Source organism: Rhizophagus irregularis, chromosome 7 (assembly GCF_026210795.1).
Source record: "Rhizophagus irregularis chromosome 7, complete sequence".
Taxonomy (NCBI): domain Eukaryota; kingdom Fungi; phylum Glomeromycota; class Glomeromycetes; order Glomerales; family Glomeraceae; genus Rhizophagus; species Rhizophagus irregularis.
The window spans coordinates 5,079,160-5,220,386 of record NC_089435.1 but is presented as its reverse complement, the minus strand read 5'-3'; the positions used below and the strand labels follow the sequence as shown (position 1 = coordinate 5,220,386).

General features: G+C 25.9%; 38 protein-coding genes across 40 annotated transcripts; 14 read left to right on the top strand and 24 right to left on the bottom strand.

Moving 5' to 3' along the window:
- Positions 1–1,203: 1,203 nt before the first annotated feature.
- On the bottom strand, positions 1,204–2,392 carry OCT59_027895 (uncharacterized protein; the record flags this gene model as incomplete). Its single annotated transcript, XM_066137298.1, has 5 exons — positions 1,204–1,314; positions 1,389–1,537; positions 1,597–1,750; positions 1,824–1,994; positions 2,267–2,392. The coding sequence occupies 5 exons, from the start codon at positions 2,390–2,392 to the stop codon at positions 1,204–1,206; spliced, it is 711 nt and encodes a 236-aa protein (XP_065993700.1).
- Positions 2,393–4,451: 2,059 nt separating this feature from the next.
- Positions 4,452–5,556, bottom strand: OCT59_027894 (uncharacterized protein; the record flags this gene model as incomplete). The annotated part of the gene is made up of 4 exons (XM_066137297.1): positions 4,452–4,826; positions 4,898–5,071; positions 5,147–5,277; positions 5,349–5,556. The coding sequence occupies 4 exons, from the start codon at positions 5,554–5,556 to the stop codon at positions 4,452–4,454; spliced, it is 888 nt and encodes a 295-aa protein (XP_065993699.1).
- A 2,971-nt stretch (positions 5,557–8,527) lies between these two features.
- Positions 8,528–8,761, bottom strand: OCT59_027893 (uncharacterized protein; the record flags this gene model as incomplete). The annotated part of the gene is made up of 1 exon (XM_066137296.1): positions 8,528–8,761. One exon carries the CDS (start codon positions 8,759–8,761, stop codon positions 8,528–8,530), a length of 234 nt encoding a protein of 77 aa, XP_065993698.1.
- A 50-nt stretch (positions 8,762–8,811) lies between these two features.
- On the bottom strand, positions 8,812–10,082 carry OCT59_027892 (uncharacterized protein; the record flags this gene model as incomplete). Its single annotated transcript, XM_066137295.1, has 2 exons — positions 8,812–9,618; positions 9,696–10,082. 2 exons carry the CDS (start codon positions 10,080–10,082, stop codon positions 8,812–8,814), a joined length of 1,194 nt encoding a protein of 397 aa, XP_065993697.1.
- Positions 10,083–10,133: 51 nt separating this feature from the next.
- OCT59_027891 (uncharacterized protein) lies at positions 10,134–10,433 on the bottom strand (the record flags this gene model as incomplete). The annotated part of the gene is made up of 1 exon (XM_066137294.1): positions 10,134–10,433. One exon carries the CDS (start codon positions 10,431–10,433, stop codon positions 10,134–10,136), a length of 300 nt encoding a protein of 99 aa, XP_065993696.1.
- A 2,806-nt stretch (positions 10,434–13,239) lies between these two features.
- OCT59_027890 (uncharacterized protein) lies at positions 13,240–13,449 on the bottom strand (the record flags this gene model as incomplete). Its single annotated transcript, XM_066137292.1, has 1 exon — positions 13,240–13,449. The coding sequence occupies one exon, from the start codon at positions 13,447–13,449 to the stop codon at positions 13,240–13,242; it is 210 nt and encodes a 69-aa protein (XP_065993695.1).
- Positions 13,450–13,777: 328 nt separating this feature from the next.
- OCT59_027889 (uncharacterized protein) lies at positions 13,778–15,188 on the bottom strand (the record flags this gene model as incomplete). Its single annotated transcript, XM_066137291.1, has 6 exons — positions 13,778–13,789; positions 13,899–14,021; positions 14,096–14,458; positions 14,533–14,703; positions 14,779–14,864; positions 14,981–15,188. 6 exons carry the CDS (start codon positions 15,186–15,188, stop codon positions 13,778–13,780), a joined length of 963 nt encoding a protein of 320 aa, XP_065993694.1.
- Positions 15,189–16,685: 1,497 nt separating this feature from the next.
- On the bottom strand, positions 16,686–17,226 carry OCT59_027888 (uncharacterized protein; the record flags this gene model as incomplete). Its single annotated transcript, XM_066137290.1, has 2 exons — positions 16,686–16,919; positions 16,993–17,226. The coding sequence occupies 2 exons, from the start codon at positions 17,224–17,226 to the stop codon at positions 16,686–16,688; spliced, it is 468 nt and encodes a 155-aa protein (XP_065993693.1).
- Positions 17,227–22,090: 4,864 nt separating this feature from the next.
- Positions 22,091–23,379, top strand: OCT59_027887 (uncharacterized protein; the record flags this gene model as incomplete). Its single annotated transcript, XM_066137289.1, has 6 exons — positions 22,091–22,093; positions 22,257–22,340; positions 22,430–22,603; positions 22,671–22,842; positions 23,001–23,041; positions 23,104–23,379. The coding sequence occupies 6 exons, from the start codon at positions 22,091–22,093 to the stop codon at positions 23,377–23,379; spliced, it is 750 nt and encodes a 249-aa protein (XP_065993692.1).
- A 7,522-nt stretch (positions 23,380–30,901) lies between these two features.
- On the bottom strand, positions 30,902–32,095 carry OCT59_027886 (uncharacterized protein; the record flags this gene model as incomplete). The annotated part of the gene is made up of 1 exon (XM_066137288.1): positions 30,902–32,095. One exon carries the CDS (start codon positions 32,093–32,095, stop codon positions 30,902–30,904), a length of 1,194 nt encoding a protein of 397 aa, XP_065993691.1.
- Positions 32,096–32,117: 22 nt separating this feature from the next.
- OCT59_027885 (uncharacterized protein) lies at positions 32,118–33,174 on the bottom strand (the record flags this gene model as incomplete). The annotated part of the gene is made up of 5 exons (XM_066137287.1): positions 32,118–32,162; positions 32,255–32,504; positions 32,576–32,612; positions 33,029–33,051; positions 33,149–33,174. 5 exons carry the CDS (start codon positions 33,172–33,174, stop codon positions 32,118–32,120), a joined length of 381 nt encoding a protein of 126 aa, XP_065993690.1.
- Positions 33,175–33,373: 199 nt separating this feature from the next.
- On the top strand, positions 33,374–35,369 carry OCT59_027884 (uncharacterized protein; the record flags this gene model as incomplete). The annotated part of the gene is made up of 7 exons (XM_025312855.2): positions 33,374–33,574; positions 33,641–33,679; positions 33,785–34,091; positions 34,176–34,719; positions 34,840–34,912; positions 34,991–35,039; positions 35,119–35,369. 7 exons carry the CDS (start codon positions 33,374–33,376, stop codon positions 35,367–35,369), a joined length of 1,464 nt encoding a protein of 487 aa, XP_025188785.1.
- A 5,101-nt stretch (positions 35,370–40,470) lies between these two features.
- Positions 40,471–42,084, top strand: OCT59_027883 (uncharacterized protein; the record flags this gene model as incomplete). The annotated part of the gene is made up of 4 exons (XM_066137286.1): positions 40,471–40,753; positions 40,813–41,189; positions 41,258–41,527; positions 41,596–42,084. The coding sequence occupies 4 exons, from the start codon at positions 40,471–40,473 to the stop codon at positions 42,082–42,084; spliced, it is 1,419 nt and encodes a 472-aa protein (XP_065993689.1).
- Positions 42,085–42,590: 506 nt separating this feature from the next.
- On the bottom strand, positions 42,591–43,354 carry OCT59_027882 (uncharacterized protein; the record flags this gene model as incomplete). The annotated part of the gene is made up of 2 exons (XM_066137285.1): positions 42,591–43,067; positions 43,145–43,354. 2 exons carry the CDS (start codon positions 43,352–43,354, stop codon positions 42,591–42,593), a joined length of 687 nt encoding a protein of 228 aa, XP_065993688.1.
- A 9,598-nt stretch (positions 43,355–52,952) lies between these two features.
- OCT59_027881 (uncharacterized protein) lies at positions 52,953–53,938 on the top strand (the record flags this gene model as incomplete). The annotated part of the gene is made up of 3 exons (XM_066137283.1): positions 52,953–53,016; positions 53,183–53,356; positions 53,442–53,938. Exons 2-3 carry the CDS (start codon positions 53,224–53,226, stop codon positions 53,936–53,938), a joined length of 630 nt encoding a protein of 209 aa, XP_065993687.1. The 5' UTR covers positions 52,953–53,016; positions 53,183–53,223.
- Positions 53,939–53,983: 45 nt separating this feature from the next.
- On the top strand, positions 53,984–55,630 carry OCT59_027880 (uncharacterized protein; the record flags this gene model as incomplete). The annotated part of the gene is made up of 4 exons (XM_066137282.1): positions 53,984–54,387; positions 54,457–54,574; positions 54,640–55,102; positions 55,185–55,630. The coding sequence occupies 4 exons, from the start codon at positions 53,984–53,986 to the stop codon at positions 55,628–55,630; spliced, it is 1,431 nt and encodes a 476-aa protein (XP_065993686.1).
- A 6,561-nt stretch (positions 55,631–62,191) lies between these two features.
- OCT59_027879 (uncharacterized protein) lies at positions 62,192–63,486 on the bottom strand (the record flags this gene model as incomplete). Its single annotated transcript, XM_066137281.1, has 9 exons — positions 62,192–62,231; positions 62,310–62,345; positions 62,414–62,453; positions 62,533–62,566; positions 62,650–62,683; positions 62,876–62,911; positions 62,987–63,020; positions 63,228–63,261; positions 63,469–63,486. 9 exons carry the CDS (start codon positions 63,484–63,486, stop codon positions 62,192–62,194), a joined length of 306 nt encoding a protein of 101 aa, XP_065993685.1.
- Positions 63,487–68,647: 5,161 nt separating this feature from the next.
- On the top strand, positions 68,648–69,511 carry OCT59_027878 (uncharacterized protein; the record flags this gene model as incomplete). Its single annotated transcript, XM_025329921.2, has 1 exon — positions 68,648–69,511. The coding sequence occupies one exon, from the start codon at positions 68,648–68,650 to the stop codon at positions 69,509–69,511; it is 864 nt and encodes a 287-aa protein (XP_025188780.1).
- Positions 69,512–69,898: 387 nt separating this feature from the next.
- OCT59_027877 (uncharacterized protein) lies at positions 69,899–71,036 on the bottom strand. The gene is made up of 3 exons (XM_025312853.2): positions 70,895–71,036; positions 70,625–70,813; positions 69,899–70,544 (listed from the first exon to the last, which is right to left on the bottom strand). Exons 1-3 carry the CDS (start codon positions 70,983–70,985, stop codon positions 70,462–70,464), a joined length of 363 nt encoding a protein of 120 aa, XP_025188779.1. The 5' UTR covers positions 70,986–71,036; the 3' UTR covers positions 69,899–70,461.
- A 707-nt stretch (positions 71,037–71,743) lies between these two features.
- On the bottom strand, positions 71,744–73,440 carry OCT59_027876 (uncharacterized protein). The gene is made up of 2 exons (XM_066137280.1): positions 72,426–73,440; positions 71,744–72,343 (listed from the first exon to the last, which is right to left on the bottom strand). Exons 1-2 carry the CDS (start codon positions 73,086–73,088, stop codon positions 71,777–71,779), a joined length of 1,230 nt encoding a protein of 409 aa, XP_065993684.1. The 5' UTR covers positions 73,089–73,440; the 3' UTR covers positions 71,744–71,776.
- A 3,543-nt stretch (positions 73,441–76,983) lies between these two features.
- On the bottom strand, positions 76,984–77,589 carry OCT59_027875 (uncharacterized protein; the record flags this gene model as incomplete). Its single annotated transcript, XM_025309860.2, has 1 exon — positions 76,984–77,589. One exon carries the CDS (start codon positions 77,587–77,589, stop codon positions 76,984–76,986), a length of 606 nt encoding a protein of 201 aa, XP_025188778.2.
- Positions 77,590–78,777: 1,188 nt separating this feature from the next.
- OCT59_027874 (uncharacterized protein) lies at positions 78,778–79,188 on the bottom strand (the record flags this gene model as incomplete). Its single annotated transcript, XM_025309859.1, has 1 exon — positions 78,778–79,188. The coding sequence occupies one exon, from the start codon at positions 79,186–79,188 to the stop codon at positions 78,778–78,780; it is 411 nt and encodes a 136-aa protein (XP_025188777.1).
- Positions 79,189–83,075: 3,887 nt separating this feature from the next.
- Positions 83,076–83,500, top strand: OCT59_027873 (uncharacterized protein; the record flags this gene model as incomplete). Its single annotated transcript, XM_025308398.2, has 2 exons — positions 83,076–83,303; positions 83,369–83,500. 2 exons carry the CDS (start codon positions 83,076–83,078, stop codon positions 83,498–83,500), a joined length of 360 nt encoding a protein of 119 aa, XP_025188776.1.
- A 307-nt stretch (positions 83,501–83,807) lies between these two features.
- Positions 83,808–84,190, top strand: OCT59_027872 (uncharacterized protein; the record flags this gene model as incomplete). Its single annotated transcript, XM_025309858.1, has 2 exons — positions 83,808–83,918; positions 83,993–84,190. The coding sequence occupies 2 exons, from the start codon at positions 83,808–83,810 to the stop codon at positions 84,188–84,190; spliced, it is 309 nt and encodes a 102-aa protein (XP_025188775.1).
- A 4,574-nt stretch (positions 84,191–88,764) lies between these two features.
- OCT59_027871 (uncharacterized protein) lies at positions 88,765–90,968 on the top strand. The gene is made up of 4 exons (XM_066137279.1): positions 88,765–88,841; positions 88,944–88,980; positions 89,073–90,704; positions 90,805–90,968. Exons 3-4 carry the CDS (start codon positions 89,075–89,077, stop codon positions 90,813–90,815), a joined length of 1,641 nt encoding a protein of 546 aa, XP_065993683.1. The 5' UTR covers positions 88,765–88,841; positions 88,944–88,980; positions 89,073–89,074; the 3' UTR covers positions 90,816–90,968.
- On the bottom strand, positions 90,950–92,618 carry OCT59_027870 (uncharacterized protein). The gene has a single exon (XM_066137278.1). It carries the CDS (start codon positions 92,548–92,550, stop codon positions 91,078–91,080), a length of 1,473 nt encoding a protein of 490 aa, XP_065993682.1. The 5' UTR covers positions 92,551–92,618; the 3' UTR covers positions 90,950–91,077.
- Positions 92,619–105,321: 12,703 nt separating this feature from the next.
- OCT59_027869 (uncharacterized protein) lies at positions 105,322–106,938 on the bottom strand (the record flags this gene model as incomplete). Its single annotated transcript, XM_025331376.2, has 1 exon — positions 105,322–106,938. One exon carries the CDS (start codon positions 106,936–106,938, stop codon positions 105,322–105,324), a length of 1,617 nt encoding a protein of 538 aa, XP_025188770.1.
- An 883-nt stretch (positions 106,939–107,821) lies between these two features.
- Positions 107,822–111,916, bottom strand: OCT59_027868 (uncharacterized protein). Its single transcript, XM_066137277.1, has 18 exons — positions 111,721–111,916; positions 111,496–111,644; positions 111,263–111,413; positions 111,120–111,190; positions 110,917–111,044; positions 110,744–110,830; positions 110,382–110,454; positions 110,178–110,320; positions 109,992–110,112; positions 109,818–109,927; positions 109,508–109,729; positions 109,360–109,441; positions 109,172–109,254; positions 108,887–109,111; positions 108,740–108,809; positions 108,592–108,677; positions 108,356–108,512; positions 107,822–108,276 (listed from the first exon to the last, which is right to left on the bottom strand). The coding sequence occupies exons 1-18, from the start codon at positions 111,905–111,907 to the stop codon at positions 107,974–107,976; spliced, it is 2,448 nt and encodes an 815-aa protein (XP_065993681.1). The 5' UTR covers positions 111,908–111,916; the 3' UTR covers positions 107,822–107,973.
- A 418-nt stretch (positions 111,917–112,334) lies between these two features.
- On the top strand, positions 112,335–113,310 carry OCT59_027867 (uncharacterized protein). 2 transcript variants are annotated; one of them, XM_066137275.1, is made up of 5 exons: positions 112,335–112,459; positions 112,534–112,554; positions 112,623–112,664; positions 112,734–112,876; positions 112,950–113,310. In XM_066137275.1, the coding sequence occupies exons 1-5, from the start codon at positions 112,342–112,344 to the stop codon at positions 113,115–113,117; spliced, it is 492 nt and encodes a 163-aa protein (XP_065993679.1). In that variant the 5' UTR covers positions 112,335–112,341; the 3' UTR covers positions 113,118–113,310. The 2 variants fall into 2 exon arrangements, with proteins under 2 accessions (XP_065993679.1, XP_065993680.1); XM_066137276.1 differs by having other exon boundaries at positions 112,734–113,310.
- OCT59_027866 (uncharacterized protein) lies at positions 113,303–114,633 on the bottom strand (the record flags this gene model as incomplete). The annotated part of the gene is made up of 6 exons (XM_066137274.1): positions 113,303–113,733; positions 113,823–113,849; positions 113,928–114,116; positions 114,185–114,253; positions 114,312–114,514; positions 114,594–114,633. The coding sequence occupies 6 exons, from the start codon at positions 114,631–114,633 to the stop codon at positions 113,488–113,490; spliced, it is 774 nt and encodes a 257-aa protein (XP_065993678.1). The 3' UTR covers positions 113,303–113,487.
- Positions 114,634–116,027: 1,394 nt separating this feature from the next.
- Positions 116,028–119,155, bottom strand: OCT59_027865. Of its 2 annotated transcripts, XM_025312847.2 has the most exons (8): positions 118,945–119,144; positions 118,565–118,642; positions 118,186–118,455; positions 118,023–118,111; positions 117,835–117,936; positions 117,701–117,759; positions 117,536–117,631; positions 116,028–117,377 (listed from the first exon to the last, which is right to left on the bottom strand). In XM_025312847.2, exons 1-7 carry the CDS (start codon positions 119,108–119,110, stop codon positions 117,541–117,543), a joined length of 855 nt encoding a protein of 284 aa, XP_025188766.1. In that variant the 5' UTR covers positions 119,111–119,144; the 3' UTR covers positions 116,028–117,377; positions 117,536–117,540. The 2 variants fall into 2 exon arrangements, with proteins under 2 accessions (XP_025188766.1, XP_065993677.1); XM_066137273.1 differs by lacking the exon at positions 116,028–117,377 and having other exon boundaries at positions 117,394–117,631; positions 118,565–119,155.
- A 144-nt stretch (positions 119,156–119,299) lies between these two features.
- OCT59_027864 (uncharacterized protein) lies at positions 119,300–120,861 on the top strand. Its single transcript, XM_025323361.2, has 5 exons — positions 119,300–119,433; positions 119,509–119,587; positions 119,704–119,849; positions 119,924–119,981; positions 120,055–120,861. Exons 1-5 carry the CDS (start codon positions 119,308–119,310, stop codon positions 120,672–120,674), a joined length of 1,029 nt encoding a protein of 342 aa, XP_025188765.1. The 5' UTR covers positions 119,300–119,307; the 3' UTR covers positions 120,675–120,861.
- Positions 120,862–121,040: 179 nt separating this feature from the next.
- Positions 121,041–121,827, bottom strand: OCT59_027863 (uncharacterized protein). The gene is made up of 2 exons (XM_025312846.2): positions 121,589–121,827; positions 121,041–121,515 (listed from the first exon to the last, which is right to left on the bottom strand). The coding sequence occupies exons 1-2, from the start codon at positions 121,690–121,692 to the stop codon at positions 121,278–121,280; spliced, it is 342 nt and encodes a 113-aa protein (XP_025188764.1). The 5' UTR covers positions 121,693–121,827; the 3' UTR covers positions 121,041–121,277.
- A 218-nt stretch (positions 121,828–122,045) lies between these two features.
- On the bottom strand, positions 122,046–122,831 carry OCT59_027862 (uncharacterized protein). Its single transcript, XM_025312845.2, has one exon. The coding sequence runs from the start codon at positions 122,777–122,779 to the stop codon at positions 122,300–122,302; it is 480 nt and encodes a 159-aa protein (XP_025188763.1). The 5' UTR covers positions 122,780–122,831; the 3' UTR covers positions 122,046–122,299.
- A 1,230-nt stretch (positions 122,832–124,061) lies between these two features.
- On the top strand, positions 124,062–126,066 carry OCT59_027861 (uncharacterized protein). Its single transcript, XM_025312844.2, has 9 exons — positions 124,062–124,145; positions 124,272–124,339; positions 124,631–124,752; positions 124,845–124,947; positions 125,031–125,074; positions 125,154–125,260; positions 125,338–125,425; positions 125,498–125,631; positions 125,702–126,066. Exons 3-9 carry the CDS (start codon positions 124,669–124,671, stop codon positions 125,730–125,732), a joined length of 591 nt encoding a protein of 196 aa, XP_025188762.1. The 5' UTR covers positions 124,062–124,145; positions 124,272–124,339; positions 124,631–124,668; the 3' UTR covers positions 125,733–126,066.
- A 110-nt stretch (positions 126,067–126,176) lies between these two features.
- On the top strand, positions 126,177–128,086 carry OCT59_027860 (uncharacterized protein). The gene is made up of 5 exons (XM_066137271.1): positions 126,177–126,623; positions 126,702–126,887; positions 126,967–127,085; positions 127,176–127,277; positions 127,554–128,086. The coding sequence occupies exons 1-4, from the start codon at positions 126,218–126,220 to the stop codon at positions 127,269–127,271; spliced, it is 807 nt and encodes a 268-aa protein (XP_065993676.1). The 5' UTR covers positions 126,177–126,217; the 3' UTR covers positions 127,272–127,277; positions 127,554–128,086.
- A 165-nt stretch (positions 128,087–128,251) lies between these two features.
- Positions 128,252–130,218, bottom strand: OCT59_027859 (uncharacterized protein). The gene is made up of 8 exons (XM_066137270.1): positions 129,945–130,218; positions 129,802–129,858; positions 129,589–129,652; positions 129,378–129,519; positions 129,197–129,310; positions 128,822–128,942; positions 128,625–128,753; positions 128,252–128,530 (listed from the first exon to the last, which is right to left on the bottom strand). Exons 1-8 carry the CDS (start codon positions 130,143–130,145, stop codon positions 128,369–128,371), a joined length of 990 nt encoding a protein of 329 aa, XP_065993675.1. The 5' UTR covers positions 130,146–130,218; the 3' UTR covers positions 128,252–128,368.
- Positions 130,219–132,534: 2,316 nt separating this feature from the next.
- Positions 132,535–133,540, top strand: OCT59_027858 (uncharacterized protein). Its single transcript, XM_025329919.2, has 4 exons — positions 132,535–132,771; positions 132,842–132,994; positions 133,064–133,093; positions 133,172–133,540. The coding sequence occupies exons 1-4, from the start codon at positions 132,636–132,638 to the stop codon at positions 133,312–133,314; spliced, it is 462 nt and encodes a 153-aa protein (XP_025188759.1). The 5' UTR covers positions 132,535–132,635; the 3' UTR covers positions 133,315–133,540.
- The last annotated feature ends 7,687 nt before the right edge of the window (positions 133,541–141,227 follow it).

The window sequence follows — 141,227 nt, the reverse complement described above, 5'->3', positions numbered from 1 at the left end:
CAAGCAAAGAAACTTTCTTAGTAATAATTATGTCAGTTGAGGAAATAAAAACAAATGCACGTGAATATAAGGAAAATTCGCATAATTTCAATTACTTACTCATTATTCTAAACCAGGCAATTTTTCGTACCAGTCATTAAAGCAGTAACCGCAGAAACTTTGAATATTTAATAATTATATCACTTTATATGGAAATAAAATAAATACGCGTAAACATGAGTTTTTTTCCTTGTTATTATTATGGATAGAAACCGCATGATTTCGATACTTACTCATTATACTAAACCAAGCAATTTTTCGTACAAGTCATTAAAGTAGAATCCGCAAGAACCTTGAACCTTCGAATATTTAATAATTATATCATTGTTGTATCCTATATGGAAATAAAACATAAACACGTGAACATGAGTTTTATTATTATGGATAGAAATTCGCATGATTTCGATATTTACTCATTATACTAAACCAAGCAATTTTTCGTACAAGTCATTAAAGTAGAATTCGCAGGAACTGCAGAAACCTTTACATACTTAGTAGTAATAATTATGTCAGTCGTATCTTACATGGAAACAATAAACATTAAAGTTTTTCTTTGTACGATAAAAAATTTGTATAATTTTGAACATAAGTATGCATACACAGAATAAAAAATCTAATGATACCACTCCTGAGTGAAATAAAATTCACACTCATTTTATATTAGTCAGGGTTGTTTGATCAGCATTTTTGATATTAGTTGGTGTGACTAATCAGACAATGAACTCCAGTCTAACCAATAAAAAATAGAACAATTTACGAATCAATTGTAACTATGAATTTTAACAAAATTACGATCAAATTCAAAATAATTTTTTGTGTTTCATGTATAAAAATTCTTTTATTTGTTTAACAGTTATCAGCCAAATGAGAAAACTCAAATTAATAAAATTTTATATACAAATTAATCGCAAAAATGTAAAATTTATTGATTTGTTTTTTGAAGGAGATGCTCTTTTAAATGATTATCAAATAAATGTAATTTATAAAATTTAGAAGGGTGGAGGCGTTTTTTTTTTTGAAATTGTACATATCAATTACTAATTCGTAATATTTGTTATATTATTAACATATTCACCAGTCATGCCAAACCAATAAAAAAAATAATAAATTTATTAAAACAAATAAACATATATATAATTATCTTATGCATATAAATTCACCTTATTATACATCATCTTCTTCATCATCTTCAGTTTCATTTCCACCTTCTTCTTCCTCATAGCTATTATCTTCAAAATCGGAATATTTTATGGCCGTTTGATTATTAATTTTTTCCTTTAAAGAATAATATGATTGATTAGCCATGAAATGATATTTTATTAAATACTACTACAAAATTACAAACTTACTAAAAATTTTTTAACTTTTTGTTTCATGATATTCTTTTTCAACATTATTTCGTCATGATGTGGGTTCAAAATTGTTGAGCAGGTCACAAGAACATATGCGAGTTCTGCATTAGAATTGCCACCTTGGAGGACTCTGTCAATAACGCTTGCTAAAACAATCGAAGAATTTTGTCCTTGGGATTCATTTTTTTGAATAGGCCTTCAAAACAATCTTTAACTTCGGGTTTTCTCTTCCATTTTGCTACTTCAGATGGCCCGGCATTTGTGTTTATAGGTGGTAAACGGAATCTGAATATAGAAAAAATAGCCTCCATTGATTTCGAGGACAATGTTCCTCTTATGGACTGTACTTGTTTTGTTAACTTTACAAAGAAAGTTAATACTTAATATTTCATTTTATTTTATTAAACATTTTGTTATTGAATAAGGACTTACTTGTTTATGTATATTCTCATTATAATACGCGATCCAATCGTCTTCAGTAAAATTAGAGAAAAAACTCGCATAGTTCAGTATTAAATATCCTTCAACCGCTCCATAACATTCATCTTTTGTTGGATAAATTGATACTTTTATTAATAATTTTGAAATATTTTTCACAACATCCTAAAATTAGTCGAAATTCAAAATAATTAGAATGTAAATAAATAATAAAACTAAATATTTCAAAGATATTCCTACCGCTATGAATGATTCTTTAACGCTTGATGACAAATTTATTTTATCAGAAAGTAAATTTTTTAACTCAGATTTAAACTCGTGTATTTCTTTACTTAAAGTATCAATTTATTTTCAATCTTTGTTAATCGATCTACCATAATTACAATAAATATTAATTACAAGATAATTTTATTAATTTCTTAAATATTTGCGAATACCTTCAATTTTTGAATTTGCAGGAAACTATCTCTTAGTTTGAAGAACGTTAACTTCGTCATTAATGGTTTCGCTGGTGTTGATGTTGGTTTTACTGCTGTTGTTTCTGCTTCGGTTTTGGCTTCCATCACTGCGCTTATGATTCCCTTCGATTAGCAATTCCTCAATTTTCTTACGAGAGGATTCTCTCAATTTATTTCCTGATTCCATAATGATACTTTTGAAAAAGTGGGATTTCTTACAATTTAAGAAAAAAAAATATTTCTGAAGGAAAAAAATTGACCATTATTTATGAAAAAAAAAAAACTCTTTAAACCCAAATCAAGCAATTTTTCATACCAGTCATTAACAGAAACTTTCGAATACTTAATAATTACATCATGCAAATTTTCGTACCAGTCATTAAGCAGAACCACAGAAACTCTCTTAGTAATAATTATGTCAGTTGAAGAAATAAAAACATATACACATAAACATAAGGATAAATTCGCGTAATTACTCATTATTCTAAACCATAGTTAAAACTTTCTAGTAATAATTATGTCGGTATGGAAATAAAAACAAATGCACGTGAACATAAGGATAAATCGCATAATTACTCATTATTCTAAACCAGGAAATTTTTTCGTACAATTCGCATAATTACTCATTATTCTAAACCAAGCAAAGAAACTTTCTTAGTAATAATTATGTCAGTTGAGGAAATAAAAACAAATGCACATGAACATAAGGATAAATTCGCATAATTTCAATTACTTACTCATTATTCTAAACCAGATAATTTTTCGTACCAGTCATTAAAGCAGAACCGCAGAAACTTTCTTAGTAATAATTACGTCAGTTGAGGAAATAAAAACACGCACGTGAACATAAGGATAATTTCGAATTTCGATTACTTACTAAACTAGGCAATTTTTTCGTACCAGTCATTAAAGCAGTAACCGCAGAAACTTTCGAATATTTATAATTATATCACTTTATATGGAAATAAAATAAATACGCGTAAACATGAGTTTTTTTCCTTGTTATTATTATGGATAGAAACCGCATGATTTCGATACTTACTAATTATACTAAACCAAGCAATTTTTCGTATAAGTCATTAAAGTAGAATCTGCAGGAACCTTGAACCTTCGAATATTTAATAATTATATCATTGTTGTATCCTATATGGAAATAAAATATAAATACGTGAACATGAGTTTTATTATTATAGATAGAAATTCGCATGATTTCGATACTTACTCATTATAGTACTAAAAAAACCTAGCAATTTTTCGTACAAGTCATTAAAGTAGGATTCGCAGAAGCTGACAAAACCTTCGCATATTTAGTAGTAATAATTATGTCAGTCGTATCCTACATGGAAACAATAAACATTAAAGTTTTTCTTTGTACGATAAAAAATTTATATAATTTTGAAAACATAAGCATGCATACACATTATAAAAAATCTAATGATACACTCCTGAGTGAAATAAAATTCCAACTCATTATATATTAGTCAGGGTTGTTTGATCAGCATTTTTTGATCATGAATTTATTAGTTGGTGTAACCGATCAGACAATGAACTCCAGTCTAACCAATAAAAAATAGAACAATTTTACACATTAAATTGTAACTATGAATTTTAACAAAATTGCGATCAAATTCAAAATAAATAATTTTTTGTGTTTCATGTATAAAAATTCTTTATTGTTTAACAGTTATCAGCCAAATGAGAAAAACTCAAATTAATAAAATTTTATATACAAATTAATCACAAAAACGTAAAATTTATTGATTTGTTTTTTTTGGAGAGATGCTCTTTTAAATGATTATCAAATAAATTTAATTTATAAAATTTAGAAGAGTGGGGTATTTTTTTTTGAAATTGTACATATCAATTACTAATTCGTAATATTATATTATTAATATGAATTCACCAGTCCTGCCAAACCAATAAAAAAAAATAATAAATTTATTAAAACAAATAAACATATATATAATTATCTTATGCATATAATAAAATTCACCTTATTATACATCATCTTCTTCATCATCTTCAGTTTCATTTCCACTTTCTTATTCCTCATAGCTATTATCTTCAAAATCGGAATAAATTATGCCCGTTTGACTGCTAATTTTTTTTTTAAAGATAATATGATTAGCCATGAAATGATATTTTATTAAATACTACTATAAAATTACAAACTTACTAAAAATTTTTTAACTTTTTGTTTCATGATATTCTTTTTCAACATTATTTCGTCATGATTTGGGTTCAAAATTGTTGAGCAGATCGCAAGAACATATGCAAGTTCTGCATTAGAATGGCCATTTTGGAGGACTTTGCCAATAACGCTTGCTAAAACAATCGAAGAATTTTTGTCCTTGGAATTCATTTTTTTGAACAAGCCTTTAAAACAATCTTTAACTTCAGATTTTCTCTTCCATTTTGCTATTTCAGACGGCCTGGCATTTGTGTTTATAGGTGATAAACGGGATCCGAATATAGAAAAAATAGCCTCTCTTGATTTCGAGGACAATGTTCCTCTTACGAACTGTACTTGTTTTGTTAACTATGAAAAAAGTTAATACTTAATATTTTATTTTATTTTATTAAACATTTTGTTATCGAATAAGGACTTACTTGTTTATGTATATTCTCGTTGTAAAACACGATCCAATCGTCTTCAGTAAAATTAAAGAAAAAACTCGCATGGTTCAGTGATAAATATCCTTCAACCGCTCCACAACATTCATCTTTTGTTGGGTAAATAATCGATACTTTTATTAATAATTTGGAAACATTTTTCACAACATCCTAAAATTAGTCGAAATTCAAAATAATTAGAATGTAAATAAATAATAAAATTAAATATTTCAAAGATATTTTTACCGCTATGAATGATTCTTTAACGCTTAATGACAATTTTATTTTATCAGAAAGTAAAGTTTTTAACTCAGATTTAAACTCTTGTATTTCTTTACTTAAAGTATCAATTTTATTTTCAATCTTTGTTAATCGATCTACCATAATTACAATAAATATTAATTAATTACAAGATAATTTTATTAATTTCTTAAATATTTGCAAATACCTTCAATTTTTGAATTTGCAGGAAGCCATCTCTTAGTTTTAAGAACGTTAACTTCGTCATTGATGGTTTCGCTGGTGTTGATATTAGTTTTACTGCTGTTGTTTCTGCTTCGGCTTTGGCTTCTATCACTGCGCTTATGATTTCCTTCAATTAGCAATTCCTCAATTTTCTTACGAGAGGATTCTCTCAATTTATTTCCTGATTCCATAATGATACTTTTGAAAAAGTGGACTTTCTTACAATTTAAGAAAAAAAGAAATATTTCTGAAGAAAAAAAATTGGCCCTTATTTATGAAAAAAAAAACTCTTTAACCCCAAATCAAGCAATTTTTCGTACCAGTCATTAACAGAAACTTTCGAATACTTAATAATTACATCATACAAATTTTCGTACCAGTCATTAAGCAGAACCGCAGAAACTTTCTTAGTAATAATTATGTCAGTCGAGGAAATAAAAACATATGCATGTGAACATAAGGATAAATTCGTATAATTACTCATTATTCTAAACCAGGAAAAGAAACTTTCTTAGTAATAATTATGTCAGTTGAGGAAATAAAAACACATGCACGTGAACATAAGGATAAATTCGCATAATTACTCATTATTCTAAACCAGGCAAAGAAACTTTTTTAGTAATAATTATGTCAGTTGAGGAAATAAAAACAAATGCACATGAACATAAGGATAAATTCGCATAATTTCAATTACTTACTCATTATTCTAAACCAGGTAATTTTTTCATACCAGTCATTAAAGTAGAACCGCAGAAACTTTCTTAGTAATAATTATGTCAGTTGAGGAAATAAAAACACGCACGTGAACATAAGGATAATTTTGATTACTTACTCATTATTCTAAACTAGGCGTACCAGTCATTAAAGCAGTAACCGCAGAAATCTTCAAATATTTAATAATTATATCACTTTATATGGAAATAAATAAATACGCGTAAACATGAGTTTTTTTCCTTGTTATTATTATAGATAGAAACCGCATGATTTCGACACTTACTCATTATACTAAACCAAGCAATTTTTCGTACAAGTCATTAAAGTAGAATCCGCAGGAACCTTGAACCTTCGAATATTTAATAATTATATCATTGTTGTATCCTATATGGAAATAAAACATAAACACGTGAACATGAGTTTTATTATTATGGATAGAAATTCGTATGATTTCGATACTTACTCATTATAGTACTAAAAAAACCTAGCAATTTTTCATACAAGTCATTAAAGTAGAATTCGCAGGAACTGACAAAACCTTCGCATACTTAATAGTAATAATTATGTCAGTCGTATCCTACATGGAAACAATAAACATTGAAGTTTTTCTTTGTACGATAAAAAATTTGTATAATTTCAAAAACATAAGCATGCATACACATTATAAAAAATCTAATGATACACTCCTGAGTGAAATAAAATTCCAACTCATTATATATTAGTCAGGGTTGTTTGATCAGCATTTTTTGATCACGAATTTATTAGTTGATGTGACCGATCAGACAATAAACTCCAGTCTAACCTAAGGTTGCTGGGCAAAACTAAGTAGTTTAGATAATTGTTGAAATCGAAACTAGTTGAAACATTTTATTAAAAAATTAAAAATTTGCGAAACTGCGAAACTGATGAAACTGGTAAAACTGTGAAAGGTTTAGACATATTTTTACATAGTAATTAATAAAGTTTACCATTTATTATAATAAATTATATGATTTAATATAAATTTAACCAGTTTTGCAATTATAAAATTTAATATACATTATATTAATTATTTAAATCATTATATATAAATATTAAAATATATAGTAAGTTTAATTAATAATTAGTTTTATAATTTTACTTTTTATATATTATTATTAGTACAGTCAGATCTTTATATAGTTATCTAATCGATTCTGCAAAAATTAGTAACTATATAGAGGCTTTTACTATGATGTAATTATATAAAGATTTTTTTATATAATAAGTATATAAATTAGTTTTTCCCAAAGGTATGATTATATAAAGAAATTTTATATGATATAACTATATGGAATGTTACTATATAGAAGTCTAACTATATTTATTAATAATTATTAATTAATATATAATATTTATTTATAAAAAATTTATTTAAATATATATAATAATGTATTAATGATTATTTATTTTAAATTTTATTAATTAGAAATTTTAGACATAGTTTAGACATTTAGCTATTGTCGAAACCTTTTGTCATAGTTTAAACTATTACTAATTAAAGTTTAGACTTTTGTTAAAAGTTAAAATGAGTTTAGCCAAGCAACCTTAGACTCTAACCAATAAAAAATAGAACAATTTACGAATCATTGTAAATAGTGAATTTTAACAAAATTGCGATCAAATTCAAAATAATTTTTTGTGTTTCATATATAAAAATTCTTTTATTGTTTAACAGTTATCAGCCAAATGAGAAAAAAATTAATAAAATTTTATATATAAATTAATCGCAAAAACGTAAAATTTATTGATTTGTTTTTATTTTTTGAAGAGAGATGCTCTTTTAAATGATTATCAAATAAATTTAATTTATAAAATTTAGAAGAGTGGGGTATTTTTTTTTTTGAAATTGTACATATCAATTACTAATTCGTAATATTATATATATTATTAATATATTCACCAGTCCTGCCAAACCAATAAAAAAAATAATAAATTTATTAAAACAAATAAACATATATATCAGTCGATGTGCATGTCACACTTACATGCCAATTATAATTAAAATTCTTGTACTACCGTAAATCGCTATTCTTTTGACGTATTGTAAACGATTAAAGTTATACTTCTTCTAACAAAAAAAATTATCTCAGTTGGTAAATAAATACCTATTCAACCTAATATAGGTATTATTTTATTTGTGAAAACTTTGTAATAACATGATCTATATACACTATAAAGATTAGTACGTTTTGACATATTTTCGAGAGATTCTTTACTTTAGCGACTTCTAACAAAAAATTTTATATTCAAATATCCGTAATATTTTACGCTGTTTCCAGAAATGTTTTCTTCAAAAGTTGTTAATACAACAGTTTTCAAGAAAAGTGGCATTGTATTTTATATATATACATGTATATATATTAAACTTGTCAAAAACTTTATTATAACTTGTAATAATGATTGTTAATAAAGCTATATTAAACTGCATTAATGGGCATTTTCAACTGCTCTTTTCTTTCTTCGGTATTGGACGTGTTGCTTAATTCGACTTAAATCCCATTCATCTGATAAGGTATTTAATTTTTCTCTCATTTCTTCGTTCGTAGGTTCACTCTGACTCAGAATTAAAGGTTCTAAAAGAGTTTCTCCTTTTAAACTAGGAATCCTTTTAGCTTTTCGCTTACGTTTATTACCTGTTTCATTTTCTTGTTGTTCTTGCATTATAATATCACGTTGATCAGAAGATTCTTTTTGAGGCTGTGATCGTGATTCTATAGTTCGTGAATGTTCCATTGTTTTTTATTTCTTTTTGCTTCTTTGAGTTCTTTTTGAAAATTCAATATTTTTAATCTAGATGTGCCCAATTTGCTTCTTCCGGGCTGAGTTGGTCTGGTCTTAAGAACATCTTCATAATAAATTGCTTGCATGCGGACTATTCCATCAGAGAAGCAATTCTTAAGTTGAATTACTCCTTCAACTGTTAGTTGTGATCGGTAAACATTTTTCCACGTATTACTATTTAAAAATGATTCATTTGTTTGGTCAAATTCTTGGAGGAGAATTTTGACTAAATTCCACATTGCATCATATCTTTGATTTATTGCATGATTTTCGGTAGATGCTGTTGGATCATTAAGGTATTCAGATAATAAGATTTTAATTCTATCACGTTCCGTTTGTACTGATTTTATTTGCATTTTTAAATTTTTCATATTAACTACGTTTCCTGTTATATTTTGTTTTATGAATTTCACTCTGAAAGTCTCCAGAGCTTCGTCGTATGCAAAAAAATGTCCTTTTTGTTTTTTATTATTATCTATTTTAATAGAAGCTGCATAACGCAATTTATCTTCTAGTTTAGAAAACTTTTCCAAAATACCAAGAAAATGACATACAGAACTAGCATACCGAGTTTTAGCTGCTGAAGCAAATAAACCACCAAATGCAGCTAAAGCATTTTTTTGTAAATCATAATTTCCAACTCGAATGCCAATACGATGAGCTTTAAATATTCTGGCCCATTGATAGTAAAGGTACCAGATTTGAAGCGCCAAATTTGCATTTTCCCAAATTTCATGCTTACTAATATTTTTTTTTTAATGTAGATTCGTATTGCTAAAGATACTGCAGTCCATATTAATTCAAGAATACGAACAGTGGACCTATAATCAACAACAGATTCCAATTTTTCCAAAAATTTAACTCCAAGTGAATTTGCAAGATCAAAAATTCCATAACTTGAAAAAAGAATAATCAAAACACTGCACATATCCTTGGACGTATGCCATTGCCTAAGAATAGGACGCAGGTAAGGCCATTGATCTGTTAATTTAATTATTCTTCGAAATATTGCTTCATCAGCAACTACATCTAAATACTGTTCTGATGTTAATTCAAAATCTTTTTTGTACATTTCTAAAGATTCAAAAATACCCTTGTCAGAATTTGGAACTCCACCAGGTTCTAAAATAACTACATTTGGAGGTTCTACTTTACATCCATGTTCAACACGATTCAAGATTTCATCATGTACAATGGCCATGTCAAAATTTGTCTGATAAATTGCAATCGCCTTCAGAGTTAATTTGAACATTCAGATGAGGTTATCTAAAGCAGAATCAAAAATATCCAAAGTATTACTTATCATTTGATTCATACCAAATAACTCAAGTGGAGAACTATTTTGGTTTTCATCATTCTTATTTTCATACAAATTAAAAGGCATTTGGTGTTGAAAAACCATTCTGAGCGTCGTATGTGTACTGGTACGTGTCATATCAAATATATTTCCATATCTAAAAGTTGCTTCCTTAAAATCTATGTTATCTATAACACCTAAATTCCAAATATTTTCACTCTTATTAAGACGTTGACATGGATTTATGGATTTCATTCGAACAGGACCCCGAAAAATATATATAAAGGTCACATGTAAGTTTGCTTAACCATATTAGTAAAATTTCCAAAAGTCATAAAATTTTATTTGCATAGATTTTGAGATTTTTTAAAAGGTTATATATATAGTTTGCGTAATAACAATCATTTTTATATATGTCATATATTTTAATTTGCGTAGTTAACAGTATTTTTTAATAAAATATATATATATATATAATTCCAGCAGTCTTCTACTAATTAGCAGCATAACGCCTTGGAATTCCAGCAATTTTCTACTAATTAGAAGCATAACGCCTTGGAATTCCAGCGATTTTTTACTAATTAGCAGCATAACGCCTTGGAATTCCGGCGATTTTCTACTAATTAGCAGCATAACGCCTTGGAATTCCAGCGATTTTCTACTAATTAGCAGCATAATGCCTTTGAATTCCCTAATAAGCAGCATTACGCATAGTATAATACATAAATTTTTGAAAATACGTAATTGACGGCTAATCTGATTGATAATAGATAATTTTTTTTTCAATTTTTTGACTTTTAACAGACCGTTTTATTGAAAGAAAAAAATAAAATATTTTTTTTTTGGTCTGTAACAAACCGTTTTATTCAATAAAAATTTTTTTTTGGCCTTTACTGTTATATTTTTTTAACAACAGGCCATTTTATTAAAAAAAAATATTCGGTTTAGAATGTTATTAATATTCCTTTTTTATTATTTTTCTTTAAAAGCAACTTCTTAAATCTAAAATTTATTATTTTAGATACCAATATCTTGGAAAAATATGAGTTAAGAGAAAAGTATAGTCAATTTTTTTGGGAATATTACCATACTAATATTCCTTTTACTTTTTTCTTAGGAACTTGGAATTCAGACTGGAACTCCAATGCTCACTGTAAGTAAAGAATTTTTTAGCTTTATTTTGTTTATTTTAGAAGTATTATTAACATTTCTATTGTTTTTTGGTTTTTAGATTAAAACTAAACTGAAATTTTTAGTAAGTTGAGAACAGGGTGGAATTTGTTTTATATGTGAAAGTAGTATTAATATTTTTTTTCTTTAGAAATAGGATCTTCTTTTAGAAATGATTTTATAAATTATATTGACTTTTCTTTAACTTTAAAATGTTATCAATATTCTAAGTTTTTGTTATAATTTATAAAAAAATAATGAACAATCTTTTTGTTTTAGTGTTAATACTTGAATTATCAAATAATTAAATATAGTAGTATAAATAAATATGTCAGTACAAATTAATTTATGCAATTTGGCATTATGCTAGCAATTGAAAATCAATTATACTGGAAGTATATTTTAAATACAACTAATTAAATTAACAAAAAAGTACCTGATTTCATTTTTTTAATATACAAATGTCATAAAAAAATTTTGCTTATTCTAATATAAATTATAAAGTCAGAAGTCAACTTTGCGTATTGATCTTAGTAAAAACATTTGCTTATTTTAAGGCAAAATTTTGCCGATCATCTCTGACTTTTATATGTATTTTTCGGGGTCCTATTCGAACCTTTTCTAATTTTCTTTCTTGACCGTCTGTATGTCCACTTATTTGCAAAGTAGAAAGAAGACGCTGGAATTGTTGATTGAGTTTTGGTTTTCTACTAAGACTCGAAAGTACTTTAGTAAACCAAACTTGCAAGTATGGAAACGCAATTCCAATTAATACTGAAACAAAAAAAGTTACTATTTTTATTAATTGCTGTTCATCAAATTGTTTTAATAGTTTATTTCGAGATTTAGACTTTATTTCCTACATCGGGCCATTGTTCATCTGAAATAAACAATTCTGAAGAAATTGTATTTGAAATTTTATTCATTTTTAAAAGAATTTGAAGCATGAAAAGAGTAGGTAATTGAATATAACTTGTTAATCCTGTGTATACCGTGTTGATAGATGATATTGTAGAGGTGGTGGAAGATATTGATGACCTACGAATTTCTTCAAAATTACAAATAGATTCCATATCGATATTTTTTTTAGTGTTTTTAGACAATGTTATATTTTGAAGAAAGTGTAATGCAGGATTTAACATATGTGTAAGAATAATTTCTTTTCTATCTTGACTTTCATTTTTTACAACAAAAAGAAGCCAGTTCGCTAATGCTATGAGTATTTTATCAGAATCTTCATCATGCAATTTATCATTTTCACAATTGAATTTGGGTTTTCCTGATCCATTTTTTTGATGAATATACCATTGATTTCAAAACAGCTGCAACATATGTATCGGGAATCTGAAAATTCCTCATTAGCTAAATTTGATATATTCAGACATACTTCAAGTGCATTACAACTGAATTGTCCATTGCAAGCTACTTGTATATTTCTATTAAAGATGTTCCAAGAATGTTGGCGGCAATTCATTCCACGACTAAAAAAGTAGAAATTTTTCTCACAAAAAAACCACCTTCTTCGATGTATTATACTTTTTTCCATTTTTCTTATTTGTTTAGCATGACTTATATAATTTTTTTGATCATAATTAAAATGCGACATACACACTCCTAAATTAACCTTCCCATCCAAAAATTTAGTCGCAACACTTGTATCTATTTGCCAAGTTCCTATTAATTGAAAAATACATCTTTTACTATCATTACCGCATGTTTGTAATTTTCCATCAATCATGTCAACAATAGCACATGGTGAAAGGGAAGTTGACATTTCGTCCATAATGTATATTTCATTTTCAAGTGATTCAGATTCATTTTTTAAACTTTGCTCATTATCATCGTCAATTTCATCATCACTACTTGAATTATATTCATTTATTTCTTCACTTCAAACAGTTTCATGTGCCCGCAAAAAATTTTCGATGTGAAAAATATTAGATTGTTTGTCTGATTCAGCGTCTAATAATATTGAATTTTGGTTTATCAATTGTTCTAAAAATGTTTCATCATATTCTAGCTCTTCTTCTGAATTGTTATCACCTAAAAATTGCTCAAATAAAATATTATTATCGTCTATAGACTTTGAAAAGCTATTCATATTGAGATTGTAAAAGTTTATTACAGAAATTAGGTGGTTTTGAGTACCTGTGATTCTTTTCTTTGACAAGAAGTATAAAATTAAAAATACTTGAAAATGATAGATTTTGATCTCATCTATCGGTAAATGTACTCAGATTTTGTAGTACAAAAGATTTATTTTACATAAACATAAAATGAAGTTAGCGTATTTTTTAAATTTTAGGCTGGCACTATAAATTCGACCAGAGTTAAGAAAATTTTGGCCAAAATTATAATTTAAAGATCGGTAATTTTAATCAAAAAAGAAAACTTTGGCTAGTTTAGAACTTTACATATATACTATATATCTAAAGACCATGCTATGTATGAAATTTAAATTATGATATCATAGTATAAAAAATTTGCCCACTAATTTTGTGACATGCACATCGACTGATATAATTATCTTATGCATATAATAAAATTCACCTTATTATACATCATCACATCATCATCTTCATCATCTTCAGTTTCATTTCCACTTTCTTCTTCCTCATAGCTATTATCTTCAAAATCGGAATAATTTATGCCCGTTTGATTATTGATTTTTTTCTTTGAAGAATAATATGATTGATTAGCCATGAAATGATATTTTATTAAATACTACTACAAAATTACAAACTTACTAAAAATTTTTTAACTTTTTGTTTCATGATATTCTTTTTCAACATTATTTCATCATGATTTGGGTTCAAAATTGTTGAGCAGATCGCAAGAACATATGCAATTTCTGCATTAGAATGGTCATTTTGGAGGACTCTGTCAATAATGCTCACTAAAACAATCGAAGAATTTTTGTCCTTGGGATTCATCTTTGTAAACAGGCTTTCATAACAACTTTTAACCTCGGGTTTTCTCTTCCATTTTGCTACTTCAGACGGCCTGGCATTTGTGTTTATAGGTGGTAAACGGAATCCGAATATAGAAAAAATAGCCTCCCTTGATTTTGAGGACAATGTTCCTTTTACGGACCGTACTTGTTTTGTTAACTACGAAGAAAGTTAATACTTAATATTTTATTTTATTTTATTAAACATTTTGTTACTATCGAATAAGGACTTACTTGTTTATGTATATTCTCGTTGTAAAATGAGATCCAATCGTCTTCAGTAAAATTAGAGAAAAAACTCGCATGGTTCAGTGATAAATATCCTTCAACCGCTCCACAACATTCATCTTTTGTTGGGTAAATCGATACTTTTATTAATAATTTGGAAACATTTTTCACAACATCCTAAAATTAGTCGAAATTCAAAATAATTAGAATGTAAATAAATAATAAAATTAAATATTTCAAAGATATTCTTACCGCTATGAATGATTCTTTAACGCTTGATGACAAATTTATTTTATCAGAAAGTAAAGTTTTTAACTCAGATTTAAACTCTTGTATTTCTGTACTTAAAGTATCGATTTTATTTTCAATCTTTGTTAATTAATCTACCATAATTACAATAAATATTAATTAATTACAAGATAATTTTATTAATTTCTTAAATATTTGCGAATACCTTCAATTTTTGAATTTGCAAGAAGCCATCTCTTAGTCTGAGAAATATAAATTTCGTCATTGATGGTTTCGTTGGTGTTGATGTTGGTTTTACTGCTGTTGCTTTTGCTTCTGCTTCGGCCTCTATCACTGCGCTTATGATTTCCTTTGATTAGCAATTCCTCAATTTTCTTACGAGAGGATTCTCTCAATTTATTTCCTGATTCCATAATGATACTTTTGAAAAATGGGATTTCTTACAATTTAAGAAAAAAAGAAATATTTCTGAAGAAAAAAAATTGGCCCTTATTTATGAAAAAAAAAACTCTTTAACCCCAAATCAAGCAATTTTTCGTACCAGTCATTAACAGAAACTTTCGAATACTTAATAATTACATCATGCAAATTTTCGTACCAGTCATTAAGCAGAACCGCAAAAACTTTCTTAGTAATAATTATGTCAGTCGAGGAAATAAAAACATATGCACGTGAACATAAGGATAAATTCGTATAATTACTCATTATTCTAAACCAGGAAAAGAAACTTTCTTAGTAATAATTATGTCAGTTGAGGAAATAAAAACACGCACGTGAACATAAGGATAATTTCGATTACTTACTCATTATTCTAAACCAGGCGTACCAGTCATCAAAGCAGAAACCTTCGAATATTCAATAATTATATCACTTTATATGGAAATAAATAATTACGCGTGAACATGAGTTTTTTCCTTATTATTATTATGGATAGAACCGCATGATTTCGATACTTACTCATTATACTAAACCAAGCAATTTTTCGACAAGTCATTAAAGTAGAATCTGCAAGAACCTTGAACCTTCGAATATTTAATAATTATATCATTGTTATATCATATATGGAAATAAAACATAAACATATGAACATGAGTTTTATTATTATAAATAGAAATTCGCATGATTTCGATACTTACTCATTATACTAAACCAAGCAATTTTTCGTACAAGTCATTAAAGTAGAATTCGCAGGAACTGCAGAAACCTTCGCATACTTAGTAGTAATAATTATGTCAGTCGTATCCTATATAGAAACAATAAACATTAAAGTTTTTCTTTGTACGATAAAAAATTTGTATAATTTCGAAAACATAAGCATGCATACACAAAATAAAAAATCTAATGATACACTCCTGAGTGAAATAAAATTCCAACTCATTATATATTAGTCAGGGTTGTTTGATCAGCATTTTTTGATCACGAATTTATTAGTTAGTGTAACCGATCAGACATGAACTGTCTAACCAATAAAAATAGAACAATTTACGCATTCAACAGGACCCCGGATATCTAATATAAAGGTCATAATGGACTTTTGGCCAAAAACACCCCTTTTTGCTAAAACTCAAAAAATCGTTTTTTTGTAAATATCTCAGCATTCAGTAATTCAATTTTAATGAACTTTTTTTATTTTGTAGCTCTCATTTAGCTCTACAATTTAAAAAAAAGTTCATCAAAATTGGACCACTGGATGCCGAGATATTTACAAAAAACGATTTTTTGAGCCCTTAAAAAATGGGCCAATCTGCCGAAAGTGTGACTTATGACCTGTTTTGGAGATATCCGGGGTCCTCATTCAACCGTAACTTTACGGAAACTTACCTTATAAAAAAAAAAGTAATAGTCATATTTTAGATCAGTAACGTTATACAAGATATTAGTATTGCTGTTGTTAAATATAATAAATTTTATTAAAATATGTATTTATTTACAAAATATTCATTTGTTTTATCAAACCGGGGTACTATATGTACAATATCTTGTATTGCTTCTATATCAATAAAGTTATAGATTTCCGTAATTTCTAGTAAGGGACACCCATAAAGATGTGGTTGATTTTGAAATTTGAAGTCATACCACTGAATTAATGCGAGATTTAATGGAATATTTTGATTCTTAAGTTCAATTTTCGCTATTAATAAAACCTTAATTTAAAAAATCATTTTTAAATTAGCAATATTATATAAATATGTAGTATCAAATCAATTAAAAAATTACCTGCCCGTAACAAATGCCTTGATCAGAAGCGTAATCAAATAATTCATCAGAATTCATACGAACAGACACATTACTATACCAAGGTCTGCCATAATAACTGTTAGTAGTACGCATTATTGCACCATTTTCTATTATAACTGATCTGTATATTGTCACTTGGCTTTCATTTGCAATACTTTCGTGATCCATATACAGATTTAAACATTCCAAAAAATTGTCAAATCCAGATCTCATTTTGTGGTCTATATTAGTCTGTTCTACAAAAAAATCATGGGCATCTTTTAATAGAAATTCGAAAAGTATTGCTGTAAATTTAAATATACGAGTGATAGTAGCTGAATTTGGTAATCGATGGGTTATATTTGTTATTGATTGTCGCCGAATCTATAAAAATTAATTTTTTTTAGAAATTTAACATAGTATTGTGTATTTTATATAAATAATACTTGCTATTTTCATTATTTGAACTTCAATATTTTTTTATTACTTAATCGGTAGGAATTCTTAACGTATTCTTTGTGAAGGCTTTCGTAAGTCTCCGTAGTGTATCCATTAACTGCGCCAAATGATCGAATCGAATCAATTATATGATATGCCCACGAATGCAGTTTTGGTAATTTTAACTCTGAGGGGACATACATTGGAGAATTTTGATGAACATTTGAGACCAATTGTTTATAGATTCCTGAAATTATAATTTTAAGTATTAGTGGACACTGGTAAAAAAATGATTTATCCTACACATATCTTACACATATTGGGTACTCAAAATGTAGAAAATCATACACAAATAATACACATATCATACATATATCGGGTACTAATATATATATCATACATATATCAGGTACCTGATAGGTATACTATATATACAGTATAAATACCCGATATGTGTATGATATGTGTATTATTTGTGTATGATTTTCTACATTTTGAGTACCCGATATATGTAAGATATGTGTAGGATATGTATAGGATAGACCATTTTTTTACCAGTGGGACAGCGTTGTTTTATAATAATTATGTAGTACATACCCTAAATTTGACCAAATCACTGTCTTTGAAATTTTCATATCAACTAATTGCATACATTTCATTCCAAGCTTCGTAAAGTTTTGCCAGATCTTCATTCTTTACAAAATTTTCATCATCCTCATTATTTACAAACAAATTGTCCACTACAAAAACCATTACTTTCATCAGATTGCGATACTCATTAGCTGTTAACCTGGCTATTGATTGTATGCTATTTGTAAAGATCTTCAAACCGGAAAATCTTGGTATTGCGGCTAATTGATGATCTACTTCATCAACTAAAGTTTTGCCATATTGCGCCCCTAAAAGTTTTTTCGTATAATCGATTTGATAATGAAAGAGGCCTAAATCGAGATGATGCATTCTATCAGGCACTGTGGCTTGATAGATATTTATATTACTTAATATAAATTAATAAAAATAAACTTATGTTAGTGTAATGCTTGTAATGCTTATGTGCATTTAAACAATTTGCATACACTTTATCACGTGTACATGTATAAATAAATGTCGATCCTATTCTATATGCGCTAACACGTGATAGTTTTACAATTGTGTTACATTAGAAAGTGTACGCAAATTGTTTGAATGCTGCTTACGTGATTTGGCGAAATGGCTGGATGCCTAACAAATATTATGTAAACTTACGGCAGATTCCAAAAAAAATTAGATATATTTTCAATGCAAACGGAATTTCCCAAGTTTTGATTAAAATACTGCTGCATATTAACATAAGTTCGTGGTGTTATATCATCAATTTGTAAATTAAGATCAGCAAGATTGTCTCTTGTGACTAGACAAAAATGACAAGGATGTTTTGACATTGGTGATTTGTATGTAAGACAGTATGTTGCAGCTTCTGGCCAGTCACATATTATAGCTGAAACTCTAGGATAAAACCAAATCATTTCGTTATTTAAAAATAAATCAATGCCATTTTTATTTAATTTTAATAAAGGGTCTAGTAACAATTCCAAAGATTTATGGAAGCATTCGCGAACAGCAATCTTAAATGTTTCAGACTTCCTTTCAGTAATATTATTAGATTTTAAAATCAGCAGATACGCTAATAATTGCTTTGCATCTTTCTTATTACACCTCCAATTTTTAATATTACCAATAGACAAGTAAATGGAATGGAGTTGACTTTTTTCTAGTGTGTCAACATTTGTAGCGTTAGAATATAATATTAAAGATAAAAGCTTGGCTCCAGGTGGCAGGGATTTTTCCGCATTTTTCCACCATATCCCAGTATTTTGTTCACTAAACTTCCTTTCACCGTTATGCTTTAAGTTTATATGAAGATTAGTAAATATCCTATAATATTAAGTTGTATATTTCATACGAAAGTATAAAATAATTACCTCAACTTTCTCAAAAGTTAACGCAAAATTTTGTGATATGTCCGAAATTGACAAAATATTTTTTATACAGTTTATTAAAAACTGATGATAAAGAAAATACTCATTATTATTATAATTCATTATACTAGTTTTAGTATAATTTAAATTTGGTAGTTTCATATTATCCATATATTTGCGGCCTTGTTCGATAGATCTTAGAAGAGGTGATTTATCTAAATTTGCATGTTTATTAAAGAATTTAATTATAGCATTTCCTGTCGCATTGTTAAGTTTATGTTTCGTAACTAATGCCATTAAATCACCATATGCTTCACTTGGGTAATTAACATTAATTTCTGGTTTGGATTCTTTTTCATTCAATTCTGAATCAGAATCTTCCAAGATATTTTCAAAGACTTTTTCATTTTCATCGTGGTCTATTTCTTCTATATTTTGATCAATTTCACCAACCTCTGAAATTGACATCATACTTTGAATACTCTGATTATTTATTTCTGAGTCTGTACTTTTATTATCAGAAAGATCTTCGCATGAATCACGGACCATCTATAAAATTAATTATGTTAAAAAAGAAATTCAAAAAATTTTATAATTTCCTATTTTCTTTACCTCGATATCATGATTATTAGTTTTATGTTCAAATTCTTCTAATTCTTCACTATCGCTACTATCGTTATTAGGTGAAGTACAAAAATTCTTATGTTGAGTGTATGCAGACCTTGTGCTGAAGTACCTTGGACAAAAAAGCCATTTATATGACATTTTTAAGAGTATTTTATTTATTTGAATTTAAACTTTACAAATTAATTAAAAAATTATTTGCTCATTTATGTCAATTTATAAACGTTTACATAATGGTGTAGTTAGCCAAAAAATAATTAGCCACAACATGATCCGGCTCAGGCGTAAATCATTGTGAAAAGTTTACCTCTTTTTAAATTTTTCTACGAAAAGTGGCGTATTTCGATAATCATAAAGTGAGTTTTGGGCGAAGCTATATTTTAAATTTGAAACGTTTCGCCAAGCCTCGTCTAATATAAGCCAAAATCTCTAAAATCCTATTTTTGAAACTGTATAGATCAGATCATGTTAATGGAAACATAAGCCAGTTCAAAAATTGGTTTTCCCCTGATCGATTTTAATTTTATAATAAATATAATAAACATAAGCTATTATGGATATATAACCAACCCGATCAATCAAAAATTGTGCTCAATTGTAACTGTGATCTGGTTGGTTATACATTTTTTCAGTCAATAGTTGTGCATCAAAAGACCACAAGCATTTTTCTATATATTTATCAATTAATAAGCTTAGAAAAATTTCGTTATAATCATGCACAGCTTATTATTTTATAAAATCTGAATATTTATTGCGAGATATTTCGGATCTAGAAATATAGTAGGGCTTTGCATAAAAGATTGTCATTTATCTATTAATTTTGTTGTAAATGTAAACGAAACCTTATAAAATTTGAATATTTATTGCGAAATATTTCGGATCTAGAAATATAGTAGGGCTTTGCATGAAAGATTATCATTTATCTATTACTTTGTTGTAAATGTAAACGAAAACCTTATAAAATTTGAATATTTATTGTGAAATATTTTGGATCTAGAAATATTGTAGGGCTTTGCATGAAAGATTGTCATTTATCTATTAACTTTGTTGTAAATGTAACGAAAACCTTATATTTATTGCGAAATATTTCGATCTAGAAATATATAAGCTTTGCATGAAATTAAACTTGTTGTATAGTCAATCATTACGCATAATGATCAAATAATTTTTTTTAACAAACAACAGTATATAGAAAGATTTACAAACAATAAAATATATAAATATGCATTGTTTCTGTTCATTTTCTGTAGGCTTGGTCCTCATCTTTTTTGTCTGCAGATTTAGTCTCTCGAGCGTCTTACTCATTTTTCATTCAATACCTTTTTTCTTCTACTGGATTTGCAAATGTTCCCAGATTTATTTTTTTTTTTTTAGAAATATATGCAAGTTCATGTCTTTTCTATTTTCTTTTTCACACCCCTTAACAAAATCCTTTTCAAAAAAAAAAAAAAAAAAAAAAATTTGCAACGCAATGCAAGTCCACTAACAGAAAAAAACTCATGCTATTGTGTCACAGGCATCCTTCAAACTCTCCTTTATCCATTAACCAACCCCTTTCTTTTCTCTCTCACTCTATCCATTTAGGCTTAGTCCTCATCTTTTTTGTCTGCAGATTTAGTCTCTCAAGCGTCTTGCTCATTTTTCATTTCATGCCTTTTTTCTTCTACTGGATTTGCAAATGTTTCCAGATTTTTTTTTTTTTTTTTAGAAATATATACAAGTTCATGTTTTTTCTATTTTCTTTTTCACACCCCTTAACAAATCCTTTTCAAAAAAAAAAAAAAAATTTTGCAACGCAATGCAAGTCCACTAACAGAAAAAAAACTCATGCTATTGTTTCACAGGCATCCTTTAAACTCTCCTTTATCCATTAACCAACCCCTTTCTTTTCTCTCTCACTCTATCCGTTAAACTCCTTTCTTCTCTTCTATTCGTTAAATTTCTCTTTTTTTTCTCGGTAACTTCATTTTTTCAATGGACAAAAATAATAATAATAAAAAAAAAAAATACGGAAACAGTAGAGCATGTTGACAAACGCTGAAAAACTGATGAATCTGCCGATGCCGATGAATTAATTAATGGTTGGTTAAATTATATATTTTTGAAAAATAAAGATAATTATTACTAATATATTATTATTTATATTATTTATATTCTACTGTTATAAAAGAAGCTTTAACGAAAATATTGCGCCAGAATATAAAAATTTTATCCAAACTGGATATAATTATTTCTAACCAAAAGGCTTTAGAAAACAGAGTATCGAAAGTAGAAGAATCGGTCAATAAAAATAGTGATAATAATCAAGGGTATGAAGAATATATAAAGGTAAGACCCAAAAATACAAATATTTACGTAAATCATGGTTGAACATTTAGTAGTAATTCCTCATTAAATTATTATATTCTTGATTATAGAAAATAATCAAAGAAGTTGCTAAAAAGTTACTTGAAGTTTCCATATATCCTACCCCTGATGAACTTCGAGAGTTCACTAATAATTATATGAATGAAAATTACGATGATTTTATCAAATGGTTTAAAAGATATGATAAATGGATTATATTTTATGAAAAAAACATTGCTTCTCCTGTAAGTTTTGAAAAATTACGATTTTACATTAATTTATTGAAATTTAAATTTAAAATCTTTTCTTTAGCTTCTAGCTAAACATCGTAGTGCTCGGGGTTCTTTAGCTTCTAAAGTGAAAGACATAATGTATATCATTTTTAAAGAATTTAACCTTCCCACAATCCCTGCCGTAAACACGGCATTAAAAGGAAGCGAGATACGCAAATGGAAAGGGAGTCCAACCGTAAAAATTTGTTATGGTAATTTATTCAAAAAAATCAAGAATCCAGATCCAGAGACATATATGTCGAGAATCCTACAAATACTTAAAGGCAGAAATCAATTATCTAATATGCAAATTGCATATGCAATAAGTATTTGTAAAATTATATTAAATCTGAAAAATTTGCATATACAGGTGACAGAATCTGTCATAAAACCCGTTTTAACGAAGAATTTGTAAGCATTAGAAATTTGAATAAATAGTAATATTTAAAAACTAATTTTGTTTTACTTCTTAGAAAAAAATTACAATTAAGGATAATTATTCATATTCCGATAATGACGAAATAGAAGCTTCCCAAGAAGCTGAAGAGACAAACAAAGGAGTTGATAAAGCAGAAGAAGTTGATGAAGTAGAAGAAGAAGCTGACGAAGCAGAAGAAGTATTACAAGAAGAGGAAGAAAACGAAATAAGAGAAGAAGACGAGGAGGAAGGCGGAAGAATTTATATAAGTAGTACGGATAAAAAGACAAAAGAAAGAATGAGGCGATTAAAAAAACAATATAAAAAATAAAATAATAATTGACTACGCATATATTTTTTATATTTTAATATCCCCCCATATATTTTAATATCCCATTTATTTTAATAAAGGAGATAATTTTCAAATCAATAAATAAATACATGTTCAGGTAAAATATATTTGATCATTATGTAGTTGGCCACTTTATTTTGTGTAAATGTAAAATATTACGATTGTAATAAATAAGAATGATTATTTTAGAAACTTGAATTACCAGATATGATAAGTTACGTAGCGTAATATAAGTTATTGAATTTATTACAGAATATTTTGACCGTAATGCTTCAAAATAGCCCTGTTTATTTCCGGTCGATCGCATTTTTCAGCATACAATGCAACCATTTTCTGAACTTTTAGCCCGTTTTGAATACCAAAAACAACCAACCAAAATTAGATAATTTCTGTTTACGTGATATTTAAGAAAAAGACATAAGTTATAATTTCCTTTTTAATCCTAACAAAATCAGTTACAGGAAATACATATCAATATAAGGAGTTTGAACTAAATTTCAATCTAAAGCAGTTCAATTTGCGATCGAAAATAAAAAAATTTTATTGGATAATTTTTGTACAACAAAATCCGACTGAAAAATGCATCCAACCGGAAATGAACAGGGCTAATATTTACGATCACGTATTATTACGGAATATTTTGACCGTAATACTTCAGAACATTTACGATCACGTATTATTTTGATCGTAATGCTTTAGAACAATTGCAATATCGTAATTCTACGGAATATTTTGACCGTAATGCTTCGGAACATTTTCGATCACGAATTATTTCGGAATATTTCGATCATAATGCTTCGGAACATTTACGATATCGTAATTCTACGGAATATTTCAATCGTAATGCTTTGGAACATTTACGATCACGAATTATTTCAGAATATTTTGATCGTAATGCTTCGGAACATTTTCGATCATGTAATTCTACGGAATATTTTGATCATAATGCTTCAGAACATTTATGATATCGTAATTCTATGGAATATTTCGATTGTAATGCTTTGGAACATTTTCGATCACGTAATTCTATGGAATACTTCGATCGTAATGCTTCGGAACATTTATGATCACGAATTATTTTGGAATATTTTGATCGTAATATTTCGGAATATTTTCGATTACGTAATTCTACGGAATACTTTGATCGTAATGCTTCGGAACATTTACGATCACGAATTATTTTGGAATATTTCGATCGTAATGCTTCAGAATATTTTTGATCACGTAATTCTACGGAATATTTCGATCATAATGCTTCGGAACATTTTCGATCACGTATTATTACGGAATATTTCGATCGTAATGCTTCGGAACATTTTCGATCACGTATTATTACGGAATATTTTGACCGTAATGCTTCGAAACATTTACGATCACGTATTATTTCGGAATATTTTGATCGTAAAATTATGTAGATTTACGGAAATCTGTAAATCTACGGAACATTATGCCGTAAATATACGTAATTTTACGAAAATCCGTAAACTTACAGAACATTATGCCGTGTTTAAATTCCTGATGTTGTTTAAAATTATTACTAAATTTCACTCAATTGTCCGAAATTATTGCAAAATTTCACTAAATTGTCTCCGAAAATGTAGTGTTTATACTGTTTACACTCAATTGTCCGAAATCAGTAAAACATTTTCACTCAATTGTCCAAAATTATCCTAAATTTCACTAAATTATCAAAAGTTTAGCCAACATTTACCGAAAAAATGCAAAATTCACCACAATTTTCTACAATTTGTATTACGTTTGCACAACATTACTGAAAAATTCACCTAAATTTTCAACAATTTATATAACATTACTAAAAATACACTACAATTTACCACAATTTGCATTACGTTTACATAAAATTACTAAAAATTTGACTAAATTCACCACAATTTGCATTACGTTTACATAACATTACTAAAAATTTGACTAAATTCACCACAATTTGCATTACGTTTACATAAAATTACTAAAAATTTAACTAAATTCACCACAATTTGCACTTCGTTTACATATCATCACTAAAAATTTAACTAAATTCACCACAATTTGCATTACGTTTACATAAAATTACTAAAAATTTAACTAAATTCACCACAATTTGCACTTCGTTTACATATCATTACTAAAATTTAACTAAATTCACCACAATTTGCATTACATTTGCATAAAATTACTAAAAATTTGCCTAAAATTCACCACAATTTACATTACGTTTGCATAAAATTACTAAAAATTTAACTAAATTCACCACAATTTGCACTTCGTTTGCATATCATTACTAAAGATTTGCCTAAAATTTCCCACAATTTAATGATAATTTACTGAAAAATTTCTCAACATTTGAATTAGGAATTCTGTAGGAATACTGCCATTTTGACAAAATTTGCCAAATTGTAAGTCCTCCATTATTCCAAAATTGTAACACAATTTACCCCAATTTACCGGGATAATTCTCAATTTGCCAGAAAAATTCCAGGCAAATTTTGCGATAATGACATCTGTTCGACCTGTGAGAAGCATAGCTCACATATCTTTGAAGGTATAGAAAAGAAAAAGAAAGCTGTCATAGTCATCTACACCAACTTCTTGGAGTTCGTCAGTAAAAGTTTTCTTGAGATTATTTAAATACTTGTATGTAGCAGGTTCTATTTCTTCAAGGATTTGAGCGACCCAGTTATGCTAGTAAAACGAAGAATTTGCAGCATTTTTTCCAGTAAAGTATAGAATGTCTCATTGTTAAAGAGGCTAAGGAGTGTTTTAATATCCTCAAAAGTAATATTTGTTGCAGTAGAGGCCATATTTTTTATATTTTTCTTCAAAATATTATTGCTGAAATTTCATAAAAAAATGGTCTATGCGATCGGTAGAAAAAGTTCTTTCAAAAAAAAAAAAACATTTTATAAACAGTTGAAAAATAAGGTTAATAGTAGAAAAAAGCAAAAGGTCAATCATGTTGATTAGTTTTTTTTTTGTTATATATACAATAATAATAATAATAATCATAATAATAATAATAAATTGGTTGTATATATATGACTTATACAGTATATAAAAGTCACATGATTTCATAAAAATTTTTTTTTTTTATTCAACCTCCTTCTCTTCCTGAATTTTTATAAACAACTAATGTAAAACAGATAATCAAATTAGTTTAGCCTAAGTTATTTAATTACAATTAAATTATTTTGATTATAATTAAGTTGTTTTATAATTAAAAAAAATGTATGTTATACTAGAGGATACCAGTATTTTATTTCAAAATACATGATTTGTACACTAATTTCGTAATACTGATCATTGTATAATATTATAATTTAGACTTTTTGATTTATAATATATACAATAAACTCTTTTTATATTTGAATAAAACTTTTTTTATGTAAAAACTATTTTTCTTTTTATTTAAAATGTAAACTTTTTGACAAATATTCTTTCTTATTTAATAAATATACTTAAACACAATTTCATGAACTTTTCTTGAATGTGAAAATTTTACTTAAACACAATTTCATAAACTTTACCCAAACGTGAAATTTCACTTGAATACAATTTCATGAACAACTTTTTCCAAATGTGAAAATTTAATAATCTTTATACATGGTAAGTGAGAATTGTGTTGGCTATAGAATTGCTTAAGGTTAGAGTTAGATGTATTGGTTAGAAAATTACTTAGAGTTAGATTAGAGTTAAGATTAGGGTTAGAGTTAATTAGGGCTAAAGTTAAGATTAAGATATATTGGTTATGTGATTATTTAGGGTTAAGATTAGGTATGTTTGCTATAGGATTATATACTAATTATTTACGCTTTGATTTTTTTAGATGTTTGAAAAGATCAACAATCTTGACTTTAAAAATCCATCAGTTGATTTACCATTTAAAGATGAGATTAATTTATTTGAATGTAATGGTTTTAAAGATAAAGTTGAAGATAGTCCTTTAAAAGAATTGTATAGTAGATATTTGGCAAACTTTTATTTTATTGGACATACTTGAATGATGTTTAAAATGATATGCAACTCAAATGGGATTTAAAATAAAAATCATTTGTGTTGAAAAGAAGATGATGTATATGCTTGAAAAACTTACAAATGTTATCATAGAAGTAAGTATGAATTTAAAAAAAGGCTTAATCCTACAGAAAATCAAGAGTGAGAATCAGTTTGTGTAGAATGTGATTTTATATTAAATGCTTCATATTGAAAATGTTTAAATTTAGTTTTTATTAACAAATTTGTTAAAAAACATAATTATATATTAAATAGTCAAGAATTACTTCATCAATTTGTTTCATCTTTGTGTAAAATACCTGTTGATGTAAAAGAAGAGGTTCATTTTTTAGTTCAAATTTGTCAGTTAGGTACTACAATTTTAAACCAAATTTTAAGAAAAAAATTTCCAAATTAAGAAATTTATCATTAAGATCTTTATAATATGATACACAAATTCAAAACTGATGTGTAATTTTATATAAACATCTTATGAAATTACAACAGGAGGATTCTGATTGGTATTTAATATTGATTTTGAAGGTATAAAAGTTAAAAAAGAAAAACAAGCAGCAACTAAATGTGGCATATGCAAATTTTGGTATTATGAGCCAAAATTGTCCTTTAAAGAACAATAAAGATGGCGATATAGCCGATACTTATTTTAATCAAGAAAATTTAATGGTTGAATCAAACATATAATTAGTACAATCTAAAATTTATGTTTCATTATTTTTTCATTTGTTACTTTATCAATTTGCATTTTTATTTTTTATTAAGAAGTTTGTAAATAAAAAGTGTTTGTAAAGAAAATTTTTAAGTAAGAATTTGAATATTTTAAAAAATAAAAAGCGTTTGTAAAGAAAATTTTTAATCAGAAATTGAATATTTTAAAAATCAGAGTTTAAATTTGGGGAAGAATACAGAATTCCGCTTACTTCTAATAAAGAAAAATTTCAAATTTACTAGTAATTTTATCTTACTCCAATTCTTAATATTATTGGTTAATTGATTTAAAATGAATAAAATCATAATAATGCAGTGTAATATTTTCTTTTTTAGATATAATTTATCTATTTATAGTAGCAGGATCATTAAAATTTTTTTTTTAATGATTTCACCTTAGAATTACAGTGACCTTTATTATAAGTAAGCGGAGTCTTAAAGATACTGGTATTTCCTGATATAAAATAAAAATTTTCTTATAATTAAATAACCTAATCTAATTCAATTATATTTAAATAATATAATTATATTATTTAGGCACAATTAGCAGATTATAAATAAGATAATAGAAGGAATTTTTTTCATTATTATAATAAATAAAAAGCTGATTTTTTTTAAAAAAATTTTAAACTTTTGTTATTAAAAAGAATTTATTTAAAGAAAATTGCTAATTATAACCGCAGGTGATATCACCTCCAGTATATCACATAATTGAATTATTATTGATATGACATATACAATAAAATTTATTTATAATATCTAATAAAGTAAATTAATTATTTACATATAATATAACATCAATTTTTATCACTAAGAATCTTGCAATTTCGTAATAAAACCTCTACAGTTTTGTAATTTTTTCAGAGTGCTATCATTTATATTAACACTTTGATTTTCTTTGTTTTCCTTATTATTTTTTATGGTTCTCTTTCACTTTGATACAGTTTTAGTAGACGTTCATACTGGTATAAATAAATGATGAACTGTGAATGTATTGGTAATAATTCAAGCTTAATTTGCCAAATTTCTACAATAGAATCTAATAGCATATTTTCAATTAAATTTTTAAGTAGAATTAGTTTAATTTCATAATTATATTTCCAGAATCCATTTTTGCAAGTTGAACCATCAATTAAAAATTAAAATAAATAAATAAATAAATAAAGTTAGAAATAATAAACATGCTAAGTCTAACCTTAATTCCAAACCCTAATCTTAACTTTAATTCTATATTCTAATTCCATACAATTTTACACTCTAATTATTCTAACCTTAACTAATTCTAATCCTAATCCACACCTTAACCCTAATTTCACACTTTAATCCTAATTCTAACTAAATCCTACACTTTAATCCTAACCCTAATCCAACATCCTAATCTTAATACCATGTTATTAAATAATCAATTACTCTATACCTGTTTTATATATTTTTAAAGCATTATAAAAAAGAAAAATTTGTTTCATTTGGTTTTGAACTGTTGAAAGTAAGGTTGCTTGCCGAAACCTAGGGGTTTAGGCAAGATGGCGTTTCGCCAAAAAGCGAAATTCTGCCAAAACTATATTAAAGTTATATTAAAAAACTGGCGAAACTTTGGAGAATGGTGAAACTGCCGAAACTTATTATAAATGCCGAAACTGCCGAAACTCTGCCGAAACTATAATAAATCTATAGTAAAATTTTGACGAAACTAATCATAGGATTTTGAAGAGGTTTAGACAAGCAACCTTAGTTGAAAGTATATATGATGTTAAAAAATTCTTTTGCAAATATTATTAATCTTTTCAAAAAATCGGAATGGCTATGCCACTAGATTCATGTAATATTCAAGTTTTATTTTTTTTATAAGAAAAACCTTCTTGAAGAATATAAATATTAAGGTGGATTTCTAATTTTTCCTATAACTGAAATTGCATACCAGGACATAATGTAATTTCTACATTAGTAATTTAGTATCATAATATTCACCTTCGTTACTATTTAATATAGAATTATCTTTATCACTTTCAACTATAGGATTATGGTTTTTATACTCCATTGTATATATAATATAGTAAAAGAAAAGAAGAACAACTAAAACGAAAGAAATGTAGGAATTAGTATAAATAATCTAATTTTGATTAACTATTAAAAATGATGTCATATTATATTGATCATGTGATTTTGGTTAGGTAATAATCACCTGTGGTTATACTTAGTTAATTTACTTAGTTAATTTTTTATTTAAATATCATAATAAATATCATTATCATTTGTATATATAAAAAAAAAATACTTAATAAATATAAATTTATACTTTTGAATTATGATTTATATATTAATAAACTACTATTTTAATTTACTTAAAATTATTATAATTTTTTGTTTTAATAAATAATATAGCAAAAGTAAAAACAATAATTTTTATATTAAAAATTCATTTATTTACAATGAAATTAATTAATCATTGTAAATTATATATAAAATAATATAAAATACTAGAATAATAAGAAAGTAAGGAAAGGTATTATTATTCTTTTACACTGTATTAATGAAATTATAATATACAGTAAAAGGAGTTTCTGTAAAAAAATCTATAATTAAATAACTTAACAATAATTTAAACATATAAGTTAAAAACAATAAATTATAATTTTTCTTTCATAAAGATTTGTGAATTGTACAAGTTTTCTTTGCATTCTAAATATGGTTTAAAGGTAAAGAAAATGACATATTAGTCAGTTAATTTAAGAAAACCAACCATTTTTTATTATAAAATTGACACAAACCTTTATTTCAATATTATTTAATTATTTAAATCTACAGTTACTTGTACAGGTAACCAAGTTTGGTCCAACATCTCTTCATTTTTTATTGATTTGCTATATCTTTTCCCATATTTCTCTACAATTTTAACAAATATTGATTTACTAAAACAATTAAATGCAAAATGATTTATAGATCCAGGACACATATCTAAGAATTCTTCCCATGTTTCATGACTAAATTTTAATCCGTCTAATTCTATTCTTTTTAATGTGGATGGTAAAGCAGTTCCTAATTCAACTAAAGACTTTTTTACTTCAAATAATTTCCATTTTTTTGGTATTTTTAATTCAACAAGATTTGTACAAGATCTAAATAATGTAATTAACTGTTGCATTTCGGAGTCTCTTTCGATTGTAACACTTAAATTAAGTAAATTTGGACAAAATGTTGCAATTGTTTCCATTATATCAGCATATAATGATAAATTAACATTTAATCCTATATTTATTAGGGATTCCCTGGAATTTTGTATAATAGCCTTAATTTCTGTTGTTGGAGGGTCTGAAACTGCTTCAGTATCAATTATAAAAGTTTGTAATTTTTCAAAACTGGCCTCTGCTAATGGTTTCATCAATTTTGTACTTAAATGTTGACATTGTTCAAGTTTTAATGTTTGTAAATTACGACATTCTGCTAAACCACGAAATAATTTTGTGTAATCCTCATTTCTAGGAAAAATACACCTTATTAATTCCATATATTTTAAAGTTCTTGCTTGTTTTCTTAGTGACGATAAAATTTCAAGAATTTCACTTGACCAGTTTGTAAGTGTAAACTTAATTAACCTTCTTTGAGCCTTAATAAATTCTGCCAGCATTTCAGGTGATGTTTCTGCAGATTCATGAATACTAAGTATTTCAATGTCTTTGCATATTTCAGCCATGCTAAGTAAGATACGATTCTTCATAAATTGACCTCCACATAAGAATTCTCGAAGATCTGATAATGAAACGCATGCTCCAGGATAACATGGCCAAGATAAACAATCAACTTCGTCATCTTTAGGATTATATTCAAAATATCTTATGTCTAATGATAATCGATCTAATCTTGCATATCCTGCTGTAAAAATTCTCCCTAACTCCGTAACGATTCTATTTGTTAAAGCTATTTGCCTCCTTTTGAATTCCGAACAAAATGGCTCAAGTAAAGTTTTGGTTCTCAACCACATTCTAACAGCTTTATATACCTTCTTAAAATCTACATATTTCAGATACGATAAATAATTCAAAGCTGGTCTATCAGATGATAAATGTGATAATCCATTTGGAACCGATGTTAATAAAGACTTTTTTTTTTCGTCAGAGAAGAATAAGAAATATACACTAACAAGTTCAGAAGATGCCATTATAGAAGAAATATCAAATGGTCGTTTCCATAAGATAAAAGCAGCACTCTCGCACCATGTTTTATTAACAAGAAGACAAGAATGTAATGATTTTACATCATCATCTGCAAAAAAGGAAAAGATTTCACCCAAAGTTTCAGGCGGTAAATAAGGAGAGTAATGAACTTCTTTTGATTTATTTACGTCGGTTGTTCTTTTGAAGGGGTGTTGATCGGTCATTACGGATGACGTACTAAGTAACAGTAAAAGATAGTAATATTAAAGAATTATCGGAAAATCAGGGGATATTTTACATATACATACCACGTGCAATTTTTATCTTTAATAAAGATCACCACAACTTTGGACAAATTATCAATGACACAATTTTCATTTGAAAATTATGTCCGTAAACAAAATGAATTTGGGACTAGAAATTAAAATGAATACTAAAATGGAAATAATTAAATAAATAAGACAACGATAAAGATGAAAATAATCATAAAAGCTCAGTTATGAACTATTACGAAAAAAAAATTGAAAAGAATTCCGATAATAATGAAATAATTAAGATAAAAGAAAGGAAATGAAGATATTTTTTTGCAATTTCAATGAATGTGTTGAAGTCGGAACAACTCGAAGTATTAACATTTAATTTTTTGAAAAAGCCTGTTTTAATTATTTAATACTGCGGAAAAGAAACAGGTTTAAACAACACAAATATTTTGATTCTTTTTCTACGACATTATAAGAGAAACCCCAAGAGATGGTCTTTACACAGCCTTTTCCCATCTCGGATTCTATGTGAAACGAAATAAAGTTACATCAAATTCAAATTTGGTCAGGATGCTGATTAACATGCGCCTATGAACTTCTAAAAAAATTAAGCTGCGTAACTTGTATTTAATAATGATTGACATCATTTTCCAATCACAAGGTTATCCGCACGTGCCTAATAGTTAATGCATCTTCGATCGGATAAATTTCATTGTATAAATCGTCCTACCCATTTTCTCCGTATTGAGCTAGGACTGTGTTTTCTTCAAACGAAAAAAGAATACTGTGTCTTCGTGCGAACAAAAAAAGAATTATAAGTGTTACTTATAATTTTTGTATAACAATATGTCAACTTCAAGTGAAGAACTACGAGAAAATGCAGACGAAACAACAGTATTGTTACTTGAACAAAATAAAGTTATTGCACCTCAAATCTATAAATTGGACGAAGCACTTTACATTATTCGGAAAGCTGTTCCAGTTTTTTTTGCTTCGTCCTTACAATATGTTTTTTCGGTCGCAAGTGTTTTTACATTGGGCCACAAGGTATGTTTTGTGACAATTATTTATTACTTATGTACATTAAATAATCTTAGTTTTATTATCTATAAGGGATATGTAGAGTTGGCAGCATTATCATTAGGTTCAATGGTGAGTTAGAGTCTTTGACAATTTAAGTGTACATGGATTTTCTGTTTATTTATAAATAGTAAATAGATTAGGAATTGATCTTCTCTCTTTAATTCGCTAATTTAGTTTGCTTCAGTAACCGGAATTTCCATATTTTATGGCGCAATTTCTGCTTTAGACACTTTGTGCCCACAGGGTTACACATCTGGGAACCCGAAAATGGTTGGCGTGTACTTACAACGTGCCATTATTATTATTCTTCTTGGGTTCATCCCGGTAAGTTTCATCTGGTGGGAATCTGGAACAATTCTGGTTTATTTAGGCCAAGATGAAGAAACATCAGCATACGCGCAAAAATTTTTACGCTGGTCAATTTTGGGTGCTCCAGCCACTTTTATTTTTTGGTGTGTCGAAAAGTTTTTACAAGGACAAGGTAAAATATTAATTTCATAATACTTGTAATTCATTATATTATATTTTATACGTTTATGTTAATAATAATTTCCATCGAATAAAGGCATTATGCATGCTACGTCTTATGTTCTTATAATTATTAGCCCAATTAGCATTGTTTTAAATTACGCGCTAGTTTGGTGGGAACCAATAGCCCTTGGGTTTATTGGTGCACCAATAGCGATAAACATTTCTAATTGGTTAATGTTAATTTTTAGCATCCTTTATATTAAGTATATTAATGGCCACCAGGCGTGGGGTGGTTGGACGCGTACATGTCTTGATGACTGGTCATCTTTCATGAGATTAGCCATTCCCGGAATTTTGACGGCTTGTGCGGATTGGTGGATTTATGAATTAATAGCGTTGGCTTCAGGCTATTTTGGGAGTATATCATTAGCAGCTCATCGTTTAGTTCTTACCATTGTACTTTTATTTTTTCAATTACCAAGAAGTATTTCGGTAGCAACTTCAAATAGGGTTGGTAATTTATTAGGAGAAGGATTGATAAGTAAAGCAAAAATTACTGTCAATATTTCTTTAATTCTTGCATTTATAAGTGCTACCTGTAGTGCAACGGGAATATTAATTTTCAGGGATTCATTGGGGTAAATGTTATAAATGAAGTGGAAATCACTGCATTATTAGAAGGTGATCTTATGTTGTACAGTATTATTTCTTTAGTTTCTTTTATTTCACTGATGGTTAAATATTTTCTTAATTATTAGGTACTTATTTACAAATAAAGAAGAAGTTATAAAATTAACCGCAACAATTTTGCCGCTTTGCGCACTATTTCAAGTATGTATTCCAGTAATAGCTGATTAAGTGATTAAATTATTAGATGCTTATATTTAAAAAAAAATTACTCTATTAAAGCCATCAGATGCGATAGGTATTATAGGTGGAGGAATATTGAGGGGACAAGGTTTTTATCGGAATTTCTTTCTTTTTTTTATTAAATATACATTTCTGAATATATCTGATCTATATTTCATTTATTAAAGGGAGGCAAAAGGTTATATCTATAATTTATTTATCAGCATATTATAAATTTGCGTTACCAGTTGGACTTTTATTAGCGTTTAAATTTAATTTTGAATTAGTTGGACTATGGTCAGGTGTTACCGGTGGGTCTATTCTTATGGGAATTGGTATATTTACAGCTGTAATAACAACTAATTGGGAATGGGAAGTTGAAGAATGTAAAAGAAGAATAAAAGTTGACTCATTGGAAGATGAAGTTTTAGAAGTTTGATAACGAAAACAATGATAATATTGACGAATACTTAATCTAATTAGTTATTTTTGGCATTATTTATATTTAATTATTAATTATTTTGTCATTTATTTTACTTAAATAGTGGTCTACTCAAAATATTGCTAAATTCGGTAAATACTTAGATATATAATAGGTAGTAATTTACTTAATTCAACTTACGATTAATTAATATAACATATATAAATCTTTTAGTTTTTAATTTAAATTCAAATGCATTCTTTCGTTCTAACATACATCACCTGAAGTGTGATTTCTGAATAATTTTTTCATCAAAAATTGGTGGAAAATAAATGTGTCTAATGTGAGTTTTAAAAAAAAAATAGACATAATTATAGAAAAAAAAAATGATATCATAGCCATTTTAATATGTTCTAATAGACTAATTTGTCAATTAAGATAATAATCAACCAGTTCACCTTAATGTATAAAAATTCTAATTAGATGTATTTACTAAAGTAATTTAAATAATTTCATAAAACTTACCAAATATAAATAGCAAAACAAAAATTCACATATTTTTTCATCTGAATATTCCAGTTTATAAATTTGATAAACAAAAAAACTTTATATATAGCACCATTATTTTGATGGTCAAGTTTTACAATATCTTGTTTATATACTACAGAATCCAAACATTGAGAGATATGCTATTGAATTTCTAAGTAATAAACTTGTGCATCAGATATAATTACATTTAACAAGTTTTTTTAGCATATTTTAGATCCTAAACTCTTAAGGCAGAACCAATTGATGGCAAAATTGGACAACTAAATATTGCATCAAATCATATTAATTAGTTGTAATCTTTGATCTGCCACTATATTTTGAATTGTTATTTTATATATGACCAGGTAAATCATCAGTTAAAAATGTAATTTGTAATTTAAAATATATAAATAATTATGTATTTTGTAATTAATTATATATAATGTAAATAATTATATTAATTGTAATTGTTAATGTTTTTGTAATTAATTAAAAGTACCTGTAAATAATTACGTTTAACATAATTATTATAAATTATTGCAAATACTATTGATAATTATTGCCATTTTCAAATTACTGTGATTGGCAATTTTTTAATTTTAATAAAAAAAAATTGATTTCAAAATTTCAAAAAAAAATTGATCATGTATACATATAAAATTAAGTGTAAATTTGATTTACATAATATTAAGTCATTATTATTGTATTACATTCATCGGAAAATTTTTTGGGGTGCAGATCTGCGCAGATTTTCAGAAATTATTTCTACGCAAATCTTATACCCTGGCACAAAACATTAGAGGAAAAATCCAATAAAAAACTGCACAGATTTTATAAATAACAAAGTTCTGCACAGATTTTTAAATAAAAAACCTTTGAAATACCTCAGCAATTTTTTTCAGTAAAAATCTGTGTCACAATAATACAAATTAATTTATTGCATTAATTACTAATTTATTTAATTTATTTATATAATCAAAATTACTTTTTTATTATATATTAACAAGTTTACAAATACAATTAAAATCTATTACTAGTCATTGCTATTCATCATCTCTTTACTGCACATTTACATGTTGTTAATAGTTTGGAACTTTGTTCCAGTTGGTTCGATTCAAACAAACAATTAGCAAAATGGAAAAAAAATCTATACAAAAATAAAGGAAAAATGAACATTAGTATAAAATTTGTAAAGTTTATTGAAAAAAAAGTAAAAGAAGAATTTCAAAGTAATTACCTTGAATATTACTTTGAAATTTTGTTCAGAAACCCGTCTAAAGTCGTAGAACCTAAAAAAATTGAACATTAGTTAACGTTCGTCAAATAATTTATTAAAAAAATAAACTTTTGAAGGTTTTACTTTCAAAAATGAGTCCAGAACTATACTTCAGTGTTCTGGACCTACAAAATATAAAAATGAACGTTAGATAACAACATTCGTTAAATTAAAAAATATATAAAAAAATTAAAGAATTTCAAAGTTTACCTTTGAAATTCATATCTGAAAAGCCATAGACCTATAAACCCTATAAAAAAAATACAAATGAAATGTTAATCAACATTTCATTAAATAAAATTAAAAACTTTCAAAGATTATACCTTCGAAATGATATCCAGAGTACTTTTGGTGTTCTGGACTTACAAAAAATAAGAACAAACATCAGTAAACATTTGTTAAATAAAATAAAAAAAAATAAAAAAATTTTAAATTTTGAAGTTTTACCTTTGAAATTCCATTATATTTGGAAAGCCAATAACCTATAAAAAGAGAAAATTGAAATGTTAGCCAACGTTTCATTAAATAAAAAAAAACTAATACCGTATTTTTCCAATATTAAGTACCCCATTTTTGCAGGGATTTTGTGCGAAAAGTTTGGGGGAATGCTTAATTTTAACAGTTTTAGAAAAATGTCTTTTAAACGTCTTAAATCAATTTAAAATTCGTTAAAAAATTTTGCAAAAAAAAAGTTCTGGTGAAAAAATCTGTAAAATGTTTCACAATGATGCAATTCTGCGTAATGATATAATAAGGAGTTTTTTAGCAATTATGTGACTTTTACAACTTCGTGACTTTAACAACTTCGCAACCTTTACAATTTTCACGTGACCTTCATATCTTCTGAAAATTTAAGTTTCATACACTATGCCAAAAGTTATTAAACGTTAACGTACTTCGTATTCTATTGAACAGAAAAAGGTAGTTGTTACCTATGCTCGTCAACGTGGAAGAAATGAAGCAGCTAGACATTTTGACCTTGACAAATCTATGGTTGGACGCTGGGTTAAGCAGTGATGGACAATGACCAGGTCATATGAAAATTTTGAAATGACCTTGGTCATATGTATTATGACTTAATGGTCATATGACATTTGGTCATAATTAGGCTGAAATTAAGAATTTTGGCCAAAATTACAAAATTTGCAAAATTATATCACATGATATTACACAAATTTCCTAAAAAGGCAATTTTATTTCTCATGAAATTTGGAATTTTAAGTTACACAATTATTACAAAAAAGGAAATTTTGATACTGATCTTTAATTCTGGCCAGAATTATACTTTTAATTAATCTAATATTAAAAATTTACTAAAATTTGATTGGTTAATAATATATGACTAAAGTCATATGACTAGATAATTTTAAAATGACCAAATGACCTATGACCAGTTATAGAGGTCATATAGGTCATTTTAGGTCATAGTCCAACACTGGGGTTAAGGCAAGTGAAAGTTGGACAAGTGAAATAAAAAATAATACTATGCGGGTGGATTCTGGCCGAAAAGCTTATTTTCCTGAAGCTAAGACGAAATTATACAATTGGGTAATTATGCAAAGGAAAAAGGCGCTAGCTGTAACTTTTGTGACGGTAAGATTTCAAATGTTTGAAATTTTGAGAGAACCGGATATAGTTAAAGTTGCCTGCCGAAATTAGGGAGTTTCGGCATGTCGAAATTGTCGAAACTATTTCGACATTTCGACATTGGCTCTCTGATTTGACGAAATGCCGAAATAGTTTCGACATGTCGAAATTGTCGAAACCTAAAAATATTACGTTTCACGTAATAACTCGGCATCCAATGATCATAGAAAGATGCACCATAGCTCGTTGGAATCGTCTCATAACGACGAGTCGAATGGTGGTTAGATCGTCTTTCTACGATCACTGGATGCCGAGATATTTAACGAAACGTCAAAAATCGGCATTTTGTATTTTGCGATACTGCGCCGTTTGACGTTTCACGTAATAACTCGGCATCCAATGATCGTAGAAAGATGCACCATAGCTCGTTGGAATCGTCTCATAACGACGAGTCGAATGGTGGTTAGATCGTCTTTCTACGATCACTGGATGCCGAGATATTTAACGAAACGTCAAAAATCGGCATTTTGTATTTTGCGATACTGTGCCGTTTGACGTTTCACGTAATAACTCAGCATCCAATGATCGTAGAAAGATGCACCATAGCTCGTTGGAATCGTCTCATAACGACGAGTCGAATGGTGGTTAAAACGTCTTTCTACGATCACTAGATGCCGAGATATTTAACGAAACGTCAAAAATCGGCATTTTGTATTTTGCGATACTGCGCCGTTTGACGTTTCGCCTATTATCTCGGCATCCAGTGATCGTAGAAAGACGATCTAACCACCATTCGACTCGTCGTTATGAGACGATTCCAACGAGCTATGGTGCATCTTTCTACGATCATTGGATGCTGAGTTATTACGTGAAACGTCAAACGGCGCAGTATCGCAAAATACAAAATGCCGATTTTTGACGTTTCGTTAAATATCTCGGCATCCAGTGATCGTAGAAAGACGATCTAACCACCATTCGACTCGTCGTTATGAGACGATTCCAACGAGCTATGGTGCATCTTTCTACGATCATTGGATGCCGAGTTATTACGTGAAACGTAATATTTTTAGGTTTCGACAATTTCGACATGTCGAAACTATTTTGGCATTTCGGCATTTCGACAGGTTTTAGTTTCGACATTTCGACAATGGCCTGTAGAGTTTCGGCAGGCAACTTTAGACCTTGCTGAACAATTATCACTTAATACATAAAATTGATTTACTTATAGCCAAAGTACTAAAATTACGCCATAAAATTTGTATATATTTTTAAAGATATTATAAATTTGTATTTTTTTATATTTTATGCAAAAGCTATCTAAATAACTGCCATTATAAGCTTAGAAAATCTTTTCCTACTCGTAAAATTACATATATTTTTGCTTTTAAATATGAATATTTCTTTATATTTCAACTTAGATCTTGAAAAAAGTGTGTTTTTTAAGTGAGTTTTTTGTGAGATATAAAAAAAAATTTTTTTATTAAAAATCCGAAAGTAAGGATAGAAATTGATAGAGCACATGATAATCTATCAATTTTGTAATTTGTGTAAGTATAGTACGTTTAAAATTCATGTCTAACTATTATCGCCATTTTCAAAATTATGCGATTTTCAAAATAATCAAAAAAAAAAATTCGAATTTGAATTTTGTGTAACATTGTGATCTTATGCATCAAATTTAAAGATTAAAAATATATCGCGTAAAAAATTTTATAGCGTCACGAAAAAATGTCTTCTATTTCACCAAGAAACTACCAAATTGGAGTTTGTTTTACATGCCAATTGTGTATGTATTGTGGTTTAGACATAACATCAAATAACTGTAATTATGATAAATCCATCAAACCAACCAAAAAAAATCGTACTAAAGAAGTAGCAAATTTTCGAAACTTAACTTACAAGCCAGCCATAGTACATGAAAAAATAAAAAACACTTTATCAAATAGCAATCAAAAATATGGATATAAGCTGGATATAGAACTGCCGTATAACTGTACACTTTGTTCAGCATGTAATAGTCAAATTAACAGAAATGTTAAAGCAGCTGACAAAGAAAAAAAAATATTATAGTTATTCCTTCTTCACCAACGGATGGTACTTCTCTACCTTCTACACCATTACAAATGGAATTTAAATTGCGCATGTCTATCAAACAAAATAAACAAGTGTTGCCTTTTGTAATAATTAGTTTTACTTTAGATAATCCAAATTTTATTAATTTTAGAGACAAACTTGAATCATATATTTGTGAACAAGTTGGACTAGTTTATAGAAATGAATATACTTTAGCATATAAATCACATTCAGAAAGTGGAGCTGGAACACTTTTAGGTAATGAAGAAGCATTTGATGAATTTCTAAAGGATTATCAAAGTATAGTAGCGGGAAATAAGAAAGTAGTAATTATTGTTATACTTAGAGAATTATCAAAAAAACGTTCACATGAGGTATTTATTTTTGAAAATAATTATTTGTATATATTAATTATTCAATTAAATTTTTAATAATATTATAGAATGAAGTTTCAGAACAGAAATCTAATGATGAATCAGAAAATGAAGCTTATCAAAATACCAAATCTAAAAAACAATTAAAAAAACATATCAAAAAACGTATACCTAAAGAAGCTACTTTAAATGAAAATGAAGCATTAGTTAGATCATATGTGATGAAATTAAATGATAAGTATATTTGTGAGATTCAGAATCACAAACGTTGTTTTATTAAAGAAGATCGTCATTTATCTTTAACAAATTTTGCAATTAGTTTATGGGCCAAAGAAATTGTGTGTATTTAGTATTGGAATTATCATTATAAATACATTTTTAATAACATTAAATTCGTTTATTATAGGTAAACAAAAATGCAGATTTGGATACTCCTCCTAATCATGCTATATTTAGTATGATGCATTCAGTAAAGGTAACTAGAAAAGATTCTTCTAATATTGATAATTATCCTCAATCAATGACAGCATATCCTCAATATTCTCAACAAATGTATTTTCCGTCGCCATTTTCATATAATTATCCTGATTGTGATTATAATATTCAAAGAAGAACTTCAATTTCGCAAATATCAGATCATAGCACATCAGTTAATTCACAAATATCAGATCATAGTTCAATAAAAAAAATAGTGCCGAATATAGAAGATTTTCTAAAAAATTTAGATCAAGAATTTGGTGATGGTAAATTTACTTGTTATCTATCTATTTTTGAAGAACAAGAAATTCTTGTTAATCAACTTGCAAGATTATCAGATTCTGAATATATTTTAATGGATGTAACAATTATTGGACGTAGGCAAATTTTACGTGATGAAGCAAAAAAATATGAATGATTTTTTGTATATATTTTGTTATAAACTTATAATATAATTTGATTAATTTCTAATAAATAAAGTTAGCAATATTATAAATAATATATTCTTAATATTTTAATTTGTAATTCTAATAATTATAAACATTATTTACAAAAAATAAAAACTATATTTTATTATATATATAAACCGATTTTTCAAAATAATTTTTTGCCATTTCTGGTGTAATTTGAGCTAATGCAACTAAAATTAAATATATTGGATCAAAATAATCTACAAAATCTCTGTACCTTTTTAACCAAGACTTTAATGCTGAGAAGGCCGTTTCAATAGGATTAAAATCTGGTGAATAGGGAGGCAAATAAAGTACTCTACCACCAATTTCTTCTACTGCTGCAACTAAATCATCATTATGATGTATACGTGTATTATCCATAACCAATACACTATGTTTAGCTGGATATGGATTCATTTGAGGTAACTTAATTTAAAATAAATAATAATATTAATAAAAAAATTCAATTAATTTAATTATAAAAATAATATAATAAAATATTTACCAATTGTGTTAAAATAAAAGTTTGGAATCTTTCCTTATCACAACTTCCTTCCATAATATCAACAGCAATAAAACCTTCTAAAGACAATGCAGGTAAAATCGTATAACGCTTTCCTCTAATAAAAACAACACTTTTTTCTGCTCTAGTATTAACAGGAGAGTAACCATATAACCTGGTGAGTGTTCTCTCATCCTTTGAAAATTTATCAATAAAAATTAATTGTTCAGCAGTATAATTCATTCCAATATTATACAAATAAACACCACGTAATATCTCACTTCTTTCTTTAGCTGCTTTTTGTATTTTCTTTCTAGTTATACCGCAAAATTGAAGAGAATGCCATAATGTTGGCACAGAAACTAATTTTCCTGTTCTCTGTTCCATTTCATGTACCAACTCATCAAGATACCAATCTATTTTATCTTTAACCAAACTTTTTAACGCCTATAAATTTGTAAACTTTGTTAAATAATTATTATAAAATAATAAATCACAAAAGAGTAACCATCTAAATTTCTTACCGACATATCTTGTGTTGTAAAAATTTTTCTTCTTCCCACTCTACAAATAAATGGGTCCTTTACACATCCCCATTTTTTAAAAATCCTACAGACTTTATTGACAGTAGCCTCACTAACATACATTCTTTTAGCAATTTCATTTTGTATAAAGCCTTCAGCCTGACAATAAATAATACGCCACCTTAAATCTTCGCTTAAACTTTTTACCATCTTGGTCTAAAATTGTTTTAGTAAGAATTAGTATACTTGAAAACTTAGACGTGAATAACTAAAATACTCACATTTTATAGAGTTTTTTGTGAATTTGCAAAATCCGTTTTAGTAAGGGTTAGTATTTTTGAGAATTCGAAGGAAAAAAATACTTATATAGTTATAAAACTTAGACTTTAGTAACTAAAAGTCTTATAGTCTAAAAATATAAAAGGAATTCGCAATATTTGTTTTAAATTTTAAAAGGAGTTCGCAAAAAATTGTGAAATTCGCAACATTTTGTAATACATTGTCACGTGATGTAGATCGCATAATTATGAAAACGGCGATAAATAAAGTAATCTGATTAATGTTACACAAAATTCATTTAATATGAAAATGATCTGTATGTGACATTTCCAGTGACTGATATATTTATATATTTAAAAGTAATACTTACCTTTTACCAATAAGTTGCATTTAAAAGTTGAAATTATAAAAGTTAGCTTAACATAAATTTTTTATATAAGTATTATATTTAAAAAAAAGGTATTTAAATAAGTAAAATAGTTTCTAAAGAACAAAAATATATAAAGTTTTTATAATATATAACTTAAGAAAATTTATATTAATATAAATACAAAAAATTACTATTTATTAGTAATTATAAGAGAAATGACATAACCACTAACTAAAGCTCCGAACAGGTCGGTTTGGTCCGGATTATAGACAGTTTGGATTAGAGCCGAAATCCGTAAGAACCAAACCGAAAAACTGGTAGTTCGGTTCGGTTTAATCCGATTTTTATAAAAATGCGAAAAATCGAATAGCCGGCCATCTAGTGATCGTGCAAAGTCGAGCCATATATCATTGGATTCGTCTCGATAAGACGCGTCAAATGGCAGTAAGATCATGTCTCTAGAATCGATAGATCACATGTTAACCCACGCTAAATGATTTATAAATAATTGAAATTGGCAAGCTACCTATCGGTGCTAGAGATATGATCTTAGCACCATTTGACGCGTCTCAGTGAGACGAATCCAATGAATATGAATTCGTTCGTGTACAACCACTGGATGGCGAATAATATCTAGTTTCACATTTTTTTAAAATTTTCGAGCGTTAAAAATTAAAAATTCTGATACATAAATTTATTCGTCGTCCAATAGTCGTACAAATATGAAATAAAACTTATTGGATTCTTCTCGAGAAGAGTTGAATGAATATGAGTCGATGCTCTAGCATCAATAGATCATAAGTTAATTCACGCTAAATGATTTATAAAAAATTGGCATTAGCAAGCTATCTATCGATGCTAGAGATATGATCTCACCACCATTCGACTCGTCTCATCGAGACGAATCCAATGAATCCTAATTCATATTTGTACGGCCATTGGACGACGAATAAATTCATGTATCGGAATTTTTAATTTTTAATGCTCGAAAATTTTAAAAAAATGTGAAACTTGATATTATTTGCCATCCAGTGGTCATATACAAATGAATTCATATTCATTGGATTTGTCTCACTGAGACGCGTCGAATGGTGTTAAGATCATGTCTCTAGCACTGATAGATAGCTTGCTAATTCCAATTATCACCTGGCTACTAATTGGTATTTAGGATTTTTTCCGCCAGTTATAAACTGGCAGACCAATTAGTACATCAGGAAATTTGTTTAGGCGTAATTTAGTGTAATATTTCGAAGGTGGTGTAAAATTTCGAAATATTACACTAAAAACGTAATATTACAAAAGTTTATGCTCTTAAATTTGAATAATTATAGTAATTTAAGAATATCTCGCTATCTACTGATCCAATCAAGACGATCTATAGCTCATTGGAATCAGCTCATCAAGACGGATCGAATGGTAGTAAAATCGCATTTCTACAGTTGATAGAACGCTCTATAGTATGCAGTAAAGTTTTAAATTAATAGAAAATCATCTATCGAACGTAAAGATACGATTTTACTACCATTCGATCCGTCTTGATGAGCTGATTCCAATGAGCTATAGATCGTCTTGATTGGATCAGTAGATAGCGAGATATTCTTAAATTACTATAATTATTCAAATTTAAGAGCTTAACTTTTGTAATATTACGTTTTTAGTGTAATATTTCGAAATTTTACACCACCTTCGAAACATTACACTAAATTACGCCTAAACAAATTTTCTGATGTATATCTAGGATGATAATAAAGTTATTTACTAATCTAGTTTAGTATATAAATGGGACATCATCCTTCAGATGATAACCCATTTATATACTACTAGATCAGTAAATAACTAATACTTATTTATAAATCATTTAGCGTGGATTAACATGTGATCTATCGATGCTAGAGACATGATCTTATCTCCATTTGATGCGTCTCGTCGAGACGAATCCAATGATATATGGTTCGACTTTGTATGATCACTAGATGGCCGGCTATTCGATTTTTCGCATTTTTATAAAAAATCAGATTAAACTGAACCGAACTGCCAGTTTTTCAGTTCTAATACCCGAACCGAACTGAACCGAATTTTGAGCCGGTTTCGGATCAGTTCCCCGGTTTAGCCCGAACTGTTCGGAACTTTACCATTAACTGATAACCTTTTTTTACAAATTTTTACATATATAATTATATTTATTTATATTTGAAAATCTAAATTAATATTTTTTGTATAAATTATTTTCTCATAGTATTTGTTATACTTATACATATAATAAAAAATTTTATATAAATAATAAAAATATACTAGTTAATCCAAGTTATATTCATTTTATTAACAATTATTTTATTAACAATTATCTTACTAACAAATATTTTACCAATAAGATTATTTTACAGACAAATATTTCATTAACAATTATTTTACTAATAAGGAAATTTAAAATTAAAGTTGAAGTTAAATAAGAAAATTAGGATTATAATTAAGCTAGAATTAAAATTAGAAATAGAATAAGACATATAGGCTGATTTGTCTACTCTGCATTAAAAAGAGTTATTGAATTGATTTTCACAATTTTTATTACTCAAAATTGTTTTGTAATACCAAAAAATCATCTGATTGATGATCACTTAACTAAATAATAAGTAGGGCTCCGATCGGTTTCAGTAATTACTGAACTGAACTGATCAGTTTCGGTATCGGAACGGGTTCAGTATTCTGATTTACTGAACTGAACCTTTCAGTAAATTTAACTGATCAGTTTTGGTAACTTCAGTTCGGTATCAGTTTTGCGATTTACTAAACTGATTTACCAAACTGATATTTTCGGTATCAGTTTCAGTAAATTTTACTGATTATTTCGTAAATTTACTGAACTGATTTACCGAACGTTTCGTGATGTTGATAAAAATGTCATGAACCATTTTTTTTAACAATTTAATAAAAACGTTGTGAAATGTTTTTATTGGTTAATTTATTTAAAAAAAACATTTCGCAACGTTTTTTTTTTGATAATTTAATAAAAATATTGCGAAATGTTTTTATTTGTTAATTTATTTAAAAAAAAATGTTTCGCAACATTTTTTTTCATAACTTAATAGAAAACGTTGCAAAATGTTTTTTATTAGTTAATTTAATTAAAAAAAAATGACATTTTTATTAATTAATTTATTTTGAAAAAAAACGTTTTGCAACATTTTTTTTGATAATTTAATAAAAACGTTGCAAAACGTTTTTATTAACTAATTTATTTAAAAAAAAAAATGTTTCACAACGTTTTTTTCCAATAACTTAATAGAAAATGTTGCGAAACATTTTTTATTGGTTAATTAATTAAAAAAAAATAGTTCGCAACGTTTTTTTTTGATAATTTAATAAAAACGTTACAAAATGTTGTTATTAATTAATTTATTTTAAAAAAAAAAATTTCGCAACGTTTTTTTGATAATAATTTAATAAAAATATTACAAAACGTTTTTATTGGTTAATTTATTTAAAAAAAAACGTTTCGCAACATTTTTTTTTGATAATTTAATAAAAATGTTGCGAAACGTTTTTATTTGTTAATTTAATTAAAAAAAAATGTTTCACAACATTTTTTTCAATAACTTAATAGAAAACGTCGCAAAACATTTTTTATTAGTTAATTAATTAAAAAAAACGGTTTGTAACATTTTTTTGATAATTTAATAAAAACATTGCCAAACATTTTTATTTGTTAATTTATTTAAAAAAAAACGTTTTGCTACATTTTTTTTTAAGAGTGAATTTATTTACCGCACCCTGCGTTACAAAGCATCCTTCCTTTTTTGTAAATTATTTATGTCAATCTTTAGTTTATACGCCGCACCCCCCCTAAAATGGCAAATGATAAACATAAAAATATATATAAATTTGTAACGCAGGGTGCGGTAAATACATTATTTCTTTTTTTAATAACTTAATAGAAATGTTGCGAAACATTTTTTATTAGTTAATTTAATTAAAAAAAACGTTTCACAACATTTTTTTGATAATTTAATAAAAACATTGTGAATCATTTTTATTTGTTAATTTAATTAAAAAAAACGTTTTGCAATGTTTTTTTTCAATAATTTAATAGAAAATGTTGCGAAACATTTTTTATTGGTTAATTTAATTAAAAAAACATTTCACAACATTTTTTTTTAATAATTTAATAAAAACGTTGTGAAACGTTTTTATTAGTTAATTTAATTTAAAAAAATGTTTTCGCACGTTTTTTTAATAAAAAACGTTGTAAAAATGTTAAAAACTGAACTGATAATGAATCAGTAAATCAGTTCAGTTTTTGGTATTTACCAGTCAGTTTCGGTATTAATGATTACCCTATAAAAAGTATTTATATTTAAAATATAATTAAAAACTTTTTAAAATATATTTAAATTATACTTAAAATATATTTAATTTAAAAATTGCAAAATACTTATAATATACTTAAAATGTATTTAAAATTATTTTAAAATATATTTCTAATATATTTAATTTTTGCCAAAATACTTAAATTATACTTAAGAAATAATTTATTTATCGCACGTGCGATGCAAATTTTTATGTTTATCATTGCCATTTTAAGGGGGGTGGCGATGTATAAGCAGGTTGATCAACATAAATAATTTACAAAAAAGGAAAGTGGCGATGCATCGCACGTGCGATGAATAAATTTACTCTATACTTAAATTATACTTAAATCAAAATTTAAATATATTATAGATATATTTTTTACATACTTAAAATATACTTATAATATATTTTATAATATATTTTAAGTATATTTTAAATACATAAAAAATATACTTATAATAGTCTTATAATATACTTAAATTTTAATTTAAATATAATTTAAATATATTTTAAGTATATGGGCAAAAATTAAATATATTAGACATATGTTTTAAGATAATTTTAAGTATATTTTAGATATATTAAAAATATATTTTAAGTATTTTGCGATTTTTAAATTAAGTATATTTTAAATATATTTTAAATATATTTTAAGTATAATACTTTTTATAGGATTACTGAAACTGATCAGTTTCGGTAATTAACAATACTGATACCGATCAATTTGGTTCAGTTTCAGTTTTGGCAAAAACTGTACTGAACTGAACCAATCAGAGCCCTAATAATAAGTTGAACAAAAATTTACATTTGCAAAACTTAAATTATTAAATGTAAAAGAGGTGTGAAAAAACCCATTTCACTAATAAAAAACCCATTTCTCATATATATGGAATTTTTAACATATATTATTAAAAAGTAAGTATATTTTAATAAAATATAAAGTAAAATAAAAATTTATATAGTCTTAGTAGCTATAAATGTTTATAAAAGTATGGTGCCGGAAGTCTATACTTGACAATAAAAATGTGACACTTAAAAATCTTTCAACTCCTTAAAAAAAATGCAATTTTAAAAAAATAAACTGGTAATTTTATTCTTTGAGGTAAGCTCTATCAAATTATCGGTCACATTTTTAAAAAAAGATCTACGTAAAAAGTTATAAGCATTTGAAATTGCATGATTTTCATATGATCAGCCCAAATTTGAAACAAAATATGTTGGCCAGAACTTACGATAATTTGGGCCGATTCCATGCATTGTGATAATGCCAGCCTGAATTATCATAATATGAATCAAATGTAATTTTTTAAAAAAAAAATTTTTTTATCAATATATAACTTTTATGAAATGGTAGTTGCAATTTACTACTGAAATCTACTTTTTCTTATATTTTATCTTGTTTGTAATAAATAAATTTTCAAAAACCGCATTTTATTAGTATTTTACACAAGAAATTCTGGTTTTTTATTGGCTGAATTCCAGATCACATGATATAGAATCGGCTCAGAAAATTGAAACAAAATCACGTGATTGTCGAGTATAAACTTCCGGCACCATATAATAAAAATATCATATAAAAGATGGTCGGTATCATAATAGATATTTTCAAACAATAAAAATAATTATTTTATGTCAGAATTTGTATTACCATCTTCAGACGCAAATATATCAAGATTCACTGATCCGTTTTTTATAATTTTAGGCTCGTTGGAAAGCCCTTGTTCTGGACTTTATAGGCGAAAAAAGAGCTCGCCAATTGAATCATTAGATCCAGAGATATTTACATTTAAAGTTGAGGTACAAACTTTTTAACATGCTTAAATGCAAATATCTTGGGATTCACTGATCCGTTTTTTATAAATTTAGGCTCTTCGGAAAGCTCTTGATCTGGTCTATATGAGCAAAAAAAGAGCATGCCGATTGGATCATTAGATCTGGAGATATTTACGTTTAAAGTTGAGATACAAATTTTTAATATATATAGTAAGTGCTAAGAATTATATTAATTTAAAAGAAATATTTACCAATTTAAAGTATAATAACATTAAATAAAAGTTTTTTAATACTCACCCCCAATTTACTGTATATTATATAGTATTTTGTATAATAAAAATGCAACAAAATCAATATTTTAATTAAAAATAGACAAATCAGCCCATATGATTAAAGTAAATTGATTAGAATTTTAAGACTATGTTAGTAAAATAATCCTGCTTATTTATAATAAAAATTTCTATAAAAAATATTAAATTTCTGTCTATTATTACAGTTCTTCAAATGATAATTGATAATAAAATGGAGTCTACTTTCTAAGTACTTATCTTTGTATTTCATAGAAAAATTTGTGTAATTTTCAAAAATAAAGAAAATAACAGAAACTTCATATTAGTATAAAGTTTAAAGTTCAACCTTTCTATGTGTAATTGTTACAACTTTCAGAAACTTAGTAAAAGAAAAATTTTATAGAAATAAAATCTTTGGTAAAAACCACTCTAAGTTAAAGAACTCCACCAAAATTAAGAGTTTAAAATTTGTTCAAGTTTTAAAAGAATCATTTTGAAGTCATTAATAAATACTAAAAGTACTTTACAGTTAAAAGTTTAAATAGGCTTCATCTACTTCTAAGATAAGTCATCCCTAAATCTAAGGTAAAGTTTATATATAAATTTGTTAAAATTTTATGTTACATTATTATGATTTTTTTTTAGTTAATTAGCCAATAGAATTTAAACAATTTCTAAGGTAAAATTTCATATAAAAGTTAAAATTTTTTATAATGACATTTATTAGTAATAGGCCTAAGCCTTTTTTTTCGGCAATTTTTACTGGAAAAATAGTCAAGTAATTAGTGGATAAGAAATATAATTGATTCTTTTTCTCTAATTTTATTTTAGAATAATTTTAATATTCACCTCAGATGAAAATTATCTGATTATATAACATCACATTTTAATTAATAAATTTCATTTATAATAACTAAATAATATTTTTATTAGTATTTGAATTACATTAAAAATTACATCAAAAATATCTGTTATTTTCCTTTATCTTTAATTATAATTTTCTAATATAGAGTTTAAATTAAGATAATATTTGAAAGAATCGAAGAACATTACATTGATTGAAAATGTAGAACTTTTGCGAATTATTATTATGGGTACTGCTGGAACCGGTAAATCTTACCTAATAAACATCATTCGGGAAAGGTTGCAAGAAAATAGCATTGTACTTGCTCCAACAGGCGTCGCAGCCTTTAATATTCAAGGTAGTATTATACATTCGGCGCTTTCCGTTCCAATATTATGCGGCACAGATTATAAGCTTGAAGGTGAATCTCTGAAAAAATTACAAAATAGAATAAAGGATATTAAATATCTTATCATCGATGAAATGAGTATGGTAGGTCGTCACTTTCTTGCTAGCGTAATGGAGCACTAGATGATTGGGAATTGTTAATGACGCGAATCCCAGAAAAACTGCCAGAGTCAGAGAGAAAAAAATTTTCAAATTCCATCAATATTCTTACAACATGGGAAGAAGTTGATAGAATTAATGCTGACAAACTTCGGTCATTAAACCAACCTGTCGCTAAGATTGGAGCAGTTCATACGGGTGGCTCTGAAGCTTGGAAGGCTGAATAAGATACAGCAAAAGGTCTTGATTCTGAAATATTATTAGCCAGAAACACTCGTATTATGCTCACTGCAAATCTTTGGGTTGCCACTGGCCTTGTAAATGGTGCCATGGGAACAATAACAGATATATTATACAAAGAAAAACCTGAGCACACATAGCGGAAGAAAAAGGCTAGCTGAAATGGAAACACGGTGTAAAAAAATAAAGGGTTTTTTTTTTAAAGCTTTTTTTTGTTGGAAATGCACTAACGTACAAACTGGCCGGAATTAACGTTAACGCTATCACATGCAAGTGCATAACTCCTAAATTCAGGCCAGCGTAATAGTATTATAATTGTTATGTTACAGGGGCATTTAGTATAAGTAGAGTTATATAACAGGGGCATTTAGTATAAGTAGAGTTATATAACAGGGGCATTTAGTATAAGTAGAGTTATATATAATCGTGAATCGCGAATTCGCGATACAAATTATAAAAAAAGAAAAAAATTTGAAGGGACAAAAACGGGGGGTTAAAACAAAATTCCGGCCAACATAACTGTGCAAATGTGCAAAGTCCATATTAGTTATTACCAGATCTGCGCACGAAAATTCAGACAACGTAGAATTTTATACGATAAGTTTTTTCGATCAGTATTATTTATAGTAAGGCTCTGTCGTAATTGCGTAATTAACGAAGATAACCGATTCAGCGAGAACTGAACCCACCTGTGTGTTTCACCAAGATCATAACCATTATAACTAAAATTTTTCGAGGTATCTAGAACATTTCGTCACTTGTCACCCATCATCACCATCATATTTTTTATTATATCATATTGCAAATTATTCTTTAAGAGCTTCATGATTCATATTGTATATTATAATTAAATTTTAAAACCTTGAACTTAAAAATTTTAAGCAAATTTAAAAATCTTAATAGTTAGAAGTTTCAAATGTATTTAAAAAGATTATGAATATTAGTCATCTATTGATTTTTAATGTCTTTTAATAATAAATTATAATTGTAATATTAATTTATCAGTCATTTTTTATTAATTGATGTTAGTACAGTAGTACAAACAGTTACATATCAATACAATATGAATCAATCAAACGGTTCATCAGTACAAACTGAAGATCGTATAAAAAAGGTCTTTATTTGACATTTTACTGAAAAGTTGATTTTTTGACTCTTGTTTTTAACCCTCGATTTTCGCGTTTGCAGATATTTCAGCGAAATCATGATATTTTGTTTTGTGGTAGGTACCGATCTTGATAGCGTCTTTAGAGTTGGCGGCCAGATAAAAATGACTGTTGCGGAGCTCAAAGATATGATCTATGAGAAGAATAAGAACGATTTCAAAGACAAAAAATTTGATGCCAACAAGTTGAACCTATGGTTGGTGGATATTCCTTACGATACAGAGAACGTTCAACTGAGAACACTTCAAAACAGATCCCGTGATATGGATGAAGAAAATATTATACAAGAACTCGGAGGTGAAAAGTTGTCTCCAGTTGATGATATTGGCGACATCTTTAGGTATGACTCCAAGAACATCCGTATCATCGTACAACCGCCACCTCCCGCCACTACTGGTAAGTGTCTCCCAATGGTTTACCTCTCGAACAAGAAATTCGCGTTATCTCATATTCTTTTTTAAAATTTATTTCTAACATGCAGTGCCTTCCACACGAACGACCTCCTTAGCTCAAATAGAAAAAGAAGTTCAAGATCTATTTAAAATTCATTCTCAGGACCTAGAAAAGGTTGTGACAAACAAATATGATCCTTATAAGTATTTCGAAGCCCCGTATGATCATCCTTACAAAAGCGAAATTGATAAGAAAAAAATTCCAATGCTCGGTGGTAATCCTAACTTGCTTCTGTATAATCTCCCTAGAAAGAATAAAGATTACCTCACTAATTGTGTACGTTTAGAAAAAGACTTGGAGCGTAATATTGTATCTAGTAGCATGACAATTGTTATGGGGACTTCTGGTTGTGGCAAAACTCGCCTATGTTTGGAACTTTTATGTCGCAACTATGGCCTGTATTTTGTTGCTGTACCATTAAGTTTTGGAGCCAAAGACTTTGAAGATGCATCAGTTTGGACAAAGAATGAGATTCATGGAAAAGAACCTGATAAGGCGAAAAAACTTGCAGAGCGGGCAGTATAGAGTTGTATCACTGCACGTCTGGTATTGCTTAATCATCTCTTTGAGATGGCTGAAAAACTTAAATGTGAGATGGAACCCAAATCTTGGTTAATCTTCCAACTAAGTCATCAACTTATCAATCTATTACCTGTAAAATTTCGTGACATAGAGGATGAGGAAGCCCTTAAAGGATATCGCCTTAATATTATAAGAAGTATTGATAATAAAATTAAAAACATCTTTCCAATTATCTATGATGAGGCCCAATATCACACCTCATACTTATCAAACACATTCCTATGTTATAATGATAAAAATAAGAAGAAGCCATTATTTACCATAATCACGAAGATCTTTTCAGATTTATCCTTAACATTTCCAAAAGCAATTGTTTGTATAACTGGATCTGGCTTATCACTAATGGAAGCAAAGGATCTTAAATTATCTAAAGTGGCAAAGACAGAAACAGCGTAAGTTAAAATTTTCAATTCAAATGCTTTTTGGAATAATTTAATTAATCTTTCCAAATTGATTTATAGTATTCCAATCTTTAAAAATTTTGGCCAAATTCAAACTTCAGAGGAAATACTTGAACTGGCAAGGAATATATTTCCCCTTGAAGATAAATATGCATCAATGGCAATTAAATGGCTAAAGGTATGCTATTGTTATGATGATTTATTGAATTCAATCCCAATTCTTACAATATAGTTTCTAAACAGGGTCGATATCGTTTTACTTGGACATGGATACATTACCTTCTTAATTCTTATGATCCCCAAAAACAACTAGAAATGCTAAAAGATCATCTTACAACTGATTATAAAGATCCACAAAATCCAAGATTTAGTCTTTATTCTGGACTTGTAAGACTTGTACATCATCCTAATGAGCAACATTCCTATATTGATCATGAGTCTATATTGGAACTTATAAAAAGAGCGATTATTTATTATGCAATGACAGGAAGGCGATTTTTGTATAAAAATACTAAGGAAATAGATATTATGTCTATTGGCTTTGCCCACCTTAAAACTCAAGAATTAACTGGAATCATTGATGAACCTCTTGCAATTCAAGCAGGATTCAACTATTTTATAAATACTAAAATAGACAACATGTGGTTTAATGTAATGTCACAAGTCAATTTTAATGCAAGCATGCCAGGATTTATTTGGGAGAAATGTGTTACAAATTTTTTGGATGACATTATTTTTAAAAGTAAAATACCTTTATCTTCACACAAAAAACTATTTCCTGATAACAGTCATTGTTAGCCCAATATGTTATCCACCAAATACAGTAGATTCTGATATCTCAATGGCTTTTTTCTTTCCAAAAGGAGAAAAAAGAGAAGCTTATATTTTAAATACTCAGGTCAAGTTAAGAAATAATGTTGAGCTAAAGAAGGCATGTAAAACTGTTAATCTGGATACAATGTTTACAGACAAAGACTTAAATTCCAATTCTTCTCAGTTTCATTATAAGTTGTGTGAAATTTACAAACAACAAAAATGGAGTAATCGCAATATACAGATGATTGTTGCCTATCCTTGTAATTTTAATTTTAAAAGAAAAAGAGATTATCAAAAAACACCTGATGCATTAAAAAGAATACACAAGATACCAAGATTGATTATTGATGAAAATAATGCAGATTCATTGATTTCTAATGATTGTCAACATTGGGTTACAGTTTTAAAACAAGAATAGGGATCTCAAGTTGATTGGCAATGTAGTGATATTGAAATTTCTGAGGATGAAAAATGGTTTTAAAAAATAACAAAATATTAATTCTTACATTTTACATTTTCATTTTTTCAAATATATTATTCATATGTTTAAAATCAAAGTGAAAATTTGTAGATATATTAAACAATAAAATGGATGTATTATCAAATATTTTTTTTTTAAGTATCTATGTGTCTATTTAATAATTTCTAACTAATTTCAACACCAAAATTTCATTCCTATATGCCATTATTTTTAACCTATTTCCATTTAAATATTCTAAGAAAAATTAAGTAAAAAAATCTTTTACTTTTATAATATTCTGCCTTATATTCTATCATAAATATTCTTTAATAGAATTCAGATATAATACTGATATACTGTGCCAAATAATTAGAACTGCATCCACAAAATAATATTAAAAGAATTAAATAATGGTGATATGTTCACTTTGATCTATAAAGCCAATTAGCATTATTTTAGAATCTATTTACATACCTTCTTGTATTCTTTGGAAATATATTCATTCATGATACTAGTAGTTATGAAAACTGTAACATTTTGTCATGATTAGTGTCATTGTGTAAATTTTTTAATATACGTAAAAATAAATACAAAATCAGAATGTAACCTGTATTACATATTATTTTTTGATAATTTTTTTGATTCTAGCCATCTTAACTATCTACACTAATACAATCCTTCAACAATCCAACAATAATACCAATTACTTTTAAGATAATGTTTTCTATACAGTATTCGAATACTTTATCATCATCACTAATCTCTTTGAAAACTACAGAGAAAAATAAAGTTAATATAACTATTTAGTTGGTTTTAAAATTAATTAATTACCTACCAAAAGTAAACCGCTTGATATTCATTATATTTTTTTTATTGATTTTATTTTTACGTAACATTTCTTTCAAGTCATTAAAAGTTTTAAGCAACTGAAGAAATAATTTCATAACTTCTAACTGAGGCCTTTGATAAATTTTGCAAGTGTTATTGCTAGTTCTAATATTAACCCAATACTGCAAAATTTTTTTTCCATCATCTTAAGAAAGGTAAGACCAAAAATTTTCTTTTTATAAAAAATTTTAATATCATCTTTATCAAGTTTTAAGTTTTTTCTTCTTAAATAATTGATAAACACCTCTGTATTAAATTTTTTAACTATGTCTATCTGACATTATTTGAAAAGAAACTTCTTTCATTATTAAAGCAGATAGAGTGGGTAAAAAAGCTTGTGAAAACATAATTTTTATATATATAAGTTTGTGCTTGTAAAAATTTATACATCTAATAGCAATTACAGGTAAAGTTAGTTTATAAATAAAAAAGTATTTTAATTTTAGCATTTGGAGAAAAATGATAGATTTTTTTTGTATTGATTCATAATGCATTTGCCTAATATATATGCAATTAAAATGTAATACAGAATTGTCAGACGATTATATTACATCATTATACATGATATTTTTCAAGATTTATAATAAAAATGTAATATATACTTTATTTAAAAAATAAAAAAATATTGACAGAACTCAGTCTATAATACATAAAATTGCAAATATTCGCTATATGAGAACCTCAAACAATATATATAAAGGTAGGTTTTGAGTTTGCTTAACCAACATATAAAAATTTTTCCTATATGAGATTTATTATTGCTTATTTGATAACATAATTTTTAAATAGTCAGATATAATTATACGTAGCAAAGTATTAAATTATTAATAGTCAGATATATATTTGTGTAGCAGAATAGAATTTTTTAATATATATATAGGGATGTTAACGGTCCAGTCTGGACTAACCAGATCATGGTCCAGTCTTAAGGACCGATTTTGGATTGGATCGCATTAGGACTAGACTGATAAGACCATCAGTCCTATAGAAGGTCCTATAAGAAATTTTTTTAATCAAAATTCATAGTACCAGCCTGAATTATTGCAGTTTAACGTTACACAATTCCAAAAAAAGGAAATTTTTATTTTTTGCGAAAATTGAAGTGTGTTATTACACAAAGTTACACAAAATTCCAAAAAAGAAATTTTGTTAATTCCGGTAGAAATTATGCGAAGTAACAAACTAACACTAAAATTTTTTTTATGAAACCGTGGTCCAGACCATGGTCCTATAAGACTGATCAGTCCCAGTTTTCGGTCTGATTCCAGACCGTGGAGGCATGGACTGATAAAAAACTGGACCAGGATGGACTAGACCAGACCGTTAACATCTCTATATATATATAATATAATATATATTTTATATTTTTCACATTAAAAAAATCTAATAAAATATGTAAACAAAGTTATAAACATGTTTGTGTAAAAAAAATTTACTATTTTTAATACAAAGATTAAGTTAATTGTATATGTAATACAGGAAACATTTTTAGACGTGATCAAGTAATGTATTTTTGATAAAATAAATACGCATCCACATAACATTAAAATTATAAATCATATATGCATCTATATAACATTTAAAAAATATATATTAAAATGAGAGTAAGAAAAATAAGTGGGTTTCTGTTTTTTATAAATTTATACTATAATTTTTGTAATAATCAATAAAAGTTATTTCATTTTTACTTAGAAAATTTTTTAAAAAATATTTTTTTTGACAAATTTTACAGTAGATTTTAAAAATAAAAATTCTGCGTATTGGTGGTATTACAAAAAACATGAATAAATCCATAAATATCTATTCAACCATGATAAAAATTATATATAAGTAGATTCGAACTTGCTGAACAACTTTACTTAAGAAGGTTTTAGATGTTTCCTTTGATTAAAGTGTCTAAATTATGCTCTGAAGTCACAGAACAGATATAACAAAATATTAATAAGAAATATTTATAGAATAAATGTATTTGTAACAGCCTGTTACATATCTTATTTGTAACATCCTTTTTTTATTTTTTTTTAATAATAAATTTAGTATGTAGTTTACAAATAAAATTTTTATATGCAAAATTTAATTTGGAAAACTTTTACTTAATGTACTTAAGACAGTTTCATAGACAAAATTTCAAGTTATAAGCAGTTTCTTGAAATTTTTTAAAAAATTCTTTTGTCTTGGTTACACAACTGATCTTTTTGTTTTTGTTTACATTTCGCCTGATCTTAAATTTTAATTGGATAAAATTGGAGTTGTTACAAATAAGACGCGTAACAGGCTGTTACAATTAGATTTATCCATATTTATAAGTTGTAATATTACAAAAAAATAATAATAGCTTTATCCATACATTATTTCAAAAATTTTTGTTTTTTTAGTTTTTTTTATATACATATTTTATAAAAAAATATATATATAAATATATATATATCATAAAATAAGTTGCTTAGTAGTGTAAAAAATTTATGGGTTGGATAAAAGTTTAACTTAGCGTAAAGCATTCTAAATGGTTCGATTGGTACTGGTTGAGGAAGTACTTGCATCAGACCAAAAAAATTGCTTCATTTTGATCTGATCTGGATTATGTTAAAAAAATAATCCATGACCGGACCAGACCAGACCAGTTATTTAATTTGGTCTGGTCCAGTCTTATAATAAAAAATCTGAAATTCTGATTGGCTGTTATAATATCACGTGTCCAAAATTAAAATTTTTACCAAAATTATAACTGTATTCTAATTCTATAATTCTGGCTCTGTAGCGATTTACCTGACATGTGTAGCTTCAATTTAAGCCTATATTTACTTTGTATAATGTATATACTATATAAGGAAATTATGCGTCTTTATGCACTAATATTACATAAAGCAAACATAGGCTTAAAACGAAACTACATATATCAGGAAGATCACTATGGAGCTAGAATTATAGAATTAGAATACAGTTATAATTTTGGCAAATTTTCAGTCTGATCTGATCCTAACCTATTTAATTCAGCCCTACAGATTTATAATCCTGGATCGACTAGATCAGACCAAATACTTCAGTCCAGGTTGAAGCATTAATCCAGACTAGACCAATCCTAATTTTTGGTCTGAAGGTCTAGACCGGTTAGAGCTTTACTTAACAGACATGAAAAATATTTGCTTATTGACCTTAATAAATTTTGAATTTTTTATCTGACCTATATATATATTGTTCAGGGTCCTATTGGGGCTATCTCATAACTATCCTGAAACTTCTGATGAATTTTTTTTTAGACTGAGCTTAGAAAAATGACTATTATGCATGGTAGTTTTCTTGTTAAAAATACTAATGAACAATCACAAAGTATTCAGGAAGCTTTAGAAGCACATATACAAAAAATTTCTGCATAAATTTTAATGTTTATAATTTGTCTGAAACAGAATAAACTTGTTTTTCTCTTTACAAATAACTGTCCCATATCATAATTTCTTATATAATCTTTAGATGTACAATAAACAGGTTATACTAATATTTAACAGTGTTACTAAAGAGTTGCAAGGCTAATTTATCAGCAGATAAAATTTTTTTCCCATTGGTTATAATATTATTTTTATTCACTTTACACATCTTTGCTTGTGTGCTTTAAGTAGTTTTCTTATTGAAAATACTAATAAACGACCACAAAACATCCAGGAGATTTCAGAAACATATATATAAAAAATTTCTGCATAAATTTTGATGTTTATAATTTGTCTGAAATAAGAATAAACTTGCTTTTCCCTTTACAAATAACCGCTCTATACTATAATTTCTTATATAATCTTCAGACGTACAATAAACAGGTTATACTAATATTTAACAGTGTTACTAAAGAGTTGTAAAGCTGATTCATTAGCAGATAAAATTTTTTTCCATTGGTCATAATATTATTTTATGTCCACTCTACACATCTTTGCTTGTGTGTTTTAATTAACATAAAAGTTACTTTGGGAAGTTTTTTTACATAACCAACATTTGAAAAATAACTTTTAATTGTTTTATATTATATTTTCACTTGTATTTTTCAAATTTTTTGCTAAAGTTCTTGTAGAAAAGAATGTATCATGTCTTACATATTGACTGAGTGTATGGAATCATGAAATGCACTTGCAGTATTTTTTTTTAGGTTTTCCATTCCCTTTAGAATGTTTCAAAAACTAGTTTTTTTCAATTTTTTTTGTTTTTATAAATTGTTTACAATAAAAATTACATGGGGTTGTATACATAAATCTAATGAGAATTTATTATAGGTTTTTTCTTTTTGTGTTTTAGAATTTTTCATGAAAATAATTAAAGGTGTTAATAGACACAAAGACAGTCAAATGTAGTCACAGATATAAGATTTATTATATATTTAATTGGTATAAATTTAGTTTATTTTTGGCTATGTAGATTATTTACTCACATGATCACTATTTTCATTTTTTTTTGTCCTATACTATATATAAAACACTATTCGATTAATTAGCATAGTTCTATTTTTTCAAATAGTTTCAACTGAAAAGTGAGGTAGGGGATGAAGTTAGTTTTATATATGCATATTAATTATTTTGCATGAAAATGCCATCTACTTTTATTTTTATTTGTAATAGTCTTAGATCTACTACTCTTTCAGAAATAAAAAATAAATAAAAAATAAATTATATATAAGACAACTGTTACTCTATTACTGAAATAATATATTTCTATATACTTATTAATAAGTTGTGTTCTGCATTTTGTTTCTTACTAATTTTATTTCATTTTTTTTAAACATTATGATCTTTTTATTTACAAATTTTACATATATAAACTTTTTTTTCTTACACTAAAAGGAATAGCACTGGTCGGAATAGTCCATTTCAGCAAAATTTTAAATTGCCAAATGTTGGATGAAATTTAGTCTGACCTTAGCCAATCAATACCAAAAAAATCAGCAACTAATTTTATAAACAATTTGCACCGTAACGCCTGCTACTTGTCAACAAATTGATCAGTAAAATTGGCAACAAATCGGTAAAATCAAATTGACGATTGTTAATAAACCTAATAATTATTACTGATTTTTGTACATTTAGCTGATTTTAATTTTTATAATAACAATTTATTGATTAAATTTTATTAATTCATTTTATTAAAAATTGCATATTAAATTATTATCTATCTATCATTTATATACACCATTTACCATCCACCATCCATCATCCACCCATAATCCTCACCTAACCTGATAAAAGTCTGAAGAAAACTACTAAAAAAAGGAGGAAACGGCCAATAACTCATTTTTTAAATAAAAAAATTGGGTTTGAAAGAAATTTACCCGATCTGATAAAATCTGAAGGGGAAACCTACAAAAAAAGTAAAGAAATGGTTGGTCAACCATTTCTTTTAATAAAAAAAATGAAGTTTCAAAATTTTTTCAAAACTTTACCTGGAATATCAGTATCTACACCAGAACTGATTTTCTATAAAAAAAAATATAAAAAAATCATTTTTTAGCTAAAAACATTTTTTTTAAGTAAGTTTTGAAAATCTATTAAAACATTATCTCATTACCTAAGTAAACGGTAGAACTGATTCCCTACAAAAGAAAATAATAAAAAACGTTAATATACCATTTTTTTAATAGTTTCGAATTTTTTTTTGAAACTAACTAATGGGATTCGATATCCAAGTCAGAACCGTTTCCCTACAATAAAATAATAAAAAAAAAATGTTAATAAATGTTTTTTTTTTAAATAGTTTCAAATTCTTTTTCAAAACTAACCAATGGAATTCAGTATCTACACCGGAACTGATATCCCTACAAAAAAAAATAAAAAAATGTTAAAATTAATGTTTTTTTATTAAAGTTTTGAAATTGTTCGAAACTTATTTTTGGGATTCGGTATCCACGCCGGAACTAATATCCCTATAATTAAATATAAAAAAACGTTAAAATAAACATTTTTTTTTAAAGAAGTTTCAAAACTTTTAGTTTTGAAACTTACCTGGAATATCAGCATCCATGTTGGAGCCGATTTCCTATATTAAAGTATAAATAAAAAACGTTTTTTTATTAAAAAACGTTTTTAAAAAAGTTTCAAAACATTTGTTTTGAAACTTACCTGAAATATCAGTATCCACGCTGGAACCGATTTCCTATTACAAAAAATAAAAAAAAAACATTTTTTTTTATTAAAAAACGTTTTTAAAAAAGTTTTGAAACATTTATTTCAAAACTTACCTAGAATATCGGCATCCATGTTAGAGCCGAATTCTTATATAAAAAAATAAAAAAAATGTTATAAACGTTTTTTTTATAAAGTTTCGAATTTTTTTTTCAAAACTTACCTTTGGGATTCAGTATCCATGCTGAAACTGATATCCCTACAAAAAAATAAAAAAAAAACATTAAAAATTAACGTTTTTATATTAAAGTTTCGAAAATTTTCAAAACTTAACTTTGGGATTCGGTATCTACGCTGAAACCGATATCCTATATAAAAAATAATAAAAAAAAACGTTTTTAGTATAAAAACGTTTTTATTAAAGAAAGTTTCAAAATTCTTTTTTCGAAACTTATTTTTGGGATTCGGTATCCACGCCAGAACTGATTTTCTTTGCAAAAAAAAATAAAAAAAAATGTTTTTTAGTTAAAAAAACATTTTTTTTAAAAAAGGTTCGAAATTTTTTGAAACTTTACCTAGGGAAATGGTATCCACGCTAGAACCAATTCCCTAAACAAAAAAATATTTAAAAAAACGTTTTTTAGTTATAAAACATTTTTTTTTTTAAGAAAGTTTTGAAAATCCTTCGAAATTTCACCTAAGGAAACGGTATCCATGCCGGAACTGATTTTCTACAAAAATAAATAAAAAAACATTTTTTACTGTTAAAAAACATTTTTTTTATAAGAAAGTTTCAAAAATCTTTTAAAACTTTACCTGGGAAATAGTATCCATGCCGGAACCAATTCCTTAAACAAAAAATACAATAAAAAAGACGTTTTTTATTATAAAAATGTATTTTTTGAAGAAAGTTTCAAAAATCCTTTGAAACTTTACCTGGAAAACGGTATCCACGCTAGAACTGATTTCCTGCAAAAAAATATTAAAAAAATGTTTTTTTTATAAGAAAATTTTGAAAATCTTTCAAAACTTTACCTGGAAAATGGTATCCACACTGGAACCAATTCCCTAAACAAAAAATACAATAAAAAAGATGTTTTTTAGTATAAAAACGTATTTTTTGAAGAAAGTTTCAAAAATCCTTTAAAACTTTACCTAAGAAACGGTATCCACGCCGGAACTGATTTTCTGCAAAAAAAAAATATCAAAAAAATGTTTTTTTGTTGTTAAAAAACGTTTTTTTATAAGAAAGTTTCAAAAATCTTTTAAAACTTTACTTAGGGAAACAGTATCCACGCTGAAACTGATTTTTTTCACAAAGTATAAAAAAGAAACATTTTTTAACGTTAAAAAATGTTTTTTTTAAAGAAAATTTCAAAACTTTTTTGATTTAATAAAAAGTTACTGAATTCAATGTAAAGAACTAAGGTGTAAGAAAGGGAAGGGAAAAGGACAAAGAGAAGGAAGGAAGGAAATGAAAAGTTTAAAAAGTTTAAAAAAGTTTGTTTAAAAAGACCTGTAAAATGTCGATCTGGATCATCTGATGATTTCAGTCATTTACCAACTGATTTGCCGAATTATTGCCAATTAGTTATTGATTTTTACCGTTTGGCAAATTTGGCAAAATTGTGTTAATTTATATGACCAATCGGTATAATTTTACTAAATGATCTTAAAGGAACAATTTTTCGTATAACAATCGGTATAAGTTGATTTTTCACCAAAAGACTGAACAAGTATTTATTTAACAATCAGTATCAGTTGATTTGTGATTGATTTTACCGATTTTTGCCATTGGTCAAAAAATGTGACGAATCACATGACCAATCGGCAAAAATTATGCCAAAAGCTTTTAACAGTCGAAAGTTTTGATTTCGACCAGTGTAGATGCTAATTTTGTATTTCACTAACATATGGATTAGAATCAAATAGATTTATTACACTATTCTTTGTATTAACATAATATAAATTAAATTCAATTACTGATTTAATATACTTGTTTGGTAGATAACTATGTTATTTCTGAATCACAGAGAATCTAAAATCTGTATATTTTTATTTTCATTATTTGTATATTTATTGGTTTTTTCTTCTGATCAATAAATCTATTAATTATATCTACACCCATTTGCTAAAAGTAATTGAGCACTTTTAAAAAATAATCATTAAATTACATTATTTTGACGTTCAGTAATTAGAATTTAATGATTTATGATTTATTAGATTTGTCTAATTGAGATGCATCTAACCGCTGTATTTTCAAGTCTGTAAATTTAATAAATTAGAAGTTATTATTGAGTGTCTAAAAATAGTAAAATGCAAATAACTTTTAATTCATTAATCCTAGAGACATGAAAATAATAGATACAATGTACCTTAGAAAGATAAAATATGATTTATTAAATTTGTCTTATTAAATTTAATAGAGAAGAAAACGTTGTAAAATTTGTATATGTCAAATTTTTAAAAATGAATAATAAATTATTTGCATTTTACTGTTAAAAATAACATTACTAATCCTTCTAAAACCTATACTATAATTATTAAATAATTAATGTTATTTAACAAAAGGTCAATTATAAGTTTTTACTAACATATTTAATCTTGTAAATATTTTTCTTCTTTCTACTCTACTAACAAATAGATCTCTTACACATTCTCACTTTTTAAAATTCTACAGACTTTATTGATAGTAGCTTCGTTAACATACATTTTTTTAGCAATTTCTTTCTGTATAAAAGCTTTAACCTGATAGTAAATAATTTACCATCTTAAATCTTCACTTAAATTTTTTCCCATTTCAATCTAAAATTATTTTAGTAAGAGTTAATATAATTTGATTTGAAGGAATATTTGTTACTTAAATTTAATAATTTAAAAATTTGTAAATTTGTGAAAATTCATTTCAAGAAGGATAAAAGCATGTGATTACAAAGGGTGTGCATTTATATATATAGAGTAAATAATTAGAGGTTATATATACTCGGGACGGTTATGGGTCAAAAGACCGACAAACAAAAGACCGATACAACATAATCCCGATCTACAAAATCGCGAAACTACAAAATCCTGACTAGGACAAAATATCGACTAGTTCAAAATCCCAAAATACAAAATCGTCTAATACAATAAAAATTTTATAGATTGTAATTAATAGAATTGTTACAATTGTACAAACATATATTTACTATTATAGTTAAAGAACAAATAAATCAATAAAATTGCATAATTGATTATTTAAAGTATATTGTGTAAATCATTTAATGTACATACAAATTAGTTAATATTCCATGTTTCTACGTTTCCCTCTATTCGTGAAACATAGCATATTGAAAATTCATATGAAAATTTTTTTTATGGTTATGTAATCATTCTGATTAACAAATTGCGCGTTGCATATTATTATTTGACAAATTTGATTTACGCGTAATTATAAATATTTATTTTAATTGACAGAGAAAAAAGAATCACGACGATCATCAGCGATAAAGAAAACCGTTCAGTGATGGAGTATCTTCGTGGCATGCCCATAATCTTACATTATAAGTCATACATTATAAGTAAATTTACAAAAATCTAGTTCTTTTATCTAGTTCTTTTATAAATTACAACAATTAATAAATAAAATAAATGATATACAATATTTTGCGCAATTTACTTATTTTAATGTCTAAAGAATAAAAGATTTCCAAATAATTTTTACTCAATAATATATATACTGTAAATAATATAAATAATCTAAATATTCTATTAAATTATTTTGCAAAAGACAGATTGAAACAAATTATTAATAGTATCTAATCTGTCAAGATTTTGAACTGTCAAGATTTTATATTTCGGGATTTTGAACTAGTCGATATTTTGTCCAAGTCGGGATTTTGTAGTTTCGCGATTTTGTAGATCGGGATTATGTGGTGTCGGGATTCTGGATTTCGCGATTTTGGACGGATCCCCTTGGGACTAAATCAAAGTGTGCATTTAAAAAGAAAATGCACTTATAAGTAGTACATTAATAGAAAGTTGACTGTAAATAGAGAACTTGTATTTCATAACTATGAAAGAAATTCACATAAACTTTAGAAAAGTTTGCAAAAATAAATATGCAAATTTTTTATATGGAGTCATATAGTTAAAGATCGCACCATTTTGAAAATGGTGATAATTGAAAATAATATTGAAAATAAAGTTAATTTTAAATACTATATAAATTAAATTAATAAAAATATCAATATATTTAAAAAGAAAGAAGCAATTAAAGAAAACAATACTTTTTATATATATTATTTAAGAATAATGATAGTTAACAGCTCATTTAAAAACTTTCTTGGGTATAATATTTTGTTTATATAATCAAAATATAAAGTAAAAACAAAAGAATTAGAAGTCTTTTTTATCTAAAATTTTGATAATTAATTTTACTACAAATTCTGGACTTCTGGTAAATTTATAAATATATAAGATTTATAAATTTGTGTTTATTAAAAATTAATTTTATTATTTTAGTTATGTAGTGTTACTTCAGTCTTTTCATAACCCTTAATTATATTTTGCAGTATATTACAAATTTCCAATACATCTTATAATTCTTATAATACATTTAATAATAAATTTTCATTAAATAATAAATCAAGTTTTATCAAATCACAATATAGATATATTTTATCTTGTACCTTTTTTATCATTTCAATAAAATAAAAATTATTGTTTTGGTAATCAAATTGTATATAGTGTCAACTTATTTATTGATTTATCAAATAAGTTGCAGATAATAACGTTTTTTGATAACAAACAATTTTTAAAATTAATTAATTTTCATTATTACTGACAATAATGTTTTTAGTAATAATTTTTAAAAGTATCATTAATTAAGTAAAATATTTTGAAATTTTCAAGACATTATAAATTAAGAAATCTGTAGTTATACCAAGAGCAAAATTTCATGTGAAATTTTGTTGCTTGTTTTTTGACCAACTTTTTTGTGTATTACTGTATGTGAAAAACAATAGTAGATCTTAAATATTTTTTGACGATTTTAGAAACTGACACTTTTAAAAAAATATATTTGTGAACGGTAAAATAAAATATATTTACTTGATTAGCATTCACGTGGGATGAAAAAATGGAATAATCATGTGGCATAAACCAGAAATTTTATTTTTTATAACAAAAGTAGTAACGTTGCAGTATGACGTTATAACGTACATGGCAATAAATATTTAGAAAACAATCGCATAAGGCAATATACTTTAAATATTATAAATTTGAAGGAAATTCCCAACGTCTTAATGTCTGAATTTTAATTTTAAATAATTTTTAATGATTAAATAAAATATTTATTATAATAAATTACATTTCCTATGATTTTGAAATATATTTTACCTAAATTATTTAGAAGAAATAAATAAAGATTAATGAGAAATCATTAAAGTACATCCATTTTATTTCTCACCAAAATGATAAATGATTGACTGCGGCAGAATAATTTTACGTGACCGTAAGAAAAAAAAATTTCCATAATTGGATTATAACGGTTCGTTAATGCAATTTCATTTCATTTGTCATTGAAAAATTTTCGATTGATCTAAATGGGTGCATATGATAATTACACCGAATATTTCTTATAATGGTAACAAATCGAATAAAGTGAGAATACTTTTATGGCAATTGTATTAAGTAAAATCCTGCTATACACAGTAAGAATAGTTTTTTTTTCACGAGAAAAGTCTTTTTCAAAAGAAACCATTGTTGGCTTGATCGATGATCGTTTTTTTTTTTAATTGCATAGAATATTATTTCCTTTTAACTTTAATCAGAGAAAAAAAAATGAAATTGAATAAATACCCTTCTGAAACCATTTTCTCTCTTTTTTTCCTTACCTTCCAATCCCATTATAAGCAAAGTTCAAGCACATGATAATTCCATAATTAAAAATTAAGATTTTTTTTTAATTTTCATTGTTAGCAAGGATTACATCATCATCATCATTTCACAAATTATGACATCACGTGCTTGTGTCTTTATTAATTCGAATCCAAAGGTTCGAAATAAATTAATTAATACGATTTCTTGTATTAAACCAAAGTTCCCGCCGAATATCAACTTAAGAGAGTTGATAACGAAGCAAACATTTAGTGAATCTAGTAGAAGTTCGGGGAGGAGTCCGAATGCTTTTATCATTTACAGGAAAGCATTCGTTGAAGCCGCAAGGAAGGACGGATACCACCTACCAATGACAGTTGTATCTTCAATGGCTTCTAGATCTTGGGACTTGGAACCAGGGGAGGTCAAAGAACATTATAAAAGGTTAGCCAAGGAAGCCAATGCAATAAGGAATAAATTAGTTCCAAAATTAAATAAAAAAAGAAGACAAAAATGGAATATAGTTTCATTTCCACCTCCAACCTCCTCAGTTACCAATAATAAAACGAGGTCGAAAAAGAAAAAGGTGGAAATTAAAGAAAATCCATCATCAAGCACTGGTATTCCTCCAATAAGTTTTCATATTCCTTACGATATCTGTTCAAAGATCGAAGATAGATACAGTTCCCTTGATGATTCAACAATTAGTCCTTCTATCACAAATTCCGCACAACAACAACCGCAACAAGTCAATGATATCGATAATTTCAATAATTTCAATAATTTCAATAATTTCAATAATTTTATTAATTATATTCCTCAACAACCTCTTAACCAAGAATTAATTATTGGGGAACAAATCATTGATACATTTAATGTTGCGGTTGACATTCCTATCGACATTAATAACGATTTTGAATATGATTCTTTCGGCTTCTCGACACTCTTTAATGAATGTGAAGAATATGAAGTTTATTATCCTTCTATTTTGGGTGGGTGAAATTTAAGCTAAGAAAAATTTTTTTTTTATAAAAAAAAAAGATTATATATATATATATCATATGCTACGTTTGCCCTATATACTGTATATATAAATTATTAATTATAGTAAGAAAAAAAAAATAATACACATACGCTTCAAAGACGATCTTTTTTTTTTTTAGATCTCTTTTTTTTTGCATTTATAGTAAATATGGTCAAGTTTTAAATTTAAGTTTATGATGTAATTTTAAGTTTATGATGTAAGTAAAAATCAAGATTATGTAAAATAATTAATAAATAATTAAGAAAATCTAAAAGGGACAATAACGAAGTACCGATTTTTTTTTTTCGTGTTATTTATTTAATCATGTTGTTACAATATATATTCGGTGAAACGATCACGCAATGTACCAATAATAAAAAATTTTTTTATTTTTATAATAAAAACCAGAATAAAAAAAAATAAGAAAAAAAAACCCAATATAATAAAATATATAAATAAATTTATAAGAGAGAATAAAGAAAAAATAAAATAAAATAAAAGAGAAATCCGTAAATTATAGGATTTTGGAGAGAACAAAGGGACAGGGAAGTGAAATTTTTTTTTTGATTTTGGGAATGAATAGGACTTTAAAGGACTAAAGAGAGGATTTAAGATTTAATAAAGATAAAAGAACATTCAATTTAATTTATAAAAGTTAATAGGGAAAAAAAAAACGAAATTGAACTTAAATCATTATACTTTTCTATAAAAGAACGAACAAAATAAAGGAAATTTTGTAATAAAATACGGCGAAAAAAGCAAGAAATTATAAAATATACGAAAATATAATAATAAATACGAATGAAAATACGACGAATAAATTCGAAATAACGACCAGGAAAAATAAAAATAAAACGAAAATCGAGAATATACGTCATACGAGTTTTAACGTAAATAAATGAAAAATAAAAAAAAAAATGAAAATTTTACGGATTACCCGATTGACCGGGATTTGTTTTACTGGCATCTACGTGTCCAGTTGACACGGGAGGTGTTTGTCTTTTTTGTACTATTTAAGAAAAAGATTATTGTTTTTAATAATAATTCTCGTAATTAACAGATAAAATTGTTTGAAAAATAAATACTGACAATTTGCTTTTTCTTCTTGTCCAACGCTAACTTCACCTAAATCAGGCTCTGGAACATCATCATCACGTTTGTTTATAAAGTGACGACTGTAATTCTTATTCTTATGTTTCTTTTTCTTATGTTTCTTGTTTTTATAATCATATAAACCTCCACCTTCCGTATATGGAGTATCTTGTTTACGTTTTACAACTAATAATTAAAAAAATGAAACCTTATAAACTGATTCAGATTAAAAAAAGTTTCGAAGGATTTAAAGAAAAAAAAACGTACGATTCGATTTAATAACGGAGCCATTTGATAAAGTAGTTAAACAAAGAATTATAACTATTGCTATAAGAACGATCAGATTGTGTTTTCTCATTATGAGTTAACGATTCTGTTAAAAAAAAGAAAAAAGAAAATATAAACCTTTGAATTTTAAATGCGGTAAAAGATATATTTATATATAAAGTAAATTTCCTTTGTGGGATCATAATATTATAACGATTCATGATTGATCATAATGAAATGATCGAGGCTTAGGATTAACCGATCGACTTCAAACTTTTAACGATCTTTTGAACCTTTTTATCTGTGGCTTCATATAAATGGCTTTATACCCGATATTAATATTCCCGGCTGTGCTGTTTATAGCACGTGATCATTCGATATTAAAATCTATTGTTTGATAATGGCTAAAATATTGTGGCTTAATGTTTTGATTAGTTACGATAAAAATAAACTAAGCTAATCTCATTCCAGATAAATTTGGCTGTGCGTGGTAGAATCGACTGTGTGCTATATATAATGGTGACAAATAACATAATTTTTAACGTAGAAAATTGATCAAAGATGTGATACATATAATTATAATAAATAAATAAGAATAATACTTATGATCTATACCGTAGATTTTCTTAAAAGAAAGTTCTTCGTATATGTAAGATGACAACAGCCTCGAATATAACTTTAGTTCTCGATCATGGCTTAAAGCATCAAATGTCATCAATATCTCTCTTAATAAATATTTTTTTTATAATTTTAAGACTTTTTATCCGATATTTTACGCTTTTTAACTAAGCCATTTTTTTTACATTTTTTACATGCGATAAAAATCTATCCGACTAACCGTAAATTCTTAAAATCAAAAAAAAAAAAAAAGATCATTTTTATTCAGTAAATCAAATTAGCTAATAAAATCTTAAATAAAATTTTAACTATATTAACTATAAGAGGTGTAAAATACAAACAAATAATAATGATTGAAAAAGAATATTTGATTTTTTTCGTAGTAATTTTAATTTCCCACCATTTCCCCTTAAAATTCTTTTTATCAGCCCATAAAACTAAATCTTCACAAATGGGATGATCAGGATTATTATAAACATGTACATTTTTAAGATTAGGAAGTGGTGAATTAAATAAAGGTTTGGCCATATCTAATGTAATATTTTCACAATCTTCAAATGTTATATTAGTAATTAAAGAACAATGTTTAAAAACTTCGAATGAAACACATCCAAGAAAATCTACTGAATAAAATTCTATCTCTTTTAAAGAATGTGTTTGTGTATATAAAGAATTAATGAAAAAATGTGTGTAATATCGATAATCTTGTAAAATAAATTTTTGTAAATTGGATTGTGATGATATTAACATGGCTAATTCTTCTGCTTGTTGTTTATTAATAAATAAATTTGAAAATTCTGGATCATGAGCAAAATTTGTATCTAATACTTCCTATAAATGTAAAAAATTATTATTAATTATTATTAATTATTATTATTATATCATAATATAGTAAATTATTTTTATTTCTTACCAAAGAACGACAAGTATATCCAATAGAATTTAAAAATCCATCTAACGCTAAAGCATCCCATTCCAATCTTAATTCTTTCACGTTAGATAAACAATTTCTTATATTCGGTTCTCTTAATAATTTAAAATCTATTGTTTTTAAATTATTAAAATAATCATCATTCAAAAGATAATTCGGGACATTGTTCATTGCAAAATATTTTATTTTGGCGCAATTTGATGAAAATAATTCTAATAAATATTGAACTATTATCTCATTTCTTTTTGTATTTCGATAAGGTTTACGATTTTTCTTACTCCATAAAAATATGGTTTTAAGAAATTTTTCAAAATTTAATTCCGTTAAATATGTTGCATATCGAAATGTTGTTTTATCATAATTTGTAGGTATATTAATTCCCGCTTGATTTTGTAGTATTTTCCGTTTTTCTAAACTAAGACATGATAAATACGTCGTAATTACGCCTATACGAATCGTTTGAATCGGATAAAATACTGCTGACCACAAAATCGGTACTACATTTACGCACCATCTTTTGTTAACTAATAAACAAGAATATAAATCATTAAGATTTTTATCACTACGATAACATCCTCTATTTCCATATATTTTTTGGAATATATTTTTGAGAACTTCTGGAGGAAGTTGTGGTTGTGTCGCCATTCTTATGAACTTATAGTTAACAAATTATAAATTTGTATCTAATAAAATGTATCACAATAAACAAGACGCACAAAAAAATTATAACAATAATTGTTTTTTTTTAAAAAAAAAATATTATTGTTAATCGTCGTAAAAAAAAAAAAAGATCCAGAGATAATTATTTATAATCGTGAGGAAAAAAGTTTATTATCGTTTGGAATGGGTTTCTTTTGTTTATAAACAAATAAAGAAGGGACTTATAAATTTAATTATTATTTTTAATAATATATAAAATTTTAAGGCGAAAATGAAAAAAAAAAAATGTTTGTCTCTGGTTTAAAAAAAAATTAAATTTTTTTTTTTCGAAAAAATTAATTGAATGTGGAAAAAAAAATCATTCTAAGAGAGAAAAAATGGTCTGGCGTTTATATTATTTGTGATACAAGATTTTCCTCTGTTGCCATTTTTTATGCATTATCACTGTAATACTGAAGGTGTTTGAATTTCCAAACAATCAAATATATGTAAATTTAAAAAAATGTCTAATTTTGGTTTCATACAAAACAAACATTTTTAAAAAAAAATCTATTAAAATTTATTCGAGAAAATATTAAAAGAATTCTAACGCTAAGACAATCAACTCGATGTATTTTTCCCATTTGAGGTTAACAACTGAAAGCCTAATCAGCTCTTAAATATCACCAATGTCTTTTTTTGACAATATGCAAAATATGCTGCAACATGCATGCGCAATGAATAATAGTTTTTGAATGATAATGGTAAACATGTCGTCCAATAATACTTGAACACGATACGCATGTTAAATATATGCTAGCTACTAGTGAGATAATGGCGGCGTAATATTGTAAGTAAAATGAAAAAAACTATGATATTCTATATTTCATTATATTTCTTAGGATAATCATTTTGCTCATATTCGGCATGTTTACGTCATTTAATTAGACCAGTTCTCCTTGTAAATTTCCCAAGTTTGCTTTAATATTGATGCGATCGCCTAATTTATCATGATCTTGTTAGGCTCCTAGGAAAGCAGGTCAAGGTTGGCTGTCATTGTTCCACTGCGGCACTTCGTTATTTAATATTACTATCATATGCCACGTAAAATGACAGCCAATCAACGAATATATTATTAATATACTTTAAATCTATAATCAAATAAGAGTATTGCTAAAATTTACCTTTTTAATAATAGTAATAAATACAGTTAGTAGTTATACTTACTTTATAATGATTTTTTCCAATATGTGACATTTAACCAATTAAATATTTATATAATTACATTTTATAAATAACTATTATTATACCAATTTCTGAAAATTAAAAATGAATTACATATATAAATCCATAATTTTGCAATTAAAATTTATAAAATACAAAATTATAACTGGAATTTAATTATTATATTACAAATTTACTCTAATAAAATAAATTAAATAAAAAGTAAAATTATTTCTTTACAATTACTAATATTAACAGAATTATTAATTTTAAAAATTAATCAAATAATTAGATTGTAATTAAAAGAGTAATATATATCATATAATTATAATTTATAAGTTTATTATATAACTACTTTGCAGAAACCTTGAATTTGTAAAATATCATTACATTATTACTAAAATACATGCAATATATATTTAAAGTATTATGATAATCCTTTTTTTTAAATGAATTGTTCTGATATTAATTTAGTATCATAATGAGAATTGAACAATTGGCATAACACATAACATTTTGACTGCATTAAAACAATTCTTTTATAGTATTATTGATTTATTGAAAATTTATATATAAAAAGTAAATTAAACCATTCCGATTAATAATTATATTTAATAAATTTCTTCCTTTCAAAAATTTACATTTTATATAAATACTAAAAAATGCAAAGTAAATATATTCCTCTTAAAATATATATTCAGTTTTTAAGTATGAATATTAATATTAAATTTTTTTACTATAAATAAAATAAATATAAAAGTTCAATAAATTCATATAATTGTTAATGCATATCAATATTTGGAACATTTTTTATTCTTTTATACAATATTATATTACCTGTTAAAGTAATATTACTAATTTTTTATTTGCAGATTTTTTTTTTTTTTGCTTAAGTTCTTTATTTTCTTTGTTATTTTTTCAAATAAATATATTTTTTTGGGTATAAAATTTTGTGTTAAAATTATAAAATTATATCTACTAGTTTTTGTATGTTGAAATAAAAAACAAATTGTCAAATATTCTGCAATAAGTATTGAACTTTCTGGACTTTTATTTAATCTTTTAAAGTTAACTTTTCTATTAATAATATATTAAATATAGAAATAATGTATTCACCACGTCCTGTGTTACTAATTTATATATATTTTTATGTTTATCATTTGCCATTTTAAGGGGGTGCGGTGTATAAACTAAAGATTGATATAAATAATTTACAAAAAAGAAAGGATGCTTTGTAACACAGAGTACAGTAAATAAATTCACTCTTAAATATAAATATATCAAAAAGTTAATTCAAAAGATTGGTATATAATATTAAAATAAATTCAAAAAAATTTAGAAATAATTTTTTTAAAAGTTACACATATTAGATTTATATAGAATGATCATTGCAGTGTATGAAATTTAAGTTAAATGCATTTTACATAATGTGCAAAAAAATAGTTACATTTATTTCATGTGCAATTTGCACAAATAAATTGATTTGCATATATTCACAAATATTTTCAAATATATTTTTGTGTAAATTATTTATTAAGAAATTGAATATTTAATTAATTAAATGGAATTAAGCAATATTTATTAAATTTTATAATTATTACAAGTTATTAATAAATAGCAACTACTCAAGCATCTAAATGACCTAATTGACCTAAGTTTAATGAGTCAGATAATTGCATCTAATGATTGTATATATTTTGATGTGAAAACACTCTTTTTACAAATGCATTAGAAAGTGGAATTATTAAAATAATATAAATTAATTTTGTAGTATTAGGATATAGAATAGGAAATTCTGTTGTTGAAAAAATTCTAACTACTGCTTGACAAATTTAAATTCTCTAAAATTAGTCATAAATTGTCATATTCTTTTTCTAGTTTTATTTTATTAATTATTGGTTCATAAATGTTATCATCTTAATTAGTCTTTTGGCTGCCATAGAATTTTCCAATAATTATAATCTCTTTTTCACCATATTTATTAATTAAAGTTTGAATTAAAGGTAACTGTTGTGCATCAAAAATTCGCATTTGCAGATATGTTTAAAAATGACCCTACAAATCATCCAGATGAAATGGAAAGAAAAATTATTTGTATTAGTAAAGCATTATAAGGTTTAAAGATTGTAAATTCATTTTTACTTCAACAGGAAAATGCAAGTGAACAAATTAAACTGGTGGGTAAAATTGAAAAATTCATTAAAAACAAACAAATCAATTCAATGCAACAGACTACTATAATCTATAAATCAATATTTTAAATAGTTACTTGATTTTTATAATGATAATTGTTTTATTTCATAATTTCTATAATTCTTAATAAATATTATGATATTGTTTTTTTATGTGATTTCTATAAATGCACACTCTCTCTAAATGCACGTTTCCAAAGGGCGTGCAATTATAGAAGGCTGATAAGATACTGAAATGCGCACGCGCCACATGTTTACTCATATTGTTTTTTACATCCATCCAATAATTGTGTTATTGTTCATCAGACACTGCTGTTAATGCTATAAATATTACTCACAAGTTTCTGAACTTAACTCATTACTAGAGTCTGACTGTAATTTTCAATTTTTTCTTCAAGTTCTTTTCGGTGGTTATTCCAATCCTTAATAGTCTCTTCGTAATTTTCTTTTTCTTCCTTTATATCTTTTAACTCTTTTTGTAGTCTCTAAATACTGAGTTCTATATATTCTAACCATCCAAACTCAGGAAAATTTATTTTTTTTTCTACAAAATTTAATTTTGATAAATATTTTTCTTGATTCTCCCTATCTTCTTTAATTTTATTTTTAAATTTCTCAATTAACTGATTTTCTTTCTCGTCAAGAACATAATTTACACCAACCGAAAGGATTTTAACTCCAAATTTTGCAATGTTTCCCCCAGCATTAGATATTGGAAAATTGTCAGGTTGAATCAAATTAGCTATTCCAACACTACCTTCTACTAATTCATCAGAACAATCCACAAGTTTTTTACCATAATCATACCTAGGTAATTTACTCTTAATCTCCTTAACTTGTTTTATTATTTTTTCTTTTTCTCCGATGAAATTCTCTAAATTTTCATGGCGTTCTCGATAAAAATTTTTTGACTTGTATGTCTCGTCAAATTTTATTAAGTTTTTCAGCAAAATTTCCTTTAATACCTTTCTATTTTCTTTATTACATTTTAGTCTTTCACCTTTCACATCTATTGGCGGATTATCTACATGAATAATTCTTTCTTTACAAGTTTTAATTACTTCAGCTAATTCTCCACCATTATCAATCATTATTTTAATATCCTCTTCGCAATCAGTTTTTTTCTTGAAATGAGGGAAATTAGTTCGTACTATTGTAGTGTAATTTACTATATTTTCGTCAAAAATAACTTTTTTAAGTAAATTGTAAGACCTTATTTCCTCTTTAGTGAATCTACCACTTACAACAAACAGAACTTGATTAAGTTCTTCTTTTATGTACCAACACGACTCTGCTAATTTTTTTAATATGGTGCATATCACCTAAACTCATCAATAGTCCAAATTTTTATTTTATGATGATTATTACTAAATTAAGATTTATTACTTCTAAATAAGGCAATAGTCTAACTTTATTTAGTAATTAAAATTTTGATCACAATTTATTATAACAAATAAATCAATATAATTGGTTATAATCAATATCACATGATAGAAGAATTCTGAAATTTTCTCATTTATATATAAGTTAATATAGAGATATATAAAAATATGCTAACTTTAAACTTTAATAACTTTTGAAATATGTTAAATAAAGAAAAAGTAATCCGATAATTTGAAAGAGAAGAACTCAAAGTGTAATTTTATCAGTTTACATTTTTAATTATCATATAATTTTATTAACAAGTAGTTAGCTTTTTAAAATCACTAATTTTATTTGATGAGTTTAGGTGATATGTACCATACTTCATCGGGAAAAGATTTCGTATCACTAATTCCTACTGTGTTGTAATAACCGAAAAATACAATAATATAGAATAAGGATAAATAATTAGCCGAAGGATAAATAATTAACCGATGGGTAAATAATTAGCCAATAAAATTATATTTATAGTTTAGTTTAGTGTAACGAGATAGTCATATGATAATAGATCTTCAAATTTTATTAGAAAAGATAGTAAATATGAGAAATATTTTTTCTTAAAATGTATAAATACAAGTGGATTTCGATAGGAAATTCAGGAGTCAATTTTTTTTTTTGACTCAAATAAAATAATATTAAAATATTAATTATTAAAAAGTTATTCAAATATGAATATGCTCATTGTACGCTTGAGAATTAATTAATATTGTATTATTAAGTTCGAGAATTTAAAATAATATTTGGTAAGAAAATAATGTTTTTGTAATTTTTGTAACTAATTTTTATTTTAAACCAAGCATAGATATTATTTGAACTCAACACGTCGGTGGCAACATACGATATTTTATTTTAATATCCTATGGGCGGCGTGTCACAGTGTCAACTACTCGATATTTTATTCCCTCAATCTTAAATTCTTTGCTTCTAACTTCTTTTGTCTCGTTAACCCTATACTTTCCTTCTGGGAACTCATTATTATCGACCAAGACATTAGCTAAGGTAGATTTTCTATTACCAGTTTTGCCAATAATAAGTATATTTCTAATACCATTTTCTTCGTTAGTTTCTTTTCTCATTAGATTATCGCTTGTTTGTTGTGATTCTTTTATTCGTATTTCTACACTAGCAGAAGTTGTCACTTGACTATTTAATTCTATACTCTCAGCTCCATTAACATCACTACTGCTGCAATTACTTTGATCAGTCTCCAGGATATTAGTAGTACTTCCTTTATTTTTTTTCAAAAAAATTTTTAACTTTCCTTCCATACTTTTGTATACAACTACTAAAAAACTATTCTTTATAGTTGATAATTAAATACCTTTTTTTTTGCGCTTAAGTCAATTTATTAAAGTAAAAAGTAAACAGTATAAAAGCCATTGATAAAAATACTTTGCATCATCATTTACTAAAATGGATTGCGACAAAGGGCACGCGTAAGGGGATGGCCAGAAATGACGTAATTTAAATTTTAGGATTTTTGAACCCTCCTCATCCTATGTCATCATTCATTTTAGAAAATGTAAAATTAAAACACAATTCTGGCTAGAATTATATTAACTACAAGTATCTAAAAATAAAAGGTGTGTAACATCATCATAGTCCCCTTCCTTTAGGAAATGACGTCATTTCTGGCCATCCCCTAAATGATACTTCCTAGTACAATCACATGTTATTGGCACCGCAATGATTCAAAACAAGAGTGTCCTTAAAATAGACTTATTTATATAGGGGATTTAGGATAAAGAATCTAATACAATTGATCTTTCCCAGCGTCGCTTCAAGATTTTTCACCCCACGTGACCTGCATAAAATGTCACCCTGCGTTACACTTTACCGTTTTTATTTTTTCATAAGTATTCTGGAAACTTAGAAAATTTTTAGTAGTGAAAAAAATTTTTTTCACTCCCCCTTAAACATCACCGGTCACGTAGGGGTGGAATTTTACTTAGAAATCTTGGGGTGATGCTGGGGTAAATACACAATTGTAAATAATTATGTGTTAGTGCATATAGCTTAATCACATGATCCAAATTTCAAATTTTTATTAAAAAATAGCATGGCAAAAACTTTCCTTACAAAAATTAAAAAAAAATTTTTTTTTTTTTAAAAAATTTCAAAGCAAAACGCTTCAAAACTTACTCTTCAGTTTCTCGTTTTCCAAAGTCAAAATACTGAAAATTCTATAAAAAAAATGAAAGGAAATGTTAGAAACATTTTCTAAAAAATAAAAAAAAAATTAAAGTTTTAAATCAAATGATTCGAAACTTACTCTTTCATTTTCCTAAGTTGAGTACGCCAAAAAAAACCTATAAAGAAAAGGAATTATTGGAAATGTTAGTAATGTTTCCTAAAAAAAGAAAAGATTTTTTTAAAAAAGTTTTGAGGTGAATGCCTCGAAACTTACCGTTTCATTTTTCTAAGTTAAATATGGCAAAAAGATCTATAAAAAAAAGGAAATATAGGAAACGTTAGAACATTTTCTAAAAAATATTAAAGTTTCAAATTAAACGATTTGAAACTTACCTTTTTGTTTTCTGAAAGGAAATTTCTGATATTTCTAATTTACAGTAAAAGTGGAAAGGAAGGGAAAAAGAAGAACGAAAAGGAAATGGGAAAATGAAAAGGAAGGAAGAACAAAAGGAAAAAGGGGAAAATGAAACAAAAAGGAAGGGGAAAAACAAAAAGGAAAGGGAAATGAAATGAAAAGAATGAAAGGGAAAGGAAAAGGAAACGAAAAAGGAGGGGGAGAACGAAAGGGAAAAAGAGAAGGGAAAGGTGAGAGAAAGAGGGAAGGTAAAATGATGAAAGAAAGGGAAGTAAAGGCCGTGAAAAAAAAAATTAAGTTTTTGCTAAAAAAGCTTAATTTTTTTTTTCGTTATATCGCAGTTAAGCTGCGGTAATTATTAAGTAATATCAGGGGCCTTTTTCCCAAAATAATTTTTTTTTATTATAATTTTTTGATAGATGTATATATATCTAATAACTTTACGAAAAGCCCTTCGCCCCCTCCTCTGTAAACAAGTAGAAGCCATAAAATACCTATAGGGGGAGAGCCATTGCTGCTCCCTCCGCCTGTTTATAGTGACAAAAAGAGGGAGTCTTCAGTAGTAAGATTTTGTATTAAATTAAACAACACATCGTGTATGTTGAATATACTGATGTGTTTAGTGTATTTAGTGTTAAATAACAGATAATGCATATTTTAACATGATTATAAATATTGTAAATTAAATAATATTCATGTTTTTTACAAATAAATAAAAATTACCTAACAATTTTAATATAATTAAGTGCAATGCTATGTTATCCACTGTAATTGTAGTATTTTTTTGTATTTTTTTAGTGTAATTCTGTGTTTTTTAGTGCAATTCCACATTTTTTAGTGCAATTCCATGTTTTTTAGTGCAATTCCATATTTTTCAGTGTAATTTTGTGTTTTTTAGTGCAATTCTACGTGCAATTTCACATTTTCTAGCATAATGTTACACTTTTCAATATAACGCGAAATTTTCTAAAAAAATATAATAATTGTGGTACTTTTTAGTGTAATGCTACATTGTCTAGTATAATTGCAGTATTTCTTAGTGTAATGCTGCATAATCTAGTATAGTGCTACATTTTTAGTGTAATTGTCCAGAGCGAAGCGAAGGACTATATATGTTTATGAACCTTAATGACATATTGGATCACATGGCGATGTCTGTTTGTCTGCACGCGTCATTTCTAATTGGTCCGCACAGATTGTGTCATTGAAATTTCGTGCTACTTCAAAAATAAACAAGTGTAATAATCATAATAAGTTTATGATAAACATGATTACCTGATAATCTCTTTTTTTGTTTGGTTTCATCTAGTGAGTATATTTTTTTTTAATTGACTTCAAAGGAATGTTTTTGATTTATTTCTTATTCTTTTTCTAGGGTTTCTGGATTTCTTGTACATACTGGACTTTAAAGGTAAATTAGGAAGTGGAGGGTTTTTTATTTGTTTAACTTTAAAGAAACGTTTCTAACGTTTCATTTCTTACTTTTTTTCTAGGGTTTCTGGATTTTTTGTATATACTGGACTGGTAAGTTGTTTTTTTATTTGTTTTGTTTTAAAGAAACGTTTTTAACGTTTCACTTATTATTATTTCTAGGGACATGGGATTTTCGTACACACCAGATTTTTAAAGGTAATTTGGCTTTTCTTATTTGTTTGACTTTAAAGAAATGTTTCTAACGTTTCATTTCTTACTTTTATCCTAGGATTTCTAGATTTCTTGACTGGTAAGTTGTTTTTTATTTGTTTTGCTTTAAAGAAACATTTTTAACGTTTCATTTTTATTTTTTTTATCTAGGAATGTGGGTTTTTTGTATATGCTGGACTTTTAAAGGTAAATTGTAAAAAGGGGCTTTTCTTATTTGTTTAACTTTAAAGAAATGTTTCTAACGTTTCATTTTTTATTTTTTTTAAGAACGCCAGATTTTTTGTACAAATTGAATTTTTAAAGATATTTGGATTTTTGTACAAAATCTTTCGCTCTGGACTTACAACGGTTTCCGTTTCCTAGTTTAGTGTAATTTAATGTAATGTGGAATTTTCCAAAAAATATGATAATTGTGATGCTTTTTAGTGTAATTTAGTGAAATGCTACATTTTTCAGTGTAATGGCATATTATTGAGCATTTTCAAAAAAAAAAATGCAACATTTTAACATTCTGATGAAAATAAAATATTTTGACCAAAAAAACGTAAAATTTGCTGAAAATATGCAACATTTGACAGAAAATATAGAATTTTCATAAAAATACACCATTTGCTAGAAAATTGGAATATTTAATAAAATTTGATTTTAATTGACAATGTTACAACAATTTTATGAAATGTTATTACAATGATGTCACATTAAAGATAAAATGTGGCATTTTCATAAAAATGCACTATTTGCAAAAAAAAAGCAAAATTTGATTTTAATGACAATGTTATAATAATGTTACAAAATGTTACATTTGAGATATAGGCCGTTCTCAAGCGCCTCCCTCAATGTGATTGGCCAGTGATTGAAATGATGCTTAAGTATCACGATCAATTGAAATAAATTGGAATAAACATGGTGATCAATACTTGAACAATCTCTTTCACTCTCTTACTTTTTTTATCGAGTTTTATTATGCCTCCAAAAAAAAGAACTAAAACAACTTTTAAAAATTTCGTTCCAACCACTCATTTTTCTCCTTTTAACAACCTAACAAATAATTTATCCTTACAACAACATCAAAATTCCACTACACTACCTTTTGCCGAAAATGAAACAATAAATCATATAGATCCTTTGACGCCAAATGAAGTAAGATATCCAGTATATATGGACCCTTTAAATAACACAACAAGATATCCGGTAAATATTTATTCTTTTATAATTATACTATATGAAAGATAATAAACTTGAAATTCTTTTTATAGATAACCTTGCAACCTTCTCAACCTTCTCTTATTACTCATCATGTAACTCATAATCAAGAAAATCAATCACCTTTTAATTCTGTAGCCATAAATAATCAAAGTCCTATCCAATCAACTTCTACCATTTATTAACTTCAATACACCTAAATCAACAAACAGATAGACAACATCAGAAACTCGAATGCTTATTGAAGAAGTAAGAATGCAATGGCAAGCATTGCAACAAGTTAAAGATCCAAGAGAAAAGAACCGAATCTGGGATAAAATTATTATTAACATCTAAAAGTCAGATATGGCAAGTCCATCTTTAAAAGAACGTACAAAGACATCAGTTCAACAGAAGTGGGATGCACTTCTCCAAAAATTCCGTGACATAAAGGATAAAACTGAAAGCACTGGTGGCGAAGCTATCCAAAATGACTAGAAGTTTTTTAAGGACATGGATAGCTTTTTAAAAAAAGATCCGAGTATAGTTGCACCAATTACAAGTGACTCAATTTATGGGATTAAGCGTAAAGAACAAAAGAATGCTGAAGAACAAATCGAAGAGGTCAGTGACGTTTTAATATTTATTTTTTTATTTTTTTTCTAATATCTAATCAAATCATTATTCATATCATATAGAATGACTCTAGACAACAAAAAAAAGCACGTTCTGAAGAAAAAAAAATAAATATAGAAGAGATTCGAACTCTTATTAAAGAACAGACTGATACTATTGCTGAAATTATGAAAGAACAATATATTTATGCTTCTGAAGTTCAGCAAAAACAGCACAATGAACAAATAGAACTATTTAAAATGTTTTTAACGAAATTTTAATTATGAGCAGTTAATAATGTATATGCAAATAATTTTATTGTAATTAATGAAGCTTTGTAAGGTTTAATAATGATTAATTAATTATAAGATCTGCTAAATATTCTCTCTTCTGAGTACTCACCATCTCTTCCATTTCTTCATTTTCTGCTTCATACTCATTATTACCATTTATATCATCATCCATTTCTTTATTAACATTTTCTGAAGATAATAAATCTCCCATATCAATACAAATATTATGTAAAATACAGCATGCATGTATTATTTTAACAATCTGTTCTATATTTGTACAATAAATTTCTTTCAACCATCGTTCCTTTAAATGTCCAAATGCCTGCTCAACAACCATTCGCATTAAAGAAAGAACTTTGTTAAAGTGACATTCTCGAGCAGTTAGCATATAATAATTAGGAAATGCTTTCATTAAATATGTACGGAGAGGATATGCTGCATCTGCAATAATGTAAGAACCACCTGGAACCTATTGTATGTTCGGGATGCAACAAAATTTCATGATAAAGTGAAGAACGATAAAACACTCTGGCATCATGTACACTTCCTATGATAATAGTATATAATAATAAATTAATTATTAAAATAAATAAAAATAAATAAATAAATAATAATAAATGTCTACTAGCCTGCTTCACCAGTATGTATATAAGTAAAGCGTCCCTGATGATTAACAACTCCAAGAAGGTTGATAAAGTGAAAAGTTTTGCGATTAACATAACGGGCACTATTCTCAGAAGGTTCATGAATAGGTATATGTACTCCATCCATTGCATCAATAATATTAGGCAGTTTGCGATACCCTAGACCAGTTTCTCCATATTCAAATCCTTGTATTACTATTGCTAAATGTGATCCTTGTGGCCATGCAATTCGTCCTTGTTCTAAATCTAATAGTACTTCTAAAAATCAATCAGTAAAATTACTTACAGATCCTTGACTTATTCCAAGTTGTTTCGTTCCAACACTCTTATTCCAGATCCATTTGCTAATCGTCATAATACAATGGCAATTTGTTTCCATACAGGTGTTGCATTAGAGGCATCTAAAGTAAAAGCTTGGTGAGTTTCTAATCAAGTTACAATAGCACGAAAAGTGATAAGAGTTATACGAAAGTAACACCTAAAAGAATTATAACCTTTCCCATCTACTAAGTAGGGAAAACATCTGTCCAAAACCCTTCAGTTTTAGGTCTTGGCTGACATTGCAATCTTATACTGGATGGAAAACAAACAGTTGATAAAATTATATTTGTTGTGGTAAGGACAGTTAAAAGATGATCGGATCTTTGCATTTGTATATTTTTATTTTTTATAATAACTTCTAATATAAAAAGTAATATAATTATTAATTTTTGTCGGTGCTGAAGATCTATAGTGTAAAATGGAAAGTGAAGGAAATAAGGCGCATGAGCAATCTCTTTTTATATTCCATTATTTTCTATTTTTGGTAGCTCTATGAAAAAAAAAGATGGTTTATAGCTCTGGGTTTTTTTGACTTAAATGATCTTTACACTTTACCTTTTTAGTCAACGATTAACCCATTGAGGGAAGCGCTTGAAAATGGCCATAATGTAGCATTTTCCCAAATTTTCATAAAATTTGCTAAATTGGACAATGTTGTAACAATACTATTCCAAAAAATTGCTCAACATAATGCAGCATTTTCTACAATTTCCTACCATTTTCCAGAAAAATGTGGAATTTGCATTTTTTGAATTTTGGACAATGATGCCCCTTCGACCTGTGAAAATTTATAATATTTTAACTCTGCTATTATTTGATCTCCATGTTAACCTTTACATGAATATTTAGATGCCTCACAATAAATTTTTCTATCTTTAGTTTCATTCTAAGATATTATTTCCATATGACACCATTTTTTTACTGCTTTTCTTTTCTTTGAATTTCCTCTTGATGCTTCAAGCTTTTTTATAATAACAATTTCTCAGGATTTCTGAATTTCTTGAATGTACTTTTTTATAATTCAAAGTGGATTTTAGATTTCGCACTTGGATTTTTTGCACTGCTTAACAGTTTAACCTTTTAGGATTTCTCTCTAGTAACAGACTGGATTTTAGGATGTTGGATAACTAATTTACACTGACCTTCAGGTAAAGTTGAGGTATGTGATTCTGTAATAGTTTAGTTTTCTTTACTAGTAGGAGTTGTGAAACTACTCTTTTTATTTTTTATTTTTTATTTTTATTTTCTTATTTTTGTAATTTTGTTCAATATTCTTGTACTTATTGATATTAAAAATAAGACTATTTGCACAGTAGAAATATGAAACTATTACCATTCAATTTGTCTCAATGAGATGATTCTAACAAGTTGTGTTACATCTATTTACAATCATTGGATGTTGAGCAATTTATTATATTCTTTACATATTAAACTATAACTATAAACAGTACTTTTTAATATGAAATTTTTGAAAATAAGTATAATAGTAACGATAGATGTATTGTAACTATATAGAATAGATTTTAATAATAAAATGTTTTAAACATCCAACTGATATAACTATATAGTAGAATGTGATTATAATAAGAGTGACTATAAAAGGAATTGACTATATAATATTTTGAAAGATCAAAATAATACTTCATATAAGTCAATCCAATTTGAGCTAACTTAGACAATTTTATAGTACTATTTTAATATTAGAATAGCATCAAGTTAGATTCTCAAATTACTGTATATGATTTTCAAAAATTTTAATCAATTTGCAGTAAAATTAGATTAATTTAAACTGATACTATAATGTAATCTTAGTCTAATCTTTAGAATGCAATATTTCACCATTCAGGAATCTATTCAGTATACATATAGGTTAGATCAGGAGTTTTTAAATAAGCCTAAATCATATAAATTTGATCACTAGATGCCAAAATATTATACTTTAATATTAGGCTGAAATTTCAGTATAATGTTAGCCAAAATTAATCATAGATTTACTGTACCATTTGATACAATATTTTTTTTTCATCTCAATGCAGATTTATTTATTACTATAGATCCATATAGGATCCCACTTACTTATAAGATAGGTCACCTCCAGCCTTAAAGTCATATGAACTATAAATAGATCAAGAAAATAAATATCAAGACACTACTATATGTATTGCCACTATGCTATTTAAGAAATAAACACCAAGATACTACTATATATATTACCACTATGCTATTCAAGAAAATAAAAGCTTTATTACCAAGCAATGTTCATTTGACCAGACTTTTTCTCATACTTTAAGAGAGTTTATTTAAAACGTTTCAGGTAGATTTTGAACTGGCTGAAGAGATCCCATTACTCAAAAGTAAAAATTATATATAAATTCTTTGCAAATTCTACTATAAAAGAAAATTTTATGTTACATTGGTATGATTTTTTTTCTTTTTAACTAATTAACTAATAGAATTTAAGAAAAAAGTAAGGTAAAAATCATTAGTAAAGAGCCAATTTTCTACAGTGATCTTTATTATAAGTAAGTGAGGTCCTATCCATATAAATCATATATTATAATTTGAAAAATAGATCTGAATCATTTAGACTTTTCCTAATATTTATTGCACAATTTTTTTTACCTTAAAAGACCATCAAACAGGTATAAAAGAAAAGCATTCTTGACATCTTAACAGATAACCAAAGATACTCAAAAGTATGTAAACAAATAAATAGCTCTTTATTAATAAAAAAATCACAGAACATTGATAACAAGTAAATAGCTAAAAGGTAATAAAAAGGTGATAAAGTAATAAAAATATGTAAATAGCTATAAGATAACAAGAAGAGTACAGAGGAATAAAATTAAACAGATATCAACCTGGTTGTAAAAGACTATAGAACACTGAAAGTAGTATTGTTATGTACAAGTCAAATTGAACCAGAACCAATGAGATCAACTTGGTTCCAAGTCAGACTAAACTGGACCATTAACAACACTAGCTGAATTAGATAACATTATACCAACAATCTTAAATTCACTATAAAAAGGAAGTACATTAATATTTGTAAAAATAATTATATTATCCAAAGAGCACATTGTTTAGCAATACAGTAATAAGTGACAAATAGCATCAGAGCACGTCCACGGTTCACGCACGTCGCAGAAATAATTAATATAAACAACGCGATCTCGCCAATCACGTGATCAGTGACAGTTAAACATCACGACCCGGAGATATATATATATAGGCGGGGAAATTTTGACTGCTGTAGGGAAACAATCAATTCATTCTCTGACTGCCAATTTGTTCAATAGTTACAAGGATTCTAGATTAAATAAAACGTTCCTATAGGATATATTTTTGCACACGACATTTGTGATATTTGAGACACGTTATTATTAGAAATACGCGTTTTAAGCGTGATACGTATAATTTTCTACGCCATGAGAGGTTTAAACGCGCAGCATACTACGCCGTTCGATCATTCGATCAACAGAAAAGTTTTTTTGACTACACAAGTACAGTACTACATCGGAAGTCTCTTGACGATTTTAGTAATCAACCATTTGATTAAAGTGCTGATTCAGGAACTTCAAAATATTTAAATGGTCAGATTTGACTCTCTTGCTCATTTTTATTGCTCTTTCTCTCTCGAACTTTCGTTCGCTGAAAAACTACTTTTTTGTAAGGTAATATCTTCGTTTCTATGAAGTTAATATATAACGACGCGTTTATATTTTCGAAACGTTCTGAAATGACTTTTTATTGAATGTTTCTTTTTCATAAAACAGATAAACTTTAGGTAAAACTATCATCAATATTATTAAAGTAAGCTTAATAGAAATATAACGTGTGTTTTCATCCTTGTATTAAAATTTTTGCTTTTTCCTCTCCATTTATTTTAAATATTCCCATCTAAGCCATGGCATCCAAATTACCTATTGAATGTCTTAGAAGAATTTTTGAAGAGCTTACCAAAAGTGATCTAACCGTCGATCCTTTTACTCATAATGATGCAATTGTTTATTCAAATCTAAATTATCTTTACTCGTGTGTCTTGGTAAATCGAACCTGGTGCAATACTGCAATCCCTTTGCTCTGGAAAGATCCTCTGCACTGGCTATCTATTAAAGACGATGATTTTATAAAGCAAGTGGTTGTACCTTGGAAGGATCAATTGCGTTTCCACGTTCCATTCACCTATGCAAAGTCTGAAAAATTACCATTACTCATTTCAACTTATTTTGCATGTTTGCCGGAAAAAAGTCGACGTAGTTTGAAAACCAACAAGGCTTTTAAATTGCCGGAAGATATAATTGAAACCACAACTTTTTATGATTATCCGTTCTTTTTGAGAAGATTGAACTTGCCTACATTAGTAAACGCCGTTTCAATGTGGACTCAACAACATCATTCAACTGATGAACCATTAGACGAGGATACAGAATCAGAGGATGTTCTTTCAGCGGATGTATTAACAGAAAAGCTCATAAAATTGTTTATGGAAAAAAGCACTAACCTGGAATATCTCAGTTATATTAAACTACCTGTTTCTTTACATAATGACGTTGGACACATTAAGATTAATATAGCAGGATTCCCAGGCTCAAAAATAGCCTTAGCAAATATCACGTCTTTTCACTTTAACGCATGTGCTATCAAGAAACCTGAAAATTACTATGTGAGTCTATCACGTATATGTCATTCTATTAGAAATTTAGAAATTCGATGTCTTTGTAATGATAGCAAAGGATTGGCTGCACTTATAGGGTCACAACGGGGACTGGTAAAGCTTTTGATCCATGGAGCGAATTATTATTATGGAATCCACAATGGTTACATTCCAAAATATAGCTACCGATATATTACTAAAGCATTATATAATAAAGTTAGTGATCTCACTTATTTAAATTTTCAATGTAATGGGATTCCACTGGAAACATTTGCGTCTTGTACAAAATTAGAACAATTAATATTACATGCTAATTATTACCAAAATGCCGATAAATTCATCAAGTCAGATTTTTCACATTTAAAATCATTACTCATTAAAGATGGTTCATTTTTGATAAATCATCAAACCAACATTATTCAAAATTCTGGTGGTTATATATCAGAAATTGTAAATTCTATGAATGAACCGAGAGATCCGGATAACCTAACAAAATTTTATGAAACAGTTATTGACTTCTGCCCTAGATTAACTATTTTGGAGTATTACATATGCAAGGATCAAATTTCATTAATACCTATCTTGTTCAACAAGTGTAACCAACTTCGAAAATTAGCTTTACACTCTACAGATATGCAAACCGAAACCGTTGAAATTAACGATGTTTTGTCAAAAATGGGAGAGGAAATTCCCGAGCAATTACGGATGATTGAAATTCCATGGCATTTTAAATTTTCTGCTGACTCTTTGGAATCCTTTTTAAAAGGTTGTCAAAGAAGACTGAAAGAACCATTGCAATTTGAGCCTTCTATTTCCACGGATGAACAAAAAGAAATATTGGATCGATATATCGACATTGGCGTGTTGAAGAAAAACTTGAGTAATTATTAAACTTCTTTTTTTTTTATGATATTGTATTTATTTTATTTATTTTTTATAAGTTAATTAGATTTCTTTTATTTAAATTAAAATTTATTTAGATATGATATGAGAATAGAAAAACAATAAAAGAAAAATATGTAAAATATATATATACAAAATTAGTATATTGATGAAGTGGAGATAAGTATCAAAAAATTTTTATAATAAATTTAGGCTTATAAAAGCATCACGAATAATTTGATGCTATAAATTTAATATATTTTATAATCTTTATAATCTAAGAATCTTTACTTGATTGGTCTTAACAATGATCAAAAAGTCTAAATCGAATCAAAAAATTAACTAATACGAAATTATAAGTAAATGAGCTTTTAATCAAACACACAACTTTTCAAAATACCATTCTTTTTAAATCTATTACAAACATTTATGATTAATTCATTTGAAGTAACGATATTCAGATAATCTAAAGGATATTTCTTGTTTTTGCTCCAACTTTCCAAAAATTCACTTAAATTTTCTTTAGTAAATTTCCAATTTTCTTTAAAAGTTAACTTCGACAAATCAGGCAAAATATTATTATTCACTAAAATATCAAAAATGTTTCTAACATCTACTATGTTATTATTTTCTACAGATTCAGTATATTCAGTAGATATAAATTTAATTTCTTTCAAAAATCTACATTTCTTTAAGAATGATTCCAAATTTAATAAAATATCTTTTCTAACCCATACTACAACAAATTCTAAATATGGACAACATTGAGAGATAATACGTAAATAATTATTTATAGATTCTGTTGTAAGATATTTTGGATATAAATCAAGATCTATTATCTTCAGATGAGAAAGATTTCCTTGGGAAGAAGATGATGATAAAATAATATTTGATAAAGAATTTAAAGCTATAGGTAATGATTGATGTTGATAAATATAAGAATGTAACGTATTTAAATTAGGTAAATTAATAACTAATTTGTTAAAATCAAAATCTGATTCCGATGGTATATTTATAGCAAATTCTTCACAATTAACTAAAGAATTAAAAATTTCAGGAGGAATGCAAAGTTCATAATCAATATTTATAGAGGTCAAAGTATTTGATTGTGTCAATAGTGCATCACCTATTAAAGGACATAATATATTATTATTATTTGATTTTAATACAATTCTTTTTAATCTCTTTTGGGACTTGATAAGTTGAGCTAGACCTTTATTATCCTGAAAACAATTAATTATTAACTCTTGTAAATTATGACAAATTTCTGATAATTCCAAGAAATAAATATGATGAATGAATGTTGAACAAGTCAACTTTACCAAAGAAGGCAAGCAAGTTTTTGTTCCATTAAAATGACAAATTGAATAATTTGGAAGATTTAGATTAAGTCTATTACAATTATTCATAAACAAATTCCAAAAAGTTCCTTGTAATAAGTTATATCTATTTAATTCATAATATTCAACAAGAATTCCTTCTATAAGAGATTCAATAACATCTTTTGAAAGGATTTTTATATAAGAGATATAATTAAATAAAGGATGATTTGAAAATTTTGATTGTGTATCAATTATTCCTTTTTCATAAAGAATTTTTTTAAAATGAGAATCACAATTTGAAAAAAGAAATTGTTTCGAATTTGAATCACAACATAATAAAATGGTTCTCGATAAATTTTCCCAGGAGTTTGGATTGGTCCACGGATTTTTCCATAATAATGGGATTGTAATTTTACACCATGATGTATTTACAAATAACAATTTATGTAATGATTTTTTTCTTTGTGTTACACAATTTTCTATTATAACTCTGATAATATCTTCACAAATATAAGGAGTCATTTTCGATAAAATTTATAAAATAATGAAAAAAAAGGTGAAAGGAAAAAGAAAATTGGATACTTTTTTATATCCAAAAATCATGCCCAAATTTAGATCTTAAATGAGCCCGTTTGAATTTTGGCGTAATGAAATTTTTTCCCAGTCTAATATTATTTTACTTATATAACGTCATTTCATTCCAACATCATCAAATCATATGATGATATGAATGAATTTTATTAAAAAAGATTTATGGTCACGTAAATCAAAATGAGTGGCTATTATTAAATATGTATATTTCCGCAATTTCCGTGTTACACCGGCTTTTGATTCTAAGAATTTCATCAATTTTATAAAATATCCCGTTTTTTGTTTCATTCAATAATAGATAACAAAAAATTTTTTTTCCTTTGGGTAACCTTTGATAGCATACTTATACTTAAAACGAATGATTTGACTGATAAGATAACGAGTTTCTATCGTCCGCCTTATCGCAAATGACAATCATCGAGTGGCGTAGTATCAATTTTGAAATAAAAAGTTCGTCCTACCAGGTGAGGTTTATAAAAAGAAGAGAAATGTCTATAACTAAACATTATAGACTAATTAAATAAATTAGTAAATTATACCTTTAACTTTAATCTAAATTACTGTATATTCGATTTTATAGTGACGGTATCTTTGGTCGCAAGATAAAAGTTTATTATTTATTTTTATCTAAAGGAATTCTTTGATTATCTATCGATAAATAATATTTTAACGTGAAATGACTTTGCGTACCAATACGCGCTAAAAACGGTTGGTCTAACCAAATCTGGGTAATTCTTACGCGTGTTGCATAATCTCACGGAACAACTAAATTTGTTAGAAATCCGTAGTACGTTCTCATGATTATTTATTATTACCGTAAGGTATAGCATAGCGCCTTTATCTTTATTAATTTTATTAAGAAATTTACAATTAAACGAAAATACATTAAAAGAATGAATTTAAATTTCGTTCATCCCAATTTTGCTTAAAAGCAGCCGAATTAAATTTAAGTCAAGACGAAATATTATGCATTAGTATACATTAACTTATTAGTTCTAAGTATCAGGAACAAAAAAAATTTGCATAGGGGGATGAATAAACATGAGACCTCCATGAGGATTTCCGAAAGCTTTGGTGGTCTCGGAATATACAAATCGAAATCCGAACCTAGTCCGAACCATTCAAATTTATTGAAATTTGAAAGCATAAACGTTTTTTTACTCGTTTGTTTGTTTGTTCATGTGTAAAGAGTCTTAAATGTTAGAGTTCTTCAACACTCAATACATTTGGGAATAAATAATTTTTCCGGATCTAAATAAAACTTTACTTAAATTAATAACGTTAACTCTATTCTTATCATTTGCTGATCTGCTTACTCTTACTATAAAAATATTTTCTTATGTAATATTATCGCCTGATTCAATATTACTATGTCTCCTGATTTTGACTGCTGTTATCCGATTACTATTATCGTTCAGCCAAATAGGATCATGCAGATTTTCATAGAGCAACAATACATGATTATAATGGTGTTAAATAATTAAATGTAAAGCTTACTTATAATGTTATAATTAATGCATGACAGAATGATAACACTTTTATTGGATGTTTATATCGGTCACAGGGCCCTTCATTGGTGAAAATGGCCACTACATGATCCTTTGATGAAATTTAAATCACTACTATTCATTCAAAAAAAAAAGATAAACATAAGTGTAAACGTACAATGATAAACCAGATTAAGCTTAATAAAACTATGTTTTTAAATTTCCTGTAAAGTATTTTTTAATAAAGTAGTAGCAATTCAAAGTTGAAATATTTTACTATTGAATTAAATATTTGGTGACCAGAATTATATGTAAATCTGGCCAAAATTACTTTCGTTTAATTATTAACTATGTAAATCTGGCTAAAATTATGTATAATTCTGGCTAGAATTAAGAATTATAACTCAAATTAAACCAATAAAATTACAGGGTTAAGTATTACATAATATAAAAAATTTGGCCGCTTAAAATTTTTTTTGTTGGGATTAGGTTGTATGCACTATATCATTATTATTGTTTCAATTCCTTTTTTGAAGTTATTTACATTAAAATTAAATTATTATATAAAAGTATAAATGAAAATTTATTATATTTATTATAAAGCTTTTTCCTTATTTATGTCTTAAATTAGAAAATTCAATTTAAAAAGAAAATGCAATTCAAATACAACAATTTTATTTTAATTTCTAAAGTTTTTTCTATTTTTACTAATTGACAAAAATGTATTTATATTTAAAAAGTTTTAAATATAAAAAAAAATTTGTAATATTTGAAAAATTTTTCTTGTTTTTTTTCTTATAATTTTAAATGATTTTTTTTTTACCTTTTTTTAATATATTTTATTTAAAAATAAAAAAATATATAAAATTATTACTTATAATATAATTTCAAAAATTTTGCAATATACCAATATTTTTCAAATTAAATATTTTTTCTTACAAGAATTTTGAATAAAAAATTTTAAATTTAATTAATTTTAAAAGTTTTTTTTATTAATATTTCATTTTTAATATAACTTAAAAAGTTTGAAATAGTGTTTAATTTTAAAAAATAATTAATATTAAAACAATTTAAATATCATTTATATTTTAAATACTTTATTTATATATAATTTATAATCACGTATTTTTTCTAAACAAATTTCTTAATTCTTAGAAATTTTACACAATTCTAATTATCCCTAAAAATCATCCTTTTTGGAATAAAAACTGTGGTTTATTATTTTTAAATTAAGCAACATGTTGAATATGAAAGAAAATAAAGCAGCAAAATATTGACATACTTTCTTTTTTATAAAAAAAACTACACTGGTAAAAAAATGGTCTATCCTATACATATCCTACACATATCTTACATATATCGAATCTCAAATGTAGAAAATCATACACAAATAATACACATATCATACACATATCGGGAATACTTATATATATAGTATACCTATCAGTACCTGATATATGTATGATATATATATTAGTACCCAATATGTGTATGATATGTGTATTATTTGTGTATGATTTTCTACATTTTGAGTACCCAATATGTGTAAGATATGTGTAGGATAAATCATTTTTTTACCAGTGCTATGAAATCTATAAATAATAATAACCATTAAATTATCATTATTGACAATTTAAAGAAAAAAAATGTTTGATATAACAATCATAACATAGTTTTATTTATTGAATTTTTACATACAAGCCACAGTTTTATTCCTAAAAGAGTGATTTTCAGGATAAAAAATTTAATTTAGAATTGTGTAAAATTCCTAAGAATAAGGAAATTCTTTTAGGAAAAATACATGATTATATATAATTTGAAAATATAAATGATTTTATTAAAATTAAATAAATAAAAATATTAATCAAATATTATTAGAATTATAATAAAAATATTATAAATATATTTTTAAATTTAAAGAAAAAGTAAATAAAAATACTATTAAAAAAATGTAAAATATATATATTAAGTAAATTATAATCTAATATTAATAAACTCACAAATTGCATTACCTTGGAAAAAAAAAAATTATAATATAATATATTTATATTTATTAATAATCTGAAAATTTGTTTATTTAATACTTATAAAAAATATTTGCTGATTAGATAAAATACTTTATATTTTATAAAAATTTATTTTTTTTAATAGAATTTTTCAAAAAAAATTATAATAATATAATAATAATAAACTTATATTTAATTAAACTAAAAATATTAACTGTAATTTAAAAAGTAACAAAATAAAATTTTTATACAGATAGTGGCTTAAATGATTTAGCCAGTCAAAATTATACAGATTATTATATATTAATATAATAAAAATATATAATTTTATATTAATAATGTCAATAAATAAATGTCTATACAATGACACCTCTATAAGTGCACTTTTTATAAGTGCACATATTAGGGATTAGAATCGATTAATCGAAAATTGACAAAACATAGTAAAATCGATTCTCGAGAATTGATTCTCAGCAATTTTTTACATGTAAGTTAACCTGACTCCAAAGTAATTTTTCATGCCGGCCAAGTGCTGATTATTTTTGCTGAAATTAGAAACTGATTCAAAGTCAGGTTGGTCGTCTATAAGAAAAATCTTGAAAAAATTCAATTTTCGATACCAATCCCTAGCACATATTATATAAATTTTCTTTAACAAGTGTACAGTGAATCTAATCCTAACTTATAAGAACTCTTAATATTTTACTCTCTATAAATGCATACCTTCTCTAAGTGCATATTCTATTATTTTTTATTATGATCTCAAGAAAGATACACTTAGAGAGATGTCACTGTATTTCATTTGTTTCTTCATATCATTTCAGAATTTTTGGAAATATAAAACCATTTTATTGCATGAATTTTTACAATTTATATAACAAAAAATTTATAAGATTAAAAATATTATAATTTAATCAATATCAATTAGATCATCATAAATTTGCTACTATCTAAATTATCTTAATGAAACAAATCTAATAAACTAAAAATTATGAAAATCCAATTATCAAAAACAAAAGATATTATAAAAAAAGTTTAAATTTAATGTTTAAACTTTTTAAAATATAATTACATGTCAAAATTGAATCTTACAAATGCAAAATTATTATTATTCTAATCCTTTTAATAAGACAAATATAATAAATTTAAAATTATAAAATTTAATCACTAAATGATTTTTAAATTTAAATTATATAAATTTACAAAGTTTTAAAAACTTGCATAATAATTACGAATCTATAATTATAAAAAATATTATTCTATATAAAGATTTATGCAATATTATATTTATTATAATTTATTAAATTTTATAATAAAAGTATTTAAGAAGAACATTGAAATCATATAGAAAATATTTTTCTAGAATATTATAAAAAATTTATTACTAGCATATTTTAAAATTAATGCAACCAATTGCAAATAAAGATAAAATTTATTATTAAATTTTTATTTAAATTAATAAATAAAAATATAATGATTATATTTAGCAGTTAAAATTTTATTTTTAATATATAATATATATATAAATTTTTTTGCATTAAAAAGTAGCCAAATTATTTAGATTACTGCTAAATTTTAAGAATAATTAAGGCTAAGATCTTTAATATTAATTTTATTTAATTTAAATTAATTATATTTTTAATTATATGTAAAATAAACTATTTTATTAGTAAAAATATATTTATTAAAAAAAATCACTATTAATTATTAAATGATTTATTAATTATATTTTGATTATTTGAAATAACTTAAAATTTTATTGTATAAATTTATATATAGTAATTTCCTATTGTAAGTTAATTATTATACATTATATATTTTTCTAAAAATTACAAAAGAAAATTAAGAAAACATACTTTTGATTAGTAACTTTATATAATATTTTTCTTTTTGAAAAATTACTTTATTATTTCCAATTTTTCACATAAAATAAATAATACAAATACTTTAACCTAAGATTATTAATACCTAAAAAGGTTAATATAATATGATTAAAGTTGCTTGTTAAAATTATTTTTCTATTTTGTATTTTGTCATTTGTGTTTTGGTCAACTTTAATAAAATAATTTTACCATTTTATTATATTAAAATTTAGCATTAATCTTTTTATTTTTTGGTAAGCAACTTTAAATATAATAAAAGAAAATTCTTTAAATTACAATAAAATTCCAAAACATTTATTATATATAATATAGGTAACATTGTTAAAATTTTTATATAATATTTATCCATTAACCACTTATTCAATTTTTTTTGGTTCAAAGTTCAGAGATATTCCCTTGTAATACGCCACGCTATAGCTCTAGCCAAAAAGTCACGTGGAAATGGACTACTAATAAATCACGTGTTTATTATGAATGCTACATTAAACCTAGCATTACGATAAATTTCACAAAAGCAACAATAATTTAAGTTTTAGAACAATAATTTCAAAAAATTCAAGTTTTAGAACAATAATTTCAAAAATTCAAGTTTTAGAACAATAATTTCAAAAAGTCAAGTTTTGGAACAATATAATTTCAAAAAGTCAAGTTTTGGAACAATAATTTCAAAAAAGTCAAGTTTTGGAACAATATGATTTCAAAAAAAGTCAAGTTTAGGTTCAAATAAATAATCAATTTTTTTTTTTTATTAAATATATGTATTGTATATATATATATATTATAAAAAGTCTATGTGAGAATAAGGAAAAAATGTGTATATGCGGATCTACAGAATGTATTTAAAAAAAAAAAAAAGTAAAAAAAATTTACGATTCAGATTTTGCCGATTAATACGAAAAGTTAAAAAAAAAAAGAATTTTCTTGAGTTGTCATAACTTAAAAAAGGTTTTGCCATACGAATTATTTGCCATAGAAAAAATTAAAAAAAGAAAAAATTAAACTTAAATATGAATTATGAATTAAAAATTATTAATGAAAAAAAAGTGCGGAGTTAGGGTAGGAAAGAAAATGCATATGAAAAATGATGAATTTGAATGATTATATGAAAAAAAGTATTCTATAAATGCATCCTGTAACGGGTTGAAACTTTTTAATCATCTATTTATTGTAAGGGAAGAAAGATATTATCGTGCAGAGGAAAAAAAAGGTTATATACAAAAAAAATATGTTACGAAAAAAAATGGAGGAAGATCTTTTCGCCTATGACGAAAAAGGTCCAACCAATATTTTGTGAAAAAAAAAAAGAATAGTTCTAACTTTAATAAATGTTACAGGTTTGGGTTGTTTTTTTTTTAAAAAATACGAATTTGAATTTGTTTTTTTTTTGAAAATAATAAGTCTAAAATTTATATAAGAAACGAATATATATACGAAATGTGTGTAAATTGCGACGAATATGCGCGTTTCCCACCCTGGAAATATAAAAAAAAAAACCAACGAAGTGAAAAAAAAATATTGTTTTCCAAATGTCCGTTATGATTAAATATGTTATATATTTACGAAAAAAAATGTTCTTTTGATATAGATATATATTTATATAATATTAAGTTATTGTTTTTTTAATAACTTCGGAGCATTCCTGGGTTAAGCATTTTATAACCTTCTTCACCATCATATCTAGTTTTTTTTACGGGTCTTCCCAATCGATGAACTCTAAGATGACGGCGCATATTGCTTTGTACGGAGAATTTTCGTCCACAACCAGGTTCAGTACAAACAAAAGGTTTTTCACCAGTATGTGAATAAGTATGAATTCTAAGAGAACTTGGACGTGAAAATCGTTTTGAACAATATGGACATTGATAACGATTTCCAGAAGAACCAGTTGGAGATAATTGACCAACGAAACTTTTATGAGAAAAGTGTTTTGGAGGAGCCAAACTTTCCAAAATTGTATTCAAACGTGGAAGAGAAGGGGGAGTTGGTTTACGATCATAAGGAGATAATGGGGCATAACTATATCTCTGTGGTTGAGGTTGAACATATTGGGAGTAAACAGGGGCAGGAACAGGGGAGGGGACAGGAGCAGGAGCAGAATAAACAGGAATTGGTTTAATGCAGCAACTGCAAGATGGTTCTTCATATGATCGATTAATTTGTTGAGTTTGTTGAGTTTGTTGAGGAGCAGCAATATATTCATATCTTTGTTGGGTTCCGTAATTTTGATAACCAGATGATTTCATATCAGGTGATTCAGGTGGAGAAAGTAATGATCTAATACTGGTATGTTGAGAAGCATTCGAATTTAATTTATTATGAGCATTTATCGCTGCGAGATGATGAGCATCAGTCGATTGTGGGGAAACGGTTGGATAAGTTGGAGAAGGAACAGTATGAGATGGGGAATAACCTCCGCTAAATGGCGAGCAAACTGAATAAAAACAAAAAAAATTTTTTAGTAAATATAAACTATAATTATAAATAATTAAATAATTAAATAATAATTATTATTTACCTTCTTCAACGGGGGATCCAAGAAGAGTTCTAATTGGAGGAAGATAAGTAGTTTGATTTTGATTTTGCATCTTCGAATTTCGTTATTATAGAAGCGGTTTAGTAATAAAAATCTTTTTGTTCAAAAAAAAAAAAGAAAAGAAAAAAAAGAAGTGAATATTTTTTATTAATAACAATAATAATTAAATATAATAATTAATAAAAACCGAATGCTTACAATTTAAAAATTCTTGACGGTCAAAAAAAAAAAAAAAGGATATTCTAATAACAATAAAAAAAATAGGTTCTATTTAAATTTTTTTTTTCGAATAAAAATATCGCAACAAAAAGAGATATTGAGCGTTAGACACTGTGTTTTTAAAAAGAGGACTTTTGCAATGTATTTATAGAAATTTAACGACAATCATTTGTAAATATTTAATGCGTGATGTAGATTTTTTTTAAGAAAAATAAAATGAAATATATCAAACGTATATTCTGTTACAATTCTGAGTACTAAAAAAATTTATTACATTCAAAAAAAAAAAAAAAAAATCGATTAACCGATTATATAATTTTAACCTAATCAAATTACACATGATCTTTAGTTATCTAGATCGACAAATTTATAATAGAGTATCATGCACTTCAATATATTATATCATTTTATATTTGGGATTTTCATTAGTTTATGATGATGATCTACATAAAAGTCGTCGGAAATTGAGGAAAATTATAATTTGAAACCCTTTAACACACGCGTATAACAACCTGTTTTTTTTATGTTTGCCCGAAATTAAATTTTTAGATACATTTGAAAATCATTTGATGATCATATAAATTCCTTTTTGTAATTCTCTCTTATTTATTCGCAACGGTAATAAGAGATTGATTTCGGTATTTCTTTGTTGCATTAATGAAAATTCCGGAATATACCGACTTTTTTTAATACAACGTTATACTGCATAGAAGATCTCATTTTATTATTATTATTATTATTATTATTATTATTATTATTATTATATTTTATTATATTTTATTATATTTTATTTTATTTTATTTTATTTTATTTTTTTTACAAATGTAATAAAGTGATCATCAATTTTCTAAAAAACAAGCGGTTAAAAGATGATCGGACATTCCGAACGTCATGTGAAGTTATTTATATAATAAATAATAATAAATACAAAAAATGACAAATATGATATGGAAATATGATCTTCCGATTTTAAAATTCCCATTAATTCCTATTTTTAAATTTGAATATTCCATCTTGTTTTGTAAAAAAAATGTCCTCCAATATAATCAAAAAGATCCCCGAGATGGTTCATGATTTGTTTATTATTATTATTATTAATATTTATTTTATTTTAATTTTAATTTTACCTATTTCTGTTCTTTTTAACTAAATGACGATTCGTTTCATTCTTAATCTTCATCATCTACACATAGGATTAATAATAATGTCGGTCGTAAAAAAAAATTAATTAATTTTATACAAATTTTTTTTATCCAGGAAATGAAGCGTTTCATAAGTTTTGAAACGATTTTTTTTTCCTTTTTCCTTTTTCCTTTTTTCCTTCTTTTTAATTTCCCCTTTTTTTTTTTTAAAAAAAAAAAATTTGTTGTTTGAAAAAAAATTTCTTGTTGAAAAAAAAAGGGGATGAAATGTTGACGTCAAACAATTTGAGTCTTCGTCATTTTTTTTTTATTATTTACGCGACAGGAAATTTTTTGCTGCGCGACACAATAATAAACATCATATCAATAGTTCTGGGTAATAAAACGCCATAAACTTAGCTATTTAAGGATCCGAAACCCCGAGAGGAATATCCAAATATTTATGTAATCGATAAAAAAAATTTGTCCAATTAATAAGACATCCGATATTGAACATCCAATGAAGTTGTAACAATGTAAATTAATAATCAAGTAAAAAAGAAGAAAAAATAACTTATAACTTATATTTTAATTACCTTGCATTTTAAAAAACAAAGAAAATCTAATTAATGAAAAAATATTCGACGTTTTATGCGAAGTAAATCGAAGAAATATGAGGGATCTACGAGGAATTTCAATTCATTGCATATGCATGCTTAAATATATTTTACATACAAGAATTTTATTTCTTAATTAGGAAACTTTTTTAAATTAAATCATTACCATACTAATATTATATGAAAAAAAACTTGGCTTTTGATTACATACATTTTTGATACGAATGTTTATTTGATAACGAATAAGATATGATGTTTTATCTGATAGGAAATAACGCGATAATCCGGATATAAGATATGAATAAACTTTTTTGTGTGTGAGTATTTAAGTATTTTGTGTATGAGTAAATTTTATCGCGTGTTAATAGTTTGTTTATGATGTGAATATGAAATGAGTCAAATACTCAAATACTCAGTATTCGTATTTGAATATATTCGTGTGAGTAGTAGAATTAATAGATACAATAGATATTGAATTATTTACTATTTAATATTATACTAACATACTGTATACATGTTTATATATAAACAACAATATATAATATTTATCTTTAAATATTTGTTTATGTACTTCCCACATGAGATTCGTGTTTATAGAATTCCTAAGGAAACCTTTTTGTTGATAACACGTAATTTTTTTTACCTAGAAATCTAATTCAAGAATTATCGGATTTACCGATGATGAAAATGATGACTGATAAGATATCAAAAAAAAAAATCCCGATTTATCCAGAGTAAAATGGGTAAAACATAACAATAATTATAATTTTTCTCTGAGAAACTCTGAAATTAAATTTTTTTAACATAAATAAATAAAAAAATATAAAAAAATATATACATACTGTGTGTGTACTGTATATATATATATATATATATATATATACAATATAATACAATATAATTATATATATATAATATATATATACAAAAATATATAATAATATATAATATAATATATATAAATAAAATAAAATAAAATAATTAAATAATAAATAAATTAAAATTAATAAAAGAAAAAAGATGATTTGTTTATAGTTACAAGGGTATGTATTCAACATTTTCTGTTGTACAAATAAACTTGTGATCTTCGCCACATCCTCCTCGTGGTTTTGAGTTCTTTGTTTGATTTTTATAAAAATAATATCCGAATTATTTTTTTATTATTTACAAGTAATTTAAAATTTTTATTTAGAGATAATCCGGCAAATTATTTCTACCTACGGTTAAACTTCATGCACGTCTTTTAGAAAGATTCACGAATTAAAATGATACTACATTATATTCTCTACGAAAAAAAAAATGCATGTACTCAATGGAAAACTTGTTAAGAAATTAGGTTTAATTTTCATGGATTTTCTTTTGCTCAATTGTTATGATAATCATGACTTACTTTTTTAAGGACAATCCGTAAATTAAAGGAGTTCCTTTTACCTTTGAAAATTAATTACGAAAATCTCATCATTTTATCTCATTTATTAATTGTACACTTAATACATTTTTGTACATATGTCATACAGAAATCTTTAAAAGAATAAAATAGAAAAAAAAAAGTTGATTACTAAATCAAATTTCAAACAATTTAATAATCATCTGATATTCCATAACCTCCTGACAATTTTTAAAACGAACGAAATTTTTTTTTTTTTCATTTGTTTGGAACTTAATAAAAATAGCCTGATACAAATAAGGAAGTTTTAAGTATGATTTGCATTTTTCCAACCAATCAATTAATAATGTGATGATAATCATTTATTTGAATGCACGACCTTTATTAGTCCGGTTAATTATAATTTAAATTATTTTTTTTTTTGAAATATATTTTGATTATGTTGTATTTCCAAAATGTAAATTAGAGCAATTTATCAATTTATCCGCAAATTTATCCGTAATTCATTCTATTAATAATAATAAAAAGAAATTATTCAATTAAATTACCTAATTCGAAGTTCAAATATTTCTTTTAAGCATTAATAACATTATCTGTTATTATTATTAAAAAAAAAAGTTCATAGAAAGAATTAAAATCGAAAAAATTTTTAAATCCAATCAAAAAATTTAATTTTAATTTTTGTTTTGATTTAATTCAAATTTCAATTTAACTTTATATGTTATAAATCAATTAATATAAAAATTAACAAATAAAAAAAAAAATTATTATTATTTTTTTTTTAGGAAATCAAACTATTATAAATATATAAACTATTATAAATATGTAATCAAACTATTATAAATATGTATTAGTAAAAAGAATTTTCGATTAATTTAAGTGAATTTTAATTGGTATAAATTTAGTCTTAAAGATTTTTCTTGTCAAAGAAGAAAAAAAAAATTTTTTTTTTTATTATAAAAAATCACATGTTATAATATAAAGATGGCTCGGGTAATCGTTCCAGGATGTGGCGTACAATCTAATCCTCTTTTGTATTACTGCGTGAAATAAAGAACGAATTATACGATGAAACAAATAATTTACAAAATAATTCGTTTCATCTATATTTTTTTTTTTAAAAAAAAAATAAATGAATATCATTAATTTATTGTTTTAGCAGATAACATTCGAAATTTCTTTTATTTTCTTTAATATGCATAATAAATGTTTCAAAAAAACCACGGAATGTATTATACTAATATGTATTAACAATGATGTCAATGATGACAATTCTGTCCACAATAATCCACAGCCATAATGATACTTCCAACTATAACCATAATAATAATAATACTAAATATACACTACCCCCTTATTATACGTTAATACGTACAAATTACGCCCACCTAAACTATAACCTATAACAAATAATAACCACAACCTACCATACTACCCATAATATTATTATTACACACTCTTCGTTATCTTTCTTTTAATATTTGAATACCTATTCAATACACCTCTATTAATATATTTCGAAATAATTCTTTTATATTCCTTCCTATTCTCACAAATTTTTTTATATTTATATTTAATTAATAAATTTTTTATAGAACTCTTTTCACAATTTCTTAAAAATTCATTAAAATATTTTCCACTCCAATTAATTTCATTTTGATAAATAAAAAAATATTTCAAATTTTTTAAATTTTTTGGTAAAGTTTCTCCTATATAATTTAATGATTTTGTTATATCTTTATCATCCATAATATCTAAATTAATCATCTCCAATTTATTACATGATTCTAATATTAATGGTATATATTGTAATGTTCTTTTTTTAATTTTTAATTCAAAATTTTTTAATTTTAAACAATATTTTGCTATATTTTTAAATAAATTTTTTTCATTATAAAAATTTCCATTATCTAATGATATTGATAATTCTATTAAATTTCCATTTGTCTTTTTAATAATATTTGAATATAATACCAAATCTATTCCAATCATTGTACTTGATAAAAATCTTAATTTGGTTATAAAAGGTAAAAATTCAAATTTACTCCATGATTTAACTATATCAATTGAATCAATTCCTGCATTAAGAATTATTAATCCTTTGATTTTATCCAATGTCATAGAAAAATCTAATGATCTTATATAAATATCTGATGAAATAATTATATGATAATTATTTGTTATATTAAAAGTTTTTGTTATAATTTCTGGATTATATGATTCATAATATTCAACTTTCATAATATTAATTTTTTTTAATCCAGATATAAAATCTATTAATCCTTCAATCATTTTATCTTGTTCATGTTTACATTTAATTCTAATATTATTAACTGATAATATTAATTTACTTAAATCTTTAAAAACTTTATCTGGTATATTGGTATGAAATTCTAAATTTTCCAAATTTATAAATGGTATTATTGTTAAATTTTCTAAATATGAATAATAATTTATATTATTATTATTATTATTATTATTAAAAAGATTTTCAAAATTATTATTTTTAAATTTTAATTGAAATTTTAAATTTGTTGAATTTTTAATAAAATTATTAAAAATTTCTTTATATAATAAATTTCTTTTCATTTCAGATTTTTCATCATTAAAATGATATGCTATTATCATATTAATATCTTGTGTTTCTAAAATTTCCATATCAAATTCTTCTTCTTCTATATTTAATATCCAATATATTAATTTTGTAAATAATTCTGTTAAATTTAAATTTTTTAATAATGATTCATAATTACATAATGTAATTATTGATTTTTGTTTTAAATTAATTATATTATTTTCATAAAGTAATTCTTTTGATTCTTTTGATAATGATAATATATAAGTTGTAATCAATTTTTTTGATGTTAAAATATTTTTTTTATAAAATTTTCTTAAAGTATTTTGCCATAAAAGTATTATTGCATTTGAAAACCAATATCGATTTACAAATAAACAATTATATAAATCACGATAAAAATATTTATGAATTTCTAATGTTTTATTTCCATATTCAATAAGTTCTTTAAAAATATTTTGTAAGATTTCTGGAGGAAATTTATTTGTCATTTTTTTTTTTTTTCGTCGTCGGAAATAAGAAAAAAATCGTTTTTTTCGGAGAATGCTTTTTTTAGTTTTTGTTGTGAGAAGAAAATTATATATATATTAAAATTTAAATTTACCTTTTATGGTTTAATGTCGGCATTAACTTCTTATGTGGTAAATTAGAATGACTCGAAATTACGTAATAACTAGTAAACAACATTAAAAAGTAGACGAATATCCGATCATTAATAATAATCGACACATGAAAAAAAAGACGTGGTATGCATACAATACTTTAAGATATTCTGATTTTCATGATTACATCATAAACTTGTCAGGATACTCATTCTTACGTATAAAGTGTAGACTATGAAGTATGTAATGTGGGGTGTATGGAACATTACGAGGGTGTAATATGAAGGTAAGGGCGATGCTGAGAATCCAGGATTTTAATTTGATCTGTCCTCCTGTCCATGTTATTATTAAACGTTTGATATTCTTAATATTTGATATTCTATGAAGATCACATGCCGAGTAATAATTTCCAAAATCTACTTTTAGAATGGCTCTCGGGCTGATCAATAAAGTTGTTGCAGTTTTTCAGTTTCAGATGACCATATTTCCACAATAGTGTTTTAGGTTGTAGGGAAAAAAGTATTAAAGTATTGTACGTTTGTACGTTGGATATTTTGGCTATCATTTCTAGATTTGATGAGTGAAAATGATAAAGATTGATGTTATCACTTATCATATCATCATCTTGATTAGCTAGATTAATATTTGTGTGAAAAGATTTTAGTTTCTATAGTTTTTTAAATTTTCTTTGAGAAAAGACGATAAAAATACATTACGATAAATATACTATTCATAAAAAAAAAAAATGCCTGATTATGAAATTTATATGTTTACTTCATTCATGTTTATATTTATTTTAGCTTATTTTTGGTTAAGTGAAAAGCGAGAAGAAATATAATAATAATAAAAAAAAATATTAATTTCTATTATATCTATATAAAAAAATCCTTTCCCTAAATTTATACTGTATATAAATAAATACTTTCACTTTTCTTCTTCTTTTTTATTGGAATCTGTTCTACGCCATCCTCCGCTCATAATCTTTTTTACACTCTCATTAAATTTATTAGCAGTACTTTTATCAGTTAAATTAGAGTTACCGTTGGTCGGAGTCGTAAAATTATTTGTATTATTTGAAGGATTAAATAATGCAGGAAATGTTGGAGTAGTAAATTGTGATAAAGTAATTGATGATAATATATTTGAATTTTCCAATAATGTTGTGTCATCTGCAACACGTTGTTGAAATTGTTCGGTTATTTGTTGTTGTTCATTCCTCTTTAATCCCTATTGGAACAAGATAAAAAAAAACTTTTTTTAGGAAAATGCACATCTCTAGATTTGAATTATTCAAATTATATAATACCTTAAGCTCCAATATTTTTTGAAAATTATTAATATTTTTATCACCAATTAATAATAGATAATTTTCAACTAATCCTTCAGATGGATCATGTGGTGTAAGGATCGCTTTTAATATAGTTTCAATTTTACCGATTCCTTTATTTACAATTTTAGTAAATCTATTTAAAAAAAAAAATCATTTGTTATGCCTTGATATTTTATCGAATAAATAATATTAATAAAAAAAAAAATACTTGCGTTGTTGATGGTGGGGCTGAATTTTCCATCCCCATAGTTGGCATTTCTAATATATATGTTTTCATTGCATGAATATCAAGTAACATCTGTAATATAATTATTGTTAATAAGGTGAATTAAGTAATAAAAATTAAATAAATATTATTACTTGCTCTGCTCCAACTTCAGATATTGGTTTACACTTTGATAAATTATTTATAATTTTCGATACAAATGACCTGAAAAAAACAACAAGAATTAATTGTTAATATCCGGAAAAAAAAGCAAATTTAACCAAAATATTTATTTCACTTACTCTACAAATTTATCACAAAAAGATCTAAAATACCGATTATTGGTGATATCTTTATGTACACTAACAACGCAAAGTCTCAATGTATTATGAAATGAAGTAACATATTCCGATTGATCACCAACTGACTCTAGATTACTCCAAGGTAATTTAGTCATAGCTGTTAATGATGGCTCGTAACAAGTTTCAATTCCTCTTACTAACGCTTTAATTGATGTAGCCACAACACTAAAAAAGAAATTGACTTTAATATGTCATTAAAATTTTATGCCGTCGTTTTAATCTTACTTTAAGAAACCCTCTCGTTCTTCATCAAAATTAATCTTATCTTTGTATTCTTCATCAATTTTTTCTTTTAATTTATCTTCCAACTAAATAAAAGGAATAATTTTTAGCAAAATCCAATAAGTTGTTGAAATAATTTTTAAAAAAAAATCGAAAAAGTAATTTTTAACAAAATTCAATAAAATACTTACTTGCGGGATTGTATTATAACAATAATCGGCCGTATTTAAAATTAAACAAGTCAATTTCAATTCGTCACGCGTCATATTACCCCTAAATCAAACAAATAAATATAAATAAACATTTTTGTTTTATATGATTAACAAATCAAGTACAAACCTTGGTATTCTCCCAATTAAAACATCACTAGCATAAATACGAAGCCGTTTTGCAAAAGTAATACATAAATCATAAAATGGTTTACGTATTGATAGTTTCGAACAATTAACTATTGTTTCTTTGTAATATATGAATAATTCTGTACTAGATTGTAGTACTGATGAATTATCGTCATCAGAGATTGGCTCTGTACGATATGTTGAAATCATTTCTGCTATATTTCTAAAAAAAATAAAATTATTTTGTTTAAAAAATTTTTTTTTCAATTAAAATTTGACGGACAAAATAAATGTTATGTTATACTCGTAACTTGTCTTCGGCATCTATATAAAGTCCAAGATATGGTTCGAAAGATATTGAAATACTTTTATTGAAGTTATATTTAGGTAAGGAATTTACTGATGCTTGAGGTGGTTTCTCCTATAAATGATCTTAAAATTAATATTAAACATTTAATGAATACAAATGCATTTAGAATATTTACCATATATGCGAAACGCTTTAATAATTGATTTTCAAATTCAAGCGTTAACTGTAAATTTTTGAGCAAAGTTTTAACATCCAATTCATTCCCAGCACGCGAAAGAGTTTTAACTAAATCTTCCCTGTAAAAAAAAAAATAATAAGTATACAATAAATATACAGTAATTAAAATGTTTACAAATTTTACCTAGTTATTTCACAAAATTTACTACAAAGGACTTCACTAACATTCCAATGTAAAGGGAAAATATCAGCTTGTTCTTCATCAAAACTTTTTAAAACTCTTTTTATCCACGCATATCTTCTTGATGTATTATCAAGTGATGCAATCTAAAAATAAATAATAAATAAGATGAAAGGTTCAAAATGTGTTGTTATTAAGATAAAGTACCTCATCACTTCCTCGAAATATTCTTTTATATTCTTTTAACTGTCTCTCACAGTACCAATTAATAAGTTGATTCCTATTAATTAGAAAAATAATTTAATTAAAGTTGTTTAAAAAAAAAAATCTTTATAAGGCCATCACAATGTTTACTCATAACAATGATCCAATTTGCAAATTTACGCCCTACTCATTACTGTAATCTCGAGAAAATGTAAGATTTTTTTATCGTCACATTTTCTATAAAAATGGCAGGTTTTTTTATAATGGATCTTAAATCAAAATGGAAGGAATGCTAATTAAATCGAATGGAGGGATTTATGATGACTATTATTAAATGTAACGGCCTAAATAAGAAAATGCCTTACTTTACATCTTGTCCCATAATATCCACGACTAAACAAGCATCACCAAGGGGTGCAGTCTGGACTGTGAGGTTTCCATCTGAAGTAAAGCTAAATTAATTAAAAAAAATTTCCTTATGTTAAATTTTTTTTTTTTAAAACAAAAAGCAATTTTAAATTATAAATTAATTTTGTACCTTGATTCAAAATCTTCAAATATTTGTTTCTTTAATTCATTTTGAAAAGTAACTATGGAAATTAATAATTCGGCTATTTGTTTTATACTTTTATATGATTTAAAATATGATGCAAGTTGTAAAACCGCCTATTAAATTATTAGCCAAAAAAGTTAATTAAAAGATCCCATTTAAAAAAAAAGTTTAATATTTGCATGACCTACTTGTAAAAGTTGTGAAGTTTCTTTATATTGTTTCATGTGTGCCATTATTCTCAATTGATCTACTGCCGTGACTGAAAATAAAAAATATATATAAATTATATTATTTTAATATATAAAAAAAATTCAACAAACTTATTATTTACCTAACATTTGTAATCTTTTTAAAGCAGTAATTGAAATGGTTAAATGCCTTTTTGCGAAATCCAATGATTTAATATCTTTAGTAATTTCTTGTACCATAACTTCAGATTGGGTAGCTTTATCTTTAATTTCTCTAATTCTTTTAAATAATTCCTAGATTATCAACAAATTTTTTTTTGGGACATATGATATAATACATACAACAAATTATTATTAATAATCGTTCAATAAGTACCTCAATGGCTCTTTTTGCTTCATCTATTTTTTCATTTCCTTGTTGACAGTTTGTTTGTAATCTAGTAAGTTCACGAATTTCTTCTTCCAATTGTCGCATCTTATGTTGAAGTCGTTTTGTAGTTTCATCAATTGAAGCCAATGCATATTCTTTATAATATAATTTATTAGAAGTTTAGAACAATATTTTTTTTAAAAAAGCATAAAAGAAACTTTATTCGTTTACCATTGGGAAGCATTTTATTAAGATATTCAATTGGATTAAATTCATTACTATCTATAGGATCATTTGCTTTTAATATTTTACTAATTGAATTTTCTAATTCTGGAGGAAACTTAATAATATCATTGTTGAAATCTTCTTGAAGTGAACCGTTTTCTTGTAAATTCTCATTTTCGGTATTTGAAAGCATGATAGGAATGTAAATCGCAACGTGTCCTGTTGATCTTGGCTTTTTATTTAAATTAGTGTGGCTTATCTCGTTTGATCAACGTTTACCACCAATAAACGTATTGTATCTGTTATACTTATTTTCGAAAAGCTTTAAAGGTCATTGTTTTAAATCGTCAACTCTAAGACCAAACGATCTTACTTAATTTTTTTAATAAATTCTATTCGAAATTTATTAACTCAAATCTCTATCTACTGTTAACAGTGTTATCCAAAGCCCAGTTCACATTGATCTCACCGTGACCCTCGTGATCCCATCTTTTATAAACTTCCACTTATCGACAAGACTCACCAGAGTTACGGCATTAAGTGTGGCGTTACGGAATTTAGTGCGGCGTTCATTGTGATTACGTTGACAAATAAAATTTCACTAAATGTTAATACATGTGACCATTCATGTCTCTCTCTTCGACACCTAATTATTCCTGTAAGCATCCTCGCGTAGGCGTAGGTGTTTTCGTTATTCGTGGCAATAAATTTCTTGTTGGAAAGCGAAAGGGAAGTCATGGCGCTGGTAATTTTATTAAAAATTAACTTTTATATTAACTTTTATTGAATTTATCATATTAATGTTTCTTAATATACTAGGAACTTGGGAAATTCCTGGAGGTAAAGGGCCTTTTTTTTACACGAAATCGTGATTTTTTTTTATAATCATTTATTTTTTATTTTATTAGGACATTTGGAATTTGGAGAAACATTCAGCGATTGCGCAAAACGTATTTATTTATTTATTTAATATATATATAAATTTTTATTTGGTTATTAATTTTGATCTTTTAAAACAGGTGAAATTTTAGAAGAAACGAATCTTGAGATAAAGAATATAAAGTATCAAACTGTAACTAATGAGATAATGCATAATGAAAATAAACATTATGTAAGTATTTACATGAAAGCTGAAGTTGTAGATGAGAATGTGGAACCAGCGGTAAGTGCGATCTTTTTTTTATATAATGATGAATTTTTTTTAGCATAAACTCATAATGAAAGCTTGTATTAAGGTGATGGAGCCAAATAAAACTGAATGCTTGGAATGGGTTACATGGAGTGAATTTATTAAGGGTGGTATTACAGGCATATTAGAAGACAAAAGTGTAAATAAGTATAGACCAATGTTTCAACCGATGGAAACTTTAATAACTGAACAACCTGAATATAATCCTGTCTAATCAAAAGACTTAATATTAGAAGATATACTAGAATAATACAACATTTACCATTTTGAAGTCATAAAATTTCTAATCTCTGAAATCATTCGGATAATCCAATCTTCTGAGGAAGTTGTTGGAAATACTTAAAATTCAAAATAAACAATAAATCACTCAAAAATAAAATTTCTTGTTTCAATTGATCTGAAATCAACTATTCTTAGTAGAAATATTTTGGGATTTTTTTTTTATAATTTTTGATATTTCCATTAAAAAGAATTCTTTTTTTCATCTGCAAATTCTTTAATTAAGTATCGTAGATTGATTTGATTGTTGTTCGTAACTTTTCTACAAATATAGAATAACATAACTTACAAATATCTAATCCTCCTCAATATAAATAAAGGTCCATCACACCGGCTTTATCGGAATGTTTTGTTTCCCACTTAGCAACCTTCCAATCTTCTTCATCTCTAATAGCGACCATGTCATATGCTCCATTTTTATAAGATATACGTTCTTGATTAAGTTGAAAATCAAATCTGCTTTCAATAGCCTGTATAATTCCATTAAAACTAATATCTCGCGGAACGATAACTCCCCCACGTTCTACATGCAAGTAAAATCTCACAAACATCTATAAAAAAAGATAATCAATCAAGCTTAGATAAATAAATAACCAAATCTTTTACAATGTTATTAACAAAAAAAACCTTTTTAGCATACCTCATTATTTAAGTTAGAATTATTGTCCTAAAAGTTGTTACAAATACATGAGTGAAAGTTATTTTTTTTTTTTTGCATATAATGCATTAGAATTTAAGATCACACCTGAATATTTGATGAATCTAGGTCTCTAATGTCTAAAAATATTTCAGTTCTGTACCTTCCAAAAGCAGCTTCAACAGAAACCAATACGTTGAGGCTGACAAACGGACAGGGTATAAAAAGCAATGATGTTGCTTTCTCTAACAGACCATTAGATGGATCTCCTTTTATCTCAACTCCGTTTTGAAAAAACTATTTATATAATAAGAAAAGAATTAAGATATAGTGATGTTATATTTATAATTAAACAATGATGTTACCCTTCTATCAAAGTTAGGTATGAGTGAGATTTCTAATTCTTTGTATTCGGCAATTCTGAATCCAGTCACCTAAAGGAAAGAAAAGATCAATCTTTGAGAAAATCAAAATAAACAAAGCTTTATATACCTGATCATACGGGATGCAAATTTTATCTTTTAACTCGTTCAAACACAAGTACATATCACGAGTAGAATGACAAAATAATACACCCAATTTTACATCGGTATAAGTATCAAGAAACGCCCCCGTAGGTTTGATTGCAACCTTTTTACATTCTATACGAATAGGATCCACAATTTTTGGTTTAGCATTGCTAAACGTAGTTGGTGCTAAAGATTATTGATTTTCATGTGATTAATTTCTTTGTACGAAAAATTTATATTATATAATTGTGGAAAATAAACCTACCACTACCCGCACTAGTACGACTTCTTCGGTCATCATCCATACTTAACAATTAATTCTTTTCAAGATATTTGTACAAAAAATCTGGTTAATTGTGAAATAATTGAAAGGAAGAAGATGACTTAAATTTTAGATTTTACTCCTAAATCAGTAACAAAATTTATACGTATTACAATTGTATTAAAATGTGATTTACATTGTATTACAAAAATATACAACACGGGAAAATGAATCAAGAAAAAATTGTTATCATTATTTGGGGAGCAAAATAATCCATTACGTGTATTTATTAAATGATTGAGTTATACTATACCTAGATGAATGTGTTTATGATCAATATTATCAGACTGAAAATTGAAAACTCCTGGATGGTCTTTACTTTAATTGTAAAAAACAGGGCAATGTTTCATCTTGATAAAAGAAACTGAAAATTTAGCCATTTTAATCATAAATCAAATCGGAATATAATTGCTTGAAAAGATTAACGAATAAAGCTAAAAGTAAAGCTAAAAGAAATAGTATTCCAAATGATAGTTTGGATCAGATGAACCCAGTTGTTAGTAAATAAAAAAGGAAAAAGGAAAAAGACAAAAGACATATATTTTTTATTAGTTTCAAAAATACAAAGGTAGTAATAATTTTAGGTAATACTTTATCCATACAAACAATTCAACTAGATAATAATAATATGTATTTACATTTCAGGAAAAATATTTTTTTTCCATTTATTTATTACAACTCTTCTATTTTAAATACATTAGTTCTTTTATAAATATTGTAAAATTTATATATATAAATAAATAAATTATATATAACTAAATATATAAAGGTCAGTAATAAAAAAAATTTATTATAAATTTTAAATGAAATTTAGGTATAATATTTAATATTATTTTTAATATTTTTATTTTTCAATAAACATACAAAAATATATATTAATAGTTAAATATATTTTTTATTTTATTGTTATTTTTTTTAAAGTAATTTAAATTATAAATAATCATTTTTTAAATATTTAATTAGTGTTATAGTATTTTAACATTTTTGTTATAAATAGCTTATTAGATTTATTTATTAATCAAATTTATCTCCTTAGAATTGAAAAAAAATTGTAAATTTTAAAGAATTGATTTTTTGAATTTATAGGTGTTTTTTATTTTCCAATAAAGAAAAATTCCAAAAAAATGTCAAATTATATATATACATTAATCTATAAATTTATCTTGTAAAATATTTTAATATTTATCACTTATTTAAATAATACTTGTAATAAAATCAGCAATTGCACATTCATATACAAAAAACTCATTTCCTGTATAAAATGGAAATATTATGTAATCCGTAATCTTGGCCAGATTTGCCAACATATTTCTGAGAATAATTTTACATTTTTTTCTTTATTTAAGTTATTCTTTTTTATTTTTATTTTTAATAAAACAAACTTTCCTAGCTTGTTAAAGTAATATATTTAATTGGAAATCTTATTATAGTGGACCCTCTTATACTAATACGTGCAAATCCATTTCGCACTCCAATAAATGTCTTATTAGCCACTAGAACGTTGATGAATATCTGTTAACATCCTGTCTAATATTGTAACCACATGATGTCTATACTTCCCCAAGGTAGTAAGTAATGAAAGTAAGAAGGGAAACTTACGGCTTGTTAGAGAATTCGATTAGCTAACAGATTTGAAAGCAACACTGATTAGGAAACTTAATAAATTACGCCACAAAAATTTAGTGTATAATATATATATATATCAGATTACACAAACTATTTGTGACCCAACTCGTGAATTTATCATTTTTGACTCTATGTTTTAATAGTAAAATAAATCGGCTAGAAAGGCTAAAAAGGCTAAATGAATAAACTTTTTGATAGTACTGGTTCAGTTTTACCCTAATTCTTATTGGTTATCTCTAATTGGTTGATAATATGGTAGACTTTTGATTTTAAATAGACTGTAATGTTAGTAAAAGTTTATGAGGGATTCCTAGAGTTATTGGGCGCTTTCGTAACGAAGTTAGCATCACGTGAGATCTTTCGCAGTGAAAGATTTAAAGCCAAAAAAATTAATTAGTAAAATAAGAAAAATGCGCGTTAACCTTATTTTTATATACCTTCCTTGTTTTGAATGCTCATTGAAGTGACAAAAAAGGCAAAGGCGCAGCTGCTGAAAGGTTACAAAGTAGTCATTACGGTTAAGGTACGTAACAACCATATTTGATATGTCGTAATAATTCAAAACGCCAACTCCATAATTGTTGCTAAATTTAGATAGCACCTATTCTTTATGGTTACTAGATTTTTTATTTCGTAATCAGCTTGATTAGGTAAAATACCGCAGTTCCATGGTTAGTCTAAATAAAAATTTCCCAATTTCAATAGACTTTTTACAAATGAATGCCAAAAACAGATAAAGCGGTAAAATAATCTGTTCAGAAATTCGGAAAACAGCGCCATATAAATATTCTTCACAAATCATTCTGACAGTTTTCATGTGAAGAAACAACTTTCATCAGAAAGATTGGTTTAGACTATCAGACCGCCATCTTTAGTCGCTATTAGATAATTAGCTGCGTCAAGCTAAGCCGATCAAGCTTAAACGGCATTAATAGTAAATGGTTAGTATATACTGTTTGTCTGATTGGCAATTGATCTGCAGCACCACTTTAGAGATATCCGACTAATTATTATCCGATCTAGTCGGGTCGTATTACAGAATCTGACTCAGAATGATAGTTCATTCCAAGTGTTAAGTGAAGAAATCAATTACTTTTATGTCTTTTAAACAGAAATGTAATGTATTTATAACAATTAGTAAAAATTTATTAAAAAGTAAAATATGACAATTAAGTCGAAATATAAATATTAACTGTTAATCATAATACTTCAATATATATCTAAGGAAGTTATAATCTCTTTAAATGAATAAAACTTACATAAGTTAAGTATCATACAATCCATTTGCTTGAATGTACTTAATAACAGAATTAGGAAGAAGATATTTTATAGACATCCCACGCCTCACGAACAATCTATGAAACAAAGTAATACTTAATTTAAAATGTTTGAAATTAATTTTTATGTAAATGAGAAATACATACCGCACTTTCGTTGAGCTGATATCGTTATATATTAATTGTTTAATTACATAGACATTTTTCTATATGATTAATTATAATTAAGTCAATTAAATCGGAATTAAATAATAGTTGAAAAATATATGTTTTGTACATACTCTGTGCTGGTAAAGTATATCGTGGCCTAATAAGAAGCCCCAAACATCAGCTCCAGTTCTTTCAACAATTAGACATCCATAATCACCAAGAATATGATGAAGCTATCATATCGTAAGATCATGAGACTTATATTAAAAAACATATCAAATATGCAATTTCTATATAATGCATAACAAGCATAACTTACATCATCATCCAGCCAAAGACCGGGAGTCTTGAAAGATTCAATCAAGTCACCACCAGCAAGTAGTAAAACTTTCACATGCCGACATTTACCTTTTAAATTAAAACATTTTTAGTTGTTTGATACATATCTGAAGATCCAAATCAAATTAGATAAACCAATTCACCTCTAGATGTCATGACTCCACCACGTTTGGTGTTTATTTCTTCATTAAAGTGATCAAGTACCAATGCTGTTCTAGTGTATTCGGGCTGAAGACTCTCCCATGCGTCAACCATCAACCAAGTTGAAGTTCGTTCTACTGCAAGTTCACCCATGCGAACTCTATGATGAGACGGGGCTAGACCCTCCTTTTGATAATGATCTGATACGGGGGAATAATATCCTCCCATAATTTCAAAATTCGTATTCTCGTGGATGTAATCCTTCGCCATTTCTGAAGAGAGAATTTTGACGTAAAACAATGTTTACATATATTTTAAACTCAAATACATTTCATAATAAAGTATCAAAATTAAAATACAGTTGAAAATAGTAATATTTACCAAAAATTCGTAAATGTAAATACGTGATCGGTGAAAATGACCCGCACGCAACTATAACAACAGGCTCTTTTGTGTCATCTGATGAGTTTTTGATTGAGGATGCAATTCTCTAATTACTAATGGATTTACTACCTTGAATTAATTAAGACATAATTCTGTAAAAAAAAGCGTTAAATCGAACAAAATACGATAAGAAAAACAAAAATACTTCTAAACTACCATGGTTTTGAAAATAATGAAGTTTTCAAAAATTTTAACGTGTTTATTTTCAAGTAAAGAAGCAACTTTCGTATGCACGTGTTATTTTAATGAAATAAAATAAAACTATATTTCATTCTAATTACTAATTTATAACTTTTAAGACAAGGGAAGAAGTATACCTTCGAGTTGTGTTTTAAGCCTATGCGCTGGAAAAAAATAATCTTTAATGTCTGAGGGCTGAAGTTTAACGGCTGGGTCATCTTCTTCCAACTCAGTAGCCGAAGGAGAAGGTAATTGTGTTTTTTTACTAATGCCATTACTTTTAACTGAAGCCATGGTAGTCATGGTAGTTTTGTTCGGAGTGAAAAGGAAGTGACACTGATCATTTATATCGATTGATTGCCATAGTAATTATAGTAATATGCTGTACGTGTAATAAATGACTAATAATTATACGTGGCTAATCATGTGATAAAACAGTTCCACGTGAGTTACTAAATATATACATGTTAATAACATTATTAATACTACTTACAATTGCAATGTCAACACCCGTACATTCAATTCAAGAAGTGGATGCTTTAGGAACGAAACGTCGATATCATAATAAGCAAAGTTTGTGCTATATAATAAGGTCCGGTGTTGCGGGTGGTGTTGCTGGTTGTGTAGTACGTGTATTTTTTTTTTTTTCTTAATTATGAAGGTAATATTCGCAAATTCTTAATACATATCATCGAATTTAGGCCAAAACAGTAATTGCACCACTGGATAGGGTAAAGATATTGTTTCAAGCTAGTAATCCACACTTTCAAAAATATGCAGGTAGATTCAAGCGTTTTGACATAAAACCCTTTTGGTGTGTAATTGTGGGTTGTGATTTGTTATATGGGCAAGGAATAGAAATAATTCTGGTTATATATTAACGTTTCGATTCACAGGAACATGGTCGGGCGCATTTCAAGCAAGTAAAGAAATTTATACAATTAATGGGGTTAGGGGTTTATTCCAAGGTAATTCTGCTACTTTATTGAGGATTCTCCCTTATGCTGCAATTAAATTTGTCGCATTTGAACAAATTCGTCATGTAGGTTCTAAATTTTAATAGTTTTAATATATTTATTTATGAAATTAATTATATATTTATTTTTTTGAATTTAGGTATTAATGCCAAATGAAGATACAGCGTTTAGACATTTAATATCTGGATCTTTGGCTGGTAAGTTACGATAATTTCCCATTCCCTATTCTGATATTTTTAAATTTTTATTTTATTTGAAATTTACATCTAGGTATCACTTCTGTATTGTGTACTTATCCTTTGGAGCTTATACGTGTAAGGCTTGCTTTTGAAGTACGAAATGATTCACGTGTAAGATATGTTACTTTATTTAAACAGATTTATCATGAAAGTGCAGCTTCTCATAGAAAATTGATTCATTTTCCAATTATGAATTTTTATCGAGGATTAAATCCTACAATAATTGGAATGATTCCATATGCTGGAGTATCATTTTTTACTCATTATTTGTTGACTGAATTTTGCAGAACAGAACTAGCAGATTCAACTACTAAACCTTCTTTAGCTGCAGGAAAGTTAGATAGCCGAGGTCAAAATATAAAATCTCCATTAAAAACATGGGCTGAACTAACAGTGGGTGGATTATCAGGTGCAATAGCACAAACTGTATCTTATCCTTTGGAAGTAATTCGACGTAGGATGCAAGTTTATGGTGCAGTGGATCCAACAACTTATGTTGGATTGTTGCAAACAATTAGAACAATTTGGGTAACAAATGGATTTAAAGGATTCTTTGTGGGATTGAGTATTGGTTATTTAAAAGTTACTCCTATGGTAGCGGTATCTTTTACTGTTTATCATAGAATGAAATTATTATTGAACATAGATTGATTTATGTATAATTAAAATTATGATTTAGAGTTGTGCACGGAACCTTGCATATCTCATCTATTCATCGTATTCTAGGAGTAAATTAAAAGATACTGTAGATTCCGAAAGCTCCTAAATTTTTTGTTATAAATGTCCAATCATAAATTTAGCAATTAATAAAAAAAATATCGGTATTGAAATTTATTATAAATATCATAGATATTATTATTAATTGATCTAATTCTCACGACAGATCTAATTATTGTAAAACTAAATTGACCAATTGACCATCAATTTTTAATTAATGAATACACACAAAATACGCCAAAAAAAATAAAAACTCAATTATAATTAAACTTTTTCACAAGATAAAAATTAATATCTTTTGTTACAACGAGAAATCATGAAAATGATTTTTTTTTTTAATTTTTATTTTTAAAATAATTTTATACAATTTCTACAAATAAAACGAAAATTTTTCGCTTTATGATTTTATTATTATTATTTTTTTTTTTTGTAAAAAATAGTTTTTAAAAGAAAAGAAAAAAAAAGAATTGATTTCCCAATGATTTATATTATATATAACCCAAGAAACCCAAGATACCCAAAATAATGAAAGACTGATTACATTCCAACGATTTTCCTATCCCAACGTTTTCCTTCTAAAACTTCAACGGGTAAATTGGCGAAACCTCTTGATAAAGAATTTTGACGTTCCAAATGTTGTTTCCACATAATATTTTTTGGTTGTTCTTCGCTACGAATAGCAGAACCAACTCCCATAAATAATGCAAAGCTACCAGCTGAAGTTGCCATATATTGACCAAGAGTTGAAATGAATCCTCTTGGACCTGCTCCGTATCTAAAAAAAAAAAGAACTATGGTCAAAGACGAAATTTTGATTTCTAATTGTAAAATTAAGATTTTCTACCTACCTGAAAATGTGATATGTTCCAAGAGCCAAACCTAGACACACCCCTACAGCACTTCCCATTATAACGCCACGCTTCATATGATCAATACGTGAAGGTTGTTCCATTTTTTTCTTGTTTTATTTTAAAATCGTCTTAAATGATTATGTTTATTTTTAAAAAACAACCAATTATATAAGGAAAAAATTTCTTAAAGGAAAAAATAGTACGTAAAATTTACCATTAAAAATTAGGAAATTTTTAAAAAAGAAATCGATTAGTCTTGATGTGGTGTTTATATACCAATTTCCTTGAGAAAAATCATATGGGAGAATTTTTTTATGGCGTTTTGTATCACAACAGGGTCACATAATATCGTAGATCAATGAATGTCGTCTTTTAAATCCATTGTCTGGTAGGATTATTCCCATTGTATAGTTTGTGAAATATTTGTTCATTTGACACGATAAGAAGTATTTTTCAGGGAGAGAATAACATAAATTTTACTAAATAGAATTATTATACGTAGAGAAGCTCAAGTCATATGTTATCTTTTATCTATATTAATCATTATACTATTTCTCAGCATGAATGAATAAATGATTAAATGGTTACTATGTTTACACAATTACAAAACAAAAAACAAAGAAAAAAAAAATCTATGTCTATTATTTTTTTCTTTTTTTTTTTAAAAAAAAAAGAAATACCCGTCCATTAATTAAAAATACCCACACACTAATGATAATCCAATAGCTCATAAATTTCAGCCCTTGCAATTTCATCCCCATCCTTTTTAATAACCACTACTTTATCAATTATACTATTAGAACCACAAATTTGAAGGTTAGCGTATTGTTTATTAAATGAAACTAATTCAATAGCATTGTTAAATACAGAATCGGTCAAATCATATAATAAAACTCCTTTATTATTGTATAATTCTGCTCTATAGCGAGGATTTCCGTCTTCATCTTTAATTCCATCTACTCCAATATCTGTAGTAAATATTCCATCAACAATAACTTTATCTCCTCCTTTATTTTCGCTGAACGTGATTACTCCAGATAAATAATCTTTATTAAAGTCTGGAAAAAATTCCACATGTCCTTCTATTTTACATGGACTATTTATTACTGCAGCTGAAGTGATAACCGTAAAAAATATAAATGTGATTATAAGTGTAAATGGAAACGGATGGCTTGTATATCTCGTCATATTTGTTTAAATTTTTTATGTTTGTTGAGGAAAAAGTGAGAGAGAAAATTTCAGTTTAAATGAGTATTAAAGAAACTAATATAGAGGAAGTCCAAACTGTTAATGATTGGCCTAATCTATTTATATTCAAACCTTAATGAAGTAAATTGGTTAGTTAATTTGTCTTTTTTATATAATTAATATATTGGAAATTTCGATTAAATAATTTTATACATATTCACCATCCCTAGATAGGTTAAGTGTCACAAGCTCTCAGCCGTTTGTAAATATTTAGATTACCATTGGCCCAATAATTAATATTCTTATCACGTGATTTTATGCTAATCATTGTGCACATAAAAGGTTTTCGATGTAAAAAGTTAAGAGAATTACAATAAAGCAAAAGATTGCATAATTATGATACAGAACTAATATATAAAGAGAAGAAAGAAGGGCTTATTGTTTCATAATTCTTTTATATTACAACATATTTAAATACTATTTATTTACATGTATACAAATCATTAACTAATACGGTAACCTACTCTTATGATTGCTACTATCAATAGTAATTCTTTTGTTTCGTAAAAATTTATTAACTGAAGGTACTCTTCGAAAGTTCCATTAGAAGGTTTGAATTTCAGTTAGCATATTATACGTTTCAAGTTTTACAAAAAAGTTATAAATTAACTTTTTTCATCCTTCAAGCATAATAAATAATTTCGTTTTTATGTACAGTAATTATATAATTCAAACATTAGTTATTTTATCAATGAATTTTTTAAAATTCATTAATATAATAATAATAATTTAATACACGATTGTACAAGGTTTCTCCGAAACAACAAAATAACCGTCAATCGGTCTTTCTAAATAGAATTAATAATAAATTTTGTTAATTGTTTTTTTTACAATTTACAATAAATTAAATCTATATTAAGATTTTACCGTAACTGTCTTAACCCCTTCCGCGTTTGATGCATTAGAGTGATCAAAAAAAACATTGTTGATCTAGTGTAGTCAGCATCAATTCGAATTTTCCATTTTACCAATTTTACCACAAAGCTCAAAAAACGCGATATTCATGTCGAAACTAGAAAAGAATGTTGACCTTCTTTTTGGTATTCAATTTAACATAATAAGCGCGTTTTTACAATTATATTTATGATATTTTATAATTTCCTTAAGCTTTGTTTTTCACTAAAATAACAGGGAGATGGTTGGTTGTATTTATATTCACTGTAAGTTACACAAACTCAAACTTGTGACGATTCATCTTATAGTGTTATATTTACCTTTTTGAAATTTTTTAGAACTGATATACAAGCCTTTCTGAATCTCTCTCATTTTTTACAGGAATTACCTAGCTTTGATCTGACAATATTTGGTTTGTAATTTTTCGGTTTTTTCAGCAAAAATGCTTCGATGTCGTTTAAAAAAGTAATTGTAAAAGAATAAAAAGAAAAGTCAAAAAATAACAGAAAAAAAAACTTGAAAAAATATACAAAAATAGGATCTTAAAAAATAATCCAGCGACATCAAGCAAAAAAAAATACTTGTCTTTGTATATAATAACATTTGGTATGTTTTTTATCTGGTTTGAGTCTTTTAACACTTTGCTTTTTGCTACCCTTGTTTTTTATTTCGTCCGCGTTCGCACTTTTTGGCTGTTCAAAACAAGGTTTTACTGAACAACCACGAGTGCATATAATAAAATTGGATGTCCATGAGCAAATAAACGATGGACTCTTCATATTTTGGTCTTATCGCTCGTTGCTCATGGAATTCTTTATGATCTCTACAAATCAATGATTAAGTTATAAACATATCTAAATCAAACCCCTACCTTCTATGGAATTCTTGGATGAAAAGTTTTTTCTATCTTTTCATCTTGAATTATATTATCAACCATGGCTGATGAAAACCCAGCTGTTCAAATTGAAGAAAATCAAGAACATCATGAAGAAGGAGACGTTACTGAAGATGCTGAAGCGGTAAAAATTATTCCAACTTAATACTTTTAATCATTTCGTATTTATTATTTTGTCGAGATGGAACATTTCACACTATCTCTTTGGTAAAGGAGCTCGAGGCAATGAAACAACGGGTTAAGGAAATGGAAGAAGAAGCGGCTAAACTCCGTGAAATGCAAGCTCAAGTTGAAAAAGAAATGAATCTTACTTCAGAAGGCTGGTATTTAACTTTATTATTGATTAATGTATTGATTCTCCTAAAAATTAAGATTTTAATATTTATTTTATAAACCTTTTAGAAGATAAGGAGGCAATCGACGCACGATCGATTTATGTTGGAAATGTGAGTTTTTTTTTTTAAAAAAAAAGGAAAAGGAAATGAAATGAAATTTATAATAAAATTTGATTTTAAATTTGTATAGGTTGATTACGCTGCTACCCCTGAAGATTTACAGAATCATTTTCAGTCTTGTGGTACAATAAACCGTGTTACTATTCTTTGTGATAAATGGAGTGGGCATCCTAAAGGGTATAAAATATTTTAAAAAAATTTATATATTGATAAAATAATTATTCATTGACAAGAGATATCATTTGAATATATAGATATGCTTATGTGGAATTCGCAGATCCTTCTTTAGTGGCTAACGCGATGTCGTTAGACAATTCAGTACTGCGTGGACGAGCGATCAAGGTAATATAATAATAATTAATTTTTCTCAAATTTCGTGTTTCAACCAATTTATTAAATATTATGAATTTTCAGGTTACAGCAAAGCGCACAAATATTCCAGGTTATACTAGAGGTAGAGGTGGAAGAGGTGCCCGTGCTGCTTGGCGCGGTGGATATTATGGACATGGTAGTGCTTATTATAGTCCAACATTCAGAGGTCGCGCAAGGTAAATCATAAATGATGATTATTAAACCTTATTTTTTTTATTATTAATTATCTTTTTATTATTGTTTTAGAGGACGACGTGCCACTTTCGCTCCTTACTAGATTGATTTTAAGTAAATAATTAGTTTTGATTAGAATAGTTTAAAAATCGGTTGATTGGAAATTTTATTTGGTTGTTAAAGCTTTTATAATCCTTTATCAAAAAAAAAGCTTTCTATCTTCATTTTAAAATCAATACATTAATAGCTACATATGAATCCTTATGCCTAATATTACAATTTTACTTCTTTTTCCTTTTCATTTTTGAATTTACTTTATAATATCATTTTAAATGAGAATTTTAAATGTAAAAAGAATTTATTAATATAAATACAAATTAACCATGTTAATAATGCTTTTTTTTGCTACAAAGCATAATAAATTTATATTATGTGATACATTGTTTTGCACAAAAAGTTAATATATAAAATAAATTAAAAAAATTGCTACGGCAAAAATTCTCATGCAAATTACCTATAAAAAGGCCACCCTGAAAAAAGCCGGGGTCAGATAAATAAGCACCAAAAAAATCAAAAAATCGCTATGCCATGGAAAGGGTGGAACTTGTAAAAAGACTTTCTTTATTAGAAGAACAAAAGAATTTATTTCTAGAAAATATTGAAACTGCTAAAACAAACGGTTGGCTTAAAGACGAATACGACGACGACGACGATTACAAAGGAATAGAAGCAGAAAAACTAACCGCTGTAAACATGGTTAACGCTGATAATACAATACTTGAACAACAAAGTCTTTCGACTTTGGATTTTCGAGTTCATCATTTAGAAAAGTCGATCCTTGGGTTTGACCCTATTACTAAAAAAGCTTCGGTACACGAAAAATTTAAAGAACAACTTTCCTTACTAAAAAGGGTTGACGAAATCAAGAAGGAATTTAACACAATTATACGGGAACGTGATGGAGCTGATGGATTGAAATCGTTTCTCGAAATTTGTAAATATTTTATTAAAGATATTCGAGTTTCCTTTAAAAAAATTTTGTCTATTTATACTAATCTTGATATTAATATAGACGACCAGGTGTCAGAATGCGTGTCTCCTTTTAAAGACTCTGCACTTGCAATGGAAAGAGTTATTTTGACACCTGAAGCTAAAGCAGAAATTATTTCTTCTTCATCTGAGGAACTAAAATTGGTTGCTGAAAATTTGAAACTAATTGATGAATTGCAACCAATAATTGAAGCTCAAGAATTTAAAGGTATTATTCAAAAATTTATTTAATATGATTATGTATATATGTAAGTTCAAACCTAAACTTTTGATAATATTTTGTTTAGATCTTGAAAAATTCCTTCCTAAACTTACACCAATTGAAACTGTTCACATTGATCAAGCTGCAAAAGCGAATGAAACATCTGCTCGTACAACGTGTTTATTAGAAAAATATAATGGAATTGTATGTTTTTTTAAAAAAATATAATTTAGATTTGTGCAGAAATGATTTATTCTTTGTTATAAACTCTTTGATTCAAAATTTTCTTTTTAGGTTAATACTCTCTCGGAACTTTTTATTTCTTGGGATAATATTCTTTCAACAATTGAAGCAAATGTTTCTGCGATTGAAAGAGCAAGAGGGAATTAAAATGAGGTGAGGCTTCATAAATTAATACTTAAAAGTATTAATACTCAAAAGCAGCGATGTTCATTGGAAAGTTTATACATATATGTATATGTATATATAAAATAATGTGTATTGAAAAACTATTGTAAATATTGGAAGGAATTGGAATTGGGAGGTCCGATTTCAATCATTGAAAGCTTCCAAGAACCATCACTGTTCAAAAAGTTTTTTCGATTCCTCAAAAAAATTTTTTTTGGATTCTAATCAACTTTTTTTTCTTTTTTTTTTCACTTTAAATGTTAGTCATGGGCTGGTGGTTGTTGATTAGATTGTATTTATTAATTACTATTTTTGCATATTGTTGCATTGTAATTTTTTTTTATAAACGGAAACTTCTCAAAGAAAAAGAGAAGACAAAGATTGTAGTAGGATATATAGAAGACATTCAACTTATCTTGCTCATTACATACATTGAGAACTTTTCATCAACCAAAATTTTATTACCATTCATTTTTTTTTTATTATTATTTAGTATATTTTTTTTTATTTTCAAGCAATTCAATCAATTTTTATTAATATATGAACAATCATTATTAAATCTTTTCAAAAAAAAAGGATAAGAAAGAAAAGGAAAGAAAAAAAAACACAATAAAAATTATTATTTTACATAATTTTGTGTTTACATGATTACATCAACCAAAAAATTAATATTTCATCATTTAATATTTAATTTTCTCAAGCAATATCAATTTTTTTTTTTTTTAATATATAAACAATCATTCATTTTTTTTTTGTCAACAAAATAAAATAAAATAATTTTTTATTTTGCATAAATCATCTTGTTCATAATATATTTTTATTATCTACATCATTCAATTTTGGAACTGTATAACCGTATAGGTAATCATTATAAATTGAATTTCAACGGTTTTTTTTTTTAAAAAAAAATAAATATAAAATTTAGAATTTTACAAATCATCAAATTCAATCAAATCTACAACAAATACTTATATTGCTTTATTGTAATTCAAGTGTTTTTTAATTCACATGTAATTCAAGTGTTTTTTTTTAATTCACATAGTCACACTTCTCATAACTATGTATCAAAATTATTTGATCTATAAATGAAATTCAACTAATTTGAGCATATTGGCATCATTTGGGTTCCTTTTGGCAATTCCGGAACGAATTAACGTTTCAACATAAGGAGGCCATATTCTCTCCGGATCAAACGTTATATAAGGATTGTTGGGATTATTATAAGTCTGATTCATTAGATTCTATTTTAATATTATTATTAGTTAATAATATTACGTGATTATAACCATAGTTCCATCATGTATATTAAGTTTATTAAGTTTATTCATAACATACCTCCAACATGTCTTTTAGAGTTAAAAATCTTTTATTTCGAGTTTCATTTTCGGCATGAACTTCATCTTCGCCTTCAGCACGATCTTCATCTTCATTTTCATCATCATCTTTATTATCATCTATCACCATCTTACAAAGATAATAAATACTTAGTCATGTATAATGAAGGAAAAAAAAGAAAAGAAAATTATACATACTTCATCTACTTCATCTTTTTCAAAGTTTGGCGGTGGGAAATTAGTGTCGATAAAATCGTTTAGTTCATCCATTAACATGTTATAATTACTTTTGATAGATCTAAGCTCTTGCCTTATAGCACTATTTTTATATAAATAAATAATATTATGTTAATTTATAAAGTACAATTTTAAATTGAGCCCTTTGCAATAGAAAGGTGCTTAAGAATTGATAAAAGATGTTACCAAAAATGTTTCTACGTCCAAAAATTTAGGATTAAAACAATGATTGAATATTTTTCGACTTTCTATTGCAAAGGACCCATTATTATGATTTTTTTTTTTAAAAAAAAAAATTAAAAAATATTAAAAATATAAATAAAAATAATATTATACCCTATTTCTGATTGAGATTCAGATTCATCATCCGATTCATCCAATTGAAGTTTCTCTAATTTATTCAGTAAGACATTATGAATAATTTCACTTTCACTTAATAAATTTTTCTCCCTGTAAAATAACTAATAAATTTAATCAATCCGATTTCTTTAATATAAGTCAAAAAAAAAAATTATACCTTTCAATTTGTTCCTTTGATTCATCTATTTCTTTATGTATTTGCGGTATTAATTTATTATATTGTTCTATAGTTTCTTGAATATGTTTCATAACAGATAATTCACAAAGTACATGAGGTTTAGTTGTTAAGATTTTTTGATCTAAAAATTTAAAAATAAATTAATTAATGAATAAAAGTATTCTTTAAAAGAAAGTAGTAAATCAAGTACTTTTTTTTTGTTCTTCAATTTCTTCATCTAATATTTGTTCTTCAGCTTTCAATAAAGCAATTCTCTTATTTTTACCAAATAATATTTTGAGTAAAAATGATAATAATACCAAATAATACCAAATAATATTTTGAGTAAAAAAGAAATAATAAGAATTAATATTTTATTGAGTAAAAAAAAAAAGAAATTAAAAAATGAATATTTTTTTTTTACCCTATCTTTTTCAGATAAATTATTTGTATGTTCGAAATGTTTTATTTTAGAAGTTAACTAAAAAAAATAAAAATAAAAATAAATAAATAAATTATTTTTTTTACGCGTTTTTTTTTAAAATAAACGAAATTTTTTTTTCATACTTCATTTAATTTTGCGTATTCTATTTCACATTGTTGTTTCATTGATTGTAAAACTTTATCTATATCATTTTCTAAATTTAAATGACTAAAAGTAGGTTTTGTAACTTTTTGATTCTTTAAATTGTTTGAATTGGGTATAAAATTTGCAAAGGAAAAACTTAAAGGAGTTCCTAATTCTGTGGTTATGGAACTTGTTTTCATATTTTTATTATATTCTTTATGTAAAAATAAAAGAAATAATTATCTTTTTTGATTTTATAAAAAATTTTATCATAAAAAAAAAACGTAAAGTCTCGAAAAAAACGAAAAGATTGATAATCACAACAAAAATTCACGACAAATCACGTATTCACATGATCGACATGATTGTACTACCGTATCGCCCTAAAAAAGCTTGATACACAGCTATTTTTATAATAATGAAAAAAAAAAAATTATATAATTATATTTACTTTGAATCAAAGGGAATATTACATTATACAATATATAAATCACCTACTTAAAATTTAAATACAAAATATATATTCAATATATTTAACAATTTTCACATTATAGATACATCAAAATCAAACAATTAAACAACCCCCTGGTTGGATAAACATGGGTATTTTTCGCCACACAAAAGTAGAATTATGATTAAATGGTATTGGATAAGTTGAACATTTTGGTTTAAAACAAACTTGTAGCTAATAAAGGATATATAATTATAAATAACTGACAAACCAATGCAAAACACATCAACAAATTATTTAGCCCTCACATTATTAAACAAGATTAAAGTTCATAAATACAAAGCACAATGAGGAGCAGATTTTGACCAAACAAGGATTAGATAAATTAAATAAGGAAATTATATAAGGAAGTATTAAAAGTATTAAAAGTAAAAGTATTAAAGTATTAAAGTAATAAAAGTATTAAAAGTATTAAAAGTATTAAAAGTATTAAAAGTATTAAATTACCAAGAACATTTAATTTCAAGCACAATGAAACCATTCAAAATTAATACTTGATGATACCATAATGGATAAATGGATAATAAAAAGGATTAGCTAGTTAAAATAATATAAATTTTTATGTGAAGTGAGACCTTTGACTTTAAATTACTAGTAAATGCTGTATGTGAAGTAATGCTGTATGTGAAGTAACTGCTGTATGTTCTGTAATATAAAAAACATATATTATAACGAGTGAAAAAAGGAAGATTAAAAAAATGATTGATGTTTCAAGAGATGGGAGCACGAACTTAAAATTATTCTAGATTAGATCACACGTGAGAAGGTACATAAAATGAATATTTCAGTAATTTCACCCGGGTTTTATATAATGAAGTCATTGTTTTATAAGAGTTATATGAAACGTAAAAAACTGATGAATGAATCTTAAAAAGAATTAATCAATTTTAGAATACCAAAATATTATAAATTTCATTGTACAATATTTCATTGTTATGTTTATTCACTTTACAGTAATGTTTGTTTAATTGTTTATCGTTGTCCGTGTTAATTCATTTATTTGCTTTGCTGGCGCTTCTTATGAGTTACATTTTTGGTAATTATTTGTAAAGAATATCTTATATCTAACTTTTTTCTAATTCTTTAACTCACTGATGAATGTTTCTAAAGAGTTTCTATTAGAAGAAAAAATTTTAAAATTTTAGAGATTGAAAATTTATTAAATAAACAAATAAATAAAGATAAACCTGATTTTCACTATTTGTTTATTAATAACTTTTGGTTCAAAATTTTAATTTTTTTTATAATTAGATGAAATAATGATTTGCTACGCGATCAATGATTTTACACGCTAAAAAAAACCGCTTTTTCTAAAATAAGCGTGAATTAGGGAATTCAGGGTTCTCTAAAACTAAAAAGTTTCAATTTACGTGATTTTTTTTTCATTCGTCTATTTCTATAAATAAACGCGTGCGTTATTAAAAAAAAAAAATTACTTATACGTATTAATATACATATTTTTTTTTATTGCCATAATACATTTGGCGTCTCCCTTTGTTTATTTTTTGCTCACGCCATTTTTTTTTTTTTTCAAGCCATTTGAGAATTAAATAATTTTTTTTTTTTTTTTTTTTTACAAAAAGTTTTCGAATCAGACAAATTTGATTCGAATTAAAGAATTACATTATAATTTGGCATATTTGGCGCAGTAATCCATTAAAATTATACGGCCGATCAACTTATTTAAATGGGTTAATCCTTGACTTTATCAGAATCAGGTAAAATAAACAATATGTGTAAATTCTATTATGTATAATATAATGTGAAATAAGGAATATATTATGTCATAAAGTCAACATAATGGCTGAACTGATGTTTGTGGAAAAAAAAAAATTTTTTTTTTTCTTTAGATTCAATTAAGGAATTTTTTTATTTTATTGTAAATTTTATGCATAAATGTTATGTTTGAAAAAATTTTTTTATTTACATTAATGTTTAATCATAATTGTTCTTTATATTTTCTTGATTTTAATTTGTTGAATCGTAAGGGAATTAAATTGATCTAATAATAAGGAAGGAAAAAAAATTTTTAATTGTTCATTTATTATAAAAGCTTGAGATTTTCGCTATCAATTTTAGAGATAAAAAAAAAAAGACAGACTTTTCACTTTTTTTTTCAAAAAAAATAAATAAATAAATAAATAAAATCTCAAAAATTTTTATTAAACGAAACTTAAAAATGACTAAAGTGGCGCGAACGAATATTCTTCCAACTTTTCGCGTAATGTTAACATGTTGGCTCGGATTTCAAGTTATAAAAGCAACAACACTTTTACATTTTTTAGGTAGAAGACATGGTTATTATGATTCTAAAGGTAATTAATTCTTTAGTCTTGCGCGTAAACCGAACGAGAAATGGCCTAAATTTCTTCCCCCTTTTATTAGTCGCGTTCGTAATTGGAGTTCAAACAGTAGCTCCCCCAATAGTTGTTATAAATGTAGTAACATGGTTCGTTTTCTGGTTTGATAAACAACAATCAAAACTTCATAATTGGAGAACACCTGAACGCGAATTATTATGGTGGTTATGGACAACAGGTAAAAAATAATGATAATTTAATGATTAATTTATTTTTATTATATTCTTAACATATGATCAAATTATAGGAGTTTTTGGTGGATGGCTTAGTATGTTTGGTAAGTTCATATTTTTTTACATTTGTTTACTTGTTTGAAATTGATTTTTTCTCATTACGTGAATTTTTTTATATTTAGTTTGTCGCCATAAAATTCGTAAACAAAGTTTTATAACAAAGGCTTTATTGTTCACCGTTTTCAATCTCACGTGGTTTCTCTTATATTTAATCCTGGACCTTCCAAAAAAGATTTTCAATAAATATCATATTAACATAAAATAATTATTTGTTTCATATTAACTTCTTTGTATTTACTTTTTCTTTTTTTTTTGCATTTCAATATAAATATATTCATTCAATTTAGATTACTTTCTTTTCTTTTCTTTTCTTTTTTTTCTTTTCTTTTGTTTCTTTTTTAAATTAGAATTTTTTTTTTGTAGATATTTTTAGAAAAAATGATAATAATTGTAATAAATATATATACATATATATGTTTATTGATATATTTATAAAGACGCGTTTTTGGTTTCATTTTTTTTTCCTAAAATGTTTGAATGTCGAATGAGATTCATATGTGAAACAATCTGATTATAACATTTCATTCAACTTTTTTTTTTTACCAATTTTACCAATAAAAAAAAAGATAATAATAATAATAATAATAATCCCCCCCCTTTTTTTCTTTAAATGATAAATAAATATGCAAATTATTTCCATAATTTCTCTCGTTTGACATGTGTCAAAAATTATTTAACAATGTCTTAAATTTTGTCTATTCTTTTTAAGAATTTATTAGCTTCATATTTTTTTTTTAGATAAGGTCAATGCGTTTTATGTGATACAGCTTTTTTGACAAATAAAATGCTTTTATTTTTTTTTTTGCCCAAAAAAAAACCCGTAAAAAAAATAATAATTATTGCCCAATTGCGCACACTCAATAATAAAAAAATTAAAGTTTTCAAAATTTCCGATTGTCCAATAATTTTTATTGACAACATTTAAAATCAGTTTCCCCAACTTTTAGACTAAATTATATGGATTACCAATTTGTAAAGAATCATTTTTTACTTAATTAAGAATTTTTTTTTTTTTTAGATTCGGTTTAAAAACGGCTTATACAGTTACAAATGGCTTAACGGCAATTGGAAGATATAATGTAATTTATTATTTATTTCAATTATATTATTTTCATGGATATATTCTTATTTATTTAAAATATATTTATTACTCATTCTTTTATTATTACACTTTCTTTTATTATTACACATTCTTTTATTGAAAGAAAATTACCACGTATCAATCGTATCACCAGTGGTCTCGCTCCCTATTTGATTAATTTTCCTAATGTTGTAATGCTATAATGCTGTAATGCCGTAAAGCTGTAAGGCTGTAAGGCTGGCCAAAAAATTGCAATCACATGAGACCGGTGATGATCACTATTCACCGATAAAAATAGCACATAATTAATATGTATCGATGTATTGAAAATTGTGATCCATTTTTATTGATAAATTCTCCTATAATGAATAATTTTGACTTATATTCTTTTTTATCCTTTGTTAAAATTCGCAAAAATTTTTCAAACAAAGTGGAAAATGTATTGAAAAAAAAAGGATAGATCCTAATGAAAGGATAGATCCTAATGATGTTACTTGGATGGTTCATATAAATGTTCAAACGTTCCTGAAGATTTGTGGAGCAAAGTAACTATATATACTGTAAGTATAAAAAAAAGTATGTATATTTTGGTCTAATAGAGATACTTAGATATATTAAACTTAATTATTACTAGATCCGTGGCACACAAATTATTATGAATGGTGCAAAAGTTTGTGAATATTTAAAATAAAAGCAGAAAATGATGTTGGTGAGAAAAGCTTTAATGCTATGAATGATATTTGCCATATTATAGGAAATTGGTATGATATTTTGTATTAGAAGACTACAACAAAGGTTTACATTAGAATAAATAATTTGAGGATTTGTATAAATGGACCCATTCTGGATACAACGGAAGTTTAAAGAAGTATGATGATGACTATTGCAAAAATTGATGCCCAGAGATACAAATCTATACAAATCAGCAAACTTAAAACAAATCAGATGAAGAAAAAGAATAACCAAATATCCAAAATGCAAAAACTAAGGAATGATTCAAAAATCAAATTGTAGTTATATTACTACAAAATAAAAAACAAACTTCCCTAGCTATACTACCAGTACGAAATAATAAAATTCATAAGAATAAACTAAATAAAAGTACAGCTGAACCAGAATTTTATAGGCTATTACATATAATATAACTCCTATCAAACAAGAAATTTTCCTGAAGCATTTGAAAAATGTATAAGATAGTCTTATAGAAGAATTAATTTTAATATTTTATTATCTATTTCATGTAATTCATTTTTAAAATTTTTGCTAGTAGTTTTCAACCTTTGATATGTAAAACATTTTAAATGATTGATAATAATCAATAAGGGAATATTATATAAAATTTCTGCTGTAAAATATGGTTAAATAATAAAATATCCATACTTAAAGTCTAATTTCCATCATTTCAAAGGCTTTATTAAAATATTTATCATCCTCTAATATTTGTAAAGATTGTTAAATTGTCTCTTATATAAGTTTATTCTGTTTAGTTTCAGACAATTTTCCTTATAGCATAATGTACTTTATTATTAAATTATATTTATTAACTGGACTTTGTGGTATTAATGAGTTAATTTCAATCTCTTTATAAAATAAACCTCACATGGTTTTTTCATATTCAAAATCCTTCATATTTACTATACTCTTTTTCTCTTTATTCTTATCATCCATATATTCATATTTTGGATTGCTTTATTTCCTTTCATTGACTCTTTTTAATGAGAACATCATAATAAGATAAATTTGTAATATTACTTATTAGCTAACCTCTTTTTTTTACATAAATATTATTTTTATCTTCAGCTTTTTTTTAACAAAAATTAGAACATAAATTAGAATAAGAAAAATATAATTTATTATAAATAATAACAAGGATAATTTTTAATAAATTGATAATATTTTGTTATTAATTGAAAATAAAATTTAAAAGACTATTTAACTATAATTTTTATTGGCCATGTTTTGATTGTTAATAGATGGATTATTTATATTATTAGGAGGATTATTTATAAAATTACTAGAGCTGTTATTTGAATATTAGTATTGAATTGAATGATTAATTAAAATGTAATGGAATAATTAAAATAATTTGTCCTATAAGTGAGGTTTAAAAAAAAAAATACTAAATTTCTGATAAAATCAGATTTTTTATATTTGCTTTACCTATATTTATTTCAATTGAATAATAAAAAATTTAAAGGAATCCAAGTTTTAACTTTATTTAAAGCAGTATATGATTTTAAATCTAAATATATATATGGAAGAAATATATTATAAAATAGGATCATATGTAAAATAATTATAAGTAATATTCAAATATTACATATAATATATAAAAAATTTTAGATTTTGCATTTACATATATAAAAAATATTTTTAATAACTATATTATACTATAGTAGAATATAGAAAATTACCAGCCATATACTTCTGCATTATCAAAATTACATAATTTACATGTGTATTGAGTTTTAGTATTAAATAACTCTAAAGTATTTTTCATTCTCTTATTTGATTTAGGACAAACTTTTGGCCTTCTTTCAACAGGATTTCAAATATTTATGATATTATCACTTTTGCCGTTATTATTACTGTTTATACTAATACTACCATTACTATTATCAACAACAATTTTTGGCTGTAATTTTTTTTGAATTGATAGAAAAACCTCACAAAGTTCTCAGTAAGTATCCTCATTGTTGTTTTCAATTACATCAACCATTACTTTCTTTCTAAATCCAAAGTTTTCCAAACTTACGTTTTTTTGATATAGATTTAGTTATTTCAGTATTTATTGCCGAAGCTTCAACTTGAATAGCAGATCCATTTGAATTCAAAAATTGTATTGGCAGAGAATGTATCTTTAATGCTGATATTTTTATTGAAGAAATGGCAACAAATTCTTTATTTAATATGTTAGTCTCTTGAAATATATCTTTATACCAACGTTGGTTTATCAAACCAATATGAAATCTAGTAGTAGATGTAAGGATTATTACACGGTAAAAATAGTGACATAGATAATCATGAGTCTTGTTGATCATACACGTGCAGAGAAAGATACTATTATTCAAAAGACATACAAAGTGGGATGTCTTTTGGCTTGTTAAATATACAACCTCCCATACTTCAAAAATCAATAAGGTATCTTCTAAAAATAAACTTATTTGTACTTATGGGCAATCAAATAGGTTATTAATACATTGATGATTTGACTCATCAAGTATCTAAGTAGGAGTTAATAAATTATTTTTTAAAAATTATTGCAATTAGAAAACAAATTAAGCTAAAATTAATAGCGTAAGTCTTACTATTTCCTTAGAATGCAAAACTTCAAGTTCAATTTTCACAGCATGATAATAAAGACTTAGTTCCATTTGTTCCTTCTGCTTCTTCATAATATTTGGCATTACAAATTCATTTAGTTACTGTGTTATTGGTCCAAAAATAGATGTTGATATATTTTGAAGTCTGATTTGAGGTATAGTTTAATGCCAATTTATGAATTCGCAATAGTCAACTTCTTCTTGATATTTTTCTTCTAATGCATCAAATAATTCATATAATGAAAGGTTTGAATTTCCAAAAAGCCGTTTTAATACTGAATTTTTACCTTCATTGCGAGAAGTTGTTTGTGCACCAGCAGTAAGGTTGCTGGAGAAACTAGGGGGTTTTGGCAAGTTGGCAAAATGCCGAAATAGCGAAACTTTGCTGAAACTATATGAAAGTCTTATTAAAAAGTTGCGAAACTCTGGAGAAAAGTGAAACCTGACGAAACTTATTATAAATGCTGAAACTGCCAAAACTGCCAAACCCTTACCAAAACTATAATAAAACTATAGTAAAATCTTGGAGAAACTAATCATAGAATTTTGGAGAGGTTTGGGTAGGCAACTTTAACCAGCAGTAAAATATTTGCTAGTAAAAGCTCGTGCCCATGATTGAAAATTACATCCTAAAGACCTTATCAAATAATCTTTAGCTTGTGGTAATTCTATAGTAATATTTTCTACCTTTTATTGAATAAACAAATACATAAATTAATTACAATATACTTTCTATTAAAAACAATAAACAAATGAACAATTAAATTTATTTAATTTCAAAGCACAATAAACAAAATTCTACAATATATAGATAATATAAAACAATGGAAAAATTTGAATAGACTATGATAAAAAAATAATGGAGTCTAATGAAACAATGATAGAGTCTAGTGATTACAATAAAAAAATTAATGATAGAATCTAATTAAAAAATGATAAAGTCTAATGATTACAATGAAAAGGTTAATGGAATTACAATAAAAAAACAATGGTGGGAATGGCAAAATTGTAAGTATAATAGAAAATTTGTAAAAAAATTTAACACAATAAGTATATCTTTCATTAAACTGTTTTTCTGTTAAACTGTTTTTTGTCATGTAAAAGTCCTTCATAAAATTATCAATTTTAGATCCAAGCTTTCACTTTAATTGCTTTGGCAAGTTTTAGCCTATATGCCAAATATAATGCATATAAAAAGTATCAGAAAATAGTGTTGCAATAGCACCACTAATTGCTAGATTACTATCTGTAACAAAAACCTTTATTAATAATATACCAGTAGCCTCTTTTACATATTGAAAAACCCATTCATATGAGAATTATGTCTCATCATCAACAATTGCCTTTGCTTTTCAAATTATTATCAGGTATAACAAAAATGGATAATGGTTGATTATAATGGTTAGTTTTACAAATATTATCATGCATTATCACATCATGATAACGTAACTATAATATTTGTTATTCTAGACTCATCCAAAAAAAATGAGTTAATGAAGAAGTAATAGGATCTAATTTCATTGAGACTACCCATTGATAATCTTCTATTTTTTTTTTGTAAAGTCTTTTTAGCAAGATTTTCACATCTGCTTCACCTGGTGTTAATTCAAGATAAAATTTACTAATAGCATTATAAAGATCTGGTCTATGTATTCTAATTTTAAATTTTTCTCTAATAATTTGATATTGTATAGTTATATCTGCTTTAGTAACAATTGTTAAAAAGCGAATTTCTTCCATAATCTCATCTGATAATTTTCATAATGTAGGGACAAATTTAATTGCTAATAGATGAAGCTCATGACCGACATGTTGATTATGTAAAGTTGTGACCTCAAGACAACCTTTACTTTTTTTTACCCAAATATTTACTCTCTATGGACATTCAACTGAAGTTTGTCTTTTCGATGATTTGGACTTAGCTTTTTCAGCATGGTGATACAAGTATGTTTGTTTGTTATTTCTTGTGTTATTTTATCTACCTTTCCTTCTCCACCAATTCTTACTCCATGGCCTTTGGTAATAGCATATTTTTTCATAAAATTTACTACATAATCCCAATTATGAAAGGTCTTACCAACATAAAGCTTCATAGTATCCTCCTCATTCCCCTCTTCTTCCTCTTCCTCCCTTTCAGCAATATCTTCAATTTTTATATTCATTATTGAATATGCTATTTAAACTATATTAACAAAAGGCATAGCTAATATAGATATATTCTAACTACTTAAAAAAATCTCTATTATTTAACCTGTCAGTATCAGAAAATTCTTCTGCACTATTATATTCCAACAAAGCTTCTAATTCAACGTCTTGAATGTTTTTTTCCATAATACACAATTATAAGTTAAAAAACAAAGGTAAAGGATGTGTAATTAATTTTAAAAGAAGTAAACAAGCAGTTTATTGTCAAAAAATCAAGGTAAAATATGTATTTTAGTTAAGAAATACAGGTTATTTATTCTGAATAAACATGAATAAATGAAAGTGAAAAAAAAAATTAGTTATTGGTATTTGGTAATATGATGCTCATGCACGTGATTATTATAAATATGTACTTGTATAATAATATGTGATAATTCACGATCTATCATATGCATGATGTCATAAATATACATGTGTAATACAAAATTATATGATTTATTATAGGGGTCGCTATGGCAACCTGGATCGCCAGCTACATTTTGCTATTTTATTATAAGAAAATTAAAAAAAGTATAGAAAAAGATTTGATAATTATTTTATTAGATTACTTCATATCATATATTTATGAATGTAACATATACTGATACTTTTTCTTAGTCCTTTTATAATAACATATATTAAGATATACCGATATTTTAGTTACATTAGTATTAATTTAGGCTAGCATATCTAAGTAAAGAACTTTTTTATGGTTATTTTGCTAAAATTTGATTATTTTGGCCTATAAATTAGTGGCATTTGCTTCGTATTATGAGTTATTCGTAATATATTTAATGTATTAATATTTTTTCTAATTAGAAGTATCAATATCAAAGTCTGACACTCTGACTGTCTACTAATCTAATAATAGACGTGATTTATAATATGATATACAGTAATTGTGTACTGATAATTCAATATACTGATATTTTTTTCCTAAAACAACCTCATCAGTACATAGAGGTTTGACTGTATTATTATAAATTTTAATATAATATAATTAATTTATTTTAAATAAAAATCTTTTATATTATTTATTTAAATAAAATAAATTGGATAATTTATATATATATAATTATTTTAAATAACTTTATTTATTTTAAAAAAAAATTTATTTCTTACTCAAGTAATTTTTTATTTTAGTTTCAGTAAGATTATAGTGAAACTTAGCAGTTTAGATAATTGTCAAAATTGAAATTGTTTAAACTGTTTTGCTATATTATTTATCACCTTTTTTAATTTATCCAAATTCTACTAGTTATAACTTATAAGAGAGTATTGAAAAACTTGATCCATATTTAAAATAATCATCTACTGAAAGTTTAATATTGAAAAGAAATTTAAATTTTATGGTAAACAAAGTAAATATAAATAAAAATTAAATGAAATTGAATTAAATAAAAGAATTACCAAAGCTTTAGTTGAAATAGATAATATTAATTAAAATAATGATAAAATAGAAAATTTTACTATTGATTTAATTAATAGAAATATATGGGATTTTTGCAATAGAAAGGTACGAAACTCAAA

Coding starts and splice junctions, on each gene's coding strand:
- OCT59_027861 (XM_025312844.2), top strand. CDS start 124,669: ATGGCTGATGAAAACCCAGCTGTTCAAATTGAAGAAAATCAAGAACAT. Junction 125,075..125,153: donor GATCGATTTATGTTGGAAAT/GTGAGTTTTTTT, acceptor AAATTTGTATAG/GTTGATTACGCTGCTACCCC. Junction 125,632..125,701: donor ACATTCAGAGGTCGCGCAAG/GTAAATCATAAA, acceptor TTATTGTTTTAG/AGGACGACGTGCCACTTTCG.
- OCT59_027858 (XM_025329919.2), top strand. CDS start 132,636: ATGACTAAAGTGGCGCGAACGAATATTCTTCCAACTTTTCGCGTAATG. Junction 132,772..132,841: donor TGGTTATTATGATTCTAAAG/GTAATTAATTCT, acceptor CCCTTTTATTAG/TCGCGTTCGTAATTGGAGTT. Junction 133,094..133,171: donor TGGATGGCTTAGTATGTTTG/GTAAGTTCATAT, acceptor TTTTATATTTAG/TTTGTCGCCATAAAATTCGT.
- OCT59_027862 (XM_025312845.2), bottom strand. CDS start 122,779: ATGACGAGATATACAAGCCATCCGTTTCCATTTACACTTATAATCACA.
- OCT59_027870 (XM_066137278.1), bottom strand. CDS start 92,550: ATGACTCCTTATATTTGTGAAGATATTATCAGAGTTATAATAGAAAAT.
- OCT59_027864 (XM_025323361.2), top strand. CDS start 119,308: ATGTCAACACCCGTACATTCAATTCAAGAAGTGGATGCTTTAGGAACG. Junction 119,434..119,508: donor GTGGTGTTGCTGGTTGTGTA/GTACGTGTATTT, acceptor CATCGAATTTAG/GCCAAAACAGTAATTGCACC. Junction 119,588..119,703: donor ACACTTTCAAAAATATGCAG/GTAGATTCAAGC, acceptor TTCGATTCACAG/GAACATGGTCGGGCGCATTT.
- OCT59_027876 (XM_066137280.1), bottom strand. CDS start 73,088: ATGGCGACACAACCACAACTTCCTCCAGAAGTTCTCAAAAATATATTC. Junction 72,344..72,425: donor GATATACTTGTCGTTCTTTG/GTAAGAAATAAA, acceptor TTACATTTATAG/GAAGTATTAGATACAAATTT.
- OCT59_027859 (XM_066137270.1), bottom strand. CDS start 130,145: ATGAAAACAAGTTCCATAACCACAGAATTAGGAACTCCTTTAAGTTTT. Junction 129,520..129,588: donor AATTGAAGAACAAAAAAAAA/GTACTTGATTTA, acceptor TTAAATTTTTAG/ATCAAAAAATCTTAACAACT. Junction 128,754..128,821: donor AAAAAGATGAAGTAGATGAA/GTATGTATAATT, acceptor TATCTTTGTAAG/ATGGTGATAGATGATAATAA.
- OCT59_027868 (XM_066137277.1), bottom strand. CDS start 111,907: ATGCTTTCAAATACCGAAAATGAGAATTTACAAGAAAACGGTTCACTT. Junction 111,414..111,495: donor AAGCAAAAAGAGCCATTGAG/GTACTTATTGAA, acceptor TTGATAATCTAG/GAATTATTTAAAAGAATTAG. Junction 108,277..108,355: donor AAAAAATATTGGAGCTTAAG/GTATTATATAAT, acceptor TTGTTCCAATAG/GGATTAAAGAGGAATGAACA.
- OCT59_027871 (XM_066137279.1), top strand. CDS start 89,075: ATGGCATCCAAATTACCTATTGAATGTCTTAGAAGAATTTTTGAAGAG.
- OCT59_027867 (XM_066137275.1), top strand. CDS start 112,342: ATGTCTCTCTCTTCGACACCTAATTATTCCTGTAAGCATCCTCGCGTA. Junction 112,460..112,533: donor AAAGGGAAGTCATGGCGCTG/GTAATTTTATTA, acceptor TTAATATACTAG/GAACTTGGGAAATTCCTGGA. Junction 112,877..112,949: donor ATGAGAATGTGGAACCAGCG/GTAAGTGCGATC, acceptor GCTTGTATTAAG/GTGATGGAGCCAAATAAAAC.
- OCT59_027877 (XM_025312853.2), bottom strand. CDS start 70,985: ATGAGAAAACACAATCTGATCGTTCTTATAGCAATAGTTATAATTCTT. Junction 70,814..70,894: donor CTCCGTTATTAAATCGAATC/GTACGTTTTTTT, acceptor TTTAATTATTAG/TTGTAAAACGTAAACAAGAT. Junction 70,545..70,624: donor ACAAGAAGAAAAAGCAAATT/GTCAGTATTTAT, acceptor TTTCTTAAATAG/TACAAAAAAGACAAACACCT.
- OCT59_027865 (XM_025312847.2), bottom strand. CDS start 119,110: ATGACTACCATGGCTTCAGTTAAAAGTAATGGCATTAGTAAAAAAACA. Junction 118,112..118,185: donor TGGAGTCATGACATCTAGAG/GTGAATTGGTTT, acceptor TTAATTTAAAAG/GTAAATGTCGGCATGTGAAA. Junction 117,937..118,022: donor GTCTTTGGCTGGATGATGAT/GTAAGTTATGCT, acceptor ACGATATGATAG/CTTCATCATATTCTTGGTGA.
- OCT59_027860 (XM_066137271.1), top strand. CDS start 126,218: ATGGAAAGGGTGGAACTTGTAAAAAGACTTTCTTTATTAGAAGAACAA. Junction 126,624..126,701: donor GAAATCGTTTCTCGAAATTT/GTAAATATTTTA, acceptor ATATTAATATAG/ACGACCAGGTGTCAGAATGC. Junction 126,888..126,966: donor TGAAGCTCAAGAATTTAAAG/GTATTATTCAAA, acceptor TATTTTGTTTAG/ATCTTGAAAAATTCCTTCCT.
- OCT59_027863 (XM_025312846.2), bottom strand. CDS start 121,692: ATGGAACAACCTTCACGTATTGATCATATGAAGCGTGGCGTTATAATG. Junction 121,516..121,588: donor GGAACATATCACATTTTCAG/GTAGGTAGAAAA, acceptor TTTTTTTTTTAG/ATACGGAGCAGGTCCAAGAG.